At 44.9% G+C, this 116,023-nt stretch overlaps 3 protein-coding genes and 1 long non-coding RNA gene across 9 annotated transcripts; 2 read left to right on the top strand and 2 right to left on the bottom strand.

The window, feature by feature from the left end:
- The first annotated feature begins 8,860 nt into the window (after positions 1-8,860).
- cadm1a (cell adhesion molecule 1a) lies at positions 8,861-48,731 on the top strand. Its single transcript, XM_076980234.1, has 7 exons — positions 8,861-9,039; positions 13,095-13,191; positions 14,791-14,963; positions 22,833-22,910; positions 30,301-30,333; positions 47,334-47,465; positions 48,400-48,731. Exons 1-7 carry the CDS (start codon positions 8,913-8,915, stop codon positions 48,516-48,518), a joined length of 759 nt encoding a protein of 252 aa, XP_076836349.1. The 5' UTR covers positions 8,861-8,912; the 3' UTR covers positions 48,519-48,731.
- A 2,783-nt stretch (positions 48,732-51,514) lies between these two features.
- On the bottom strand, positions 51,515-90,446 carry LOC143481985 (uncharacterized). Its single transcript, XR_013122117.1, has 2 exons — positions 90,206-90,446; positions 51,515-53,210 (listed from the first exon to the last, which is right to left on the bottom strand). It is a non-coding gene; the product is annotated as an uncharacterized LOC143481985 (long non-coding RNA).
- A 20,267-nt stretch (positions 90,447-110,713) lies between these two features.
- Positions 110,714-113,760, bottom strand: sc5d (sterol-C5-desaturase). Of its 5 annotated transcripts, none has more exons than XM_076980567.1 (6): positions 113,685-113,760; positions 113,192-113,408; positions 112,738-112,955; positions 112,414-112,546; positions 112,149-112,249; positions 110,714-111,960 (listed from the first exon to the last, which is right to left on the bottom strand). In XM_076980567.1, the coding sequence occupies exons 3-6, from the start codon at positions 112,945-112,947 to the stop codon at positions 111,547-111,549; spliced, it is 858 nt and encodes a 285-aa protein (XP_076836682.1). In that variant the 5' UTR covers positions 112,948-112,955; positions 113,192-113,408; positions 113,685-113,760; the 3' UTR covers positions 110,714-111,546. The 5 variants fall into 5 exon arrangements, with proteins under 5 accessions (XP_076836682.1, XP_076836681.1, XP_076836684.1 ...); XM_076980566.1 differs by having other exon boundaries at positions 113,618-113,743; XM_076980569.1 differs by lacking the exon at positions 113,685-113,760 and having other exon boundaries at positions 112,843-112,955; positions 113,258-113,400.
- A 46-nt stretch (positions 113,761-113,806) lies between these two features.
- On the top strand, positions 113,807-114,737 carry anapc13 (anaphase promoting complex subunit 13). Of its 2 annotated transcripts, none has more exons than XM_076980570.1 (2): positions 113,807-114,051; positions 114,494-114,737. In XM_076980570.1, exons 1-2 carry the CDS (start codon positions 113,953-113,955, stop codon positions 114,617-114,619), a joined length of 225 nt encoding a protein of 74 aa, XP_076836685.1. In that variant the 5' UTR covers positions 113,807-113,952; the 3' UTR covers positions 114,620-114,737. The 2 variants fall into 2 exon arrangements, 1 of the variants encoding a protein (XP_076836685.1); XR_013122171.1 differs by having other exon boundaries at positions 113,954-114,094.
- Positions 114,738-116,023: the final 1,286 nt, after the last annotated feature.

Genomic DNA, 116,023 nt, shown 5'->3' with positions numbered 1-116,023 from the left:
CTGAGACGCAGCTGTCTAGACCAGAGCACGTTAGCTGCTCCAGCTCAGGGGACATGTCGAACAGCAGAAAACCAGGACCAGGCGGCGGAGATATTCCAGCATCCCTGACCAGCGAGGGGAGAAATCTGCTCCTTCCTGACGTCTAAAACAGGAACAGCTCCAGCAAGCTCAGGTCCTCCGTGCAGCACGGCGCTAATCACCCTCCCCCCTGCTCCTGGAGGAGGTGTTCACTTTACCAGCGTAAGCAGACACAGCACACCTCGGTGTTGGTTTGTAGTCATGTGCGAGTCCACAGAGCAGACACACTCCGTCAGTCCTGGAGGATGAGCCAGGCTGTCCGCTCTTACAGGATACAGCAGGCAGGGGGCGCTCTGCCAGCCAGGACTCATCGATCTCTGCCGACTTTGACACACGACGGAGTGACGACCGCTGAGTGACACATGGCTCAATTCCAGGTGCATGGCTGTTTAAAAGCAGCTTAACCTTCAGTAACTGCAAAATCTCTCAGAGAAGAAGAATAGGCCCTTACTCTGGACATGTATAAAATACACGTGCATAGAAAAGAAAGCACTTTTTAAAATGCTTTTCATTCTAAACTTTTCCCTTTACTGAAATCCCACTCAACTTTTGCAGGTCTGACAAACTGCATCTGCTCACTGTTCATTTAATGTAAATGCAGTCTTGCAAGCTGTTAATCTGTAACAGCGATTAACCAAGGCCAGGGTAGCTGATCTTTGGAGGCCCATACAGCAGATAGAGCTCATCACCAGTCTAGTGCAATCAGAAGCACTTTTACATTCTTTAAACAAGGTTTCGAATCGGTATACATGCGCCGTAAATTCACCCGCACATATATTTTTCATGCTGATAAGACAGCAGGAGCTGAGAGACTCGGGCGTGAACAGAAGACGGAGCAGAACATGGAAGCCTTCCAGCATCACGTGTTTTATTTATCCATCAGCAGCTGAAGATTTTGCCTCCTGTCACCACCTCCCCACGCGTGTGTCCACGGGCTTCAGCATGTTGTTACACCTGGGGTGAATACACAGAAAATATATGTACGGCATGTGTTCACTTTGGAGTAGTAAATTACATTTTAAGTTTTAATATTCAACAAGGTTTGACAGATAAATTCAAGAAATGTCTAAATATGGAATGGCATGTATAGAAAATGACATAAATGGTGTAAGGTGTGAACAAAGACAGCATGGACAACGTCACCTTCACACTGAGTCATCCTCATGCACGGAATTAGCCTGAATTCAATTGTAGTGCCAAATTTGAATAGATTTGGGCTTACTTTAGGGCAGAGGTCACCAACAGGTGGACCCGAACGCAGTCCTGTCCGGACCCAATCTCATTCCTGATTAACTGGATACGGACCCAAATGCCATCCCTTCCGGACCCAGAATAAATTGTTAATTTTGATGGGAGAATTAATTTTAAACCGGAGCATTTATTTCAGCGCTCACCGACACCGCCCCCCCCCCCCCCCCCCCGCCCCCCCGCTCAACAACTTAGGTTCGACCCCCCCCAACAACAACTTACGTTCGCCACTCCGCAGCCCGTCCCCCGGACCGCTGGTCAGAGCTATCTGCCAAATTTGGCCCACGGAACAATATAGTTGATTACCCCTGCTCTAGGGTTTGGTCTTCAGCTCAGAGGCCATCTCCTGTCCTTTGAAACATGTTCACAGCAGCATTACTGTGTGAGTTTGTGGCTAACAAAAATACAGTAAGACCTGAGAAAACATCAGTTTTTGATACTTCTGTAGCCTAACCTCAGTTCATGTAAAAACATGTTATTCGCTACTACATTATGTGTAAGTAGGCGGAAAGGTTGACACTCCGGGTCGTGGTAGAGTACAGGGTTGCCAGGTAGAAAATTTGCACTTCTTTTTGTTGGAAGATGCTCAGAAGTTTATGGAATTGCAGGTTTCCTGTTTAAGGTCTTATTTTAAAAATGTCAATGACCTCGCCCTTTCATTTGGATTTTCTGTTAGAAACATCGTGATTGGAAAGGGAGGCTTTTATACCATTGGTGAATCATGTGAAATTCAGCGTTTTGTTACCGAAGTTCTGTTTTTTAGTAAGATCTGTCCCTGCCAGGAGTGAAAATCTCTAATGTCATAGCAATTCAGTTCTGTTACTTTTTTAGGAAATTAGTCCATGCATCATAAAATCTTCAATTTCACCACAATTCCATTCAATGGTTCTGGTCAAATCGAGAATTATTTTAAATGATGGTACAGCCAGACGCTGAAGTCCTCACGTCAGGAACCGCTAGCAAACGTCTCACCACTGCTGAGCTCTACAACACTGCCATCACCAAGTGCACCTCTGGAATGTGGATTTGCTGGATTATTGGAAAAAGTAAAATAAATGTTCAGCCAAAAAATGTTCAGCCAAAAAATGTATTATTGCAATTGGTTTATTCATATCTAACAACCTGACATTTCTACGGTAGAATTTCAACCTGGAGATTGATGTCATGACGTGTGATCGTTTTACACCCCTATCGTTTACTGTTAATTCAGTCCTACTGTTATTTCTTAGCTGTAGCGGTGGTGTGACAAGTCCTTGGGTGAACGCTGAGGTAATACTCTCCTCTTTAACTGTCTCTGCTCACACCTTCTGGGTCCTGTTGAGCCTGTTAAATTGTACGTTTAAATTTCAGCCCAGGCTTTAATGATGCTGTTAGAGAGTCTGTACAAGAGAGTGTAGACAATAGAAACACAGGTGGCAATTATAGGGTGATAACCTAAAAACACATTTGTTCAGACATCAGAAGGCTGCTTCTTGAAAGAAAAGAACGCTGAAATATCGCCTCCAAAAATCGCATGGAGATCTGATTGAGTATAATTAAGACTGCTTTACCCCTCTGGTGCTCCTGGCCTCGGCCTTAACTGGGTGTGATTTTGTGAATCTACATGAAGCTGCCAGCTCCTCCCATACTGCTCAACCAGGGCTCTTCAATTTGAGGTGTTCATCATAGTGTTTCACACATCATCATTTACATTTGACACTTTAGGCAGGCGCTCTTATCCAGAGCAACGTACAATTTTCAATCATGTTACAGAGGTAGAAAAGTGTAGTGTAAGAGTCGTGCCCAAAGACTCTTATAGGTATGGTATAGAGCGTTTGCCCAGACAGGGATTGAACCCTGGTCCTCCTCTGGAGATGGAGTGATGTAAACAACCATCGTAGAGTGATTAACGTCAACGTAACATTTTTATACGTGATCATAATGCTTTTACGCATCATCACGGCATCGTGAGCCACTGCCACAGTCCTAATATACAGTATAACTGTATGTTTTAAACAGCAGAGTTTTGCTGCACAGTCTAGAATCTCCAGTACTTGGAAACCTTCAGCTAATCTCAAAACCATTACCTATCAAAACTAAAGTCTTGGAAAAGGACCCGGTGGTTCCGTTTGAGAAGTACTTCTGACCTTTTGTTAAGGTGTGGAGTACTAGTGAGTGTACTTCTAAGCATGGCTGGTTCCTCACAGCTCGGTGCTAACGTAGTGACTGTGCTGCTCCTATATTTCTTGGCCCGGCCACTGCTTTCCACACTACAACACCACACTTGTACTGAAAACCCGGAGCTTTGTGCCAGGCACAAAAGAAAAGCTCTTGATAATTTGATCTCTTCTCTTAGAGATAGAACCACTTCAGTGAATACTGGGGGTTTCTTCTGCTCGACTGCCTGTCTGGTTTATACCCCAAACTTGAGTCCATCTTGGGCTGTATTGTAGTCTGTGTTTAGATGCTACCTTTAACATTTTGTTTTGTTACAGTGCCAAGGACATACAGTTGTACCTTCCCTTGATGTAAGATGAATGTTGTGTTCTGAAGAGACTTCTCTCCGGTATTAAAGGCAGGATGGTTAATAACTTTTTGTGATTCAGTGAAAGCAAGTCAGAGGTTATTTTATTAGACTGCCCTCAAATGACCTTCCCCAAACTGTTCCCACAAAGTTGGAAACATACAATCGTCTCAGTGCACTGAAGCATTATTTCCTATCAGTGGAATTACGCCGCCTAGCCCAACTACTGAAAAACAATACAACATTATCCCTCCTCCACCAAACTTTACAGTTGGTACAATGCAGTCACGCAGGTAAATTCTCCTGGCGTTTGCCGGACCCAGACTCAGCCATCAGGCAGATAGAGAAGCATGATTCACCACTCCACAGAATACATTTCCACTGCACCAGTGGCAGGGTGCTTGTCACTGGGCTTTATGTAAAGTTCAATGTAAAGCTTGATGTAAAGTTCAATGTAAAGCTTGATGTAAAGCTTGCATGGGGCTACTCGGCTATGCCATGCCATGATGCTCCTGGTGCAGTTTTTGGGCTGATGTTAATGCCAGATGAGGTTTGGAGCTCTGCAGTTACTGTACAACAGCCCTCAGTTAACCAAGTTAACAGACAAGTTTGCAAACATGGTCTGAACGTCTGTTTCTCCATTAATAAAAATCTAAAGGTTCTTCACCCCATGTTGTGGGAATGTAGGCAAGCAGCAGCCAGGTGAGTGTTCAGACAGGCAGCGTGGTGGTCCAGTGATGGTTCCTCAGCTTCATCACTGCTACATCTCACACAGCAGCTGAACCAGCTTCTGCTTCCTCCTTCCTCCACACTCGCCCAACAGTCTGTGGGTCAGAGCTGTGGGTTCTCCTTTCCCATAACATCTTCCTTGTTAAAATAGCCAATAACTAGTACTCATCAGATTTGATTTGAGAGCCGTCCCTGCACGTTTAAAACATTTACTTTCTGGTCAGTTGTTCAGAGAGAGAGAGAGAGAGAGAGGTGAGGGAAAGAGAAGGGAGGAAGTATGTTGGAGAGGGAGAGAGTCGGTTTGAAGGAAGCAGATAAGGAAGTCAACAGTCTTGACAAAAAAAATATTATGGTGAAAGTAGGAAGCATGCAGGAAGTAGTCTGGTAAGTATCCTAAAATACCCCTCTTTAAAAATACCCCTCATTTGCCATGCTGATTCTAGTACCCTCCAGAATTATCCAGCTTTTTATGTAACTGTCACTCACCTCCAAAAGAGATGTCATCCTGGAAAACATCAAGGAAAGCATGAAGTTAGAAACATGTCCGTGTCATGCCAGTCATGACGTGAGTACATTTGGGCCATCGCCGGTATACAGCAGGGACAAACACAGAGGCATGATTATGAATGTAGCACATACCACGGCCATATTGTCACCAGTGCAGGGCATCCAAAATAATCTTCCAGATTTTGCTGTTCGCTCCAAACCAGGAAGATTAAAACGGACTGACAAGGTTGTCAGTTCATTTTAAGTTTTCATTTTGCTTTGTTAGTGAAAGCTGTGTGACTTTTAAGCAAGAATGGTCTGCTTAACAATCTTGACAAATCCCTTTAAACTTCCTCCATGTGACATTTGGACAGTCAGTGTTCTGTCTCTGCCAGTCTCGGCGCAATCACCCATGCAGTGGGTTTATTTCAGGGAATGTAACAGTGATTAATTGAACCCTAAAGGGCCTCTTCAAACATCAGCTTACACTGGAAACTGCAGTTCAACCTTGTGATGTTCAGACTTCTGGTAAGCTTGCGTTCCATATTTCCTAATGGAAAGAGAAATGACGTGCCCTGAAAAACACAGTGAAACTTTTTCAATGTGACAGTGCCCTCTTGGTTTTAGCGGTTACTTAAGAGTTTCACATCTCACACTGGCAGTGGGGGGGGGGGCCCAGGCGCCCCGTGGCCCTGAGTCCAACGTGTCTAGGGAATCCGTGCTCGTTGAGGGCAGAGAATGAACAGTGATGGGAAAAGAGTGAGTGAAATAATAGAGTAAAGCAGAGACACAAGCAGGCAAGTTCTGGCACTCGCCGCCTGGAAATTGCTTTTGGCCCCAGCGCCTTGCGGATTTATTTTTAATTAAATGTCCTCATCATTCAGCCTAATTACTTTTAGGATAATCAGGCTTTTTTAAATATCATTTAAAGGTTACACCCATCCAGCTCTGGAGTGTAAACTCAGCTGCCCCACCACGCGAAGCCTTAGACTCACTTTCTCTCTCATCCACCCCACACACACACACACACACACACACACACACACACACACACACACACACACTCTCTCCATATGTATGGACTATCTCCCCGCCTTATGTTCCCAGTTTCATATTTCTCTTTCAGACCACACTCCTGCTCTGATATAGTGGCTCTAATAAGATGAGTTAAATGAGAGTCAAGGAACAATGGAGTTAAAAGAAGCTGAGTTATTAATCTCCCCCTGGCAGATGAGAGGCGGATGGGGGTGGTTTGGGGGGAGGGGGGTGCTTGTGATGGCCGGCGGGGGCTACACCATCATTAGCCCACTGTCTACACCCAAAAATATAACCTACAATTTCAATTAGCCCACCAAGCTGTGCTAAAATGCCCTAAATGGGTACAAAATGTATTTTTAGAAGATTTGTGGTATTAAAACGAAGTTTCCTCAGTGCCCCGAGTTCAACCCCTAAATCTTCATCTCGTTCCCATTAATGAGGTGAAATTACAATAGAACGTCATGTCTGACAAAGGATGATGGGAACATGAGAGAGGTGCATCTAAGACGTGCTGGAGTCAGTGGGGGCAAGATTGTCTTTGATGTTCGTCCTACTGTAGTGGCGTGCGATCAGTCCTAATCAGAGCATGCGCCCGCATCTCACAACCCGCCACGTTATTGAGATGAAGAAACCTGTGAATGACAGTGATTGACCCGTGATTATCTCTTTATCGGGCGTGATTGGGGAATTGTGGGAGGTTGATGTCGCAATGAGCAAAACACCAGCTCTGATAGAGTCCTCCTGAAGTACGCAGAGTAATCACAGTCTGGAGCTTTGGGGGAGGGCCGGGGGGGGGGGGGGGGGGGGGGGGGGCACTTAAGCATCTACATTAGATAGTGAAGATCTAAGTGAAGAACTTTACATGATTTGAAGTTAACATGATTTAGTCCCTCACTACAATTAGTCATATTTTGCACTCCAGTATTATCCTGACCAACAGCAGTATTTGCCATCATAGACCAACCAACAGGAATGAAAGTAACTGGTGTTATCTCCCCAAAGTTCAGTAATCAGGAGCACACATTCTACGTGTTCTTGATCTACGTTCTTGAATAAGTATTTGTTGTGGTGGGACGGGGCCAGTGGGGGCATAGTCCCCCCATAGTACCCCCCCCCCCCCCCCCCCCCCCACTATACACACTGATTATCTTTTTGGTTTGTAGGAGTGCTAAGTGCAGTCAGACTGAACAAGTATTTGTGGTCCAGGAATGATGAGATCAGTCCATACCGCTGTGGTATTTCAGCGTGCTGTCTGCAATCATTTGCTAATACCATCTGAAAGGTTGATCATTAAAAGTTTATTGATATGGATTATTGGTCAGTGTGTTAGCTGTGGTGCACCTGTGCAGTGGGCCCCGCCTCTCCGCCTGCCAGCTGTCAGGCTGGGCTCAGGGTCCCGACCCCCGACCCTCGACCCCTTAGTGACCCAGTGACGTCAGAACCAGTTCTGTCATTCCCTTTTTGTCTCCTTCCCTTTTTATGATTTTTCCAATATCTCCCTCCCTGGTGTTCGTCCCTCCAGTTTTTGCAACTCTGCCAGTTCGGTTTCAATTTTGTGAAGATTATGTGCCAAAATACGAAGTCACTATGACTTGCCTTCTCTCTCTCTCTCTCTCTCTCTCTCTCTCTCTCTCTCTCTCTCTCTCTCTCTCTCTCTCTCTCTCTCTCCATCACTCTCTTTTTCCTGCCTTACTCATTGTGAGACTAGAGTTGCACAATGACTCGAGGACCTTGGTGTCCTTCAGGCCCGGAGCTGCAGTGTCCCGGTCCTGTATGTCACCTGTCCCGGTCCTGTATGTCACCTGTCCCGGTCCTGTATGTCACCTGTCCCGGTCCTGTACATCACCTGTCCCGGTCCTGTACGTCACCTGTCCCGGTCCTGTACATCACCTGTACCCGGTCCTGTACGTCACCTGTCCCAGTTCTGTATGTCACCTGTCCCGGTCCTGTATGTCACCTGTCCCGGTCCTGTATGTCACCTGTCCCAGTTCTGTATGTCACCTGTCCCGGTCCTGTATGTCACCTGTCCCGGTCCTGTACGTCACCTGTTCCGGTCCTGTACGTCACCTGTTCCGGTCCTGTACGTCACCTGTCCCGGTCCTGTATGTCACCTGTCCCAGTTCTGTATGTCACCTGTCCCGGTCCTGTACATCACCTGTCCCGGTCCTGTATGTCACCTGTCCCGGTCCTGTACGTCACCTGTCCCGGTCCTGTACGTCACCTGTTCCGGTCCTGTATGTCACCTGTCCCGGTCCTGTACGTCACCTGTCCCGGTCCTGTACATCACCTGTTCCGGTCCTGTATGTCACCTGTCCCGGTCCTGTATGTCACCTGTCCGGGCTCCAGCAGGTCCCCCACCACCAGGGAAATACTCCGAGCCCCGTGCTGCTGCCAGCCAGGTCCGTCCAAGCAGCGGCCGGTTTGGGCGGGATCCTGGTGGGTCTGCCACTGTGCAGGGCAGCCGTACTGCAGCCCAATCCCCCTGGCTGTGTTTCTCACCCGCTGCTGCGGGCTATTAACTACACACATGTTGTTGATGTGCTGAGTTATGGTGTACCACCTATCCTTGAGGGACACATCTAGCGTCGCTGCACATCGCCCATTTGCATTCTTTATGCTGCTGTTAAACCAGCTGAGTGAACCCAAGCAGGGGGGAGATCCAGGGGGGTACAACAACAACCAATCCCTCACCCTTCAGAACACAGGCGGGCAGGGGGGTGGGTAGTGCCAGGACTCCAGTGCCAGGACTCCTCCCCCAGGTCCTAATGCCCCCTTTCCTCTCATCCTTTCTCTCTCAGGACGGTCCAAGGTGGAGGTGACGTATGACAGGATGTACACCGTGACCAGCTGGGTAAGGCTCACCGTCTCGAAGGAGGATGACGGGGTTCCTGTGGTCTGCGTCGTGGACCATCCAGCAGTCAAGGATTTCCAGGCTCAGAAATATCTGGAAGTGCAGTGTAAGTAGGCGGCGGTCCTGGGGTGGAAAGGAGATTTCAAATAGCAAAAATTCTCTGCTGTTCAAATGCCATTTTTGAATCACTGTCATGCTTAATCTAAACCAGGACTTCAAGATTCCTTTATTGAAGCTCAAGCTTTCAGTCAGAATTACATTACTAGCATTACGGTTCTTATGATCGTAGAGAGAGAGCAAGCCCTCTATGGAATCCTACCAGGAAAATGCCTTGTCAGGAAAGGGAAACATCCCATTTTAAAGATGTGTGCTCTGCATTTTTTTATATATATTTTTTTTCTTTCCTGAGTACACATGGATCAAGCGTACTGCTGAGCTAGTGCTGAAAGCTTAAGCAGGCCTCTGTGCTTGAGAAGAGCAGCGTTGACACCATGACAGCCCGGTCTGAGCCACCCACTGTGGACAGCACAACCCTTTGAGTGGGGTCCTGTGAGTGGGGTCCTGGGTCATGGGGTCCTGGGAACGGGGTCCTGGGAGGGGGGCCCTGGGTGGTGGGGTGCGGGAAGGGGGCCCTGTGTGGTAGGGTCATTGGACCTAGCAGCAGAGTCCTGTGAGAGGGTCCTGGGAGTGGGATTGTGGGTGACGGGGTCCTGAGCAGAGGGATTGTGGGTGACGGGGTCCTGAGCAGAGGGATTGTGGGTGACGGGGTCCTCTGCAGAGGGATTGTGGGTGACGGGGTCCTGAGCAGAGGGATTGTGGGTGATGTGGTCCTGAGCAGGGGATGCTAGACGATGGTGCTGCTCTTCCTCGCTGGCTCCACTGAAGCCTTTTGGAAAGGGTTTTTTTTCCCCCTCCTCCCCATGTTTGTATCTGTGTTGCATCCCTAGCCTTGCCCGCTACATCACCCGTGGAACATTGACTGAAAAACCGTGTTTTCACCTGACCTTTCCTTCGCACCGACAGCCCAAATCCGCTCATCATGTCACCACCCGCCCTTTCGCTCGACCAGGGTAAAAGCAGAAAGAATTCAGCTGGTTCCAGCCACGGTGTTTAAGCATGCTCGGGGGAGCTGGAACCGCTCTCTCTCTTTCTTTCTCTCTCTCTCACTCTTCTTTTTCTCTTTTTTTTCCATTTTTTATCTCTCGCTCTCTCTCTCTCTCTCCTAAAATTCACCCATTGCAGCTGGCAAAACAATCAATGGGAGAAAATCTTTTCGCAATGGCGCCGTTAATGGAGTTCATTTGAAGAATGAAAAAAAAAACACTCGTGCACCTTTTTTGATACGCCCAGAAATGCGCAAGGCTGTGCCACGCACAGCTCCACTCCTCTCGCTGGCGACCCCCACCTCTTACCCCCACCCCAGGGTCACGGGGTTTACCAGAAACAAAGAGTTGTGAGACTCCTGCGGTGGAGAGCGCGGCCACACTACTGAAAGGACTGGCAACTTTCTGGCCCTGCGGCAGGACCGTGGGAGCCTGTGCGCTCCCCGAGTGCCCAGGAGAGGAGGCTTCTGAGAGCGAGCGAGACGCTGGAGCCTTCAAAGCGAGAAGGACAGCGCCTTTCATGAGCAGGCCTTGAAGATAAGAGCTCTAGGACCAGGGAGCGTCTCCAGCTCTGCCTGAGACAAACAGGTGAAGCTCTCCTCTTTAACCGTGTCCTCCGAGCACACAGATGTCTTCAGCCGCCCATCGCGGCGAGGGCCGAACCGGGACCACCGGCACGTGATCCAGGTAGATGAACGGAACAGATAGCTTTTGTCTTGAACCAAGAAGATCTGACAGCAAAGCAGTGGGCAGGTAGGAGAATTGTATTTAGTGACCGGGCCAGGAAAGCTATTTATGTGCTGAATTTAAAACAACTCCTTAAATCACCGTATGCCATTCAGAGGGCCTGCTAGTGCATTCGAGGGAGCCAGCTGGCTGGCCAGACCATGGCTTTATGTGAAGTAATGGTGAAGCAATGTTATCCCTGCTGCTGTTAGACATGCCATGGCTGAACAGTCTTTCCACTGTTTCTGCCTGAGCTGGTAAGGTCTCCACATTTCAGACTATGTGGATTTGGAACTAAACCCAATCGCTTTGAGTTTCGCTTGTTTTAACAACAAGGCTCCGTGCCTTTATGCTAATTCGTGATGCCCACTGAGAAATGGGCACATATCACATTATTAACCCGCTGTTACAAATGTCCGTGGTTTCCCGAAGAACGCAGTGCTTAGTGCAGGCGAAACGCCACATAATTGTACCGACATCATTGAAGTTTCACAGTGGCTGATCTGTAATCTGCGCCCCTCCCGCCCCCACGCGGCCGGCTGGGCAGGGGCGCCAGCGCAGCCCCCACGTCTGTGCCACTTCAGCTCCCATTATGGGGAGGATATTAGATTTGGAGCCCTTGGAGAAACTGCAGGTCTGGAAGCCGGCCAAGTTCTGGGCCGCACTACAGGTCCGCCGTTACAGTCAGCCTGTGGGATCGAGCGGAAGGCGCACGAGGGCGTCGGGCCGGGTGGCGCAACCCGGACTCTCACCTATACAAGCCCGCGGCAGCACCGGAACCCACCGCGGACCCAGTGCAGTACAGACGTCACGGATCAAAAGACGTTTATGACGGTGAGGCTGGCCAGGCCTTGCCTTTTCTCTTCTATTCTTTTTTTTCTTATTTGCTGTGAACCTTGTGCGGTACTATTGGTAGAGATATGCTTATTATTCTTCTGTAAGAGCCCAGTGCTCAGCTGGGAAGCTTTTCCTCTGGGCCCGGCTAACTGCTGCTCCCTGGGTCTTTGGCTGCTTAATGAAAGGCCAGGAAGGCTTTCTTGTCTCTCACTCTTTCCTTGTGTTCTCCCTCCCCCTGCTCTCATTAGCACTCTGTGGAACATGGATGTTGCTTTTTCTTTTGTTTCCCCCCCTCTTCCTCCTTTCACCGCCCCATGTCCTCCACATGTAAGCTAAAATGGAGCAGCGGGGGGCTTATTAGTGTTTGCCTACCATGAAACGCCGTTAGAGGCAGCAGTGCTGCCCTCCTCTCTGCCAAAGGCTGCAATTTGCCTTTATTAGCATTGTTGCATAAGCATTCTGCCATTACGCATTTGAGTTCCTCCCTATTGGTTGATGGATTAGACGGACTGAAATGTTCTTTATGACAGCCAAACTCACCCCATTTGTGTGTGTGTTGGGGGGGGTTGGTGGGGTGGAGAGCCGGGGGGGGCGTCTTGGGGGGGATCGCTTGCCTCCCTGAACAGAGCGGTCGTCCCACATAACCGTATCATCGGGCCCCATTCACGCCCTGGTATCCATAATGTGATTGCGGGTGAGCCGTGCGGGGTGGGCCTGCGCGTGAGCCTGTCGGCGTGTCAGCCGTCATTGTGAGTGTCAGCGCTGGCGCGTGTGCCCGCGCGTGTGCCGTGGAGCCCGGTCCCCGCTGAAGCGGAGAGCGCCGCGGCCTCTGCCAGCGGGGGCCGCGCGGATGGCGCTGGATGTAGGGAGCGTGACGGGGGGCGTGGGAGGTGGCAGGGGTGGGTGGCATGGGGAGGCGGTGGGCCGTGCGGGGGCGGCTGATGCAAGGCTGATGCAAGTCCCGGCCCGCGCTGCCTGCTGTCAGCCTTGCTGTGTGCTAGCAGCCTCTGCTACGCGCTGCCAGCTCCTGGTGTGTGATACCAGGCCCGGTTTCATGCTGCCACCCCCTGCTGCTTGATGCCAGTTCCAGCAACATGCTGCCAGTCTCTGTATACACTACCAGCCCCCACGATGTGCAGCACCCCCTGCTACCTGCTGCCTACGCTGCCCAGAGGATGAGCTAGAGGATGCCAGCGATGGGGGGGTCATCTGTGAGACCATGGTTCAGAAGACTGAACGGAGATGTTCTGAGCCGCCATGATAGTGGACATCTCCACCATACTCTTATTCCTACTCTCCACCATACTCTTATTCAAACTCTGCACCATACTAGTTCTACATATGCGATGGCAGCTTAGCAGGACGGCGGAGAACATCAGATAAGAGGTTAATAATAGGGGGGGTGCGGTGGGTGTTGAAGCGTGCCAGGGCTGCTGAGAGTGCCATGCAGCCAGAAGGACGGTGGAGTCATGCCTTCTGTTTCTCTCCTTGGCAGATAAACCGGAGGTGAAGATCGTGGTGGAGTTTCCGCAGGGCCTGACCAGGGAGGGCGAGAACCTGGAGCTGACGTGCATGGCCAGAGGCAAACCACCGTGAGGAACCTTACAATTCACTCTCCTCCTCCACAGGGCCGAGACAGGGACGCTTCCACAGAGCGCCCCAGAGCGCTGCTGTAGTGGCAAACACTGAGCAAATACATTATAACGGTGAAGATCTCTTTAAGGTGGGCTAATTCCGGGTCATTGTGGAAAAAGACAGCATCTCCAGTATTAATGGCGTAATCAAATAACAATATGCTCTCCTGATATATTTACACGATTCTGTGAATGTTGAAGAAGGGAAAACAGGGCAAAGCAAGCTGCACCTGTTTTTATTGGTGTCTGGTAATTGTATGGTAATCAGTCCTTGGGAGAGAGTCTCCGGGTCTGGATTTGCATTCGCATGCCGATGAGGCAAGTGTGTGCCAAATGATGTCATCCATCACAGGCCGCGCTCGCCGGTCCGGGGTGCTCGCGTGGCATCCGGCCGCGTGCTATCAAACAGTTGCTGGCGCGCGACGCCGTCCATAGGCGCTAATTGAAAAAACTGTGCATGAAATGTCAATGTGGGCGGAAGGCGTGGAAACACAATGAGGGCCGCTTCGCACGCGACTCCCCCGCGTTGCCCCGTCCGCCCTTAAAAGTCATATTCCGTAGGGAGCCAGGACTCCTCCCGAATTCATTTAATAAAGATGAAAATACAATCAATACAGTGAGCCGAAAATTGGAAGTCATTTTCATTAAAGGCGGGAGAGAGGGAGCGCAGTCATTACTGTCATATAGTGTTGGGCACGGCGCTCTGGGGGCATTTGTATTCCGCCTCTCACCCCAGCTTCCCTACAGCCCCTCTGGATCTCCCCCTGCTCCCCTCTCAGTGAGGCACTTTCTCTAGGACGTTTCTTCTCCTCCGTCACCTGCGTCCTTACATCACACGTGTATATTTAACCTCTGATTCACGCTCTCACACATTCCTCTACTGCACGTCAGACGCTCTCACTGTCAACCATCACGTGTTGTTTTCTCCTGCAGCAGAAACCACTAGTGCACTAGTTCCCTCCCCCCAATCACCGCTGCTCAGGGTTCTCATGCGGGTGGAAAGTAGTGAAACACCCAACACACACACACACACACAAAAAGTTCCCAGAACAACAAGGAGAACCCTTCCCAGAAGCTGCTTTCAAAGATCCAGGCTGCCACGCCGCCATTGAACCTTGAGAGAGCAGATGAGAGTTTAGAGGCTCCTTTATGTTTCCTTTGTGTTTGGCTTGGTCTGCCCATCACTGCGGGAATCAAACGGACCATCCCGGGCCCTGTTTACAGTAGGTGCTGGGAGAAGAAAGGAGGGGAGCTCTTAGCAGCACTTAATGACAGTAGATGAGAGGAGGGTCTCTGTGCTTTTATATCAGCTCTGAGTGGCACAACTGTTTGTAAAGCAATATCCAGTGCAGCTGGTTCAAATACATGTTTTCTCATGGTTTGGCCCCCTCGTGGTGATTTGAAATCAGTGTGACCTCATGCTGATGTGAAGTGAGTTTTGGCCTCATGGCCTCAATTGATCTTGGGTTTGTTTGAAGTATGTTTGACCTTGTTTGACCTCTGATTTTGTGGTTCTGTGAAGTCACTTTGTCCTGTACTTTGTCCTTCTTCCTCCAGACCTCAGCAGGTGAACTGGGTGAAGGTAGACGATGATGTACCATCACATGCTGTTATCACCGGCACAGATCTCTACATCGAGAACCTTAACAAGTCCTACAACGGTACCTACCGCTGCGTGGCCTCCAACACAGTCGGTGAATCCTATGATGACTACATCCTCTATGTGTACGGTAAGTTCCCAAAGCTCAACAGTGTTCTCTCTCTCTCTCTCTCTCTCTCTCTCTCTCTCTCTTTCTCTCTCTCTCTCTCTCTCTATCTCCCCTCACTGCTCCATCTGAACACAGGTCAATAGCATTGATCTCAATGACATTTCCTTTTCTTTAGGACATCACACTCTAATCTGACCATTTTCCTCTCCGAACTGACTTCTGATATTTATTCTTAGAACACAATAATCAATAAGAAGCTCCTTTAAAATGGATTTATGGCTTGCTGAGGGTCTGTAAGTGGTGAGCTGTAGTAATATTTACAGTGCACAGCTGTGCTATCAACAAAGGAAAGAGGCTCACGCGTGGAAAACCAGCTGCAGCTCGGCGTTCTGCCTTCATTCACATCCCTGTGATTTCTTCCACAATAAAGCCATTATAGCAAATAGTGTAATAAAGAGTGCAGGTGAGTGCGTCACCTGTGCGTGTGGAGTTACTGAATGGCTTGAGCGCAGTAAACACTTGGATCTGCCTCCAGCTGCCATGTTCTAGGAACCTGCCCTCAGATGAGGTGTAAATGTGGTAGTTACTGCAGCACGCTGTCCCCACTTCTCCCCGACGAGAGCCTGCAGGTGTGGGCGTTCACGGTCGTGCACCCCGCACGGAGGATCGGGTGAGGGAGGCGGGCGCGTCCCCGCGTGGTGAGAGCAGACAGAGCCCTACGGGAACGCCGCCTGGCCCGCGCCTGATGGCTTTGATGTCTGCTGCCGCGCCTGACGTCTTCCGTAACTCGGCCCGCAACGCTCGGCCCCGCATTAGAATTGCTAATGCGGGGCGCTGGAACCCGGCACGGGCCTGTCACCACTTAATCTGGCGTCATGTTCCCCTGACAATCCCCACCCACCCTCCCACCTGAACACGGTGTGTTAACACAGCGCCCTGACACCCTTCACTATTCTACAGCCTGCTTCTAAAGACAGCAACAGTGGCATCTGCATGCTTCGTAGTCTTATAATGATTCTTCTTTGCTGTTAATGGGGTGACATCTGCGTATTACAAACTGTGGCCCTGCCACATTCTGGACTTCAGTTGCATAGCTTGACAAGTCCCCTCAAATGTCTGAAAAATGATCAAATTCTGTTGAAGAATTGCACAATTAGGGGCCGTGCTTAGAGGAAGAAAGGGGAAAAGTGACAAAATGGCTCTTTAGCAAGCTGTCAAGCTGGCTACATATTTTCACACATCCAGAATATGTATTAAATAGCATTGCAGAACAGTAATTGTTAAGCCATCGATGCATGACCTTATGGAAACCACAGTGAGAGTGTTTTAATATACATTTCAAGTATTTCTCATAGAAAAGTAAACACTTTAAATATTCCATTACAACTGTGCATATCTGCCTGCTCTTTGTCAGGGAATGAGAGAGCAGAGATGTGTTTTTCTCTCTCTCCCTTTCTCTATCTCCCCCCTCCCTTTCTCTCTCTCTCTCTCTCCTCATCTCAACAAGTTCACGCCATTCCACAGCGAGCGTGGCCAAGAATATCTCTGTGCTCTTATAATTGGAAGTCTGCGAAGTGTAACGTTTCAACTTATGAATGACTTTTTGTCGAAAAAAGGCGCATAAAATCGGGCTCCTCATCAGGGGTGTGCGGTCCGCGCGCGGGGGGGCCGGGCCGCACCGGGGAGAACTCCCCGCTTGGCTTTTCCACACACAAGCCGCAACAGATGTAGTGCAGCAGCCATTTCCCTCTAATGCGTTTGTTCCCCAACTATTGTGAGGCTAAGTGATGAAGAACACCGGGAGGGGGGGCGGCGCTAAAGCTGTTACATGGGGGGGAAACCACATTCTCTGAGACACACTTCCACAGCCCCAGTGGTGGCGCGGCCCTGCGGGCCCATAGGGAGGCAGCACATAGAGCTGTAACCAGTTTACAGAGTGCCTCTAACCTAATAGAGACGCCTCGTGCCTCAGCAACCCCGGCCCCTTTTTATTGCGACCCGCCTCCCACCCCAACCCCGACTTGTCACCCTCGCTCTCGTTTCATCTCCGTAACACTTCCTCTAGTGCTCAGAGCGCCGTGCTCTGCTACCTCGCCATCGCTGGCGAGCAATCGATCACGTCAACGTGCTCCTGTGTCCGAGCCCAGCCACCCCGACACCGGCACCGGCCGTGTCCGAAGCACGAGTCCAGGGGCCGTGCAGAAATCTTAACAGGAATCGGAAGAGAGCGCTGCCCCGTTGTAGGAGGGCCACCAGGAATGCCAGCACCATCCAGCACCATCCAGCACCATCCAGCACCACCCAGCCCTGACCCCTGCGGACCGTGAGTGATGAAGGGCCTCGATTGGTCACGAGCCTCAGACGAGCTGAGGGAGCTAATTGTCCCATGTGACTATGAAGTGTCTGATTGGTGGCAGACGAGAACAGCACTCCCCCCAACAGCACGGGCAGCTCGCGAACAGCCAGCTCCAATCTGCAGGGAACAAAACATCTGCAGGGGAACAAAACAACATAAAAACACACACATACACACACACACACATACACATACACACACACACACACACACACACACACACACACACACAAAATCGGCAGTCCTGCCACAGTGGGCCAAAGCCCATCACTGTGTCATTATAACGAAAGCATACGTCGCACCGCTCAGCAGCCCCGTTCCCGTCACGAGGCCCCGCGTGCCTCCATTACATTTGAGCCGGTGATATTTCCCTCGCAATTTGCTGCAGCCGCGATGCCCGCATTTAAAAGTCAGATTTGGGTGATGCATTTTGGCTGCTGTCAAATGCGGCTTCAGTAGTTTTTTCCCTCTCAAGACGTCACCCAGCTGGAAATGCAAATGCAAAGAATCAGACTAGGTAACGTACAGCGCAGAACGCTCCTGGGAGTCTGTGGGAGACAAATGACGATGCACAGAAAATTGCACGCATGTCGATGCATCTGAATCTGTGACACAAACACAAACAAACCAGCAGTGTTCATAGCTACTAGCCAAGACCACCTCACACAATTAGTATTCACTGAACGATTGTCCACACCCCTGAACAGGGCTTCATACCTGTTTCATTAAGCTGAATAGGGCTTCATAACTGTCGCGTTATTGCGGAATGACACGTGTAACCATGTCCCACATGCGTTCAGCTGCCGTTCAACAACACCCCCCCTTTGATCACGTGGTGAGCCCTTGTTGACGGGCAGAAACAGGGGCATCTGCACCCTGCCAGACTCTAATGTGGACTGTTACCCTCCAGTAAGCACCATCTCGTTAGCCGAGATAAAGCACCCATGTCCTGGCCAAAGCCCAAGCGAGGCGATGACTACAGATCGCTCGGTGGTCGTGCCCGCACGGTTGCCGTGCTCGCTCACGGCGACTGTGTTGCTCGGTTGCCGTGCGCGGTCGGTTGCCGTGCGCGCTCACCGCTCGCTCGCCCGGTTGCCATGCTCGCACGGGTGCTGCGCCCACTGATGCAACCCACCTGTAAACCCCCTCGTTAGTCTGTAAACGCGAATCCCGCTCCTTCTGAAACGAGCCGAGCGCCGCGCGTTCTTCTTTCATCATTAGCGTTGTCATGGCGTCGTCTCCTAATAGGCCAGAGGGGACCCATCAATCTCCTGTTGTCATGTGGGCAGGAGGCAGATTGGGAGGCTGCTGGTTTTGTTGGGAGCGCACTAGCCCCTCCCCCTCCCAAAAAAAAAAAAACCAGAGGAGTCTTGTTGCTCCACATCCATCTCAGTCTGGCTGCCAGGATCATTAACGGGGGCGGGCTCCCCAGCCGTCCTTTCATTAGCCTTTAATTGGAGTCAATCACTCCAGGGGTCCAATCACTGCTGGACTTGACTGGACTTACTGTTATTTTATGCCAATCACTCATGTCCCTCTTCCATTGATTCCAAAAGGCAAAAGCAATGCACGTAGCTAATTGAATGTACTCTCTATACCGAGGCGAAATGTGCTAGTGCTGGCACGTATTGATGTGATGTCGCTGTATTTTCCCAAAAACAGATGGGATGAATTTGTGTGCATATGCCTCTATCTGTCTCTGCCACTGAAAAGCACACTGATCCAAATAGGTTGGCTTTTTTGGTTTTGTTTTCTTGTTTTTTTTTTTCTTCTTCTTCTTCTTCTTTTTTTTTCTTCCCTCTCTGAGCCGTGTGTGTGTTAGCGAGAGGAGGATGGGGACACAGAGGTTTCCTCTGTGCTCATCCCCCTGGAGCACGAGAACCATGGCAGTATTTGCCGGGATTAGCTCCCTCCCCGCGTCCCTCGCTGGTCTTGCTAGAGCGAGCAGGAGCCCTCCTTGAGCAAACAGGCAAAGCTGCCTAACAACAGAAGGTGGCTGGTGGGCAAATCAACAGCTCTGAGCTGCCTCTGCTAATCACTCCCCTACTCACACACGCACTTTCTCGTCTTCGCGCCGCGTTCCTGAATGGCGTTGGGCTATCGCGGCCCCGCGCTCCCCGCAGACCCTCCGTAAGCCAGACGGCTCTTATCCCTCTTGGCGTTTGGGCCACTCCTCCCTCCCTCCCTCCCTCCCTCCCTCTCCTGCGGGCTTCAAACGGCACGGCAGGTTGAAGATTCGCCCTTTCACCAAGTGGCCCACTGGGAAGGAGGAGAGAGAGGAGAGAGGGAACGAGAGAGAGAGAGAGAAAGAGGAGAAGGAAGAGAGAGACAAAGGCAGCGCGGGAGAGAGGGAGTGAGGAAGACACGGGCGATACACTAGAAGCCCTCCTCCCGTTGCTAACCGCCACACGGACGTCTTGGGAACTGGCTTAACTGGCGTTGTTTTGCGGTGGCCTCGGCCCCGTGTGATGATTCATAATGCGCCTTCCATAAACCCTCATCCAGCGACACGCCGCAGGACCGCGCCCCCCCGTCCCAAAGGCGAGGAGCCGCCAACTTTTGATTCGCTGCGGAATTGCTTTGTTTGCGAGGACACACGCGGATAAACATTTACATAGGCGACGGTGCTAAGGAACACGGCGAACTATAGATTTCTTTGGAGCTGAGCGGTTTTAATGAGCTATTGACACCATTGATCCCAAACATCTGCTGGGCATCCACGGTTCGTAACGGGATGCAGCCAATTAAGTCGGCCCACCACTGAGCCTGATACTGGTCTTAACATGCCGAGAACCACACCGCATGCACGCTTAGTCATTCAGTCCACTCCCCACGTTCCTGTCACTCAGCCTTTCTCTGGCCGGGATTTGTTTATTTATTTATTTGGTCGGCTATTTGCGGCGGAGTTCATGCGGTATGACAGAGCCTTGCTTCACCGGGCCGCCTGTTGTTTACGTGCTAACACAAAGGCCCAGAGGAATCGGCGGTGCTCTCGAACCATGGTTCATCTGCTCCCCGTGCTGGCTCTTCAGGTCTTTAGCGCCGTAATCCCGCCGGGTCCGTAGCCACGCTACGGAAGATCAACTCTTGCTTGTTGCTGCTGTTGAAGTTGAAGGTTGTGTTTTGGGTATTTTTACACCTAGCTCCCCTGTACTCTGGAGATGTGTCTACCTTACAAAGCCTATGACGTAGCCACTAGTAAGAAAACAACTTCCATGTGTTATGGATTTATACTGATAGTTATTTTTATATTGCATTATTCAGTGTTATAGTATATAATAGTTTGATATCATAACACTATGATGTCAGAACACAAATGGAGCTGAGCATCATACACTGTCATTTTATGCAAGTCAAAAATGTCCTGATCATAGTAATAAAGAAGGGAAAAGGGTTGTTTTTATTCAACATTACCATTAGAGCAGTCAACCCTAACCTGAACCCCATTCTCTCTCTCTCTCTCTCTCTCTCTCTCTCTCTCTCTCTCTCTCTCTCTCTCTCTATAAAAAAAAAATGTCGATTTATTTACAGGTGTTATATTAAAAAATCCAATCCACTTTGAAAAAAACAAAACCAGAACAGTCTTGTTAAATATTAAAAAACAACCTAAAGCTACAAGTGTTTGATGAAACTGTGGTGTTAGAGAGAACACCTCTCCTCTGGTAATCTGTGCGGTACCCAAGACCTGGAAACACCTCTGTCAGAAAGTGCTGGAACAAAGTCAAATATCCTTCCTGTTGGTTCCACTGGTAACTGTGGTGCAAGGGGAGTAGGTCAGATCACTGTGTAGCCAGCTTGGTACTTTATCACGAGAAGAAACAGGCTAAGAATGTTGTTGCTTGTCAGATAATTGTTTCTAATTTGCTGATTAAATCTGCTGATTAATTTATGAGCAATCAAATGAAAAATCAGTAAATAACCAATTGAATTACTCTCCTACTACTTCATCATGCATTTTCTATACATCTCATTTTCTTTAGTATTCCTACAGGCTCTATCTAGAGTAGGCTCTGTCTGGTCAAAAGCAGTCTCTGACTGGTCTAAAGTAGGTACTGTTTGGTCTAAAGTAGGCTCTGTTTAGTCTAGAGTAGGCTCTGTTTGGTCTATAGTAGGCTCTGACTGGTCTATAGTAGGCTCTGACTGGTATACAGTAGGCTCTGGCTGGTATAAAGTAGGCTCTGGCTGGTCTAGAGTAGGCTCTGTTTGGTCTATAGTAGGCTCTGACTGGTCTATAGTAGGCTCTGACTGGTATACAGTAGGCTCTGGCTGGTATAAAGTAGGCTCTGGCTGGTCTAGAGTAGGCTCTGTTTGGTCTAGAGTAGGTTCTGACTGGTCTAGAGTAGGATCTGACTGAGGCTGAAAGACGGGCAACTGCTGCCATTTGCTGAGTGTTTGTGGTACACCATGCGCCACTGTAGAGGCAGCTCTGCTACTCTCTCTCTCTCTCTCTCTCTCTCTCTCTCTTCATCTCTCTCCTTCTCTCACTGTCTGTGTTTCTCACCATCTCTGGCTACGTTCCCTCTTCCTGGAAATTTTGTCATTAGCAAGGGGAAGTGTTCTGGAGCTCCTGCCGAGCTCTTTTGATGGAGCGCGGACGACAGAGCTAGGAGGAGAGACGGCCGGCCAATTTCCCTCACCACAGATGTTAACACAGTGGTATCTGTCTGGATGTGCCGGGCAAACAGTGGCACTGCCCGCGTCACTTTTCACGCCTGTTATCTCAGCAGCAAACAACGTCCGTGCCCCATCCGCGCTCATCCGCAGACAAACAACCCCCCCCCCCCCCCAAACCCACCCACCCCATTCCATTTTGCTCATTTCATTAACGTTCAGCGTGTTTGTCTTGGTGGCAAACCCCGATCGGGCCGTACACAACGGGCCAGTGGCAGCTGGCGGCTTTGGACTCGGCTCCTCACATGGGGCACCATTATAAAGCCTGTCGCTGCTAGCCGCACTGCTACTAGCCGCACTGCTACTAGCCCCTCAGCTCTGGACCGGTCCCTCGTGGCTGTGAAGGCTGGGGTCCTAGTGTCCTGTACACGTCCACAGGAGACTGCATAGCTCATGTCTCTCATGAGTGTCTCCATGCCATGGGCATTCCCTTTCTTTCTTCTTTTTTTGGTCTTTTTATGTTCATCTTTTCTATTGTTCTTTTGTTTACATGATTTTTCATCCTCTTTTCATGTCATTGTTTTCTTTTTTTATTTGTTTTCTTTTCATTCTAAGAAGCATGCACATTTTAGTATAATAGGCCAACTCTTTAAAGTATATTTACATCTAGATTTTGATTCAATACACGATAGATAAATTACTTGGAGAGTGACAGTATACATGTAATGTTGCAGCTCACTAAATCAGCACTCCTCATACTTAACAAGACTCAATACTCTACACATACTGTATCTTATCTATGGAACGGCAGGCCCAGTGTATACACTGTTGTTTGCCATAATTGTGTTGAGTTTTGATTTTGGTTTGGTTTTGTTTTGTTACTCCCCGTATGTCATGTTTTTGTGTTGTGTTTTCTCATCCAGATGCCCACACTACTACCCCTATACCCACAACAGCCACCACCACCATGTACACCACCACCTTCCCTGGCATCACCCAAGGTATAGTATGACCTCCACCAGCCTGTCTACAAAGCCGTGTGTGTGAGTGTGTGTGTCAGGGAGAGGAGGGGAGAGGGAGAGAGAGACACAGAGAGAGAGAAAGAGAGAGAGAGAGAGGAAGAGAAAGAGAGAGTAAGAGAGAGAATGTGTGTGTGTGAGAGAGGGAGAGAGAGAGAGAGAGGAAGAGAGTGTGTGTGAGGGAGTGAGAAGGAGAGAGAAAGAGGAAGAGAGATTGCGTGTGTGTGTGTGAGAGAGAGAGAGAGAGAGAGAGAGAAAGAGATTGTGTGTGTGTGTGTGTGTGTGTGTGTGTGTGTGTGTATGTGTGTGTATGTGTGTGTGAGAGAGAGAGATGGAGAGAGAGAGAGAGTGAGGGAGGTCTGGTGGTAGCTAGTCAGCCCTGATAAGATTCTCTGGCTGATAGTGAGAGGCTCAGCTCCCCTCTGTGGCCAGGCCAGAGCTGCTCTGCTCCCCACGCACAGGCAGCAGGCGGCCGCTCACTCCTCAGCTGCCTAATCTTATCACGATCTGGAGCTGTACCCCAGCCTGTCTGCTGCCAGGATTACAGACCCCCCTTTGTGTTTCCTCGGGGGTGAGAGCGAGGGCTCCGTCTGCTGGGGTTAGCCACTACCAGCCCCCGTGTTCCTCTCTTCTCTAATACATGATTTGTTCATAGGCGCACCGATTACACTCAGTTACATCGTTGTCCGCTTGGACCAGAGCCGAATCGTTCATATTCAGGCATTGATTTTTAAGTGAAGTACTTAATGATGGAAGCCCCGTTCTAGTCAGGGTCAGGAAAGCGACTCGAATTTGGCTCTGGTTTTGATGAAGCTCACATCCGAGCTGGCCTGATTACTCCGGCTTCACTCGCGCACAAGCTCCGTGTCATTCATATCCACCCACCCATTTTCATGTGAAGCACTTAGAGCATTTTTCTTATATTGCTTCTAAACTCCTAAATAATTAGATCAATAAAAAATTATCTACAACAACAAAAAAAGAAAATCCAAAAGGTTCTTGCTGTAACGTGGTGTGTACGTTACAGCACGATTTACGCTGACTCTAATGAGGTCTGGCCCCAGAGTGAGAGGGACCCTCTGAACCTTGGCAGGTCCAGCTGCTGCCATTAGCAGAGCTCTTTCAGGTCTCCACTCACACTCTGCTGTAGTCCCGTGTTGTGGAGTACCGGTGTGGAGTCTGTCCCCACCTCCTCCACCCTGGGAGAGCGCAGCAAGCTCGTAAAGCTTCGGATAATAGGAAGCGAGTTCTGCGCTGCTGCGGGATTCAGACTCTAAAATAGCCTCTGATGTGATTTGCTTGCTTATAACAATTACGGCTTTGGAGCGAGCGAATGAGATCGTTTTGCTGGCTATATTCGGTGCTGCTTAAGGCGATTCTTTATATTACATAGTACACATCTCAGTCTGGTGCTTGTGTGTGTACTTTGGAGCCGAACGGCCCCCAGTTAGAAGTGCAATCACAGCCCCTGACCAGCTTATGTGGGTGACTTGGGCGAATCCGTAAAAAAATTTTTTATCAAGCTTGAGTAGACTGCATGATTACGTTTAATGAAAGCACTGGTGACGTGAGCTGATTGGACACACCCCCCAGCTCAGCGTTAGCAAAGCTGCCCTCCGACGCCAGCAAGTAACCTGCCTGACATCACTTCCTGCCTGACATCACTTCCTGCCCCGCTGCAGCTAGCAGTCGCCGTGCGGATGAGCAGCACCCGATAGGCGACATGTTTCTCAATAGTGACTTCTGCGAAATAAATGTGAACGTGTGCCACCCGAGCCATTGACCGCCGCAGTGTTTCTGGAGACCTAGCGGGGCAGATCTATAAGTCTTCCTTCTACGAGGCTTCTTTCCAGCTCTCTCTCTTTAAGTGCATCCTATTAGACCTGTGTATTTCACTCCGGGAAGCCGGCCCGTGCCCTGCCACAAAGCTCTCTAGTGGCTGATTTCATTTGTCCACTCGAGGGATGTGTATAGATCAGGAACACCAAATGAATTTATCAGTCCACCAGGGTGGAGGCCACTTAGAAATTTAATACATTTTTGATAAACTGGCTATGAAAGAAATGGAATGGGCTATACTGCACTTTAAAAAAATCTATTAAAGCCCTAACACAAGGCTAAAGTGCTCTGCAGTTTCAGCAGGTGACATTTAGAGATGACTAAATTGCCATTTACACTGAAAAATAAATGGCTAAATGGAGGAGCTGTGTTGGGTGCCATATGTAACAGCGACTGACGTTGCTCGTTGCTATTTGTGTTGCTTATTTCTCCACCGCTAAACACAGCTCACGAACGGATGTTTATTGATTTTCGTGAGTGCCTTTCTTTTTCGCAAATGTGATCAAAGATGGCGGCTTTCTTTCATTGTAGCCCCGCCATTCACCTTCCTCCGAGTCTTACGCCTAACATGCCCCCCCCCCCCTTTGCGTTTCTCTGGCTGTCTTCTGCTCCTCTCTCCACATCCCTCCTTCTCTGCCCTTCTCTTGGTCTCTTTTCTCCTGCTTCCCTTTCATTTGTGCTCTCTCTCTCTCTCTCTCTCTCTCTCTCTCTCTCTCTATACTGGGTTCGATCTATCACCCCCCCAGACTCTCCCTTCTCTTCTTTCTCCATCTGTCAGATATTTGGCTTTGCGCTGCACTGAAAAGGGGGCTGACTTCAAACTCAGACTCGGAGTTTGTTTCGTTCACAGATGTCCCTGTTTCTCCCAGACTCCGGCCGTCGTGTTGTCTCTGTACCGCAAGCCACTTTGTTATTACTGCCCATAATTTTGAGCTCAGAGTGGCGATGGGGAGCAGAATAAGAGTGACCCGCGCTGACCCAAAGGTGCTGCTTCATTCCTGCTCAACTCCAGCCCTCAACCTCTCTCCCTTTCTTTCAAACGCAGTGGCTGACTGATGACCTCGGCTATTGTGCTGTCAGAAAACATGACAAGTGTATTCCTAAGCCCACTCCTTAAAAAGAGCAATTTGCTGGATGACTAGAGTGGGCTGGACAACATCAAAACGGTGCTGCCGCCCTAACAATGGCCGGCCCCAAATGCACAGCGCTCTCATTAACCAAACGCTGTCCTTCGCTAATAAAACACAGCTGAATTAAATTCTCCATGCCACTGTTTTTAATTGATGAAAGACCATAAATAGAGTTGACAATAAATTAATTTCAGCTGTCAAAAAAAAAACAGATAGAAGAATGTTGGGGGGGGGGGGGGTAGTGCCTTCGTCAGGACTTAAATGGCATAAACACCATCTGGTAAACGGATTTTGGAATTAAACAAATGAATTGCCCTACATGAGGACTTTCGAGCAAGATAGGCCTCCGTTCGTACAGCGGAGCTGGAAGGGGCGGCAGGCGGACGGGGAAGGACGGCTCACTGACTGAGGAAGTGCTAATTCACTAAAGGTCAATTACATTACCGCTGGGAAAACAGCAACTGCAGAGCTGTGATACACGGCGCACAGAGTCCGTCCCCTGGAATTTATGGCGCTTAGCATCATGAGAACGCAGAGAGACGCTTCCACTAAGTCTTTTTTATATGCCGCTGTATTGTTATGGGAGCCATGATTGCACGCCATGATGGCTAAGCAGAGACAGGCGCCGTAAAGGCGGGGTGCTGGCAAACCCAGCCAGACCCAGACCCAGAGCCTGACTACACACACACACTGGCTCACGGACAGGGAGGGTTCTGGACGTGTAGTCCCACGTTCCAAGGGCGGTCACCACGCGGCTCTCTGCGTGTGGATTTGCTCACCTGTGAGGCTGCAGGTTTGTTGCAGTCCGTGGCTGATTAACAGCGGTGGGCCGGGTGGAGCCACAATGATGGATGCCACATACCTCTGGGCAGTCACTGCCAATGAAGCACAGAGAAGCTATAGGCATGTGGGAGTGTCCGTGACTATTTGAGTATTGGTTGATTTAAGCCAGAATGCCTTAACTACTCCCGCGTTCAGTGCCAGAATCAATAACACACCACCATTTGTTAGTGATGCCACTTTATATTAGGGTTAGTGGTGAAACCTTTTAATTAAGACGTCTTGGCAAAACCAGCTTTGTGTTGTTCGGCTGTTATTATTGTGTCATAATTGAGCTGTTTCCTGCTCCAGCCCCTGTGCTACAACTGTCAGGCATGATGGGAAGAGGCGTCGGTTTGTTTCAGCCTCGTGGCGTCCCAGCCGCCTCGTCCAGCTCGCACTCCCTACCCGTTCTTCTTTACAGCAACGCTGCTGCTCGGCAAACGTCAAAGTCAGAACCTCGAGCCCTCTCTGAAGCTTCAGAGCACCGACTCACAATTTGCTGTAGTTTTCCGTTCCGCCGGTCTCCTCCTACCCCGTGTTTTTCGACCCTCATTCCTGACCCTGTTGTCCACCTTTCAATTTTTCAACTTTTTATTTTCTTTTTCTACTTCTGCCAGCATGGCCAAACTCGGCATGAACTCCTAACGGAGGAGCCGTGTGCCTGTTGCAGCGTCTCCACCGGTCTTCTGCTCCCCAGATCTCGCTTCACTTGGCGACCGCCACGCTCTCCTGTGCCGTGAGATCTGATGTTTGCTTAGCTGCACTCATCTGTCCATTCGCCGCTTCACTTCTATTCACCTTTTTTATTTGACTTCATTCTTTCCTTGTTTAGACAGCTTTGGCGAGCCATCTTAAAGTTCGCCACTTAATTTGTATGGCTGGTCTCGTGAGGATTACCTACACGCTGCTTCCCTGCACTTCTGGAAGTGCTGTGCAAGGCGGTTTGTTTAGTCCTAATTCAGACATCACGGTATTGTTGGGGCATATCCGTGTGTGTGTGTGTGTGTGTGTGTGTGTGTGTGCGGTTTCAGCCCCTCGGTACCACACTGAGCTCCAGCAGTCATGTCCTTCCCCAGGGCGCTGGGCCCGTGTTCCGCTGTGCCCGCCACCGGCATGCAAAGCTGTTGCAATTAGCCACTGCACGCCGTGCCTGCCGTCCTGTCTGCTGATGTCAGCTGCTGATGTCGACAAGGACGCCATCTCCGCTGACCCGTGCGTTTGGGATAAAGGGGGTGAGCGGGAGGCAGGGCCTCCTCAACGTGCCCCCCCCCCCGACTTCATCAGTAATGGGGTTAGCAGGGTTGGCGGGACCCCACTGATAACTGACTGAAGGTTGGAGGACAAGTGGGTTGTAATACTTATTTTGGACTGGGGCCTCGATATTTCTCCGGTCTCAGCCTCTGTAATAAATAACCAGCTCCTTCGTGGCCCTCCCCCAGCTCCTTACGAAGCCATGATTGGTGTATTAGCTATGGCAAACTCAGCAGGCAGAAAGGGGATGTAATCTTGTTCTTTCCTCTTAATGTCAAATCATAACCTGAAGATATTATTCCTAATTTTGAACAACTCCCCGAACCCCGCCCCCTTTCACCTGCGCAAGCTTTTCTCCTCCTCTGCTTTTCTCCGGAGTCTGGCTTGCCTGGAGTGTTCCTAATGTGCGTGCGAGGTCTCCAGCTGTTCATCTTTGATAACCACTCTGCTTTTGCACATAGCAAAGGTAATCTCCACCCAGTAGCTCTGAGGTTCACACCGAGACAAAGACTAGCAACAGCAGGAAAAACGCCGGCGTCAAAGTTCTTCTGTTTCCCTCGTTGGACTGGAGGCAGTTTGAAAGGCCTTACATTGGCACTGAACTATAGTGGTTTGCCAGGGGGTTCTTCCAGTGATTAAGCTCTGAGGTGCCTGTTGAATGGAAGGGAAGATTTTAATTGTGAACCCTTAGAGGATGTATTGATCTGGGTCTCTTGCGATCGATCGAGGGTTTCTGAACCCTGGGCTTTAAGGAGCAGGGGTGTAGGAGAAGCCAGAACGTGAAGCTCTGCTCTGGCGCAGACTTAGCCCAGACCTTCCAGGAGCTGTGAGAGAGGGAGCAGAACCAGCCCTGGCTCCCGCACCACAGCCCCCACCCACACGGGACCACCAGCTCTCCCCCACACGAGACCCCCGGCTCCTGGCCGCGTGCCGCGTCCTCCTGCCCCACCGCCCCCGCTCCAGGCAGACGCCTTTGATGCATCGTGGGGAGCCGTGTTGCCCTGACAGGCCGCTTTGGTCGACGGGGCGGGCCGCCGGAGAAAACGGAGAGAGAGAGGAGGGGAAAAAAAGGTACCGTGCCTTCCACGAATGGTGAGATCCACTCACGGGGGGGTTTCCTCTCCGGCTGCTGTGCCGGTGCGTCGCCGTGGCACGTCTCCCACGGCGACGCGCGCTCCGGATTTGGGGGCAGGGCCACGCGCACCTACACCATCAAAGCCAGGCGTAGGGCTTATGAGCAGACTGGGGGTTAATCCCGCAGGCAAAGGGGGGCACGGGGCACATGGCGCTCGTCTGATGCGACGACGCCGATGCCAACGACGGCTGACACGTCTCATGTTTCTCTGCCTCCATCACAAGCACCTCCGCATTGCGGTGGAGCTCGGCTGGTGTGTTTGAAGTGTTCTGTGCCCTCAGGTGATGCTCAGCTCCCGCACCCCTGCACTTTACGCCTCTACATTTCAGAGGAGGTCATTAATATGGGGGGCGGGGGGTTATAGGGGGGCTGAGAGGGAGAGTTCTGAGACTAATGCATAAAAATGATGAAAAGCAAGTGTAAATAGCCAATACGCAGAATGTCTGTGGCCTCAGATTTGATTTAAGTGTGATTATTAAAATCAAGTAATATCATATATTAAAAACATGAGAATTTTTGAAGCGGTTATAAAAAATATAATAACTGTATTAATTAAAAATATTAAAATAGATTTTTATTTGCAGAGCAAGTCGCAAAAATATGCTTCGTGAAGCAAGAGGTCTTTGGAGAAGCTCGGTGGTCTGTTAATGTTGCCTTTATGCATGGATGGTTCCATAGGCACAGCATACCGGTGCCGCGATTGCCGAAAACGATCAGTAGTTTGTGGTTCATAGCACACCATCATTCTAAAGTGTCTCCATTTCAGCCCCTCAGAGTGCTTGGCTCCCGAAACAGTTGCGTTTGCCTAGGAGAGATCACGCCGGCTCCTTGCTGTGTCGTCTGCACTGTGCTGATGCTCTATTTAGTGTAATGTTTGATGAGTTTTGTTTGTATTTCTGCCGGTTTGCGCACACGTGTGTGTGTGTGTGTGTGTGTGTGTGTGTGTGTGTGTGTGTGTGTGTGTGTGGGCTCTCTCTCTCTCTCGCTGCTTCACTTAGTTATTTTTCTGGTGGGCTTGTTGCAGGGTCTTAGTTGAGTGTAATTGCCTCTAAATGCTTGTTTATTGTTTCCGTATGTCTCCTCCCCTTTCTCCTCTTTTTGCTGTTTTGATTTGCATGCTGTACTCCTGTTCACCTCCTCCACCCGCCACTCCTCCACCCGCCACTCCTCCGCCCGCCTCTTCACGTGTGCTCAGACGCTGCGCCCAACACAGAACCCGCTGCTCACGGTTGGTACCTCTCCCTCCTCTCTCTGCTATCCCAGCATGCCCGGCGCCGCATGTCGGCGGATCGAGCCGAGGGCTGCCCCCCACCCCACCGCCTCCGCAGTTGTGCATAGTGGGGGTTGAAAAAGGGGGTAAAAAAAAAAAATCTCGTTCGTGCGACTGCCTGTTCGCTCCGTCTGTCCGTCTGTGTGTCGACGTGTCCTCGCTTGTCTTGCGTGTCCTCCTGTCCACGGTCACTCTCACCCTCCTGCCTATTGGCCCACCGACTCCATCTAGACGCTCTAATGAGAGCGGTCACCTGGTAATTCCAGGCCTAATCTCATATCCGTCCTTCTGCATGAGGCTCGTCAAGTCCTGGCTGACAGGTCACCTCCGCGCCTCCGCGCTGCCCCTCCCACGTGGCCTTCATCTGCCTGTCCTCATTGTTCATGAATTTAGATGAATGTCCAAATGGCTGTTTTTCGCCAAGAAATTGATGGAAGCCCCTTTCTTCACAGACCAAACGCAGATGGCGTCGCACTCCACCTCGGTGCGCTGGCACGGCACACAAATCAGTTCCATTTGCTAACAGGCTTTGTAATATTTTACAGTACTGGTGGAATATTTCCCCATTTCATCATGACTCTATTTATCTTGCCTCACAGCAGTAAATGCTTGTGTAAATGTGTAAGATTTAGTACAAAGGGATTCAATAATAGTCTGCAATCATGTCGTCTTTCTGCTTGATGACACGCCTCAGGTAATTTAATTAACGCCGTCGTGTGTGATGTGGCACTTTGCTTCGCACTCCACGCACACGCAGATGTTGTTGCTGATTCGGAAGCAGGAGTTTAAGCCTGTTCTATATGGGGATTTGCTTCCCTTTTATTCATCTGATGGGGGGTGGGATTAAGGCCTATACAAGAGGTATGCCTAAAGGCGAGAAGCGTTATTGAACATGCTCATAATAGAAAAGTGATGTCTGTGAAGGCTACGCATGGACGCGCCCCCTACTGGCCAGAGCTTGGAGGTGCAAGCTCTAATTGTTCCATGGTAAGAGTTCAGTGTCACGAGGGCAGTGTTTCACGAGGGCAGTGTTTCACGAGCGCTGTGTTCACGAGTGCTGTGTTCACGAGTGCGGTGTTCACGAGCGCTGTGTTCACATCGCCCGGTGAGAAGCGCCCCAGCACGGACGTATCATGTGGAATTATTGGAAGCCGCAGAATAATCTGGGGCAATTTCCTGGCTCCAGAAAGGGCTTTTAGACTTGAAAGAACACAAGGTGAAATGTGATTTTTATCACAGCGTGGAAAGTGGTTTTAAATGTACTGTTTCATAGCTCTGTGTAACTGAGGCACTGCTTTGTAGAGTTGGTATAAGTCTGCGCAGACACCGGTGGAGGGGTTGTAGTCACAGGTACGGCCCCCCCTCCCTCCCTCCTTATTACTGGAATGGACTTGTTTGTAAAATGTCAGCTGTGCTTTTCTATTCTTTAATGTGTCTGTTGAATTGATGTCCTGACCCGCTGCAAACATGCATTTCTGGTGATGTTAAGAGCCTTGTTGGGTGCTGGAAATACCATTTCACACCTCTGATTCAGCGGGAGCAGCGTATTGATCTGCCACTAAAGCTCACACTAAAGGGAACATTCGCATCCACTGAGCTTATGATATCACGGCTGTCGAGAACGAGGCCTCGTTGTTTACGGAAGCGAGCCTCACACCCGGGGGTGCCGGGGGGGGCCGAGGGGGTGCGGTGGGGCACGTGCGCGGCGGGAGCCGCACGTCTGCCCCTTCCAGAACGATCCGCCATTTGCATCTCCTCACCCGGTGTCCGTTTCATGTGCTCCTGCTTTGTAGCTGGAGCACACAGCCCTGTTTACCATCTTATTTTCTTGGGTGCACTACTTTCTGTTTGGGGAGATTTCTTCTCTTCTCTGATAACAGTCTTTTTTTTTTACTCTCTCTGGTGTAGCCTAGCAACAAGCTGTTCAAGGAATAAGTGAGGTTTTCAGCCAATGTTGGGGTGGGGGGAGTAGGGGTGGGGTACGCTGGGGGGGGGGCAAGGTTCCTCAGTGGAACAGAGAGCAACGAAGAGCAGCCTGCGCATTACCACAAAAATCAACCCCATTTGTGCGGTGGTGGGATATTGGCAGGACAGAGACAAGGATGGAACCCCCAGCCGGAACAGCAGTGGGGCGGAGCTCGGTGGGAGGCGGAGCTTGGTGGGAGGCGGAGCTTGGCGGGGGTTGTCAGCGCAGCACAGCAGCGGCAGGAATATGAATCACGCGGCGGGTGAGGAGCAACACGGCTCCGCGGGTTAGATAGATCAAACCCTTATCGGGCCGTCGGAGAGCCTGTCATCCAGAAGCCGTACAGGCCGACATGCTCAGGACACTATTAATGGCCGCTCTCTCGCTTCGAGCGGCGTGTGCAGTATTTACGGCGCTCAAAGGCTCTCTGCCTCCCTGCCTGATTGGACAAGATCGGGTCACAGTGTTTTCAAAGCAGTGAATGGCACAGACCGTTTGTCCAATCCTTCGGTTAAAATGGTGGGAATCATGATGAGTTCTGCTGGTGAGAGCTTGCTTGTATCTTTTAGAACATCTCTCCATCTCTATCTCTCTTTCTCTCTCTCACCCACTCTTCTTCAGTCTCTCTCACCTCTCTCTCTCTCTCACCCCCCCTTGACTTCTCACTGTCTCTCTCTCTCTCTTTCTCTCTCTCTCTCTCTCTCACACCCTCTCTCTCTCAAATCAGTTCAGTTCAATGTTGCTTTATTGGCGTGACAAATATGCACACTTGTATTGCCAAAGCGATTCACATTGGAATGATCAAATAGACATAGAATAAACAACAATACTATAACTGCTACCAGTAATAATAATAACATTATAACAGCAATAACAATACTTCTAATAACATTATTATTTCCACCATTGCTTCTTTTAAGTATTAATAGTAACAACAATAATAATAGTAATAATAGTAGTAGTAAAAAACCGTAATACTAACAACAACAACAACAACAATGCTAACAACAATAACAATAATAATGAAGCTCTGTATCTGTGGTGTGTGACATGGACCCTCACTGTGGCAGGACTGAACACACAGTGAAGACAGAGCCCTGAAATCTTTGTGTTCACCAAGAACATACGGCAGCTTCTCTTCATCAGGGAGACGTTTAATCTCGGGGGATTAGTCACTCATTTTGTTCAAGAATGTAGTTTTGATATGAATGTTGCTCATTCAGTTAGGAAGGGCAGCTCTGTTTTGATCATATTGTCTCTGCTCTTTAGGTAGCAGGAATGTGTTGGTCTTTCTCTATGGCCCGGTGGTGGTCACTGAGTCTGTACCTCAGAGAGGATCTCAGTTTTGGATCAGAACGTGCGCTTGGGTAGTCTGCCATGCTGTAATCTTGATATAGGGCCAAGTACCACTCCATTTTACTGACATTTTGATTGAGTTTCCCAAAAAGTAAAATAGTTTTGTTTAAGCTGTTTTGTGACTTGGGCGATTCTGATTGAGCTTGCTGTTACTTTCTGGTCCTGAACATGTGTAGAGGTAGTGTGGGTTAGTATTGTGTTAGTGTAGTGTTAATGTGTGTTAGTATAGTGTTAATGTGTGTTAGTGTAGTGGTAGTGTAGTATTAGTATGTGTTAGTGTTGTGTCAGTGTTGGTGCTGAACGGTGTGTGAGGACCCTCTGAGTGAGGGGACTTTTCTCTTTGTGTGTGTTAGTGTGTGTTGGTGCTGAACTGTGTGTGAGGACCCTCTGAGTGAGGGGACTCTTCTCTTCACATGAAGCAGGAATTTAATCTCTTGAGTTATGCAGAGTGAGAGCAGGAGCTGTAGACTGAATTTTTGCCAATTCAATAATATAGATATTAAGTGTTGGGCTCAGACAGCTGCCTTGTCTCACTCCACATTCCTGAGAGAGGACATTTGTTCGTTTATGACCAATTTTTATTCCGTACCTATGTCCTGTGTACATTGACTTTATGAGATCATATGTTTTACCCCCTACACGACTTTCTATAATTTTGTAAAATAAACCTTGCTGCCAGATTGAATGAAAAGTCTATAAAGTCTATAAAGCATGCAAAAATTGGGGTTATTAGTCCTTGATTCCAGATTTCAGGGAAGAAACCTACACTCAGAACTAGGTTAAACAGTTTTAGAATAGCCAAATGAAATTGAGAGCTTGACAATTGTATCATTTCATTCAGTGCGCCATCATGCTTTCTTTGATTTTGTTAATTTTCTCGAGTACCTGTTCAGTAATTGAGAAATCTAATGGGTTCTGATGATCTTTAATAGCCCATTCAGGATCCTCCAGTTCTTTGTTTATATGATTTTGTTGAGGATTTGCTTCTACTTTCTGGAAGAGTCCCAAAATTGGTTTGTTTTGATCGACTCCTCGATTAGTGTCAGTTGCTTGAGAGTGTACTGTGTCTTTTTGGTTCTGAGTGAATGCTGATAATTCTTCAATGTATCACCGTAGAGATGGCATATGTTGGTGTTGTGTGAATGTTTTTGATTTGATCATTTCCATTTCCATGGTCTTGATCAAAGCAATTGCTTTCTTTTTTACATTTAGATTTTGATTTTGTACTTAAGTTTTAATTTAGCTTTGTTGCTGTCCTTTAAAAGATCATATTTTATTTAATTTTTTTTTTACTGCCAGATTGACTCCTTCTTTACTCCTTTTTTCTTTACTTCTTTATTTATCTCACACCCTCTATCTCTCTCTCACCCATACTCTCTCTCACTCTCTCTCACCCTGTCCATCACTCTCTCTCACCCTCTCTCTCACCCTCTCCCTCAATTTCTCTCTCCCTCTGTTTCTCTCTCATTCTCTCCCCCTCTCTCCCTCACTCTCTCACACTCATTCTTTTTCACCCTCTCCCTCTCACCTTCTCTCTCTCTCTCCCTCACTCTCACTCTCTCCCTTCCCCATCTCTCTCACTCTCCCTCACACTCCACCTTACTGTCATTCTCTCTTTCACCCTCTCCCCTCTCTCTCTCTCACTCTCTCTCTCTCTCTCACTCTCTCCCTCACTCTCTCTCTCTCTCTCTCTCTCTCTCTCTCTCTCTCTCTCTCATATCATCCTGTCTCTTTGCTCACTTCATTTCCAAACAGCTTGACTGAACACACTTCATGACTTCTTGGTATTTCATCATCCTTTGTTCACCACAAGGGAGTGAGCTAAAAGCCCCGTAAACATGGGGGCCAGTGCACGGCGGCCCGTTGCAGGGAGCTGTGTCTTAAGTACCCAGACAGCAAGTGCACCAGCGAGAAGTCGAGCGTGGAGACTCTGCTGTGTGTGTTGCCAGAGATCCTGTCGGATAGGAAATGCTTGCCAGCTGACTGCCACACAAGGCTGTTCAACTTTACAATTATACAGCGCAAAACTTTGCCTTTCACCCCCTCGATTCATTTCGTTTAGGTTGATAGTTCCCTTTCATACGGGATGAAAAAATTGATTTTCATTTTCCATGTAGCTTAACCAAATGTCTGCTTCTACTTTGATAATACCAATTCATGAATTATGTCTAAAATTTTGTCTTTTCCGTGCTAAAGAGACAGTCCTCTCTAATGAAACAAAGCTTATAGAGTGAATAGCAGCCTTTTGAAACGTATGAATAGAACGTCGCACAGCCAAAATTAGGCACAAGCTTATGGAAAGCTTTTCCTTCTCCTCCTCTCTCTCCATCTCTCTCAATTTCCCTCTCTCCCTCTCCTTCTCTCCATCCCTCTCCCTCTCTCTCTCCCTCTCATCTCTTCCTCTATCCCTCTCTCTCCCTTTCTCTCTCTCTCTCTCCCTCTCCCCCTCATCCCCCCTCTCTCCCTCTCTCTCTCTCCCTCTCTCCTCTCCTCCTTTCTCACCCATAAATCTAAGCCCCTGTTTGACATGAACTTAGCCGGCACTGATGCGGAGCTGTTTTACATGCTGCCAGTGCCAGTGTTAACTGCCTCTCCCTCATCCTCTCCAAGCTGACGCCATGGCGATGCCCCCGTCTTGCCCGCTGAGGAATGTTGTGCTTTCAGCGCCTTGAGTTCTGTTGATACGCATTAAAAAATTTGACCTTATTTTTAATACACAGAACCCATACATACTTGGTGTGGGGGTGGTATTACTGATGGCCGCATGCCATGGTGTGCAGTTGCAAGTTCCTTATAAATAGCAGGTCTAAATAGCAGGGCCTTGGTTTGGTAATCCATTCATTATGAGTATAACACTCAAAGGTGGCCCGGTGATCTCCTCGGTGCATATGTGCTACATTTAACCATGTGCACGAAGGCAGTCAGTCTGTCCTCCCCACTGCGAGGGCTGTGGTGTGAAGGCCAAGAGGCCAAGAACGGCCCCCATGGGGCCCCAACGTCCCCTTTAACTACCGATCTCCTGCTCCATCTCACGAGACCGCCGTCTGCTCCCACGTCTCACCTCCATCCTCCATCCCAGGCCTCCACCAGGCCCGGCGCTGCGGTGCCCACGTGCCAATTCCCTACGCGGAGGAGCAAGACGCGTCGGAGAGGACACACCTGCCAACGCGCCTGGCGGGCTGGGTGCGCTTGCCGAGGAGATAATTGAGCAGACTCGGAGCTGTGGGGAGCGGCCGCGGCAGAATGCGGCGGGATAATGACCGCTTTGCTCTCAGCTGGACGGCGGCAGGTGAAGCGGAAGAGTTTTGCGCCTCTAATATCCACGGATCGCCTCATGCGGACGCCTCCGGTCGGGACTTTCATCAGCCACCGCCAGCCGTGGGTCCGTGGGCGGGCGGCAGGAGACGCGCCCTCTCCGAAGCAGCCGCCCCTTCTATATCTCATCTGGACCAGGATTTCCTGCCTTGCACACCCCCACCCCGGTGGTGAGTGCAGAGGCGTGGCTTCGCAGGTGGATGGACGGCTGTGCGGGTCCACGTCGAGCCTTGTGTGTGTGCGGGGGTGTGAGCAGGAGGCGGAGACGCCATACTGGGAGGTGCCTTGAGGAACGCCTGCAGGCGCCTCACAGGTGATGCACATATGCTGTAGTAATTAGACTGAGAGGATAGACCGAGAGAGCAGACACACACACACACACACACACACCTACACACACACTCCTCTACATGCTGTTTGGGCCAACACAGTGAGGGCCGATGTGGTGAGCTCAGCCTGGATCAAGATTGTGAGCCTAGGCCAGAGACTGAGCTGATTCCCCAGCAGGCTGTGCCCTACCCAGAGCTCCACTCTAATCGGCAATCGAAGGCAGCGAGAACAGGCCAGCAAGGCGGACAGCAGCCACAGGCCTTCCAGCCGTTCCCCTCATTACCGCTGCCGTCCTCTTCAGCACTTCCTCACACATGTCCGTCTCCAGCCTTTACCACTTACCAGCCATAATGAGGATGCTAAGTGCAGTTTTTCTTTTACTTCTCCGGTTTTCACTATCTGGAAATTATATGTCCTCTATTATCCGTTAAGACTCCGCGGTTGAAAGTCAGATGGGTGATAAGAAGGTTAGAATCCCTAGAGACTCCTCCCCGCTGTCACGCTAGCTATAAAAAGCCCCGTGTTGAGCGCGGGGAAACTTATTTTCTTGGAGAAAGCGCTGTGGTGTGGAGAGCTGACTGGCCTTTGATGTGAAGACTGTATTAGAGACGCACCTGTTCAGGCTTCCACCCACTCTCTGGCCAAAGGTTTCCATTTGCACCACCAGGAGCCGGCTTACCCACCGAGAGAGGCTCCGTCCCCCCCCCGCCGCCCACCCCGCTTCTGAGAGCAGCCGGAATTTTGAGAGGGAAGCCACACGTGTCCAGGCGTCTCACTCTCACTCTCCGCACTCTCTCGTGCGGCACCCGCCGACACTCTGCTCTGCCTGCAAGGATGTCTGTGGAATTCCTGGAATGGTTTTAGACCACCGCACTGGGGAGGGTGTGAGGGCGTACCCCAGCACTGGGGGGTTGGGAGCATGTGAGGGCGTACCCCACCCTAGCCACTCACCCTCACTGCTCTGCTCCACTGGTTTCCAGGCGGCCAGGGAGGAGAATTAGCACTGATCCCGGAGCTCTGGGGAAACGACGGAAGGGTCTGAGGAATGGGCCCTGCCCGCGCCTGGCTCGGTACGGCTCCCTGGAAGGGACATCTTATCCTGGATTAGCCCTGACAAACCTCACTTCCCCAGTTTGTCTCCGAGCAGGGCGACCGCAGTCCCCTGTGTTTGACGTGTTGTTCCCCAGATTTGCATAATGCGGGATTGTTGTGGATGCAAGTTGCTCCACAAAGCAAACTTTGGCAATCCGAGGGGTTTTTCTTACGTTTGAAGGGCGAACAAGCGAGCAAGCAAAAGGCGAAATACCTCGAACTGGAATTTGCATTCCATTTATTAAGGAGATTTTCTGAACCGGGGGGACGAGAGGGAACAGTGTAGGAAGCTTGGCCCCTTGTTTGTGTTCTTCAGGAAGTCCTCAGGCACACCTGTCAAGCTGAAAGCCCACGGAGTCCGAGCAGCTTGTAGAGCTTGTCCTCATTCTACTGGCCTGCCTGCCGTCACCCCTCCTGGCCTCCTTCTGTCCACCCCTGTGTACTGTAAATAACACTCTGTGGGGGCTGCCATGCCTGGCAATAATGACAAAGCTCCAGGCTGCCGGCGACAGGGAGGAGCGGTCAGTGTGGAGGGGATGATGAACAGACACACAGGAGGGAAAAGGGCACCTCCAAAGCTAAGTCAGTTATGGCTTCACTGTTTCTCCTCTGCTTCGTGGCAGGATTGTATTACCGAGACGTAAAGGATAGGTTCTGGCCCGCTTTGAAACCGCTCAGAAAACGATGCACATCGGCAATGGGTTACTACCCATAATGCCGTTGTGTGACTATGAGTCTGCAGTTGCTATGGTTTCATGCCTAAATTGTCAAACAAAGCAGGGGCTGTACTTTCGGAATTCGGAGGAAGGCCGCTTCTGGTTTGGCAGTTTTTAAAAGAGGAGACGTCGGGTATCTTTATCGCTGAGGTAATTAGATTTTACATTTTTTTAACCAACAACCTTTCAGAATGACTCCAGAGATTTTGGCGGAGGAAATTGAGTGGAAATTAAATTGATTCTAACCAGCATTTGTCATCTACAATGGGCTATGCTTTAATGTAATCACTAATTATTATTGCAATTTGTTTGAACAAAAAAAAGGGAGGGGGGTGTGGGGATAAGGCCACTTGCTCTTTAAGTAGTTGTCTCAGGGGAGCCTTATTATTTTTATTTCCATTTGTGTTCAGATCACATGCAGCTCTTAGTCACAGAAACATGCCGTCTTGGGACAGGTTTTTTTTCCACACATCACAGATGTATGGTGCTGTGAGGGATACCTACTACAGACTGTCTGGATTGTTTTTTCAAGATTTAATGTTGCTTGCCTGCCACGTTGATTGCCTTATGTTATAGCCTTTGCTGAATAATGGTCAATAGCTCACTGGAGCTTCAGAATGCTGCAGGGTGGGTTGCTGGAGTGGCCCTGCTTAAAAGAGTGACATACTGCAAACACTCGTTTGATCCAACTACACCATTTCAGTTAAAAACCTCAATGAAAAATACAGTTGAATCCAGATTTACACAGTGGAACCCATAAAGACCGATTACCTTTAAGTGGGTACAGTGGAATCAAACATTATACACAAGTCTCCCATTGAAATGACAGGAAAAGACTGGGTCAATGAGATTTTTAATTACATTCCCACAAAGGCACAGGACTGCTTCTGGGCTGGAGGGACACAGGTAAATGCAGACAGGCTTTGTAATAACACATCTGTCATCCATCTGCCCATAGGCCCAAGAGCAGCACTCTTTCATTACAGTCTGCTCACACTCTGCTCACAACGGCAATCACTGTTGCTTAATTAGAAGATTAGAGGATCCAATTAGAAGATCTCCTGTCTCGGAGATCAACACATCCTTTGAAATGAGACACTTTTGTTGCCCTAAGGGTCGACATTTCCTTCTTGTCAATTTGATTGTTCCTGAGTGAGTGTGATGGGTTCTGCTAGCCTGTGGGCACACACACTTGGCCATCCTTTCAGCAGAGCCTTGGCTTTCTCAGTAGAAATCACAATTTACCCATCAAGCCCTAGAGAGCCATTTACCAGGAAGTACAGTATCAGTCCTGCACACACGCCTCTTAGCCTCTCTCTACCTTATTTTAAATCTACGGTTCCTTTCACGGACCTTTCTTTAACGTTAGTCTTTGCTTATCCTAGTAGCAGTGGACTTCAAACTAAGGTATAAGTAATGTGCAGTGGGGTTGCCCCTCTATACACAAGACAGTGGTTCCTTCCATCATGGATATGGTGTCCAGTGAATGAACAATTAAGGAAATTGCCAAAACCGTTCAGTCGTCTTTGAAAGTCCAAACATGCCAGCCAGAGTAAAGCGGCCTTTTCCAGTGTCTCCGTGTAATCTGTCAGAATTATTGAAATCTTCTGTTTTGCTTGTCCTTTCAGGGGAAGCTTATCTAACACCTGAGTATTACATCAGCTTTTGTGCTTTTGTATGTTGAGCAGAGGAGCATTTTGATGTAGAATCTGTACTAAATGAGGTTGGATTTAATGAGAGATCTGATTAGAGGGGTTTTTCTGCAGTCTGAAAGCACACCGTGTCTTAAAAGGACAGTGGGAGGGAGTGTGTGCGTTGTAATCTAGAAAAGGTCCAAGCTCTGTATCTACCAATACACAAAAGTCACATTAATGATTGCTCTTCATGTACGTATAATGCATTTAATGCATGATTATTTAGAATGTGAAGCAACATAACGTGTCATTGGAAGCTTCTTGGTTGCATTGCGTACTGGAGGTGATATTCACAATGAGATTCATTGACACCTCGTGCTTCTCCACAAGATGTTCCTCCACATAATTATGGACAAACCGTGTGATGTAACTGACAATTACATAGCGATTCCAAAATAATTGTATTAGATTGCTTCAAAGCAATTTATTAATTAAAATAAAAAACTCGTTTTTCTGTTGTTTCTATGAATAGAAAATGTCAAAAATAGTCCAAAAATGCCCCGGTCTGGTTTTGTTCTTCCATAGCTCACCTGGTGATGTAAGGTTCTGGCAGCACCAAGGTTATGGGTTTGATTCCCAGCACACATACTCCCATACTGCTAATTATACATAAGTCTAGTCTGGCTAAAAGTGCCTGCCTAATGCTGAAAATGTAAATGTGATTAATGTGCTGTTTTAAATGACCTGCTTTAGGCAGAATCCATTAGCAGTGGCAGGTGCATTTAAATAACAAAAATAAATAAAAGATAGAAAGAAGGAAGTAGATGTCGCATTAGGACACAAACAGTGAGCTATGATGCTTTAACAACGTCTGAGTCGATTGTTCACTGGAGGATGGTATCTATTGCTCCTTGAGCTTCATTTGAGAAAGTTATTAGAACTGGGCAATGACTGCCCGAGTCCAAAGTGATAAAACAACAGCTGTCTTATCCAGAGGAAGTGAAATAATTATGTGTGAGAGCAAGATCAAGTGTAGCCACAGGCGTAGCTTAGTGAGCACAAGAGCACACATCAGTGCCGTGTTTCTCCCAGCCTGCACTGCAACCTGTGGTCAAGCTTCTCATCAGCTCCAAAGTTGTCTTCATGTACTCGTCTTTGAAAACACACAGGCGGCAGCAAAGTCCTGAGTGATGTTCGAGAAGATCCGGGCACGCGGTCCGCGCTTTCGTCGAATTGTTGTTTCGTACCTTATCTCGAGCCATGTTTGTGTAGTTCTGAAAAGGCAGACATTCAGAGCTTGAAGTCGAGACAAAGGCGCTACATTTTTTGGGGACGTGCCTTATGATCCAAAATACTCTGAAATGTCAGTCCTGATAAAGGAGAAGAAAGGGTGGATCAATACACGATGGTTCCACATTCTCTATCTCGGTGTCCACCTGCAGAGCACAGTGATGGTGTGACTGCGACCACAGATGAGGTCAAACCTTTTGTTTCCTCAGAGAGTCCGAGGATGTGCTCTGTGAAAGTACTGCTGCATTCATTTGATGACCTTCTCAAGCCGGTTCCCCAACCACAATACAGCTTCATTGTCTCGGGTGAATGTCTCCTGGCTGGGAGACATGAACTCCATCGTCTGAGAAACAGGATGGCGGCCCCCAGGGTCTTTTCTCGAGACCCCCCGGAGGACGGAGCGAGACTCTTCTTTGGGGCCCGTGGATTTTCGCGCTGGTATTTCTCCACGCTCCTCCAGGTCCTGGCTTCACGCCCAGTCTTTGTTTGCTCTCCTTCACCTCTCCCTCCACCCACTCTTTTCCTATGGACTTTGAACATGGGAATTAAATGTCAGCATCAGGTTTCCTTCTTCCCTTTGTTCTGTTGTCTGATGGGACTGTTGGAAGGTTGCGAGCCTGTTAGTCCTGTCCATTACATCACGTTTCTTTCATATTTTCCTCCCAATAGCTTTGGTTTGAAGCGTTGCTACTGATGTGATGCCACGGTACAGTTTTGTTATTCCCTTTGAATTTACACAGTATGTGAGCTAAAAGTGAGTCAGCTCACAAGGATGCCCCAAAGAGCCCAAAGCGCTAGCAGTCGTATTTTCCACTCAATCTAAAAACTAATGTAGTGAACTAGATGCAGACAAGTCCACGAACCACGTGAATTAGAGTAATAAGGGCGTAAGGAGTGGCATTGTGCATTAGCAGTTTGGTTCTTTTAGGCTATCGTTCTATTTCAGTCTTATTAAAATGGCCGTGGATTGCAGAGGTTTCTTTGTGTGCAGTAGGACTGCTGGGTTTGGTAGTACACAACCCCCAGGTGGTTTTGCACAGACTCTTCCATCAAGCTTTAGCAGGTTCTCCCTGGCCCATGTACCAGTCCATGTCTGAACTGGGCTTGGCTTAAGATAACCCCTCTGACTGAGCTCAGAATGCACCGGGTAGTGATGCGGTCTCATTTTCCTCCAATGCTGCAGCCGCTTGCCTTAGGTGTGGACCCCAGGAGTCCACAGCAATCCTATCTCACTACAGGGTTTTAGAAAGCACCGACTGGCTAAGGCTTTGTTGAGCCATTGTAATTTGCCCGTGGTCACAACTTGAAAGCAGTGTTTCATTTGGATCTGTTGTTGGCATGTAGTAGTACTTCGCCATACAAGTATTTTGTGGGATTTCTGCTAAAACCATTATAGTAATATACTCAACTAATTCACCAGCTATCTAATATGAAATAATATGCAAGACCTAACTTTATATTATCTTCATAGACCCTGGTCCCATCAGGTATGCAAGACATTGCAAAACAGGACAGTCTTGCTGGGACCTTGTTATTGCACCTCTGCTACCGTATTCCTAACCTTGACCATATGAATGGTGCTCTGCTTGGTCGTCTTATAGCTCTCCTGGAAGGGCAAGAGACTAACGACACCAAGCTCATGGATTTGCTTCCCAGGGACCTCACATCATATTTAACCGTACAAATATACATAAGGCATTTTGCAAAAGTGCATCTGTGAAATTTCAAGTGTAACTGCAAAGCAGTTTGGATGTTTCCTGTGTGTTTCCTCTTGATTAGGACGACTTATTGGTTCTCACTTATGAATCCTCACGCTGGATTATTATCATCATACTTGATGATTATACTGCTTCTGCTTCTTTATTCATGGGTGTTTCATTAGTGTCATCCACAGGAGGAGGTTCCTCTTCCGACTCTTCTAAAGGGTTCTTCATCTGGCTCTCCGGGAGTTTTTTCTTTGCCGCTCTCGTCTTTGGATGATTCATTAGGGGCGTGGACCTGGACTCTGTAAAACTGCTTTGTGACAACACCTGTTGTAAAAAGCATCATTCAAATACGTTCTGAGATGAAATTCTCATTGGTTGCTTAACAGCACAGTTGTGTTGCTCCAAGGAAGCGTAGCACAAAGTCTGCTGCATGTCTGGCTTTAAAGCTGCGGGACTCAGTCAGTGTGTTTTCTTCTCTCATCCCCTCTTCTAATCCAATCGGGATGAGCGACTGGGTGATGTAGTCTCTTACCTCGCAGTCATAAATGTTAAACAGGAGCCCTGTTTGTGGTAATGATTCATCCATAAGCAGTATGCAATACATGTAATTAAATGACTCATTGTAGTCAATTGAGATGAGAGCAAATTTCAGGGGTTTCATTAAGATGCCAGTTTTTCTGAATTATTGAGTATTCTGCAGGCAGAATGGCTGGATGAGATTAGACGTGGTTGTTTGAGAATTACTCACTTCTAAACCATCTGCTTCTCAAATTACACATTACCCAAACTGTTGGCTCAGTGGACCCTTATTGAATTATAATTCAGTCATTGTGTTTAGTGTGGCTCCCGATACCTGCGTAATGCCGCATGAGGGTAGATCATGAGCTTCAATCTTCACCCTCGTTGCTGTTGTTGTACACCGCACAACCCTTCATTTATCTTCAGAGAGAGGGAGCACAGGGAGAGTAAGCACAGAGGGAGGGAGAGAGGGAGCACAGAGGAAGGGAGCATAGAGAGAGAGGGAGTACAGAGAGAGGGAACACAGAGGGAGGGAGCACAAAGGGAGGGAGAGAGGGAGTGCAGAGAGGGAGCACAGAGAGAAGGAGCACAGAGGGAGGGAGAGGGGGAGAACAGAGGGAGGGAGAGAGGGAGCACAGAGAGAGGGAGAGAGTGGTGAAATCACTATGCTGGATAGGAACAGACAGTCCCCTCTCCCTGCATTCACACCGTTTGTTAAGTTATGTTAATTACTATTAAGTCCGCTCAGTCAAAGAGAACGACCTGAACAGGCATCGCACCCACTGGAGATTTAACAGAGCCCCCCGGTCAGGTTGGCAGGCCGGCGACGGATGAAGTGATTCAGGGGAGTGGGTCGAGAGGAGGGATCTGACATCTCCGTAGTCTGTTTATCCCTCCGTCCCCCTCTGGACTGCTGCTGGAGCCCAGTCCACATTAACATCTTAATAGGAAAGTGTGTTAAACCACGTCTTTACCTCCTCGTTGACAAGAGTGAATTGGGTGTCAGGCGGATTCCCACTGACTTTAATTGAATCTGCTGTCTGGCTGGAGAAGGGGGGGAAAAAGTAAATTCGAAGTCAAAAATAACCTATTAGGTTTATCACGTAATGTTTGGTTGGCCTTGGCAGCCAGCGCAGTGCCATTATTTCCCCCCGCTCCCGTCCTCACGCACCAGACGTTTATGAGGTGAGATTGGGTGCGATGTTGTACAAGCACACCATCGTGTGTTGGCTCGCTTTTTTTGTTTTGTTTTCCTCTAATAAGTTGTGGCCTGCCGTTTTTGTTTTTGAACTCCCCCAGGAAGACACCCCCCACCCCACCCCCCAACCACCACTACCACCCCCCACCCCCCCCAAGCTCTCGGGCCCAGGCTAGAGATGAGTGTGGGAGATTGCAGTGAGTAAACAGGGAGCGCTGATCAACTCCTCATGTTCCCGTGACTGGATTACCAAGTGTTGGATTGCTCAGACACACTGACAACAACACACCCCCCTCCACACTGACAACAACACACACACACACACACACACACACACACACACACACACACACACACACACACACACACACACACACACCTCTCCTTGTCACTGCTCTTCCTGTGTCTTAGTTCTTTATCCAGACTTGTGTGGGATTTTTTTTAATGCAATAGGGGTGACAGAAGAGTATATATAGCTAGCTAGCTAGTATATATAGCTAGCTAAGTCTCTGGACTTTGAAATGCCGTATAAGATGTGTCTGTCAGACAGGCCTTAAGATTCGTGTTTTTTCAGTCCTTTGATATCACCAATGAGAGGTTCAGCAGTGATATGACACCGTGATATGACACTGAGCTTGAACTGCCTTGCACTGGCTTGGATGTGTGTCTACCCAGAGAAGATGATGTTGGAGCCGTTACAGGACTGTCTCCTATTCACTTTCTCTCCCTATCTCCCACCAAACTCTTTAATTTCCGAACTGAGTGTGAGATATTGATGAAAAAATTTTGCTCCTCCTTTGCACCGTGAAGAACCAATCAAGTCCACAAACCGGCATTAACTTTGGGTTGTCATGGATCCCTACACTTGATCAATAAACTTCACATATCATTAAGGTGTGCTGCTCAAGAGGGCTGCCTTGTTCTTGGGCTGAAGTGGTATAAATCTTTCTTAAAAATTGCCAATGATTCACATTTTTATCCTTGAGGGCAAAGTGCGTTTCAGATTCATTTAAGTAGTGGTACCGAGCTCTCATCGATAGAAGTTTTAAGCCAAACATCACCTCTTTGGAAGTGAATTGTCACACTCTTAGCTGTTTATCTGTGGGCCTCTCTGCTGCACTTAACACCAGTTCTGGGAGTGTGTTCTTACCGGACAGTTCAAGGACACGCCTCTGAAGGACACGCCTCTGAAGGACAGCTCAACCGGCCCACGAATCAAGCTTGTTGGTCTACGGAGCTTAAGCTGACCATTAAAGGCAGTCTTATAAGCATTACTAATGCTTCCAGTGACTAATGACATGACTAACAATATGACCTTTCAAAAATGACTAATGAGATGCTTCAAAGTTCTTTGTTCTTTGTACAGTATAAGATTGTCTATTAAGTTTTGGCTGAATTAAACGTAACTGAAAAGGCTGGACCTGTTCTAACAGTTCATCTTCTCACAAGGACTTGAAGCCCTGATTAGACATGCTTGTTTGGGGACTATAACACGCAGGTTTTTAATAAACAACTGCACTGCGAAGCCACACCCGTTAAAAATAATCAGCTTATGTCTTCAGCTCTGGGCTGGGGGCTTTAACTTTCCTAAAAAGAACAGAAAGATCTTTCCCAAAAAGATCCTGTTCACTTTGTTTACTCCGATCGCAAATTGCTTATGGCACATGTAAATTGCTTTCTGACACACCTTGAAGAGCACAGCCCTCTGAGAATCCTTCTCCGTGTCCATGTTTCGTGTGTGTATTCTGTGTGTGTGTGTGTGTGTGTGTGTTTTGTTAGCTTTGTCACTTGTTTTTAAGGTATTACAGTGTGAAATTGTCTGTGCTCTTGCCCCAGTAGACTCCAGAGCTGGGGCAGGGGCCCAGAGAGCGGTGGACCACGCCGTCATCGGTGGGGTGGTGGCCGTCGTGGTCTTCGCGATGCTCTGTCTGCTTATCGTTTTGGGACGGTACTTCGCAAGACACAAAGGTACGTAGACATGTCCACCTCGCCTACCCCGTCTCCCGGTCCCTGCATACCGAATGGGCGTGCGTTCAAAGGCGAGGTTAAACCACCTGCTAATTATTTTGGGTAATTTATTTATTTTTTGCTTCTCAGCTGCTCTAAGGAGGGGCCCTGCGTGGCAGTAGAAGTGTTGGGGCTCTTGTGAGACGGCCTATGGCTGAGACGCTCCCCTTCACTCCATGCAGTTCTGTTTTTTATTATAAAGTGGGTCCACTTTTCATCAGGGCTACCGCCTTCATTATCAAGCAGGAGACTGTAGGGACAGGACTAATGCCACTCGGAAATGAAGTTTGAAGTGGGTTGGTTATTCTCGCCACCTTGTTACACTTTCAAGGTTAATCCTAAAGCACCAGTCGAACCGAATGGAAACCTCCAGCATCGCTGAATTGGAGAGGTTTTCATGGAAATTGAGGAATAGATTTTCATGAATTAATGGTGACTTGGAGCCAAATGATCAACAGGCTTGTTCCTCAGACCGTGTGCCCTGGACACTCTGCATCGCCTTCATGGTTTTAATGGCCCTCATTTGCTGCTGCAGATGAGAGCTGCAGAAATGTATTCTGTAATCAAACTGTCTCTCATGTTTTATCATTTGGAATTGGTTTGTGGTGCCTGCTACATTTGCACATAAAAAGCCGTACACATGCACAGATATGCACACGAAATACACACGTGCACACACGCACAGGCACACACACGTACTCACGCGCACGCACACACGCACAGCCTACAGAGCGCTAAACATCTTCCTTAAAGGCATTCCTCTTGCATTAAAAAAATCTGTGTTAAAGCAGCTACTCCAGTCTTTAATCTCTTTTAAGACCCACCAGTTGCGTCCATCAGCCGGCCGAGCAGCATAACTTTTATCAACGAGCATTTCTTCTGGAACTTTCCACAGGCACCTATTTCACGCACGAGGCGAAAGGGGCAGACGACGCGGCGGACGCAGACACGGCCATCATCAACGCCGAGGGCGGGCACAACAACTCGGACGAGAAGAAGGAGTACTACATCTGAACGAGCTCCGCTGGTGGTGGTGTGGTTATTATTATTATTTTTGTTTTATTATGGGTGGGTGGGAGGAGCATGGAGGGGTTAAGACTGGGGAATGTTTTGTTGTTTTTTTGTTTTTGTTTTTATTTTGTTTTTTGGATTGTTTTCCTTCCTGGGAATTGAATGATGTAGAATGCTACCTGAACAACAGAGAACTCAGTTGACATCTGTGTTTTGAGTGAGGAGGGGTGGTGGGGGGGGAAAGGGGGGTGGTTGGGGGTTTTCTCGAGCGAGGGCATGGGGGAGGGCTGTGGTTGCCAGATAATGCAGATATCACTATAGAAAGATTCACCATTCAACACCTCCCAAATAGCTGGTACTACTTTTGTTCAGTTCCGACCATGTGCAGAAACTTCCGTGCCTTGTTCTGAATTTCTTTTCCTTGCTGTGCTTTTGTTTGGGAAACTCGATGAGACTATCACGTTTACTCCCCCCATAGCGAGCCGCCATTCCTCCCTTTGTTAACGGTGTCCGCTCCCCTCCGTGGTTCAGCGTGCACAGCGCCTCAAGACCCCCCTGCACTGTGTAGGCGTCGAGCTGTCCTCCTGCAAACCAAATTCTCTCCAGCTCCTGTCCTCTATACTGTGAGCACGCCACACCACGCCATGCCATCCTCCAAGCCTTTGGGCAAGAACACGCGCGTCCGACGTCCTAAACATTGTGCACTTAACAAATTGAACGGAGAAATGGCGAAAGCGCGGTCCATTCCGAACACCCGTCCCTAGTGTCCTGGCCGGTTCGCACCGCATTGAGACTGTAGAGAGTCTTAAAGTCTGACCTCTGCATCCGTCTCTACTGCGACAGGTTCGGCCGAGTTACTGGGGAATGTTTTTTTTATTTCCTTCCTCCTTTTCCCTCGATTTGTTTTTCAAACGACACGTGCCAGTACGTTGGAAGCTTCCCTGCTGCTGCAGACGAGCGCAGGTGTAGGCCCGTCCTGGCATATGCGTGCTGTTCGGTTCTGCTCAGCTAGATGGAGCTGAAAGCCCTTGTGGGATTTATTCATTCAGTATAATGATGTCTTAGGGTTTCTTTTCCAGCCATTTTCATGCAGAGATTTTTTTAAGAAGTCCATAATGATAAAAAAAAGAGTTGTCATTACATAAAAAAAGTTGTCAAAATGCTGTTTGTCTTTCAACTTAGATGCTTTAGCTTACCTGAGCTGGTGAAGATGGTCCTGTAGCTCATGCTTATCTGACTACCTAAATTTGTGTCAAAGCAAACTGTTGGTCTGTTAGTAGGCTTAGATTCTGGTTTCAGTATATACTTGACAGTGTAGGATACAACTGCAAACGCCATGTTTCGTTTTTTATTGATTGCTTGTTTTTTTTTTCCTTCTCAGATGGATGTTCTAAAATTGTTGATCAAATTTATAATCACACTAAGACAACTTTAACAGCCAAAACATGTACACTAATGTACATGTTGCAAGTACATGTTGGTTATGACGATAATGACGGTGATCTCATTAGCCCTGAGTGGGACGTGTTCTATATGTTTAAGGCAGCTCTAGCTTCCTTAGCAGGGCAGCAAATAGCTGGTAGTAGCTGGTAACATCTTAAACAAACTGGGCGAATACTGTCAAAATGCTTTGAAGCAAGATTTAGTGTAGCCATTTCCAGTGAACAAACAAAGCAACTAACTACAGTCAACTCAATTGAACATCACCACATAATCCTCTGAGTTGCAGTCGTATCATATTTGCACTTAATTTAAGGTGAATTTGCATTGAGAAAGTGAGTGAGATGTTTGCAAATGCTTTTCAGTTAAAGGAGCTACATGTAAGTGTTGTATATTTAATATCCAGAAGTGACTGTAAGAGTTTCATGAATTAGCTTTGGGTCTTATGCCCAATTCTACATCTTATCAGGAACGCCATCACTGTTCTTGCAAGGTGCTGATCAAATGTGAAAGATTGAGGCAGGCAAAGTTTTTCTCCTAACGCTGCGAGCTGCTGGACGCGAGGTTCGCATTCTGAACAGGAACGTGATACCAATACTGAAAAACAGCTCTGGTTGTGTAACCAGATATGCAGCTCCTTTAACACTGAAAACTAGATCTGATAGTTTTGGTTCACATTCCGAACTGATTTGGCACATATATATTAAGGATAACAGATGAGGTCAGATGTATATATGCTTATCTGTACTTTAACTAGGACTGTCTGACACCTTCTGCATATCACACACTATGGCTGAAGTTAACAGCAAAGGCAAATATTGAACTACAGCTGCCATTGCCTTGTATCAGATAGATCAGACATGCCTATGGACTTACTAGTGTTTTATGAAGAATGGCTGAAATTAAAAAACATTAGAAGAGGTAGGGTTGTTCTTCAGCAGTGCATACCTTAGCCTGCCGACAGCATCCTGCTGTGAAACACACTTGCTCAAATATGAAACCAACAGTGGATTGGCCAGTTACACTACTGATGGGCATTGTGTTCAGAAATGTTCTACTGAAACACTTCATGTAAGTGCAAGTGGATTGGTCTAAACCCGAAGGCAAGAACCATTACCCTTTAAGGGGATTGAATGAGCTTGTGGGAAGATGCCAGAAGCACTTCTTGTGAAGTTAAAGTTATCCTTATCGCATTGTGCAATTTAGTTTAGACGTCATCATCGGTGCCCTGCTGACCGCTGTGTGTAAATAGGACAAACGGGCGCAAAGAAGAGAACCACTGTCATATTGGTTTTATTTTGTTATTTAAAAACTAAGGAATATTGTTTTGTGTATTTTACCATCATTTTTATAGCACAGTACAGAAAGAATGTCTTAAAGCTAAAAGGTTTGTGTTCAGATTTAAGGTTGTGTGATTTGTTCTTAGCGAGCTTTGTTCAGCTTTGGTCAATGGTCTGGTGGCTTTTATTCACACAGGATCTCAGAGTCCATACTCCACCTTTGCATACGTGAAAAACCATGATACCAGTTCATTGATATGATGGTTAGTTTGGTTGGGCTGGTGTACAATTTGTTACACGTGTTATGTTAGATTTATGTGTCAGTTGTGTTTTTTCTTCTTTCGTTTTTTTTTTGAGGCCTTGAACAATTCAACATAGGACTCTATGGAAACATAGCATTGTGCTAAATTGTTGTTTTAAGCACCTCTGTTTTTGTCTGTCTCTTGTACAGAGAATCCAAAAAAATGGTCCAATTGAAACCATGAAAAAAGTCCAACTGCCTGTGAAGAGGTGTGATTTTGGATTTGAGTGTTGTCTTCTTTTCTACTGCAACATTTGTTGTTTCCACTGGTTTTGATGCCCCTTTGTTTCATTGTGAAACAGTGTTAATGATGTATTTTTAATTACCTTTAATTGAACTTGATTTCAGTTTGTTTTTGCCCTGCCTCAGGTTCATGTTCAAGGAATACTTGGTTTGCATCTCAGGTAGATTGCAACGTTGAGAGCCCACACTTTAATGAAGTATATGAGATTTAAAGAACTTAAAAAAACGAAGAAAGAAACAGTAAATTTTGCATTCGGACTGTACTGACTTTATGTAGTTCTTTAATATTTGGTGCACTGTACAAGATGTGTTGAGTATTATTTTTAGACCTAGTTCACAAAAGAAGAACTGCTGAAAGATGTATGAAAAGACCAAATCCCAAATGTTCAGATCCAAACTCAACCTATTTTTCAGTCTGGCTCCAGATGGGTTGGAAAGCTGGAAGGTCTTGGTCTGTTTATCACCCATTGTTTTAGGTTGATTCTTTTTTGTCTTTCTGCTGTATTTGGGCAATGTTACTGTGTATTAATGAAGAAAAAATATCCACATACCCATACACATTTTGTATTGGTTCATATTAGACATTTTTACAAAAATGGAGAGTTCTTGTCTTAATAAAAAAGAAAAGATATTAATGTTCAAAGTAATAATTGCATTTGCTGGCATTTTTTTCCTGTTTTCTAAAGCAGTCCATGCATCTCAGGAGGGATTTCTGTACTTTTCTAAAAATTAACTGGTGTGAAATGTGAAGTGATTCATTGATTACGTGGTCATAGCAACAGTGTCTTTTATCGTTCGTGTGCAATTCATTTAGAAATTTAGGGTATTGTTTTACCTCTTTCAAATATGGAAAAATTGCCTCTTCACACATATCCCAGTGACACCAGCAAAGTGGATATCATAGCAAAAACTCTTTTTCTTTACAAGATAATTACACAGTGTGCAATAATTCCAGGAAGGCTACAGAATCTATCTGCGCCATTCTGTGGTTTCTCATTGAGAAGTTTATCAAGGTTGTGCGTTCCTTGTGTGGGATTACAGCCCTCCTGGAGCCTGTTAAATTTGAAAGCTCCCATAGACGTAATTCAGCAGGATCAGTTAACGTTGATTCCAACACTCGTTAGAACAAACTGTGAACGCTTAAAGGACCATAAAGTTTGTCTTGCCCTAATGAAAAGGCAATGCCCACTTTCATGCACTCCTTGTCTCACTAGACGCCGCGCTGGGGTCCTACATCACTCTTTCAGCCCAGAATCAAGCCGGACGGGACTCTCCTCCGGTCCTGGGCGCGTCGTGTTCTCCGTGGCCCGCCTCACGCATGCTCTCTGCCCCTGATCCTCGCAGCCGGGCCCCAGCAAACCGCTCTGCAGATGCTGAGTTTTAGCCTCCTTCTTCTTCCCCATGGTTTGTATGATGCCTGGTTTTGATTGCCTGTGGAAGAGAACAGCAACAGGGTTGTCACGCAGCCAAAGCTCAAAGTCACCTTCTCCCTGGATGGAATGATACTCAAGGTGTTGCCAGAGAGCTGCACAGATGTCAGGTGGCATCATCTCCTGTCCAAAGAGAGATGGATCTAGAGGAAAAAATGAAGGCTCAAGTACACACACTCTAGATAGATAGATAGATAGATAGATAGATAGATAGATAGATAGATAGATAGATAGATAGATAGATAGATAGATAGATAGATAGATAGATAGATAGATAGATAGATAGATAGATAGATAGATAGATAGATAGATAGATAGATAGATAGATAGATAGATAGATAGATAGATAGAGAAATACACAATTCAGCCCGAGGTCCTTCATCATCTGAACAAAGTGCTTCAGCCGATGAAACACCTCTATCTGTTAAAACCTTGTGTACTGCACTATAATTTTGAATATCTTGCATAGAATTCACAGAGGTCCTTCAGTACAATCAATCTCTACATCTGTTACTACACTATGCTGCTATATATGCTATATATATTGCGTGTGTGTGTGATTGAATAACTAATTAACCAGCTGGGTAGGTTAATTGTAACACGCAGTCCATTGCTGGTCATAACCCAATAACCTGCCTCTTCACAGCATGGCAGGTCCTATCAGGTACACTAGCCACCGGGCCGAATGAGCATATGTGCATAGACATGAGCACTACTCAGAAGGTCACTGGTAGCAACATCAGAGGCTCAAAGCACCACATACTGATGTATAAAGCTGTCCACCATAATAACAAGACAGATCGCTGTAAGCATTGCGGTACTGCTTAATGTCACACACCTGGACATTTTAAATGCCTGTAAATGTAATAAGACCATAAGGGCTTTCATGCAGAACTCCGGAACACCAGACAACATTCTGGAACTCTGGAACACTGTGAGTCAACACTAGAAGCCAACTAGGAGACAACTTTCCAGGAGACAGTACAGTGTGGTGTATACCAAAGAGATGCATTGTGCCCACCAATAATATGCGTAGGCCTGAATCCTCTCAGCCAGCTCAAAAATAAGAGTGGGTATGTTTACAATTTCAAGAACAAATCTACCATCAACCACCTATGGTAGAGGCATTCAGGCATTCAGCAGTTCACCTAAACAGAAAAGGATACTGACTCACTGATCCACCACACTACAATCTACAGCCACGACATCAGAATATCATTCATGCTGGAGTAGTGTGTTCAGCTGATAGTAAAAAGAGCAAACACAATCAGGACAGAGGGAAGGACAGCTACCAATACACAAAGAGCTGGCCATGAGAAAAGCTGGGAAATGCCGATGACCAGAAAACTCCTCACAATGGGGCATAGGGCGCTATTTCTACCATCCAAAGGCTGTAAGACAGCTGGGTGGGTAGGGGAACGGCCATGCAAAGTGTGAGAGCCATCGCCCAAGGTGAGTCAGGAAACGTCCAAGAATGCATTAAAGCCAAAGCCACCAAGGAGAAGCTGATAAGGGAGAGTCTCCGACAAACGGGCAACACAGTCACCATGGAAGTAGAAAAGTAGTGCGGCGACAGAATAAGCCCCACCATGGAATGTATTACAGACAGATAGCAGAGGTGACGGATGTAAGACAATCCTACCAATGTGTGGAAAGGGCAGGACAGAAGGACACAACAGAGGCACCAATCACGGCACCGGCACCAGATCCAACAGTAAGCACTGTGTGAATCGAAGGGTGTAATCACACCACACGCGTCTTAGGAAGAGCGGTGAAGAACAATCAAACTAAGATCTCAAACTACGCAAGTAACAGCAAAGCTACCAGACCTCATGACGGTAGGTGAGGAGTAGTGGTGGTACGTGTGACAGACTCAAGTAACAGATAAACATCGGCAGCCGAGAATATAAAAAGACGGAAAAGGACTGAAAGAAGAAATGGAGAGAACGTGGAAGGTTAATACCAAGGTTGTCCCAGTGGTGATGAGGGGACATGGGGGTTATGATCCCTAAGATAGAGGAGTGGCTCCAGCAAACCCCAGGAATAACAACAGCAATCTGTCCAGAAAGGTGCAGTCCTAGAACAATGAAAATACTATATCACAACCACAACCTCCTAGGGCCCTGAGTTTAAGGACAAAATATACGACCACCCAATGGTACACTGGGACAATGACACACGTATTACATATGTGTACATTATATATGTGTATATTACATATGTGTATATTATTTAGTAATAATGGATGGTTAGACATTTGAATATATAGAAGCGCTTTGCTTATATGTAAAGTTTGCAATTCAGTGTTTGAAAGATTTAAACTATGCTTCCACAATTTCTCCTCATCTCATGAATTTGATGGGACTGCAGTCAAGTTACATTGTGATCACTATAAGTATAGTTTGAAAGTCTTGAGACGTTCTTTGTTACCAGGATATCATAAGACAGTGAGATGATTCTAGCTCAATCATTCAGTCACTATAAATTGCCATGTTATAACTGTATGAATTCCATTATAGCCATGTATAGACCCCAAACTACCCTTTACAGGATCTAAATGGACTTACTGATGGGCGGTGAGATGAAAGTGGAAATCATTCACTTCAACAATAGTGGATCTTAATGGCGTTGGCCCTCTGCACAGTGCATTCCAGGTCAACAGGTGAAAAGGATCCTGATTCCTGAAATTGCTACAGATCTTCAGGTGTAGAGATGGTGGAATAGTGTATTAAACTCAATATGGGGTTTTGTCTCTGAACAGTGCTTCACAAGAATGGGTAAGATTGAGTCATTTCTCTGTATTGTGGAGTCATATGAAAGTCTGATTCACTGATTGAAAGTTAAGGAATAGTTCCTTTTTTTCTAAGACAACTTTACTATCAGTATTACTAAGATCACTGTTGTGCTCAATGTTAACCGAGGAGCTTTCGCTTTTCTGCAAGACTTTCTATCTATCTATCTATCTATCTATCTATCTATCTATCTATCTATCTATCTATCTATCTATCTATCTATCTTTGAAGAGCATAACAAACAAAAAACACACTCTAGCTATACCATTTTGAATCTAAAGAACTATGCAGAATGCTTTTAGATGGTCAAACAAATAACACGGAGGAAATTGTTGTTATGAAGATAATCCTCATTTTTGTTTCAATGATACAAATGGTGGCTGGCTGGTGTCAGGCAAAAAAAGAAACCCCCACGTCCAAGTCCTGTTTACGTGTCACAGGCAGTAAAAGCCGCTAACAGCGCGGCACTCTATGTGAGCCTTATTTAGGGCTTTGATGGATTTCGTCTGGCCTGTCATCACATCTCGCTGCTCTCCGTCATGATGCCCCTGACAGTGGCAGCCTGCCAGGCAGCCCGTGGAACAGCAGTGCCTTTCTCGTCACTACCCAACCAGATCCAGAGACGCAATCAATAGTCTGGGATCTGTGGACCAAGCCTGCAGTCTCCCTGTGAAGCTTTTGAAATACAACAATAACTTACCACTTTCAGAATGATTAGCACGCTGTACGAATATTGAAGGTTTTGTGTTATTTTAAGTATTGTCTTAGCTTTAGAAATAACTTACAGATTATTCATGCAGTTAAAGAGTTTAGAGCGACTCTATGGGTGCAAAATGGTCTACACAAGGATTTCAGTCGTTTTAAGAGAGACCAAACCATAGGGACCGAAAACATTCAGCCTGGCTGCTTATTGGAAAACAAAAAATAATCAGCAGCATGACAGAGTTCACTTATATATGTGAGTGCTTTTAATATTTACAAAGAATATTTGTTGACAAGCTGCCAAATTGACCAGAACTGTTGCCTAGTTAGTAATAGCTAGTGGTAGTTATCCTGAGGTAAATAGTGACTATAGCAAGCTGTTCAGTTGCCATTAACTAGATATTTGTTTTATATACAAAATATAGGGCCATATCTTCATAAATATTGTTTAGGCTACCCACATCAGCTAACAAAAACAGCCTAACTGCCCAGCTGTCATGACACACTAACAAAAACCAAAACTGCAGCAGGCATAATGTCTTTTTGTGTGACATTCTCAATGAAGACACTTAGTATGTGATTAGTATGTGGGGAATACAAGGGCACCTTGTGGAATAGAGCACAGCTAAAGAGTTCCCACTATTTCTGTTTGCTACACTCCCAGCTGGCCAATCTGCTGCTTGCTTTTTCCTTGTGTTGTTTGTTGTTCCATCCAACTGAGAGGAGTGATAGCGGTTAAGGTGAGACATTTCTACCGTGCCCAGGGTCCACGTGTACGAGATGCTTCAACAACGGAACGTGACTGAGTTACCGAGTTCCACATAACATTACAAAATCATCCATATATCCATGTTAATTCCTTCTGTTTGCTGTGTAAACTATCATTAAAGTTTCATATCATCTATAGTTCAACTCTGGGATGAAAACTTTGCCTGTTATTTGGCAGTCAAGGTCCTCATAGGAAAGAGTGGAAGGGACACTACCTGCACAGAAGTCATCATTATTTCCTTTTTTACTTAACAGATTGCTAGGAGAGTTCTCTGGCATGTTACACCCTCCCTTTGTCTCTGGGATTCCACTGAGTGGCCCATTATGACTAAATAATGTGTGCCTGTCATTAGTGTTACCAGTATGATGCTGCCCAGTGCCCGCCATGTAGCAACTGTATCTGTGGGCTCACTGATGGCTGGTGAAGGCCTGTAATTGGCTGAGGCACAGCACCAGAGCAGTTACAGTCTCCAAGCTCTAGTGGAAGCACACACATACACACACACTCCATTTTGTGCAGCTGTTTTTGGAGCACTGGGAGCTGTGTAACTGAGTGCTTGATATAGCTGATGCTGCTCTGTCAACCTCACACGGGCATCTTGTTCAGGAATTGGCTAGTTCTCTCCCTTTCTGTCTCTCTTTCTCTCCCTCTTTCTGAATGTCCATCTGTTTGACAGTGTTTGTCCAGCTATCTACCTAGCAAATGGCATAATGGTTTTAACAAATGGTTTACACAAACATTTATTGAAATTGCTTGCGAACACATATAATAAGCATTCTTGCTATTTTTTACCTACTCTTGTGTTTACTAAGTAGTGTTAGATTTTTTTGTTGGTACCAATTAAAACTAAAGATTTTTTCTACATTTTTTCATCGACTTGAATTTTAGTTTTTTATGTTTTAGTTGTATCATAAACGTACCTTGACTTACCTTGATGTATAAATGTACGTTGATGTTGATATAAGCATAGTCCTCAAACATGGACAAGACGCTGCATTGCTACCATTAAACATTTATCATTTAGAATTGAATGAAAAAACTTAGATAACAGTTTAATCATTTGTTAGTTATAAATGTTTCTGGCTTTGCTCCTCTCAAAGAAAATTTTTTTCACATTACCATGTACAGACATCCTGGACCTGATACACTGATTTTAAAGTTGCTTTAGATTCTTTATCTAACCTTGTTTTGTCTGCTAATTGTTGGTGATTTCAATCTTTATATGGACAATGAAAGTCACATTTCGTAGATAGTGGTTATGTCTATTCTGGACTCCAGTAAGGTTATTCACAGGGTTGCAATTACTTACTTTCTGAGGTGTATGCAAACATACTATCGGCGCCCCCCGAACGAAAGTTGTTGAGTGGGGGGGCACAACATAAGATGGACACAAATTCAGTATTACATCTCATCGATTTGGCGCCCCCTCTAGTGCAGCGCCCCTATGCGTCGCATACGCTGCATACCCCCTTTTTGCGCCACTGGTTATTCATAATGCGTTAGCACTATTCTGGCTGTTGGCTTTTATGAAGGTGTTTTGAGTCACACCAACTGAAGAGGAAGATGTGATCTTTGTGATCACTTATCTGCTTTGAATTTCAGAGGTTAGATGTTGTTGTTTTAATGCACATGTTCTTACTCCATTTACAGCCATGGCAGCTATAGGTATCCATCCAGACCTCAGTGTGCCACATAAGATATCTGAACTGATGAATGAGTTAAACAGTTATAATATACTATGGATAGTTTGACACTATCTTGTATTCAGACATGTATAAAGTATTGCAGACCTATATATGAGTAAAAGTACAAGTACTCTATCAAAAAAAGTGACGAGTAGAAGTTGAAGTGTTCTTTAAAAACTTAAGTGGAAGTACAGAAGTATTCAGCATTTTTTGTACTTAAGAATTGCAAGTAGTTTATTCTAAAATGTTGACTCAAGTACAATTATAAGTATTGTGTTTTGTATTAATTAAAGAAATGTCCCGCTACTCCGTAGGTTAGACGCAGAAGTACAAGTTAGCCTTAATTTAGCTGAGAAAACAAGGTGTATTTTGGACATAAAATCCGTCAGTCGGGTTCTAAGTGTGAGCCCTGCGTTTACCCTCAATAAATGCCCATACCCTATAAAAACACTACACTATAAAAATGGGCACATGATTAGTCAGCATGAAAAGAAACATGGTTTACTGTTGCTAAAAACACAACTCGGCGTGACATCGCCTTTATGATTGCCAGCTAATGTTAAGTGAATACTGCAGCACGTCATGAACATAATTAGGTTCGTTAGCCAAGATATCTAACCTAACTAGTGCTTACTGACAGCTCAATCTGGTGTGTCTTCTGTGTGTTATATTTGTAATTTACAATGATGTTTTTCTGCAAGTTCAAAGGTGATTTTTTGAAGGCCAATAATTCACCCTCTTTAGGGAGGCAGAGTAGGCACTTCATCCTATAGGGATTTTCTTTCACTCTGGCAAATGCAAACACTTTTAATACAATTTAGACTGTAAATTCTCAAACATTTCCAGACTTTATTATTAACACATTTTCTAGTGCATAAAGTCTGTTTTCTAAGTTCTGCGTATGTTTCACACCCTTTACTTTGCCCTCCCTTCTACATCCAACCTTCCTGATAACTGGACACTCCCCTGCTGCCGTTTCCTGCTACTTGCCTTATTTAAACTGAGTTATTCCTGTCACAGATTGTGAAGTCTCCTGAGCCAACTCTAGAGTCCGAGCGATTACCGTTGTTATTCATTTGTTATCTCTGTGCAGTGATCCAGGTTGTCCACCACTGTCAGCCCCTTTGGACTGACCCTACAGATTCTGTTTGACAATCACCTGACCCTCCGTCTGTTTACCACTATGGGTTCACCTACCGATTTTGGATTGTGTTTCAAATAAAGTTTCCTCTGCAGTTGCATCCTGTCTCCTCGGTCGTGCCTGACAAAGGTCTATTTTTCTAAGTTCTATATAAGGTCTTTATCTAAGTTTTAGATAAGGTCTATTTTTCGAAGCTGTTTTTTTCTGAGTTCTATATAAGGTCTATGATCTGTATAAGATCTGTCTTATACTATATGTTTCATTTTTTGCACTGAAGGTTTCTTGTGTATGAAAAATTAAACCATAAGATTAGACTGGACTGAACTGAAGGTCAACAGTATATTACGTGTTACTAATCTGATGATGAATAGGCCTTTGTTACCAATACTGTTTTGAGACATTCAAACCCTTCGGGTGCAATGATCTGAATACATTGTTGTACCCTAGACCAGCCATTTCAGTACCATCTAGATTAGCAATTATTTTTAGTAATTGAGGTGATTCCTACCATGTGTGTTTAACTCATCACAGAGTTTGGGCCCTGTGTCTTATATCTTTCAAGGCAGCATTAATTAAGCTTCTCCTCAAGAAACCACATTTGATCATTCTGACCTCACCAATTACTAACCTTTTCTGATTAGGATTTTGGAGAAAGTCGGTTCCAAACAGCTTAGCTCTTACTTATGTAGAAATAACAAAGTATTTCAGCCTGGCCTTTTGAAGCATCGTATTATAGAATCTGCACTGGCCAGCATTAGCTTTGCCCAAAGACCTGCGGCTTGCCTCAGATTCTGGAGATGATCCTTGTTTGGTAATGCTGACGCTATGAACCACGATGCTGCAATGCACATTGTCTTAAAAACACTGTGTCTGGGTGGAGAAGTGTGTCTTCATTTTAGTCACCTCTGTCAATCCATTACCTAGAGAGTCACCAATTACCAGAGCTAAATTCCTTGTGTGTGTAAACATACTTGCCGAAATAAACCTGATTCTGATTCTGATATGTTGGCATATGGACATTTTCCAGAGTGCAACAGAGCACACTACAGGCATCAAATTGTTCTGAGTTTAAATTCACAAGGTCGGTGGCACAATGCCCCCCCCCCCCCCCCCCCCCCCCCCACTCCCCCCAGTTGCCCGTGTTGGATGGTGGTGGCATTGCATGTGGCGTCATGTTTGCTCTATTTCGCAAGTCCTCCCTGTTCTGGTTTCTTGCTCCACCCCCTCAGGTGCTGTGTCTTGTGCCTCATTCACCACATCACTCAGGGCTTATCATGCTATTATCTTCTACCCTCTATAAGCCCTTTGTGTTTGTTTGACTGATTGTTGGTCATTAATAAAGCGGTTATGTTGGCTGTCTTTAGTTCTGCGTAGTGTGCGTTTAGGATCTGTTTCGTTTGTCCATTTCATGAAACTCTTCAGATGGAGATTTGAACTCTAGAACTCTTCCTTCTTTTCCTGCTTTTTTTGCCCATGACTTATGGCTTATATGAATGATACACAGATACAGATTTAATAGGGCATAGCTATACAGAATTCATGACCGTTTCAAAGATATAAAAGCTTAGAAAAACAGGAACTTTCTCCTTCCAAACTCTGATCAAACAGAACCAATGTCAGAAATTATTTCTGCTCAATGTAAGGTTGTTCATTTTATCTTAGACATTGATGATGATTCTGTAAAATCCAGAATGGTATTATTTTACAGAATAATCATAAGAAATTTGGTTATAATATTTGATGCTGGTCTATAATTTGTATTACACATAAGTATCCAGAAAAAGACATATGAAACATATCCAGAAAAAGACATATGCTTACAAGACACTGAGAAACTATGTGCTTTCATGCCCTCTAGATCTCACTACTGCAACATGTTGTTGGCTGGCTGCCCTGCTCTCTTAAACATGCTTTAGCTAGTTCAGAACACAACATACTTTCTCCAAGAAAAGAATGTCAGTGTAGATTACCTCTGTCTTATTCAATTTGTACTGGCTGTCTATTAAGTTCTACATTGAATACAAAGTCTTGCTTTTGACTTTTAAAGTCCTTAATGGCCTAGCTCTGACATGTTTTCTGATCTCTTGAAGCTCTATAGCCCATTCAGACCACTTTGCTCTTCTTAGGCAGACCTACTGGTAATCTCCAGAGTCCTTTCCAACTCGGTGGAAGTTTTTATTTTTTAATTCATACATTTTAGAATGGCAGGATTCATTGGATTCCTGATAATTACAAGCTATCCAGGCTGAACCAACAAAGCACACCACACTAACATTTTCCCCCTATCATACTTCACAGATGAGGTCTTGATGTTTAGCAGTCTGTGGTGTTTTATGTGCAGGGTCCTCAAATATAATGGCATGTCCATTCATCAGAAAGTTCAGCTTTTGTGTCTCATCTGCCAACTATCCCAGTAGTGATGTAGAACATCTAGGTCGTCCTGAGAGAACGTGAGATGAGTGAGTATATTTTTGGAAAGAAAGCAGGTTCCCTCTGTGATAATCTCTCATGAACACAAACTCATGAACACACTCTCATGAACAGATGTTTTCAAGCACAATGAATGTCTGCAGGTTCCTAGCTGTCTCAGTAGGGATCTATGTCAGTTCTTTTAAGATTCTACCACATGCACAGGCACTGATCTTTGGAGGTTGCTCACTCTTAGGCTGAGCAGCTGTGGTGCAGATTTTTTTTTCCATTACTAAATGATCTGCCCTGACTCCAGACTGATAAAGGCCTAAGTCTTTTGAAATCCTTTTGTAATCCCTTCAAGTCTTAAAAGCTTCTACAACTTTCTTCTAAGGCCCTCTAAAATCTCTTTTGATCAGTCCATATTGCACTGTACTCCACATATTGCAACAGAACTCTGTTGTGAATGGCAGGTAACCAAAATTACAGCTTTTTGTATGGTTGGACAGGTTGTTCCCTTACCTGAACTGATTGGAATACCAGATTTCAACCCAGAATTACCAGAATTACCCACTTTTAAGGAGACTTACATACGTTTTCCACCCATCAATGATTCATTAAAGATATGGCTTATAAAATATTTGTGATGCCTATTAAATAAGATCACATTTACCAGGTATTCTTGCAGAAATCCTGGTAATTTGTAAAGGCTTTAGAAATGTTTCTTGTTTTTTTTTTGCAATTATATGTGTGTCCCTCTCTATTCCCCGCAATAAAACTCTAAAGAACACATAGATACAACTGGGCAAAAAATAACTGAGCAGTCCACTGTCCGTCTATGGTGCCTAGAAATGGTGGATGATTTAAAAGGGCTGTAATTTCTGTGTAGTTCTTCCAAGGTCAATTCCCTCAAATTAAAGCAAACATTCTCCACTTTAACCTCATTGTTTAATTTCCTATTCAGTGTGTTGTGGTTCAGAGCCAAAGCCACACAGAATGCATCATTGTCCAATTACTTACAAAATGAATTATTAAGATCACCAAGATGAAAGAAAGAAAGTTTTTCATGGAGAATGCAATGAAGAGTCATAAACATACATCATATATATAATTGTGTATATGTAATTGTGTATATATTACTCCAGGGAGTGACTGCAGTGTGCTGTAGTTAAAGAGACCGTAGTTATTTAGACTCGTTTAGACTCAACATAGAGTTTTAAGATCCCCTATTGTGGAAGTGAACAATTTCCACTTTCATCTCACAACTGCCTTATATTATCCTGTCAACAAAGAATGTATCAAAACTTTCACTTGACTGGACTCTCACTAAATGTATAAGACGAAGAGAAAATGTGAAGTCATAGTAAATGCTTTCAAACTGGATGAGAAACAATATTAATAATCATCATCATCATAAAAATGATAGATAGATAGATAGATAGATAGATAGATAGATAGATAGATAGATAGATAGATAGATAGATAGATAGATAGATAGATAGATCTTGTTTGTATCCTGCTGTATACTATACAGTGTAACCACAGTGTGCTATAAAAGTGTAGAAGGCTTCCAGAGAAGCAGGTTGTTGGGGACAGAAGGTCCTTCATCAGCAATGCAAGTAAAACTCTTTCCACTGATGAAGGGCCTGTGTTGGTTTCCTGTGGCATTACAACCTATAAATTGCAAGGCTGGGCCTTCATGGATTTGATTTGATTTTCCAGCACATCTCACAAATGCTCAATTCGATTGAGATGTGGGGAATTTGGAGGTCAAATAAACACCTTGAACTATTTTTCATGTTCCTCAAACCATTCCAGAAAAAATCTTTGCAGAACGGGAGTGGAGTTATCCTGCTGCAGGAGGCCACTGCCTTTAAAGAACATTGTTGTCATGAGGCGGTGTGCGTGGTCTGCAGCGATACTGATGATGGTTATATGTGTCCGAGCCACGTGAATGCCAGGACCCAAAGTGTCCCAACTGAACATCACAGTCTCTGCCAGCTTGTCTTCTTCCCATAATTCATCCCGTCCATCTCTTGCCCAAGTAATCAACACACATGCACCTAGTAGACAGGGGTCAGCGTGGACACTCTGAGCAGTTTGCAGCTATGCGGTCCCATATGTAATAAGCAGTGATGCACTGTGCTCTGACCCATATCTAGACAGCATCAACTTTTTCAGCAATTTGTGCATCAGTAGCTCTTCTGCGGGACTGAACCAGATGGGCTAGCCTTCACTTCCCATGTACGTCAACGAGTCTTGGGCACCCATGGCCCTGACACAAGGTCACCTGTTGCCTTGACTTGGACCGTTTCTGGTAGGAACACCCTGCAGGTTCTGCTGTCTTGGAGATGCCCTGAGCCAGTTGTCTAGCCATCATAATCTGGCCCTTGTCAAAGTCATTCAGATCCTTACACTTGCCCATTTCTCCTGCTTCCAACACATCAACTTCAAGAACTGACTGCTGCCTAATATATCCCACACCTTGACAGGTGCCATTGTAAGGAGATAATCAATGTTATTCACTTCACCTGTCACTGTCAGTGGTTTTCATGTTGAGGTTGATTGGTGTGTATATATATAATTTTATATATATATATATATATATATATATATATATATATATATATATATATATATATATATATATATATATATATATATATATATAATGATTATATATATATTAGATATTAAATGAGGTAAGATGTAGAGATGTAGAAATATTTAAAATTGCAGTGAAGTACACAAAGTTTCCAGAGAAACAGGGGGTTGGGGTCAGAGGTCCTTCATCAGCTTCACAGGCAGAGTGCTTCTGACTTCCACCTACTAATTCAGAAGCACTTTGCTTGCACAGCTGATGCAGGACCTGTTTCTAGAGAAACATGACATTTTGGGTAGAGGCCATCAGGTTCATCAGCTATGCAAGCTAACCTTTCTTTCTCTCTCTCTTTCTCTCTCTCTCTCTCTATACAGGCCCGTAGCCAGGGGGGATCGAAGGGTTCGTTCGACCCCCCCCCCATCTAATCTCACTAGTGATTTTGAAAAGTTGGCAACCTTGCTTAAAATTAATAATATGTTTAAATTAGTGGTGGCGTTAACAGTGTTCGTTAATTTGATACTCTTATCGGGCGATATAAAAATTATCGCCGTTAATCTATTCTTAAAGTTGGGTTGGGAACTGGGTCAAAATGGGTAAGCAAACTATGATGACTTTCAACTTGATAGTTTAGCTCGGCTGTATTCCTAATCAAATTGCACAGTAGGGGCGAGAACGTGTTTTCAAACCTGTGAATTACTAATCGTACGTGTGTTTACATGGATACAGCCACGAAGTCGCCAGGTTTGCTTCATGGAAAATTCATTTTTAGGAACGTAAAGTGTTACCGGAGCGGAGCTCGGAGCGGTCGTTTTCTGCATGGTCCTAGCGCTAGATTCTTCGCTATTTAAATATTTCTTTTTTAACCGTTAAAACTGCAGAGGACCAAAACCGGCTTTTGAAAAAGTCCCCCCCAAATTAAATGTACTAAATGTTGGCTTACATTTCAAATATCATGTTTAGCTGAATAAACATGTTATCAACCCCTTTTAATGTACAGTAGGCTATGTAGGCTTACAAATTCATGTTTAACTGAATAAACCATTGAACACGAGTAGCCTACATTTTATTGAGCATGTTTTTTTTTTCTTGAAGTATCAAAGTAAAACAGCTCTCTCAAGCTGTCATTGATGCATTTTGGAAACAGGAGATGAGCCCCTAGTCTAATGCACCCTCTGTGTTAAGAAACAGTCTCACTTCCCCAGTCTCAAAAACTGACTTTTAGTCATTAGGCCTACTTGGGTAGCACGCATATGAGCCATTTTAATATAGATGAATATAGATTAATTTCAAGATTTCAGTGAGATTAATCTAGATTAAAAAAATTAATCTATGCCCACCCCTAGTTTAAAATAAAAGGTTTGAAGTGCGCTCGTGTATTTAGGGGGCATTGGAGTAGAGAGCCAAATGAAGTCCACTTTTGGGGGAAAAGATCCCCCCCCCATCACAATGCTGGCTACGGGCCTGTTATATATATATATATATATATATATATATATATATATATATATATATATATATATGTATATATATATATATATATATATATATATATATATTAGTGGTGGGACTTTAACGCGTTAATTTCGATTAATTAATTACAGGAAAATTAACGCACTAAAAAACGCATTTAACGGACGAGACACTTTTGCACCGTGGAATGTTTCTCAGTGCGCGAGTTCCGGGCATACAGATTATGGACACACAATAAGATGATCATGATGGAGATGACTGAAGAGGCTACGCTGGTGGATGGGAAATTTAAATATAAGAAACTTTCAGATGGAAGTACAAACAAAAATAGTGTTATTTACACTTTATGTAGGAAGGAGTTCGCTTATCACAGGAGCACTTCCACCCTTCGTTACCACCTCAACGCAAAACATGTTGCGGCTAAAGCTGGGCGTACACTGTGCGATATTTTAAATCGTGTACTCAGCTCCAGCTTAAACTGTACGACTAAATCGCAGGAGAGTCGGCTCGTGGAGCTGCTTCAACAGTGCGATACTCTCACGAGGAGCGATTTGAATTTCAAACATGTTTGATATTCTTGCGACGCTGCGATTTCTGATCGGGAGTTGGTCGTGAGGTGTGAATCGTTCCTCATTTACCTGTGTAAACTATACGATGCACGACACGCGATTGAGCCGAAACGAGTGAAAAATCGGCTGAAAATGGGCCTAAAATCGCAGTGTACGCCCAGCTTAACGCGCAGGTCAGTAATGATAACTTAGCTGCTAAATGTATTCCTAGTACGATAGGGTGACCAAACGTCCGTAATTCACATCCTGTGAGGAAACGTCCTGGTTTTTAAATGACCTTCATTGGACCATTCGCGAATGGCCGTAGCGCGCGACTCCGCACACGTTTATACATGATGCGTCACATTATTTGTGTTGTCCGCTCTCAGTGGTCGAAGTTAAATGCTTACATGAAGCACTGCGAATTGCGTCAACTGATGCAAGTTACGAACTACCGTCCAGGGGTGAGTTTCCCAAAACGTTCTTAGCGCCAAGTACTTCTTAACCTCGTATGTAAGAACGAAGTGACGAAGTACTTGGCGCTAAGAACGTTTTGGGAAACTCACCCCAGAAAGACAATGTCGAAGAAAATCCAGCAGCTGTATGATGAGGAAAGAATTAAAACAGGTTATTGTGAAGAGTGCCACAAATGTGGCTCTGACTGGGGATCACTGGACCTCTGTTAGCAACAAGAATGATCTTGGTGTGACAGCTCATATTATAGATGATGAATCTATAGATGATGAAGATCCAGTCATTTGCTTTGAGCATACAGAAGACCACTTCTAGGCACTATGAAGATGCCTATGGCAGAGGCCTGAGAAATTAAAGAAAGTCTACCATCTAAAATGGTATTAAAAAACATCTTCTGATTTACTTCAATTCTTCCAATATCCTGAGCAAAACTCCCTAAATTAAACAACATTTTTGGTCAGAATTTCCAATGTTCTGAACTGTTTTCTGCACACTACACATATATTGGTCTTCGTAGTAGACTGGTGGAAAAATAAACAAGATGTTGAAGTTTATGATTATGTTCATTGATTCATTCATCATTCAAACTTAAATTAATATTTATCATGTTAAATACTGAAATGCGATTAAAATGCGATTAATTTCGATTAATTAATTACAAAGCTTCCAATTAATTCGATTAATTTTTTTAATCGCGTCCCACCCCTAATATATATATATATATATATATATATATATATATATATATATATATATATATATATATATATATATATATATATATATATATTGTCACGTTGAGGACCCCGGCCCCTGCTACAAAGAAGGATTCAGTGTCTCGTCCTTCACGCCGCACCCACCGTCACAGAACGACGAGCCGACCAGAGACACCCGAACACGCCAGGCTACAAGCCAAAGCCCAAGAAGGGCAAGAAGCCCAGCAAGCGGCACCACCACGCGTCTTCCTCCCCCCCGCGCCGCAACTCCACGCCGACTCCGGAGCAGCTGAAGCGGGATCCCGAGTACTCCTATCTGCTGTGTGCGGCTCGGGAGACCGCTATACCGGAGTTGGCTGAGGAGTACCGCAAGACAGCGGTGCGGGTGTGGCGGGAGAGACATCCCTCGCCTTCCCGGGAGCTCTCGCCTGTAAGGGTCAGTGTCCCCGAGCTATATGGGGCAGAGGGCGAGCTGGAAGAGGACTCCTCCCCGCACCACGAAGCCACGCCAACGTCGGAGCAGCTGAAGCGGGATCCGCAGTGCGCCGACCTGCTGCGGATGGCTAGACAGGCGTCCAGCCCCGAGTGGACGGTGGTGCTCCGCCAGGAGGCGGTTAAGGTCTGGCTGGCCAGACACCCGTCTCCTCCCCGCGCCCTCTCACCGCTGAGGGTGGGCTCGTGCGTCCTCGGAGCTACCGAGTCCACCCCAGAGAGCGAGTTCGGGGAGGAGGACTCCGAGGAGGAGCAGGAAGGAGAGGGCTACCCCCCGTCGCCAGATGACGCGTCCACGGTGGACTACGGCGGAGAGGTAGAGGACTACCCCCCCTCTATATGCGATGCCTCCACCGTGGACTACGGTGGAGAGGAGGAGGAGGAGGAATACCCTCCGTCAGAGGACTCCGCCTCCACCGTGGACTACGGTGGAGGGGATGGAGAGGAATACCCTCCGTCGGAGTCGGAGGAGGAATCGGAGGACGATGACTACCTCCCTCCGCCCGTAGGCTCCTCTCGCACCGCAGAGGAGGGAGAGGGGGAGTACCCTTCGTCAGAGGGCTCCTACTCCGCGGAGGAGGAGGAGAGCCCTCCCCCCTCTGAGAGGTCTGCGGAGACCGTGAGAGGGAAGCGGACGCCCTCTTCCGCTCGCGACAGTGCTATGGACTGCTCCCGGGGTGGCAGCCCGGAGCAGTCCATGGAGTGGAGCTGGGGAGAAGAGGAAGAGGAGGAAATGGAGACAGAAGGGGACCACCCACACGGCCCGCTCGGCCAGTCCGCCAGCCGCGATGCACCGGGCACGTCTGCCCGCCGCGCTGCACCTGGTGGAGAGTCTGCAGCGAAGGCAGGAGGGGGACTGCCCAACGCAGCACCCGCAGCTCCGGACCTCTCCCCCCCTGTGCCTGTGTGCGTGTTTGTGAATGTCCCGTGTAACGTGTCTAACGTCTTTTCCCCTATGTTCCCAGGGAGGGTGTTCTAGGCGGTCCGTGGCGGACGCTTCCCCGAGGGCAGTCACCTCCCAGACGCAGGACTGAGCGCGTCGGATCCGCCCATCGTCGTGGGTTCGGGGCACTCGGTCCTGTTGGCACCCCGGGACGGGTAGTGCCCTTGGAGGGGGCGTCTGTCACGTTGAGGACCCCGGCCCCTCCCTTTTGGGCGTGTGTAAACGTTGTCCACGTGCTCTGTCTGCGTTTTCGGAACTCCGTGGTGATAGCTTTGTTGTGTGAATAATGTGTCTCACCTGTGAATCGTCTCGTAATCACATGGGGCTAATGTGGTCTGTCTATTTAATGTGCGCTCGCGCAGTGTCCTGTGCTCGTCGTTGTCTACAGTCTACACGTTGCTGTGTTAGTGTTTTCTGTTTTCCGTGCGCTATTGCGCAATATCTGTTTATTAAAGTGACGTCTGTTGCTACAAAGAAGGATTCAGTGTCTCGTCCTTCACGCCGCACCCACCGTCACATATATATATATATATATATATATATATATATATATATCAGAGGTGGGTAGAGTATTCAACAATTTTACTCAAGTAAAAGTACTGTTACTTGAATGTTACTCAAGTAAAAGTAAAAGTATGCATCCAAAAATTTACTTGAGTAAAAGTAAAAAAGTACTTTGATTAAAAGCTACTCAATGAGTAAAGTAAATGCATGAGTACTGTCTCATGTCAATAAATTACATCATGGGAAATTGAATTACTGGAAACAATGACTTTTAATGATAACAAAAATAATTTATTATAAATATAATATATAAATAATATGTATTTTTGTTTGTTCCTATTTATTAGGCCTGTGTAACTTTAATGTGTTCCACAAAGGCACTAACTGATGAGACTGTCAGCTACAACTTGACGCCAACTGAATCAATTTGTAGCAAACTTAATCATCATATATTGCTAGTGTGTACACTCAGAGTGTGAACTGGTTTTTAGTATTGCACTGCGTTACATTTAATAATTACATCATACAAACGTTATGCCTCAGAGATACAGCATTACACAACATTATACATACGGCAAACTTATCGCATCGCAGGGTTGCCAACTCTCACGCATTGAGCGTGAGACACACGCATTTGACTGTCTTCACACGCTCTCACACCACACTTCCGATTTCTCACGCCGAAAAAAAGAATCTAGTTTATTTACCGCTGATCCATATCTGACGACCTTGCGCATCGTGTTTCCTCAAATTTGATGTTGAGTTCTTGTAGGCTGAAATGTCCACACGTTTGGCAGACCCAACTGACAGCGCATTATATAGCTGTCTTTTTTACACGTTTGTAATATAAACATTGGCTGTGTGAGGTCAGGGATGCTCGGGAGGTTTTTCTGTCACTTTCTTGCTACCGGTTGAGAAAGTTTGCATATGTGATCACGTGACTGACCGGCTTCATTTGATTGGTCACTCATACTCGGGCGTGACGTTGGTCAGTCTTCTCACTGAAAAGACGAATTATTTACAAAACGAAAGTAACGGTAGCGCGCGGCACAAATCCGACGTTACACAATGTAACGGAGTAAAAGTCGCGTTTTCTCAGCACATATTTACTCAAGTAAAAGTAGAAGTCGTTCATATTAAAACTACTCTTACAAGTACATTTTTGTCCGAAAAGCTACTTGAGTAAATGTAACGGAGTAAATGTAACGCGTTCCTACCCACCTCTGATATATGTGTGTGTGTGTGTGTGTGTGTGTGTGTGTGTGTGTGTGTGTGTGTGTGTGTGTATCTGTATCTGCTTATCTGCTCAATGCATAATTCATTCAGTATTCAGTATTTTCCTTGAATATCTAACTACGCATCACAGACAAAATGCCACTATGTCCAAGTATATCCACTCCACTCCAAATGCGACATGTTTTGCTCACATGTGCGTGAAATCAGTTTGAAGTCCACTCAACATAAGGGCCCAAGCAGCCTATGAGAGGACCACATGTGCCATGCACCTTGTGTCATGAACCCCCCCAGCCTAATCCGGCTCAGCAAGTGCTTTCTAATTAACTGGAGTGATGCATCAGGTGTTTTAGAGCATGGGAACTCCTGCAGGACCTGAGCTAAGGAACAGTGTTCTAACTCCAGTCTGCTGTATGTTTAGAATATGTTACATACCTGTATTCATGTTAAATTATTAGGTCAATTATTATGTGAGTGCAGTCACAGGGTTATTTGTAGTGAGGAACTGCATATTGAAACTTGTGGCAATAGTGAGCAGCACTGGAATAGGATTTAGTAAAAACTGTATTTTTTTTCTGTTTAATGGAGTCAAGTGTTAAACATTTTCATTTCTTGTCTATTTGCTTTTTAGCCTGACATGGGGGTCATCATAAATAAATAAATAACCACTTATCTCTTATCCTATCATACCTATCACTCTGTCACCTTTCATCCTGTCATCCCTTTCACCATTCCTATCCTCAGGCTCTGATGCTCTCTGAGAAACACACTGTTGAGCTGTTTTAAGATGGAGAATTCATATATATATATATATATATATATATATATATATATATATATATATATATATATATATATATATATATATATATATATATATATATATATATATATATATGTGTGTATGTAATTGTAGTATACTGTATGTCAGCATGGTTTTTAGGGTTTAGGGTTAGGGTTAGGGGTAGGATTAAGGGCAGGGTTAGGGCAGGGTTAGGTTTAAGGGTTAAGTTTAGGGCAGGGTCAGGTTAGGGCAGGTTTGTGTTAGGCTTCTGGATGTGGCTGCAGGAGGTCTGGCACGTGCTGAATAAGCATACTGATTTACTTATTTACAACAAAACAGAAATCTCTTGATGTTTTTATACATTTGATTTTTTTTATTTTATTTTTATTATGGAACTTTCTGGTAGTTTCTGAAACATTTCATTTCAGGGATTTAGTCTCTGACACTTAATAAAATAAAATAATTGTATTAACCTTAGGCAGGCATGATTCATAATAATCTTCAGACAAACATTCAACTTGTATTGCATCTTTGTGTAATCCGCATGGCCTTACAGTTTTACCACAGTAATAATGCTAACTCCATTAGCCCCAGACCCCTCATCGTTTAACTTCTGCTAGTTTAACACCTCTCAGCCTGTTTTCATGGCATGTGGGTTGTGTTGAAGGGGGAACAGAAGGGCGCGTTCACTTACGTGTGTAACATCTTCATGCACCTGTTCTGGAGGTGGTCTTCTTACACATCTCCAATACACAGACAATCCATACTGGACTGCCTCAAGCTATGCAGACACAGTGTAATGTGCATGGTGGCTGGTGTTCTTGTCATATTACTGATGGATTTCTCATGTAGTCATATGTCAGTGTATTCACACGTTGCCCTTATGACTGCATCATGTTTGGGTTTGATCCTGGCACACTTCATGTTGTTTACAGGGTTTCTTTTTGCTATTTACTTGTTTGTTTTTTCTTTTGATTTTGAAAGATGGTGGAAGCTTTCTGACATAATGAAAATCAGTAATAACCTCCATGGCCAGTCAGAAAGGTAATAACCACAGAAATGAGTAAAGTGTTAATTAGACGTTTCTATTCAGCCTACATGCTGTACGGTGACGGGTTATTGGCAGTAAACATATATATGGAGGATCACTCAGGTCAAATATGCACATTACTAATTCCAGCTAAGTGACAATTGCTAAGTGACAAGCAAAACTTGGAAACAGTGTCCTACTTATTCCCCGTGAAACATAATGTGCCATGGAGGGATGTAAAGTACAACCAATGGCCTTTAGACCCCACCGCTGTTCTGATACTTCTACTAAACTGCACAACTCCAAAGGTCACTACGGCCCACATCGCCCCATCATCTCACCTCCTTTAATCAGGATCATGTGCCATTTTCTCCTGATCTGCTCCACGAGTGAGGAGGAGAGGGAGGCGAGAGGTGTCCGAGCTCTTCAGCTCCCCGTGACTCGAGCCCTGCTCCAGCGCCGCAGCTCGGAGGACCGCCCCTACGTCCTTGCTGCCCGGGAGAGGTTAACGAGCGAACACGCGGGAGTGAGGCGCCAAGAAAACCGCACACTAGCCACGAGCGGAAACGTATCTGCCGCTCTCACAAAGGCCGTCCTCTCTCCCCGCGTCGCCCCGCGGCTCTACGGCAGACGTGAGCTGACCTTTCCCCAAACGCTGCCTCCCTCAGTCAGCTTTGTTTGTGGGAAGAGCCGGCGGAGGATGAGCAGAACCATCCTGTACGGTTTGACTGCACAGGAAGCATACGCTCGGCATGCTGGGAGCTGGGCTAAACCTCACCAGTGTGATCTCACCAGACTTCACCAGGCAGAGACTGCTGAAGTCAACCCATACCGTAACACCAACCACGCTGGACTGTTCACACGAGCAGGTTCGTGCTAATTCTTCTGAATCGGCAGCTGTGAGACCGCATTATCTTTGCACAATGACTGTTACCTTTCCTTAATCATCTGGTAATTGGTTTGGTTGTTTACTCAGACTTTATCATTCAACTCTTCAGTGGAGCATAAAAACGCTGTGATTTGTTGGTTTAACACATTAATAAAAGGATGTGATTGGTTAGTTAAACAGCATGATGAAAGGCTGTAGTTTGTTGGTTCAACACAATCATGAAGAATACATGTATGGCTTGAGTCCAGAGTTTGAGTACATAGCCTACATTAATGGTGTTGTCATAAAACAAATTGAATACTGTTCGTACTGTCATAAAACAAGTCACTCACATACTCTTAAAGTTCATAGATTAATATTTGGGGCAGAATGCATTTGCTGTAATATCACCTTCATTGCAAACTGTGTAATAACATTGCATGACGCACCATGACACCGCTGCCCTGTTAGATTACAGATGGATATGTGTACAAAAATATGTACTTTCCTTAATCATCTGGTAATTGGTTCAATTTACCTAGATTTTAACGCTGACCTCTTCAGTGGAATCATAAAAGCCTGTGATGTGTATCTCCATTCACCATATGCTTATCTACCGCACCACACACAGCAAGGAGCGGAACGCACGCCAGAGATGGAACTTCTAGTGGAGGTCCCACATCCAAACAAGGCCTGCACCACATCACCACGGGGGCCTCACCACATCACCACGGGGGCCTCACCACATCACCACAGGGGCCTCACCACATCACCACAGGGGCCTCACCACATCAGTACAGGGGCCTCACCACATCAGTACAGGGGCCTCACCACATCACCACGGGGGCCACACCACATCACCACGGGGGCCTCACCACAGCAGCACAGGGGCCTCACCACATCAGTACAGGGGCCTCACCACATCACCACGGGGGCCTCACCACATCACCACAGGGGCCTCACCTCATCACCACAGGGGCCACACCACATCACCACGGGGGCCTCATCACAGCAGCAAAGGGGCCTCACCACAGCAGCACAGGGGCCACACCACAGGGGCCTCACCACATCACCACGGGGGCCACACCACATCACCACGGGGGCCTCACCACAGCAGCACAGGGGCCTCACCACAGCAGCACAGGGGCCACACCACAGGGGCCTCACCACATCACCACGGGGGCCTCACCACATCACCACAGGGGCTTCACCACATCACCACAGGGGCCTCACCACAGCACCACAGGGGCCTCACCACAGCACCACAGGGGCCTCACCACATCAGTACAGGGGCCTCACCACAGCACCACAGGGGCCTCACCACATCACCACAGGGGCCTCACCACATCAGCAGACTGTCCTTCCTCCACAGTTTAGCCGTCACGCTCACACGTGCCATGTACACACGCTGCACCTCAATCTATTGTCTGAAATGAGTCCGCTGATGAGACGAGACCTCCACAGCACGCCCTTCACTTTACAATTTGCCAAAATCTATTTTTTTCTTACTCCTACTTGGGTTTGGTTCGTATTTGCAAGACGTCCCATGACAAAATGATGAGGAAAACACATTTCTAAGAAGACGTAAAGGTCATGGGTCAACAAAAATCCTTCAATTTATTTGGACTCCTTTTTGGGACTTCCAAAATCTCATTTTCTTTTGTTCCTGAGATGAGAATTAATTTGAATAAAAGACATGACAGCATATCAAATCATGTGGGCAAAAAAAAAAATCACAATTTTAACAGTTTAACATTTTCAGATATTATAATAAATATATATGGTCTATTCATTCACACAGAGCATTCTAAATTAGCGTCTGCAAGTAAAGCGATAACTATAGCGGGCGATGTCTTTAATATAAAATTGATCAATTAAGATTCATTACCAAGGTTTTGTGCTGAAGTCGGTCATAACTGGAAACAAACAGTATAACTGAAGGCCACAGTCTTCCTGATAATGTCAGGTATTGAAAGGGCAGCCTATCTAGATAAAGAGCATTCTATTGACAGGCAGACCAATATAACTCAGGCCTAAGTAACAAGTTAATGGATCTTACAATTAGCCATGTCCTCAGGAATGAAGCAAATTAATCAGAGTGGAGTGACTCTACCCCTCTCTCTTGCTTACCGACTACATGAGGCTGCTGACATTATTTTGGTGTGTTGATTAATGATGCTCCTGGTATCCAGAACAACAACACTGGAGTAAGAATAATAGACACTGAGATCAAGACGAGCATGGTCCATCCATCCCAATTTAGCTTCTTCATGTTAAAGTCCCACCAGCCAGTGGTGCTGCTATTTACTGTTTGATTAACAACCTTATCCGGCATGGTATTTCAATTCTGATACCCCCTACAGAATATTCGCCGGTGTCCTTGATGGCGATTGCAGCCTTCCGAGTTCTTCTAGCTGCAGAACCCATAAGACACATTCTGTTGTGACCTTGACACCGGCTTTTCATGTGGTTTGATGGCGAGGAGGAGGAGGAGGAGGAGAGTGCGTGGGTGGGCGAGGATGAAGAAACCCCCTCCCACTCCCCTCTGCAGGACTCTCCATGAGGCGGTCAGCACCAGCCGCACGGGGAGGGTGGTGTGGCTCCTCAACTGGGCGCGCCATCCATCAGCGGGCTGCGTCTCCGCCCAGAGCAGCAGGGCGCGGAGGGGGGAGGCCCAGCCTCAGATGAGGGCTATTTTTCAACAATTCCCGCAGCCTTTGGCAAGCATCACAAAGGCAGCCAGCGAATGGCGGCATGTTGCCGGACATCTGGTTAAGTGGCTGGCACCGAGATGAAATGGAAGGAGCTTTGAATCGTGGCCAGGGCTCGATTTAACTCTCAGAACTCTCATCGTCCTTTGCATTTAAAACGACTTGCATCAGTTATTTCCTCCTGTGTTTGATGTGACAGGGGGCGCTGCTGTTGTGCGGCCGGCATCGGAGCGTCCTCCACGCTGTCCCTGAGACAGAGACATGTCTCCGCTGTCTCTGTCTCAGCCTCGCACGGACCAGCGACCTGACATTTCCAAAACTTCATTCTACAGAGACATAAACCTATAAGCATAATGCATAGGCCATGCTTAAAACTGAGGCAATGATACATTAAATTTGCCCTTAAAACTTGAATTAAAAGCTTGAATTAAAAGCTCCCTGTCCTTCCTAGGCTATTGAAATATGTGAAACCTAAATTACCGTAAAAGGTTTTCATTAAAAATTATTTCAATCTAGACACATTTTTTTCTCTGTAAAATGCGTTGCAAATGATTTGTTAAACCGTGCTGTCATCCTGTTCATGTTCAGAACCCTTTTACAGAGACTCAATCTATCAATTTATTTTGCTTATCCTCGCTATCTGTCTCTCACACATACACTGCAGACGCTGAAAGTGCGAAAATGAGATCATCAAACAGACTTACAAACAGAAAGTCTATATCATGACTTACAGAGAAGGTTTATATCATGACTATACAAGACGTTTTTCAAATCCAAGTGTATCAGTTGCCACACATGGAGTAAATAACTGTCAAGAACCAATGGTTAATGGTGCTTTTCTGCAGACTCCCAGTGAAAATAAACAAATGTACTTATTGAATTAATCAAATTCCACAGAATGTCCATAACCACATCTTTGCCCTCCACCTCTGAGTTATTCTCCTCCACCCTCATCACCAGCAGGTTTTATGTTTTTTTTACCCACTACCTCTCTTTCCCATTCCTGTATGTGGTGTATTTTTACACACAAGCAGGGGTATGTCAGTCATAGCAAGATGCCACCCACAATTCCAAGCAGAAACACTTCGGAGGCCTTCCCTCCCTTTCTGTTCCTCCTTGTCAAATCTGTTTTGTTTCAGGTGTTCCCCGTGCTTGTAATATAAATAATTAAATGAGATGGCGCATCACAGAATTGCAGGTGAATTTATACTCTCATGTAGGGAGTTCTCCCAGCTGAGGTCGGATTTGATGCATGCTCTTTGAAACGTGTTCATAAGTCATGTAGCATCACCGTTTCCCAGAGAGGAGTGGTGGCCCTTCAGCACGCGTCTCCTGGCCAGCGTGAACGGTGTGAGCTAGTGCAACCAAGAAACGCTTTCTCACGCAGCACTAAATCAACACCTCAGAGCTGCTCCTCTCTGAGGCAGATGGCTTTATCAAATCATGTTCTAGCACGGACTTGACTTCAACACGTAATATTAAACCATTAAATTGCAAAATTGACGTAGCCACAAGGCACAGCATACTGACGGATGGCAATAGCTGCTACTCCGCAGCTACAGCAACACAGGAAGAATCGTGCATTGTTTGGTATTAAAGCAAACGTGCCTGGCAAACCAGCTACATGCAGCAGAACTTAGTTAAACAAAGGATTTATGGGTCCTCTGCTACAGACCAAAAGGCTCTGCTTATTTCTGTGTTCAGTCTTTAAAAAAAGCTATCAAATGAAACCTGAAACCAGTAATGATGTTTCTTGTTTTTGTTTATTTTGCTTGTTTTTCCACAGTGCCAATATGTAATTATAGCAAAGGTTCAATATTATACTGCTGTGCTATATGGTGCAATGCTGAAAGAATAATGTGCAGTCTGTCGTGTATTATTGCTTACTTACCACTGTTATACTGCTGTGGCTCTCTAGAGCACATTATTGTGCATTATTAAACGGGTGACAAAAAGCAATAGCTAAGCACTTCCTGTGTGAGCCAATTAATCATATTCATTTTTTTTGCAGCTATCCAGCTAAATTAAGCTGCTAACAACCTTTAATGTTGACAGTAGTCGTGTTCTATTGTTGTCATGCTAACAGGGAGATTCGGTCAGATCAGGAACGGTTGCTCAGCTACAGGGTTAAACAAGTCTCTCAAACCTGTAGGGACAAAGAGTGACTGTCAGAATTTGACCATGTTACACCAAAGAAATAAGAGCAATTGGGAAACCTGGTTTTAAGAGGTCATAATGTAAAGTGATTTTAAAATGCCTCCATTTTGTTGTTTTGCTTCTGAATCATATAGAATAGAATCCACAGCACCTTTATACATAGGACCAGTTTGTACCAGAACTGACTCTTTGATCTACATCCATATGGAGCACACTGCTGTTATTTCAAATACAACTTTTAACAGCAATAAAGGACAATAAGTTAAACCACCATGAAGCTGAAACTATTGTAATAGCTAAAACATTACATGTGTCAAAAGACAAAAGGGTGTACTAGAGACCTCTACTAAACCCCAAAGTCACTTCATCAAAAAAATAAACAAAGATATTCTAGGATGAACAGATTGTAGAATTAACCTACAGAATGAAGGCTTGCGGTGTTTGAAAATCTGCACTTTGTAATTCAATGCATGCGCTTTTGCCACCATAAAGCCTGTAACAGAGACAGAATGAGGAATGTGTGAAGAGAAACAAAGGTGATCACAGAGCAAGTGTAAGTAAACCTGTATTTAGACAGCAATTTTCTAGAACAAGTCTCAAAGTGCTTTTCAAAAAGGCTCACAAATACTATACGATACAGAGACAATACAATAAAATTCTATATTCAACAATGTTCCCAGAAAATACTAAAATACACACATAAAACACACATATATTAAGAGCCATTGAAAGACAATTACAAACATGTCTTTAAACTTTTTTTTTTTTTTTTTTATACGAGTGTATGATGTCAGAAGGCAGAAATGATTAGGTTAGGGGGCGGAGCTTCACAGGCCCTTTGATGGTAGCTGAGTGTGGGGGACATCTAATAAAACCTGACTTCATACATTTTGAAGAGGACATATGAATTCAGTCATGAGCCTCATTATGAAAAGCTTGACAGGTAAGCACAAAAATTTTTAAATCGATTTGGTAGGTCCCAGGTAAGCAGTGGCGAGAGGCCAGCACTGCACTGCTCTCTGTGAACCACAGACGAGCCACCTCTCTCAGAATAGACAGTTGAACAAGGCATTATAGCAGTCCGAACAAGTTCGGACAAAAACATAGATAATTTTTCAATGACAGTAATGAATAGAACATTACTAATTAGGTACAAATGTATACCATGCAATTTGTAAAGCATATGCAGTACAGCCAGTGAATCTTGCTAGTCTTCATTGACCATATGACTCAGTGTATGGTTTTTCACCTACCAGCAGACTTCAAACATTCTGCTAAATCAACTAAGCCAAAACCTGTACCAGTAACCCAAAAGCTTGTTCCAGTAAGCAGCCTGGCCATGGTAGTTACTAGTTACCCAACCAAAATCGCACGGAGCATCCATTTCACTTCCTGTAGACAAGACAGAATAAAAACAAGAAAGTAAAAACAAGAAGGAACTGAGAATGACAACTTTACAAGCCCAGTAGAGCAAGGAAGATATACAGCGTGTGGTGATGTCTGAGGGGCACTAGCTGTAATCATTCTTTCAAGGATTTGTAACCCTTTATTTTACAGTTTTGTCCAATTATTTATGGTTTCCTGAAATGGCAGACCTGTTTAAACCAAAGGATTTTATGTATACAGAATATGGCTGGAATAACATAAATACCTTCAATTTAAAAGTGACATTTTGGTTGTTTATTGTTTAATTTTACTTCCAACATGCAAGAGCAAAGACTCACAAGAGAAAAAGATATCGTTGCCTAGTTACCTCTGGACTGCAATGTATGGGGAAAAGTGTGGTGATTATAGTGACATATTCAGTTTAATACACACAGGTTAAAAACCTCAAGTTAGGAAATAGAGAACAAAATAGTTGGACCTGTAAAACTAAAGGGTATACCTGTAAAAATAAAGGGTATACCTGTAAAACTAGAGGCTATACTAAAGGTATAACATCAATTTTGAGGTTAAATATAGTAGGTTAAAACAAAAATTTCCACATTAAACCGCTGCCTTTCTGAACAAACAGCTTTACCCTAAATCTTAGGTTTTACCTTTCTGTGTTTTCACTATCATACCTTCCACACAAACAGCTTCCAATGTTTCCCAGTGTAGGAGCTTGCACGTTTTCTTCACTTATATATAAGAATATACACTCACCAGCCACTTTATTAGGTACACCTGTCCAACTGCTCATTAACACAAATGTCGAATTAGCCAATTACATGGCAGCAACTCAATGCATTTAGGCATGTAGACATGGCCAAGACGATCTGCTGCAGTTCAAACCGAGCATCAGAATGGGGGTGATTTAAGTGACTTTGAACGTGGCATGGTTGTTATTAGCATACAAGCTGTTATGAGTATTTCAGAAACTACTGGGATTTTCACGCACAACCATCTCTAGGGTTTACAGAGAATGGTCCGAAAAACAGAAAATATCCAGTGAGTGGCAGTTTTGTGGGAGCAAATGCCTTGTTGATGTCAGAGGTCAAAGGAGAATGGCGAGACTGGTTCGAGCTGATAGAACAGCAACAGTAACTCAAATAACCAGTAGTTACAACCGAGTTACAACCTTGAACTTTGAGGCAGATGGGCTACAGCAGCAGAAGACCACACTGGGTGCCACTCCTGTCAGCTAAGAACAGCTGAAGCTACAATTCACACAGGCTCACCAAAATAGAAGATTGGAAAGATGTTGCCTGGTCTGATGAGTCTCGATTTCTGCTGCAACATTCAGATGGTAAGGTCAGGATTTGGCATCAACAACATGACAGCATGGATCCATCCTGCCTTGTATCAACAGTTCAGGCTGGTGGTGGTGGTACTATGGTGTGGGGGACATATTCCTGCCACACTTTGGGCCCATTAGTACCAATTGAGCATTGTGTCAGTGCCACAGCCTACCTAAGTATTGTTGCTGACCATGTCCATCCCTTTATGACCACAGTGTACCCATCTTCTGATGGCTACTTCCAGCAAGCCATGCCATGTCATATAGCGTGAATCATCTCAGATTGGTTTCTTGGACACGACAATGAGTTCACTCCACACGAATGGCCTCCACAGTCACCAGATCTCAATCCAATAGAGCACCTTTGGGATGTGGTGGAACAGGAGATTCACATCATGGATGTGCAGCCGACAAATCTGCAGCAACTGCGTGATGCTCTCATATCAATATGGAACAGACTCTCTGAGGAATGTTTCCAGTACCTTGTTGAATCTATGCTACAAAGGATTAAGGCAGTTCTGAAGGCAAAAAGAGTCCAACCCAGTACAGGCAAGGTGTACCTATATATATTTGTGAAATTTGTGAAAGAATGGGTCACTCTCAGGAGCTCAGTGAATTCCAGCGTGGAACTGTGATAGGATGCCACCTGTGCAACAAATCCAGTCGTGAAATTTCCTCACACCTAAATATTCCAGTCAACTGTCAGCTGTATTATAAGAAAGTATTTGGGAATGACAGCAACTCAGCCATGAAGTGGTAGGCCACGTAAACTGACGCAGCGGGGTCAGCATATGCTGAAGCGCATAGTGCAAAGAGGTCACCGACTTTCTGCAGAGTCAGTCACTACAGACATCCAAACTTTGTGTGGCCTTCAGATTAGATCAAGAACAGTGCGCAGAGAGCTTCATGGAATGGGTTTCCATAGTCGAGCAGCTGCATCCAAGCTATACATCACCAGATGCAATGTAAAGCATCAGATGTAGTGGTACTTGTCTGACTGCATTGTGCCAAGTGTAAAGTTTGGTGGAGGGGGGATTATGGTGTGGGGTTGTTTTTCAGGAGCTGGGCTTGGCCCCTTAGTTCCAGTGAAAGGAACCCTGAATGCTTCAGCATACCAAGATATTTTGGACAATTCCATGCCAACTTTGTGGGAACGGTTTGGAGCTGGCCCCTTCCTCTTCCAACATGACTGTTCACCAGTGCACAAAGCAAAGTCCATAAAGACATGGATGGCAGAGTCTGGTGTGGATGAACTTGACTGGCCTGCACAGAGTCCGATAGAACACAAACACGATAGAACACCTTTGGGATGAATTAGAGTGGAAACTGAGAGCCAGGTCTTCTCGTCCAACATCAGTATGTGACCTCACAAATGCGCTTCTGGAAGAATGGTCAAAAATCCCCATAAACACACTCCTAAACCTTGTGGACAGCCTTCCCAGAAGAGTTGAAGCTGTTCAAGCTGCAAAGGGTGAACCAACGTCATATTGAACCCTATGGATTAGGGATTAGGAATGGGATGTCACTAAAGCTCATATGCGAGTCAAGGAAGGTGAGTGAATACTATTGGCAGTATAGTGTGTGTATATATCTCCATTAGGAATATTCTAGAATTCAGTCCATGGTTTTTTTTTTTTTTTTTACAAGGGAAGGTTTTATTACATTCCTTTAAACTGCACTAAAGTCATGGTCCAAGACAATGTAAGATTTAATCTTCAATTGCAGTGGGGCTTCAGTTATACAGTACTAGATAGACAGGTAGATAGATGGGAGCTAAAGAGAGAGACAGTGAAAGAGAAACAGAGACAGATTGAGAGAGAGAAAGAGTGAGAGAGAGACAAAGAGTGAGAGAGAGAGCGTGTGAAAGAGAGAAGCACATCAATTGCAAAGATGAACTAAACCCATCTGTTGCTTTTGCTTGCAACCTCTTCCCAGTGGTATCCTTAATGTCTGTATCATCAAGAAAATAGACCCCTTAATCGCCTTCATTAGTCACGCTTGTGAGACAGTAACAAATCAATAATGGTAAAGAATTACGCCAATTCCACCTGTTAAAGACAACAGCGTATTCATACGGCAAATAAGTGTAAGGCATCAATTACAAGCACATAGAGTGGCACCATAATTTAAGGCTGCAGCAGAAGACCTTCACACATACTGTATAAACACGCACACACACGTACACTCTAAGACGGGTTTAATTGTGTCCTGGAGAGCAATGAGTCATTCTCTCCCCAAGGTTAGTCTTGGAATTTAAAAACCGCTCCCAACCTACATAGATAAGCTTGGAGGCGTTGTCACTATTTGTGTGCATCATCCTTCTTTAAAAGCCATCATCTTAAACACCTGTCCATTTGGCATTTCTCTACCCAACAGACGAGCTTTGCCTCACAGTGACCACGCAGCTGAGAGCAACTGCATCCACTATGAACCCATATTTATTCGAAACCTTCAGAAGTGGAACAAGGGGAATTATTTTTACCAAGCATCAGAACACGCTGTGACAGCAGTGCTTTGACAAAATGGGCCACTGTCAGTGTCACCCGTCCCCAATCACAGCGGCGCGCAAGGTCCCACGGACGAGCGGGACAGCCAGCCAGGCAGCGGCCGTCAGGGAGGGAGAGACGTCCAGTGACTGTAATTTATCCCCCCTCCCTGGGACAATTCGGACACTCCTTCTTTGTCAAGGGAGCCTTTTAGCTTGTCACCCGTTGCAATTTTATGCTCAAAATGCCCTTGATATTAATTGCTGTTGCCGGTGTGGTTTTTGGGATTCTTCCTATTGAAAACAAGTAGCTGTAAAGCCATAATGGGGAAGAATTGGCGTTCAGCTTCTTCGTGTATTCTTTGAAATACTTGTAAAATATGCAAAAAATAGTGACAAAATGGCATTTGTTTATTTATTTATTTATTATACTATTTTTTTCAGTTTTACCTCTTAAAAGGGATTATGTAACTGACACTGCAATTACTTTGATTACCTTAACCTTTTATGTAATTAAGTGACGTGGCAGAGCATGACTGTTGTAATGGCTCTGACCCAAGACCACGGTCCGCTGGACTGAGAGCAGCACAATAGCACAGCGCTGCTGAAATGATGACTACAGGACAAGCTGAGGTGACATTTCTTCAGAGCCAAATAGTCCTGGAGTTGCTTGTGCTAGGCAAAGTATTTTTGTCTTATTAATTCTCCAAGATAATATGTCTTGACAGAGCCTCCCAAAGCTGATCCATAAAGCAGCCTGCAGAGAGCTGTGCCTAGGCTGGCCTTTTGAAGAAGTTATTGCTTTGATGTATGAGGGAGCAGATAAAACAGCGTGGGGAGTGAAGAGTAATTGCACTGGGTCTACAGGGGAACAGTATTTTGCCCACACAATGACTTCAATCTCTGCTCCTTTCCGGCAAATGGACAGTGGATCATGCTCTGCATCGCACTGACCACAGCAATTCCAAATAATTAGTCCATTCCATCGGCCAAAGATTAATGACTGCATTATGATGTGTTGCAAACTGTTGATTGCTTTGTTTCTCTTGCAAATTATAGAGGCGCCATGATGGTTATTAGAGGTGTGGTGAGCTCCCCCTCCTCTCCAGTGAAAATGAAACTTCTTCTTATCTCTGGGTCACAGCCTATTAGCTGACCTGTCTAGCACGGAACCGTCGAGTCTGATTTGAAAGTCAATAATAGCTGCCTATAAAAGACAGAGAGTAAAGCTGCTCTCTGCGAAGCAGTGGGAGAGGTTTTAAGCCAATTATCTGGCTTTTTTCTGACAGTGTAGCTGTGTGTGGTTTCATGGGTGATCCGTTATCAAAGGTTTGAACTAACATTAAATGTGACAAATGTAACATTTGTGTTTTCTTCAAAGTTTAACTAACTCTTTAAACAGGCTGCATTCAGTTTAATTGGCTGTGATCATGCTGACTGCAACTCAATTACATTTCAAATTCATGGAGGTATTGTTATGTGGTGTCAAACTTTTATTATATTTTTTTATTACTTCATCCCATCCTGCTGCTTACACCATCTAGCATTTAAATGTGGTCGAAAACAACTGGTGCTCGTGCTGGCAGATGCCAAGAAACCGAATCCATGACATTCACAGTAAGTGTTGGGAAAAGTGCTAAAGCCCTGTAGTTCAGCTGAAGTAGACACACTCCAGTTGAGAATTACTTCAAAATAAAAGTGGTTCATTAAAATGCTCTCAGGCTAAAGTGATTCAATATTTACTTTAAAACACATTTCAGTGACCGACTGCCCTATCATCCATCAGTCATCAGCAGCACAGACTGCTGCATCTACCTGAGGATCTACCACTACACACATCAGGTGGACACAGGTGTACTGGTGGGATGTTCCTATGTAAAATTCATAGGGATTGTCTATCTTGCTTGTTTTCTGTGTCAGGCGCTTGGTCTGAATGTTCCAGGGAAGTGGATAATCAGTATCTTGTATCTTTGCCCAGTGGAACATGATTTTCATTCAGGTACCATATCTTTTCACGTTTTACCTTTTCCCCATTCATACATTTATTCATAATGGTGATCATAACCTTTACCTTAATATTTATACATTCAATATATTGTTTCAATTACCCAATAGTTTACATATAATATTTTCTTTTTTATGTTCAATGCAAAATTTATCATTCATTAATTGATAGGCAGCAAAACACTGCGACATTAACGTTTTCCCTGCAGTAACAAAGACACTACGTCAAGTGAATGACCAAATATATGCAATTTAGCACCTTTGAAACAGCACTACATATATATGTACACAAAGCAGGCGGATAACATATGCATGACATTTTTGCAACTGAATTATTAAGTTAGACATCTTGAATGTCAGCTGTAATGTTTACCGTGGATGGCTGTCGTGAGCTGGACAGGCTTATTGCAGCCTCCACTTTGGGTTGACTCAGGAAGGCGCGACAGAACAATCACCAAACAAACGGTTCTGATCCAACTCCTCTAGGCAAGCGCATGTGTACAAATTGCGCTGAATGTAAGGGGGTCATGGGATATCTCACTGGATAAATAAACGTCGAAAGACCATATGAAATTCTTCCTCAACCTCGAAGCAGAAGCGCATTGCATCATCCTTACGTCCAGCCACCACCATCCAAAGGGGGGAGAGTGTTTACCCCCACCTGTTATCCAGCTGTGTGTAGGTTTTCCAGGCAGGTAGTGGGCTCTTTCATCCCTGCCTTCACATTCAGACAGCGCGCTCCTGATGGAGATCCTCTACCACACGCAGCTGTGCCCACTCCAATCGCAAATTATCCGTTTTCTTCCTATTTAAGAAATCGTCTGTGAAATGGCTCCAGAGCCTCTCGAGTCTCCTTGTTTGAAACACGGCAGTGGGTGAAGATGTACTTCATTACTTTTCTTCACTTTCCACACAACGCGTGATTGCTGCATTTTACCACAGGCACCCCCGTACGTGGCCTGTCTCTCCCCCTTTTAAAGCAACACAGCAATTAGTGCATGATGTGACCATGAAGCAAGATATACTGCAGGTTCACAAAAATCTGCTAATCACAGAACTGACAAAAGAGGCCAAGACCAACATAATATGTTTGGGTGTTTATTATCATCAGGTAAATCTACAACCTTGAATGCTTTTAATCAGTATGTTTACCTCCTTCAAAAGACACAGTCCAGACATGATAAAGCTGCAGAATGCCAAATGGTTTGACTGAAAATGTACTGACCAAACTGTATTTGTTTCTAGATATTCCTGGGTCACCCTGAACCTCGACAGTCAATACACTGTTGAAGAAATCCTCTTTTTGGAAGGCATTACAGTAAATATATACCCAGGGGATCTGTACTCTCACACAGCATGTACACGCAAGCACATACTGAGTGGTCTAAGGTCAAAAACTTTAATTTTCTCCACGAAGATTCACATGAAGCTGGGCTGTTTTCTATAATTCCCCTCTTGGCTTGCCCACGGTCCCCTCTCCTATCTTTCCCCCTGTTTCATCACTCTGTCTTGCAGCAGTAGACCTGGGCAGTCCTCAGCAGCTCCAGCTGTGACATGCCTGTCGGTCTGACCTTGAATCACTGTGCGAGCCAGTAACCAACCAGAGACAGCCAGTGACAAATTAGCACTGCAATCTGTCGTCACCGAGACAGCCTTGTGAAATACTGCAGCTCTCAACTAAATGTGGTGTATAAAAACAATAAAATATTCAGCAGTGTCTGCTATGGCCTTAGAAATATGAAAACAGCAACTTGGGAGTATTACTCAATTTGAAGGGGCACTGGACAAGGGAACGTGTGAGAAAAGATCTCAATGAGAAGCGCTGACACAACTTGGCCTGAACCCTCTCTGCACTCATCAACATTAAACCACTATCATGGCTGACACACATGCAGCCTTATAATGAGTTGCTGTGATTTGTTTTGAAATGCATGCAAAAAGCCAGCAGCGTTCCACGCTGACTCTGCCCTGTGCTTTTCCTCTCGACGTGGTCTGGGTCTGCAGAAAAGTTGGAGCCACACAGAGGGAAGAAATGAAAGCAATTTCCATTCCACTTCAAAATGCTTTTCCATTTTCATGAGTTTCTAGGAGCTTATGGTTAAATTTGTAATCAGCCTCAAATCTAGCTTGAAGAGAAAGAGAAATCTAATTTGATAAGGAGGTAATGAAGCTACACAGTAATTATCCACGATAACCTATTTGTGGCACTGGTTGAGCAGTGATGAAAATTCTATTTAGCATAGCTGGCTGATTTCTCTATTTTGATCAGTGAGAAGATGTGCTTTATAACCCTAGCCAATTTACTTTGAACTCCCTAAGATGCCAGGGATCATTACATTGAGGATTTTCAAACACTCTCCTGAGATTTGATGATTCTTAGCAAGAGCTTTTAAATCTCAGTTGATAGCACCAGTATGATACATGATATTCTTGTATTTTTACCCAAGGTCATAATCCACATGAAATACTGCAGTGCTCTTTAAAGTGGACAACAAGTCACTCACAAAACCACATTACATTTCAGACACTGTCTTTTTCAAAAGAGAATTTACCAGAAGACCAATGGTTGCAGCATGCAATTCTTTTGCCAAGTGAAAACGGTACAAAAATTTTGCATCAGTGTTCCTTTGAGAACTCAGACATGTGCCCCAGTCTAAGGCAGGGCCAGTGTTTCTTTTGGAGACATGCATTTTCCATACAGTAACGCTGCTACCTTTATGTTAATAGTTATGCGTCATTCTCCCTTGTTAAATTAATAGAGCTGGTTATTAAAACCGACAAGATTAATTAAACAGACATAAATTAAAACATTAAGAATCTATCTAATGAAAGCAACAGCGTATAATTAAGTACAGAATTTAGCATTCACATGCTGTGAGTTCTGTTGGCAAGGAGACAAGAGTCATGCTTACGGTTTCAAGGTATCATCAGTCCCTCCAAAACACTCCCTATTCACAAGATGCCAGTGCCATGCATAAAATATGCAAAAACTTGCTCATGTGATTAGCATGGTATTGTGTCTCTTGGTAACTCAAAAAACTAGCTCATGTGATTAGCATGGTACTGCCTCTCTTGGTAACTCAAAAAACTAGCTCATGTGATTAGCATGGTACTGTGTCTCTTGGTAACTCAAAAACTAGCTCATGTGATTAGCATGGTACTGCCTCTCTTGGTAACTCAAAAACTAGCTCATGTGATTCTTATGGTACTGCCTCTCTTGGTAACTCAAAAAACTAGCTCATGTGATTAGCATGGTACTGTGTCTCTTGGTAACTCAAAAACTAGCTCATGTGATTAGCATGGTACTGCCTCTCTTGGTAACTCAAAAACTAGCTCATGTGATTATTATGGTACTGTGTCTCTTGGTAACTCAAAAACTAGCTCATGTGATTAGCATGGTACTGTCTCTCTTGGTAATTCAAAAACTAGCTCATGTGATTAGCATGGTACTGTGTCTCTTGGTAACTCAAAAACTAGCTCATGTGATTAGCATGGTACTGTATCTCTTGGTAACTCAAAAACTTTCAGAAAGTCACTAATTATAAAGAGACAACTAATTATGAGAATAAGAACTTGAAAACCAGCTAACAGCCAAATGGGCTTAATGCAAGAGCTCAGCATATCAGCTAAATGTAAGACATCACTGATGATGTCCAAATGGCCTCCTTGTTGCTATGCAAACATAGAGAAGTGTTAACTCAAACAGTGTTAAGAAGTCATGATGGTCTGATCACATATGCTAAACACTACCCACTAACCTGCTTCATTCTTTCACTTCATCTTGAGCTCTAGCTGCACCTGGGTGAGTAAATGCCCACTTTTCAGACTTCTGTATTTGCACCCTGTATTCTCAAAGCACCGATTCCTGGATCCTTACAGAAACATCTGTGGTTGTGAAGCTTTTGATCACCTGAATCTCAAATATCCACAATCTCACACAAACTACCAATTAGACAGCACTCTAATTTGCATATTGAGGTCTGTTGTTGAAGCAGTGAATAAGACTCATTATAAACAACAGCCTTTGAAATCTTCTCACATTCTTTTCAGAGAGAAAAGTAAAGACCTATTTGTTTGTCCTATTTGAACATTTGCGTTTTATCTGTGTGGCACTGGCTTTTGAATTTTCCACACTGTTAAAATTAATGACACCATAATCCGGTAGATTTTCCTCAGGGATGTGTCCCAGGCCATTGGTTATTATTGATTTACTCTAACAACCTCGATTTGCCAAAGTACCCAAACATGCAAATGACTTCACAACTGTGGTGACAATGATAATAACACAAACACAGAAACGAGAATTGTTGTGCTGGTGTAATTAAAACTGGTGTAATTAAAATAATTATAATGATAATGATAATAAATATAACAACATCTAAGGAAATTATAATAAATGTCAAGAAAAGTAATTTACAAATGACAACTGTGGAATTCATTTTCAGTTACAATAAAATTATTTTAAATGATAACAACAAATAAAACATGTTCATACCCTACGAATGTAACATTTTTACCACAGCCTGAACTTCAGTGTGATGATACATACTGGAGCATGAGTGCATGCATTCTGTAACCCACCAGTGTTTTCCACAGAGGGGTGTGTGCCCTCTTTCCCAATCTGCCCCAGTTGTAGCCTATATACTGGTGTACTGTCCAGTCCAGTTAAACCCTGCAGCATTCCAGATATTCCTTTTAATGCCAAACCTATGTATCCACCTCATGAAACCCATTTATATGATTTTATGCATCAAAAAAAGGGAGGGAAAAAGAAAAAGAAAGAGAAATCCCTTCCAAACGGTTACTTTTAACTCTGACATTTTTTTTCTCCAGGGTCTCAAAATAAAAGATCGTACCCCATTTAAACTTCACAGAGAGTAGCAGAGATTGCACATAAAGTCCCCGTTTTCCTCTCTGGATTTGCTCTCAATCTATTCCTCCTTTTTTATGAGCTCATATGTGGCCGGCCATGTGTCACTCCTCAAGCCAGCTCAAACACCTTCCCCCCACAGCATATCTCTAATAGCAAGCAGCAGCCTGCTCTGTGCAAAGAGCAATATTGACAGAAGTGTCTGCAGGAAAAGAGTGCCCATCTTATTATCTGGTTGTTGGCATGAACACGGGAGCCTTGTGGATGGGGGAAGCTCTACTGCCCATGTTTGTAAAGCTAACAAATCTGGAAGGCCAGTTAGTGGACAATTCAGCGAATGCCACTATTGTCTGTCACATTTTTGTGTCTACCTCTGATAACGTGCATGCGGCCAAGCCAGGCAGAAAGGAAAAGATTGGATCACGTCAGAATTCTGAAACCCCCCTTTCAAAATGAGTATCCCTTTGCCATCAAATGGAGAATTCAGCAGTCAGATGTGTTTATTTGTTTGTGTTTAATCGTTTGCACGAAAGCTTTACAAGTAAATGTGACTGAAATGAGGATGTTTGAGTTCCGTTCGAGCTTAGCTTAGCCAGCTCGGTTAGAATGCCACCGCTACTCTGTGATAGTGCATCAAATGAGCTGCTGTTTGCTCTGCTCAGCCAGGATGAGTTACTGAGTAGAAACAGGAATGAATAAACACACCATCTATCTCCAACTTCACAGAAGCAGGTAAGTGGGTGTATGCCAGCATTTTACATAGAGTGACAGGTAACCCATTCACATAAATTCCACATTTGCTGCTCAACAGGCAGACGACTGTATGACAGGGTAATTGGTAAAGCAGGGATTTGTCAGATAGAGTTGAATAAAATCACTCACTGACAACTCTGAAGATCAAAGTATTTGTTTCCCACTTTTGACAAGGTTTAGATGCATCAAATGCATAAAACATATCCACTATTATTTTTACTATTCATTATCTAAAAATTAGAAGCATATATTGAACAATGAAAATAAAGTATTTCTAGTCTTTGTTTCCTTCTCTGTTTAGGATGCACAGTGCTGGTGGAAGAAAATACAAACAGACAAGGGTGGGTGTCATAGCTGTTTGCGAAAGTGATCTAAGCCACTCGATAACAAAACATATATCAAGACATATATCAAAGTATTGTTTACAGGATAGTCGTGCATGTTTCTTCCCTTCAAAACACAAATTACAACATGAAGTCTCCTAGGATACAGAAGAGGGGTTGGAACAACAGTGTGTACAGGGAGAACAAGGCACGGGGAGTGTGTTAACATCACGGGCTGTGTTAGGGAGACCACTCGATTAATGTCAAGTGAAGGAGAGGCAGGCACATGGGTGATTGAATTCCGCTATTACCACGTCTTGTCATGCTTGATTTCAAGTAAAGACAGCAGGTGCTTGGATATCACCAGGATGTATCTGCTGTTTGCAGACTGTCACAGACTTGAGGGGGAAACAGAGCAGAGACTCAGACCTGGCTGACAGCCTCTCCACAGTCAACCCATTTACATGACAGCCAGGCAATTGCATGGGAGAGGGAGCTCTCAAAGTATCATTACAGAAATGCGTCAGCGACAGTAGCCTACACAGCTTTCAGATGTCAGGATTTTGACAAAAACTTTGACAAAAACTCAAACGACATGGTACAAAACTAACTGTAAGATATTTTTTGTTTTATTTACTTATATTTTGATATATGTTAATAGGAAGATTTTAGAGGATCTATGCTTTTGATATTTTGAGAAGAAACTTCCAAATAAGTGAAGTCTCCTTCTTGCCAGCAAAACAGATGTGACCCACTGAGGCAAGAACTCCACCTGATCTCTGGTGCCGGGAGGTTTAGCAGCAGATCCTGTCAGGTGTGAGGTGGGGCCTCCATGGATCAGACTTGTTTTTTCCAGTATATCCAACAAATGCTTAATTGGATTGAGATCTGGGGGATGTAGAGGCCATGTCAACACCTTTTCTAGTACTTCCAACCATTTCCTAAATAATTCTTGCACTGTGGCAGGGTGCATTATCCTGCTAAAAGTCCCCACTGCCTTTAAGGAAGGCTGTTGCCACGAATAGGTGGTCTGCAATTATATGTGTTAAGTGTCATCCACACGAATGCTAGGATTCCCAGGAGAACATTGCTCTGAACATCACATTACCTCCACCTCCGCTTCTTCTCATAGTGCATCTTGGTGCCATCTCTTCCCCAGGTAACCCATGCACCTGGCTGTCCACATGATGTTAAAAACAATACGGTTAATCAGACCAGATCATCTTCTTCCACTGATCGATGGTCTAGTTCTGATGCTCACACGCACAATGTAGGTACTTTCGGACACATGAGAAAGTAAACACACACAAGGAAGGGTGTCATAACAGGGGCAGCAGTGTTGTTCTGTGCACTGTGCATTCTCATACCCATCACAGGCAGCATTAACTTTTTCAGCAATGTTTGCTACAGTACTTCTTCTGTGGAATCAGAGCAGACAAGCTCGCCTTCACTCCCCATGTGTGTCAGTGAGTCTTGGGCACCCATGACCCTGTTACTGGTTCATTGGTTGTCTTTCCTTGGACCACTTTTGATAGATACTAGCCACTGCATACTGGGAGCATCCCACAAAACCTGTCATTGTTAAAGATGCCCTGACCCAGTTGTCTAGCCATCATAATCTGGCCCTTGTCAAAGTCATTCAGATCCTTACACTTGCCCATTTCTCCTGCTTCCAACACATCAACTTCAAGAACTGACTGTTCACTTGCTGCCTAATATATCCCACAACTTGACAGGTGCCATTGTAAGGAGATAATCAATGTTATTCACCTGTCAGTGATTTTAATGTTTAATGTTGCAAATATATATATATAGTATTTTCTAGTATTTAAAAATATTTTAATGGTAGTGCATATGACTCTAGTAAATTCCATATACACTGAGTTGCCCCTTTATTTGCAACAACTGTCCTTCACGATCAGAGCTTTCCTATGTGAAAATAATACAAAGTGTCCCTGGAAAAAATAAGTGTCCCTGGAAGACAGCATAAAATCAGGTAAGCATGCTATATGTGGCTCATTCTCAGTGTGAATCCACATTAAATGGGAGAACTGAACCTGATCAACTATGAATGAGGCATGGTCATTGGAGCTAAACTAGTTGGGGCCAGTATTTCAAAAACTGTCAACCTTGTGGGGTTCTGTCATGCAGTGTTGAGGGTACACGGGGAGTGGTGTGACTGAGGACAGCGTCCAGTGGCAGGGCATGCTGTAGCCTCACCAATGAAAGGGGTCAGATGAGGACATCAAGAGTCATTCTGATGAACAGGTTGTGCACAATGAGGCAAACAGCAGCCAAATACAACTCTGGTGCTCCAACTAACATGTCCAACTCATCATTCCATGCTTGGATAGGCTATTATAGTAGGTGAGCGGTTCATGTCCTTTTGCTATCTAAGGAAAAGGCTGCAAGACTCCAGTGGGCAAAAGGGCACAAAAATTGGATCTGTGAGCAGAAAAAAAGCATCAGCTGTTCAGATGAATCCAGATTTCTGTTGCGCCATGTTTATGGAAGGGTCAGAATTTGATTTATGCAGCATGGCAGCATGAATCAATGAGCTTTTCCTTTCAGATGTCAAAGGCTCAGGCTAGTGTTGGTGGAGTAATGGCATGGAAAATGTTTTCTTGGCACACCCAGGGTCGTCTGGTACCTGTCGATGGAGGTTTGGACAGTAGCTCTTACCTAAGAGTCGTGGCCAACCAAGTTCAGGGGTTTACCCTTGGCAGAGGGACATCTCAGCAGGAAAAGGCACCATGCCACAAGGGTCATACATGGTGAGTTCACCTTGCATCCCTGGCGCTCACAGTCCCCAGACCTTTAAAGAGAATCTCTGGGTAGAAGGGGCTGTTCAGAACATGTCAGCACCACTATCTAATTTGCAGCAACTACAAGAAGCTATACTGTTTGCATGGGCCACAATTCTTGCAGAATAATTTCAGCATCTAGTGGAATTAACTGTTCCTGTTTTGAAGGTCAAAGAAGGTCCAAGGTCAATGTCAAGGCCAATATCGGGCACGTCTGCGTTATATCTATGTTTATATGTATCAATATTCATTCAGTGCGTGTGGCAAGGGCATCGCAGGCATTCATTTGTCCTGGTCAAAGTATTTACTGTGATCAGAAAGAGAAGGAGGATTCATATGCAGATTATAACAGGGAGGTTTAATAGCAAAAGATGGGACAAGACAAAGGGCAAAAATACAATAAGACGTCCCAGGTCAGCAACAGGAGAGCAGTCCAAAAAACTGCTCAAAACCAGTCATGAACTGTGTCCCATGACCAGGAGAACAGCAGGGCTCGATAGCTTAGCACACATAGAAAGGGTGTGATTCCGGATGAGGAATGTGTCATTCTGTGCATATTTGGCCCGGTGAATATAATTGCTTTAATCTGTTTGTGAATGGCTACAGTAAGAGTCAGAGTTCTTGGTTAAACCTTTCTGCCTGTCTGTTACATTGGGGATGATGGCCAGAGTTGTGGCTTACAATAATGTTAAATACGTTACAAAATTATTGCCACACACGAGATGTGAACTGAATTCCTCTGTCTGATGCAATATCCTCTGGTATACAGAAGAAGCAAAAGACATTGTAAAAGATGGCCTCAGCTATTTCCTTCTCTAAGATACTGTAGCTTTGCATTTTGCTAGTGTCCTTGTCACTACTGGTAGCATGAGGTGGTACCACTTCCTGAGCTGCAGTAACTGCCCACTTGGCCAAAGCCTCCCGTAGCCAAACTGTTGAAGACTTCCTTAAAATGACGTTCTAGCCATCATGGTGACTGGGGTCTAGTGGTTAGGGAGCTGCTATTGTGATAGGAGGGTTTGGGGTTCAATTCTCAGATAGGCCATGATTGAAGTGCTGTTGAGCAAAGCACTTAACCCCAACTGCTCCTTGGGCGAGAAGGCTAGGGCTGCCCACGGCTCTGGGCATGTGTGTACTCACAGCCCCCTAATGTACAGTATGTGTGTGTTCTCACTGCATGAATGGGTTAAATGCAGGGGACAATTGGGACCAATTGGTAACTTGATCCAAGTTGTTGATTGGGGAATTGGATGTCCAGAGTTCAGTAGCTCAACATAACACCTTACTCACAAGTGTGATGATGAAAGCCTGAGGTACCGGTTTGTGTTTGAATGGAGGGAGAGAAGTTTGACACGGCCATACCTTGGAAGGCTGGTCTTAAATCCTCCACAGTTCTACTGAGTTATATTCTCCCAGTAGGTTTTGCTGTGAAACTAGGGCGGTGTGCAGAACCTGCTGGATCCGAGGTGAAGTATTCTGTAATGATGGGTGCTTGGAACGAGAATGAGGATACGCAGATTAAAACAGGGAGGCTGAATAGCAAAAGGATGGAAAAAATGAAAAAATACAATAAAGTGGTCCAGGTCAGCGAGTAATACATAGGCCGAGGTACAAGAGACAAGACAGGTGGCAAAAAACCCAAAACGGAGATTCAAGATCAGCAACAGTAAATTCTGTAAACGAGGCAGAGGTACAAAAAGGGCCAGACAGAGGCAGAAAGCAGGTAGATAATTAAGAACACAGGTAGGCAATGAGAAATATACTAGGAACACAGCTTGATATGCTCTATGGAAGAGTTGGCAATACTTTGCAATAACATACTAAAACAGACAGGTAACTTAATTAGCGGTAATGCTGAACAGCTGAGGACCGGAGGCTGTAGAGCAGAAGCAGTCATGTGGGTCTTGTGGTTAGGGTACTGGTCTTGTGACTGGAGGGTTGTGAGTTTGATTCCCAGGCCCTAGGCCCTTGACTGAAGTGCCCTTGAGCACCCAACTGCTCCCCTGGCCCTGGGGTACCACTTTGTGCTCTTTGTAAGTCACTCTTTGTAAGATTGTCTGCTAAATGCCCAAAATGTAATGCAGAATGCAGGTGAGAAAGACCTCTGGTGGTGGGCTGGGGAATTGCCATCAGACCTAAGACTGTTCCTGGTCTTCTTTGTCTTTCATGTAATTTGTCTTGAGATTTGTCTTGTACCGCAGTGGCACCTCATACAGAACTACACATGTTCTCATCAGACCTGGACTCTTCTGATAGATATTTTGGAAGGAAGATCATCTCATGATGATTATGCCATTTCTGCGAAGCCCTAAACTATTTTGCTTCCATGAATGCAAGCTATGTTTATGTCATGTCTATTTTGATCAGTATTTTTTTTAGAATTCCCAAAGACATGCTAAATAATTCCACCAAGCTACTTGAGTAACACCAAAAATTGGGTTTTGAGCTACAATTAATTGATCATTGTATTCCATCATTATTTAAACACTAATTGGTCATGTAATTAGAAACCAGAGGCAATCCAATTATATTATGCATCAATGGGCTACAGTTAATAATTGAAGATGAAGTTCATCTAAATAGCAGGGTAACTAAAAAGAACACATTTAGCATTTGTATATTTATATTTGTATATTTGCAAAATATGGCAGAAGAAATGATCATTAAATTTGTCAACAAAGAGAATAACAATTTTCTTTCAGAAAATGTGTAAGACATTTTTAAGGACAATGGAGTTTAGTAAAATGTGTTTATCTTCCTTGCACTAGGAGAAATAAAACAAAACAAAACAAACAAAACAAACCCCACCACAGGTTCAGATCAATGGTGTACAAAGGAATTATGTTCAGTTGATGAAAAATGTGCTTAAAAACTAAACCGATAAACTGTTCAAAATTTAATGGATAGAATTAAACATGCTCACGCATATTCATCCCCCATTCAAATTAGTTCAATATATATCAATGTTCCTTAAATATTCCCTGGACACAGGACACACACACACATACTGCTAAAAACAATTAAGAGAACACTTAATCTTCACAGCGTAACACCGAATCATTTAAGCTTCAGGGATATCAGTCTATCAAGTTAGGAATCATAAATGATTGTGAATCAACTTTACCTGCTTTGTTGCATATGAAAGTGACAGAGGTACACTGGAGAGGTAATAGAAGGACAACCCCCAAAAAGTTGAATGGTGTTGCAGGTGGTGGTTACAGATGAATACTCTCTCCTTATCCCTCCTGACTACAGGTAGCATGAGCTGGTACCAGCAGGTGATTCAGGTCGCACAGGTAGTCCAACTCCTTGAGAATGGCACACAGAGGAAATACCATGATAAGGGCCGTTACACAAGAAGAGCCGGACGGGGCCATAGAAAGGCAGCAAACCCAGCAGCAGGGCCAGTATTTTCTCTTTTGTGTGAGAAGCACTGGCAGAGCCCTACAAAATGACCTCCAGTAGGTTACTGGTGTGCATGTTTCTGAGCAAACTGTCAGAAACGGACTCCATAATGGTAGCATGAGGGCCTGACGTTCTGTAGTGGGAGTATCATGCAGCTCGATTGGCATTCTCCAGAGACCATCAGGGCTGGCAGGTCTGCCATTGGCACCCCCGTTCACTTTTTGGATGAGAGCAGGTTCACACCGAGCACTCGTGACAGGGTCTGGAGACGCCCTGTCTGCAACATCATGATGATGTCTGCAACATCATCCAGTGTGACCAGTTTGTCAGTGGGTCAGTGATTGTCTGGAAAGGCCTGTCCAAGAGGAACGCACAAACCTCCAAAGGACGAGCCAGTGGGAGCTTGACTGTTGTTGGGTACTGTGTCATACCAGATGCAGTGGGTCCTGGGTTCCTTCTGGTTCTACTCTCAGCCTCATGTGACTGTGTAAGTAGGTCCTGGATGACAATGGCATTGATACAATTGACAGGACGTCAGAGTCCCCAGACCTGAATCTGAGAACCACTGGAATATGTGTATTAGTGCATCCAACACTACCACCACAGACTGCCCCGGAGCTCACTGACGTCCTGATCCAGGTCTGGGAGGAGATCTCCGAGGACACCCTCAGCCATCTCGTCAGGAGCCCAAACACTGTCAGGAGTCACAGGGGAGCCATGCACAATACTGAGTCACATTATCAGCTGACGTTATGACCGATTTTACAAAATACACAATTTATTTCAGTAAAGATTTACTGAATCTTTTTGTTGAGATCTGGTGTGTGTGTTTTGAGCAGTGTATATGCAATCATGCATACATGTATATATACACTCATCAATCATTATTTATTTATTGTTCTCAATAATCATTTAATTATTTTAACCACTTTGTAGGGGTGCAGTTAGTTACCTTCCAACTTATGAGTTGTCAGTTTTAGACCACAAGGTACTGTTGGCTGGATATTTTTGGATGACAGACTACACTCATCCCAGCAGTGACACTGACATATAAAGGTTCCTTCAACACTGCTGTGCCTGATGCACTCATACCAACACCCACTGCCACACCACCACCATGTCAGTGTCACTGCTTTAGAATGGCCTATCACCAAATAATATCCAGTCAGCAGTGGTCCTTCAGTTAGAAACTAGGCAGAAATGAAAAGGGCAGAGGAAGGCGTTCAGATTGTGAATTTCAACAAAAAGGCAACAGTCTATAATAGTACGCTTAAAAATTCAGCATTAAGACCTCATAAAATGACCAGCAGAGTGAAAATGCAGGGAAACTGGAATAAAGGGGGGGGGGGTGTGTTCTGTTCATACTGGGGACCCCTCAGTCCAGAATTCTTTAGGAACTTCTTGATTAAAGTTTATTTGATTTGTAGAGTTTTGGCTCCAATATTTGACACACACACACATATATATATATATATATATATATATATATATATATATATATATATATATATATATATATATATCTTTTATATTCTTTGACTTTTCTCATCTTTCAATGACTTCAGCAATGTGCACAATCTCTGTTCTATTTGCAGAACTTCACTGATGCAGAAAGTTCCTCCTGCAACACGTAATCCCATCTCATGGTCCAACTTCTTTCTGTTCATCATAGAAAAGCTTCCTTAAGAAAAATAACTATATTAATTCTGTCAGACACATGAAAAAAAAAGCACCGCTATCAGATCACCGTATTTGATGCATGAGTTAATATGGTCAGAAAATGCTTTCATGAAAACAATGTTACATCAAGATATGGCAGGAGTTCATAGTTAATGATGAGTAAGCTCAGTGTGTCTCATGAACCTTTAACTGAGCAGATAATTACCCACATTGCAAATGTTCCTGCATTAAAAGTTTGAGAATAGCTGAGGTAGCTTATAAATTGCTGGGTTTTCACATGAGCCCAGATACACCAAATACGTACCTCATTTTCATTCACCAGTGGTCAGATTTCATATTTCGGCATGGTTATGAAAGGTCTTACATAGACATGCTCTCTTTATATTTACAATTATCCAGCCATTCATACGTGGCAATAAATTTGCCCTATTAAATTTGGTGTCTGGATATCACTTCAGGTCTACTCAGGTTATCATGTATGCTATTTACTGACAGCACCCAGGCCAATACAAAATATCCCAGAATGACTTACAGCATCGAGTGTATTTTGATTCCCTCGAATAGGCAGTATATGGAGAAGCATTATCACACTCCAACACCTGCACCTCGGAAATACGAAACCGACTCCCATTCCTCTTGGTGAGTGACAGAGTGAGTGGAAGTATTTTTTGCGCATGGTCGTGCCGCTGACGCCCAGTGTCCTGTGGCATCAGGGCCGGTGGCGTGCGCTGACCCCGACGGCAGAGCCTCCGTCATGCGGGCTAATCTCAGAGCGAGCAGCACGCTGCCTCTTAAGGGTGGGGGCGTGCACGAGAGCTTTCCTTGAAGGCAGTAGCAGCAAGAGGAGATTCTCCTTTGACCCCCCCTTCAAAGCAAGAGGAGCAGCTTGATGCATCACCAACGCCTCCCAAGCTTGATTCGTATGGAAAAAGAGGAGAAAGAGGAGAAAGAGAAGAAAGGAGAAAGAGGAGAAAAAGGAGAAAAAGGAGATGGCCCTTTTAATGTAACCATCTTTGGCAAGAGCCTTGTACATTTTTTTTTTCTTGACTCTCCAATTGAAGCGATGAATTGCCACGTTCCTCTTGCATGTTCATGTAAAGTTTATGGTTGAAAAAATAATGGGCTCTTTCCTTAGTCTTGCATCACCTCAAAAAAAAAAGTTTGCAGAATTTCCATCGGAAAACGTGTTTTTGTCAGAGAGGGGGCATTTGGAGTGATGCAGAGTTGCTCTCAAGTGGAAAATAAATGTGATGGGTAAAACATGAGGAACATCACATCTCAAGACACTCGAACACTGCTCACTTAGAAGTCTCTCAAGACTCCTTGGGAGGACAGTGCTTTGAAAAGAAGGACATATGAATTGTATTAATGGAAATGTTCAGACATCTGCTCTTATGAGTTGATGAGGAGTATCTTTAAGACAAATCTTGGAATTAATTAGGGGGCTTTGAGCAGGACCGATGCTACATATTTATCTAATTTCAACAAAGAAAGGAATTCAAGAGCAGCTCAAGTCCTCACTCTTTCTACAGTTCTTGGGGTCAAACAACACTTTCTCAGTCCTTCATCCTGGCGCATCCAACGTCGTTACATCTTTTGCAACGTGTGGAGGACACGTGAGGCGTTTGGATGGGGTGAGGGAGAGGCCCTCACGCGCTCAACTCACTGTAATTAGCACGTCTGCTGGAGGGTTGGCACTCTCACGCTGCTCAATTCGTATTTTTCACGACGCCTCGGAGAAAGGAGGCGGCGCAGAAGTGGTTCTGCATCCCCGGGCGAAGCCCGCGTCCTCCGAGCTGCCCGATCCACTCTCCGCCACGGCCGCTCCAGCTCCCAGACGTGCAGGATCAAATTAGAATCACCTTCTCTTCCCTGTCGAGAGATGTTAGAGTCCTCTTGCTGAAAAGGGCACGTTTGCCAGGTTTGAAGAGGCAAAGGTACAAGAGCCAGTGGACACACTGGCACACGTATAAAAGACGTCCTCTAAACTGTTACCTGCTATAGAGTCAGGTGCCCTGCTGTGGAGCATTTAGCTTCCACTCTGGTCTATTCCAACTCCCAGCATGCCTGGGCCAGGTAATCAGGGTGTGTAAGATGCTGATTAGTGCCGACATGCTGCTAGTTAGAACAAACACTCAAGCTTGGCGGGTGTCCGGAACCGGACCCCACGTAAAATCACACGCACGCATGGAAAAATGTTCCTTTAACTCGAGAACCCCTGCGAGCTTCCATATTCCTGCATGACGGCTCGGAGCTCGGAGCGAGACATGGCCTATTTCACTTCTTCTCTTCTCAGTACCGCATTCCACTGACAGGCTCTCAGTTTTACTGAAAAGTGCAATTGTAATAGCGGAGCCTGATTTCCATCCAGACAGTTGATGGCATGAGATCTGCCTGACTTGATGTCTCAAGTCAGACTGCTTCGTTGCAGCCTTCACTGCCTGTAGATATGTGTGCGAGCAAGCAGGATTCTCCGCCTATATCTTCCTTCACTTGGATTCATAGAAAAATAAATAAATAAATAAATAAACAAGAGCTGTCTATGTCATGTTGACCTAATAATGTCTCGTTACTCTGATAAACACGCAACCCGTTATTAGCCACAAATGTTCTGTACACAGTCGCTCAGCACTGAGGCCCCTCCCAAAAGTGTATCATGTAGGATTATGTGCTGGCCGCATGGAGTAACACAAAAGTACAGCATTCAAGTCACACAGTTAAGAAGCATAAGTGAGTCAGAGTGGCAGGAATTTAATACAACTGGTCTTTTCCCTGAGAAAATATGATAGAGACTTTGGGGGGAGTATGTCTATCATTTCTGATATTTATTCATAGTTAGGGAGGTGGAGGCTTTCTAAAGAGGCCAGGAAATTGGATTTTTTTTTTGTCCTCACATGCATTAAATATGAATCAAGGAAGCATGTAATGGACCTGATACTGAAGTGGATGGTGTTAAAATTTAAAGTTGATTGATGATTGACCATTCACTGTTCCGGGTGACCAGATCAAATTTGCTTGATAAAATCTCAAGCCAAACTGTCTGCCTTCTGCGGAGACACAGCTCTCTCCCTTTGTGATGCAATATTTAAGTGAATGGGACAGATATGGAGCTATAGTGGTGGTTTGCCCTTTATGGAGATTTATGAGCTTTTATGGACGTTTCTGAATGAGCCGGCTTCAGTCTTTTTATATTCCTGTGAATATAGAAACGGAGAGATTGTTCCATTTTTTTAAAGGAAACTTAGAACCCCAGTGTATGTCGTGCCTTGGGTACTTTGAGCTTCATTTGACAAATAGCTTTTATTGGTGATGACGTGCAAAAGTGGCATTTACAGAGACTGTTGACCATGGGGGGCAATGGAGGAAGAGGAGGAGGAAGAGGAGGAGCAGAGATGCTGGGGCAGTACTGGGATCTGCAGAGGGGAGCAGAAGGACAAGTGAGCACGCAGCCCGGATCAGTTCATGGAAGCCAGACAGCGAGAGATCAAACGAGACATCTGAAGGACTGAGACCAACAATCTCTGATTTTTGCCTGTGAGCATGGGTGACAATCTGCCTAATCAAAGCAAACCTTCTTGCGTGCCGGCTCAGATAGCTTCCAGACTGCGTCCATTTGGAAGGCTGAGACCTTGATAGAGCCCAGGGAGGCCGTCATGCAACAGGAAGACTTTATGAAGAGCTGCTGGTTGTGGCTTGACATGCCTTGTCTTCTCTTACTGTGGGCCTAGCGTGAAGGCCTGCCAAAGACTGGTGGCTGGCACTATGAAACCGTGGCCAAGCCACTGAGAGGAAGCCAGTCATCCAACAATAAAGACTTCAGCATTAGTCTCTTTTTCAGACATCAAGAAGGCCACATTATTGCATATGTACTAAATCGTCTTATTGGTTCCAGGCTTTAAAGAATGAATGAATGTTACCAAACACCTTCTACATATTCTAGGGTATCTCCAGTCCACACTAGATGTACTGAGATATGAGCTAGATCAGCAACAAAACGTGCAGTGGACTTAAAGACTGGGCTAACACCAATGTGCAGAGAAAATACAGTGAATATTCTGTACATTCAACATTTATCTCCTTTATTTTCATCTGATCGTTGCATTCTTACTGCCAGCTTATGCATGAGTCATGTGTACAAAGTAGGAGATAAATGAATAATATATACTTGCAGATGTAGATTTAGAGCATATTATTTAGAGACTTTAGGGAGAAATGTTTAAACTCACTATAGCAAGCGTTCTGTACAAGTGACTCTTAATCTGTGTTGCTGTTGGCGTTTGACTCGCTCCCCTTCAATCTATGGTCCACTTTTATTCGACATACATAAAACTACATAATCTGATGTGTTTTCACAGTATCATCTTACGGGGCCATTTAGAAACACAATGACTTGCCATGTGAGTCAGCCCTGCTCTGTAGCAACACCTGCAGGCTGCCAACGTTGCTTCTGCAAGCCCTGCGCACGCAGACGTTAATGGACAGATAATAACTCGTTCTCTGCACACCTACGCAATGTTTGCAGCAGACTTTTAATGAATGACCTGTTTTGTTTTGTGTTGACGTTTTTAAGGGCAGGTAGTTTATGTTGTTTTCATAAGTATGTAGATTAGTATTAGCATGTATTTACAAGTGCAGTATGAATGTGTATTAAACGTGTCTGGCAATCACCTGCCCTTTTGGAACCCAAACAGATCATTCATGAAAAGAGTAATAAGGCCTGACAGTGTATACAGGGGATTGTCAGATAATGGTTCAGCAGCTGAGGATTATACCTTACAACTGACTATGAGGCAGCCTATTAGATACAGGTGCATAGTAAGTGTAGCTACAAGTCATCACTCATTGTATATATTCTGTTAAAGGTGGTATATCATGAATTCTTTTCTACATTAGAATAAGATGCTTCCAGTAGAGATAATCATTAGTGTCATGGGTAGATTTACAAGCGTTATTGCATAAAAATGTCAGCCACAAGAACAAGGTTGAAGTGTTGGCTGCCAGTTCTACTGGGAACACCTCTGGTTTGCAATCACACCCTCAATTAAAGGTTATTCAATCGAATTCTTTCCAATTCATTTTGACATTTGAATTACAGAGACCTAAAGTAACATTTGGGTCATGAATATTTACTCTTTTAATGTTTGGACAGGCATAAGGATGTCCTTCACAATTATAAATTATATCTGAAAAATCTATGCCATGCATAGGTCACCGAGTCAGTTAAGGTAGCTATTGCTGACATTTAGTTGCACTGATAAATACCATGACATTTTACAAGATGGCCTTCCCTTAAAAGAAGACCCCCGACGAGGGAGTGTATCAATTTACCCATCATCACATACTCAGCATGGCACTGACTCAAATGTGTTTGCACTGTTCTCTGCATCCTGTTATTTACCCGTTCAGCAGTGTGTTCCCACCAATTATGAACGAATCAGCCAACATGTGCTGACTTGAAAGTGAGGCTTTACCTCTACCTTTGTTGCTTTGATCAGGGACTGGCATTGAGCTTTTATCCGGTCTGGATCCACAAACAAGCTGCTAACGACATTCGCATATAAAAGCTTTGTAAGCATCTTTGTTCTGTCACTGTTTTAAAGGCTTCCTTAAAGGCTTATGTCTTATTCATTAGTGGGGTTATTATGAAGCAGCAGCCTTCCCTCTGATTTTAAACAGCCGACGGCACTGCACTTTCCGCGGGGGAAATCACAGCCAATAATGAATCCCTTTAATGATAGTATTGTCTCTGTTACTAGATATGTGCATGTGAAAACCCAGGAATATTCAGACTGTCTCTCAGACCCTTGAGCAAACATTGCTCGTTCGATAATGCACTGATGGAGACTAACATGCTATCTTGTTCATCGTTGTAATTACTGTATATAATAATAAATTATTAAATTATGTGATATCAAATTGAAGAACTAGAACACAAATGTTAGATACAGATTTACCTGACTTCAGGACCAAACATATTAAGCGTCATCAGTATTATCTTATCACCGTCCCTGGTAATGGCCGACCTGTACCGCAATCGTCTATACTTTGTGCTTGTGTGGGGGCTTTTCAGATTAATCTCACCAAAAATCTCTACCAGCTTGTACGAGTGAGAGAGATGCTACTGGATTCAATACAATTGAAGTCATAAGAAAAGGCATGAACACAATATCGTTATTGTGCAGTGGTGAGATCACAGTGTCAACTCGACCTCAGCATGTGAAGAACACATGTGCTACTTAACATTATATCCCTGCTTTTGGGCCTGCCTAAACACTACGGTGACCATGGAAGTGTTTTGGGCCAAAGCATTAAAAAACACTTCCATTCGTGTCTATGTTAGGCTAGATGAAGTGGCATGTTCTGCATCGTGATCAGGGCCGTTTCTTAGCTTTGTTTCACTTCTGTTTCCCACCATCGCTGGTACAGGTTCACGTGTAGCTCACCTACCCGTGCGCCTGTAGGCCAGCACGGATACTTTCAGGCCTGGCGAGTCACCTGGAGCATCCACTCTGAGACTCACCTGTAGCCTGTGCCCTGCCAGACTGGTGATGTCGTCTTCTGCACCTGTTAAGAAGAAGCAAAAGACGAGAAGGTGAAAACAGGCAGCCATTTGTTTATGTAACATGTCCCGAACCAAATGGAAGCACGGTGTGCACATTAGGGCCAGAGAAAGAGACAAATGAACACACAAATGAAAAAGTGACATGCACTTGATTCCCATACACAGTCCTTGAGTACACCTGTGCCCAGCACAGCTGACTCCACTCATCAGCTAATGAACAGGCCTTCCGTGAGTTTAAAAACGACTGGGCCTCTCCAAGAGTCGGATTAAAGAACATCGCCGAGCGCTGTCGAGTGCTCACGGTATCTTCTGGTCAATGAATGAGAGAAAAGCCCGTCTATATAACATGGCATAAGGGCCTTAAGCCCTTCATCCCATTGTCTTTAATCAGCAGCCCGATGTGGAGTGAGAATAGAGAAGCATTTAGGTGGAAGAATTCAGAGAGACGTCTGAGAGCAGAGACGGCAGAACTCGGACAGAACCAACGTCGTCCACCGAACAAACACTCTGGCACGGGCGCCATTTGGCCATTCAGTGTTTTGTTTTTGTTCATTTAATATGCCTTATTCTCGACTTCACGTTTGATCACGAATGTGCTTTTTTAAACAGCTGAGATGTTCATTACAGCAGACAGAGTGAAACATAATGACTTTGATGGTCTGTGGTGCAATTAAAGATGCCATTAATTTAGTAATTCTTTCAGAACAGCAAGTGCTACGTGTTGATTTGGTGCGGCGCGACAAGTTTAGCTTTTGTTCAAAGTGAACATGCTCTTTCTCCCACTGATTTGTAGTTTTGTGCAAAAAGAGATCAATTAGCAGTGTAAAGAGAAGTGGCGTGTGAGGCAGTCAGACGTTATCTATGCAGTGAGGATAATGAATTTAACAAAAGAACTACCAATTAAGGCATTACTTTTTTGTACGTTTCAGCCCCGCAACATGCTAATTCAGGCTCTCAGCAGCTTCCATATGAAATGTGCACAAAGACCACAGAGTAGAGCAGCAGCGTCAGTAATTCAGCTCCACTGTAGCTCCTCTGGCAAATAAAACCCGGGAGTTACTACTGTCATCTGCACATAAACCAGACACCAAAAATGCTACTGCATGAAAAATGAAAACAGCAGCTATTTTTATCTTTGAATATTCATCATGAATGGGAAATGAATACAAATATATGCTAATGATTGTTCAATGCATAGTCTTTCCCTACACAGCACCAGATGCTCTGCAGCTCTAAGGAACGCTGGCTCAGATTCATTTGTCTTGGGTTGCTTTATCATGTACGTTTAATGGCTTTCGCCCAGGTGTTGAAATTTGTTTACCTAAGGCTGTTGTCATAGAGCGCGGAAACCCAAAAGACCAAACCTGCAGGTACTGGCCTGGAATTAAATGTGGAGTTAGTCCACAGCAGACCAAACTGTAATCATAACAAGATCATTATCTGCAATGGGCAGACGCCATGTGGGGACTCTTCGCATTCACACCGAGTAGCAGAAACAGCTTTCAGTGGGCACCATAGAACTGGACGAAAGTGGCCATAAGCAAAGCAGTCAGGCTATGGGTGTTAATTGTTTACATTTTGAAGTTTTGTTTTGGTTTTTTCTCAGCCCACTCTGATACCACAGAACACTAAATCCACTGACGCAACTCGTTTTCACGTTCAGGCTTTGAGAGATCAATGGACACACGCCATCAAAAACAAGACACACTTTATCAAGTGCTCAAACAAAAGCATTTTCTTTTAATAAATCCACACTGTTGATGCAAGATTCCTGGAAATGGCTATTACAATTGGGAAAAACAGATCTTCAAAAGGAACCTATTAATTTGAGTGAAAACACAATATGTAGAGGGAACATATGTAAAGAGCCTGAATATATCATTAGCAGACAAAGAGAATGAGAGTTAGTCTGCTGCTTAATTGAAAGATAGTGGTCATAGGTGCCACACGGACGGCTCTATTCAGCATGCTATAGTACGGACTCACATTAAAGGTGTAGATAATTCCAGGTAGACAAACATTTGATGATTATTTTCCTCATTGTTTTTTTCCCCCCATGAACATAATAATGCAGAAAAAAATCGAGCCACTGTTGTCCACAGCACATGTGTCCCTCTGGTTGGAGTATTTCTAACCCAGTAAGTGAACTTTTAAATGATGTGTTCTTTTACCTCAGCTAGCTGCCAGGATACAAATGAGTCACACTGCATCCCACGCGATCATGCACATCCACCGTATAATAAACCCATTTCACCCAGCATGAAATAAAAGACCATTTTCAAGTTCAGTGATTGGGTTCATAAACTCTCTCTCTCTCTTTCTGTCTCTCTCTCACATGTGCGCTCACTCGCTCTCTCTCGCTCTCTCTGTCACACACATGCAAACACACGTACGCACACACGTACAAACTCACGCACACACACACACACACACAGTCAATTTTGAAATGGAATAAACTGCTCAAATTACCATGCAAGCAACAAATCAATAATTAAATTAATACATAAATTAATCTGACTAAAAAGTAAATTGCATAATTACCAATGCTCATTGTTATCATTACAGTAGTTATTCAGTTCACATGCATACATATTACATATTCAGCTTCAAAATAATAACCATAATATTTTCTGGTGTACCTCAGCTGGGAACAGAAGAGTATATAATACTGGGCAAGTGTGCGAGTACTTGTGACAAGTGTGTGAAATATACAAACTTTACAGAATTTTCACAAAAATAGGTCAAAACATCTCTCCCTCCCTCTCTCTTTCTCTTTCTCTCTCTCTCTCTCTCTATATATATATATATACACACACACACACACACACACACACACACACACACACGCACGCACACTTTCAATATGCTACTGATGGTATAGCTGTATGGTAACTGCAGTAGGACGAAGCACCTCAGGAGGTAAGGCCATAACAGAAGAGGCAACTGGTGACAGACATCGTCTATTCACAGTGCTGGAAGACTCCCCCATGAAAGCCTTGCTTGAAAGAGTTACCCTCAAAACTTTAAGCTATGCCCACATGAATGTGCTTAAAATCATGAGTAAAGGACTGCTCAGATCGCTGTATCAATGCAATAAAATAACTCAAAAAGAGCCATTTTTCTAAGATGATGCAGTCTTTGCAGTAATGGTATCACAACAATTACAAGGGCCTGTCAGATTGAACAGGCATCTCGAGGAGCGCACTGGAGATTCAGCCACAGTTTATATGGAAATGTGTTCAGCAGAGCATCAGGCTGGTCTTCTATGAAGTGTCACAAGACAAGACCTGTTGCCATAGATACAAATTAACTGGGCAGTATGTTGACAGCTTTGGCACAGATGGCATCTCCATGATTTTGCTTGAACAATTAAAAACACACAAACTGGTCATGCATCCATTTATCTTTTAAAGAAAATATGTACAATGTAGAGAAATAAAGTTACAATTTCAACTTCAATTGACATGTACAGTTCATCAACTTAAATAAACATGTTAATAGCAATTTTGTTCTGAGACTGTATTTGGTATATGGGCTACTGAGGCCTACAAAATGGCTCCCTGAATGAAAAGATGTACAGTTTATCTGTTTGTAGTCTGCCTCAATCGCCACTGAGGAATGACAGAAAAGATGCTTGATTCAACAGCACCCCCTTCTGTCTGCTAACTGGAACAACAGTGTTTTTATGCCGTGGTGAGACTGGGAACGCACAGAAACGAACGAATACATACGAATGCATAGTCATGCCCTTGTGTTCGGTCTACGCATCAAGTACTCAAGTACTCCTTACTCGGACCTTTGTGAGAATGTGTTACACTGCAAACACAAGCCAATGTTGGGAAATAATATGTACAAAATATGTAGGAAGATAAGGTCTACACTTTGTTCTTTATTCAAAAATGATATACAGACCACATAATATATATTTCCTTTAAAAATATATAATATAAATCTATAAGTGCCACTCGGATTGGATACAGAACTGTACATTCATTGTTTGCAAGTAATGATAAACTCATTAGTAACAGCATCAATGTAGAAATGTGAAGCACACACAATAATTATAAGCACGTTATTCTCAGACACTGAAAGTCAGGAATTAACATGATTCAGAAGAGTCACCCCTTGAGATTCTTTAATTAAATAAACTTCAACTGTTTTGTGGTGCACAATAGCAAAAGAGAATATATGTAATGTTTGCTTCAATGCTATGGGAGAATATAACAACTCTTATCTTCTGCCATAGCACAACAACATAATTGTTAACATACTACAGTAGAAAACACCATTTATTCCAAGTTCAATGCATGTTGGCAAAAAGTAGCACAGCTGCATTTAAGCTCAACAAACCTGCCTATGAAGATCTCAAGCTTCAACGCATACAGAAGAAATCAGTCATCTTGAGCACTGTGCTCTCTGCTCCTATGAAAGTGCTTATATTTGGCAATAAACAAACATGTGTAATTAATTATCTTGAATTATCTGTGTCTGAAAGCCTTTTTCCCCACACAAATCCTTCACTGCTCCTGCCTTGATACATTTAAGCTGCTTTTCATCTTCTCTTTGACGATAAGACTGCAGGGATCTTAGCCTTGACTTGTCTACAGGATTAAGCGAACATGTCTGTAATGAAACGCGCATGCTTTCAGGAATAAAGGCCCGTCTCGGAATATCAAGATTAATGACGTAACCGGTTGGCCGGCTACTCTTTTTTGACATGAGCAGTACCCACATCCTCTCCCCTACGCTTCTTTACGAAGTCGAGTGGGCCGTGGCCCATCAGAGCCGAGGGGTGGCGGTATGAGCCTCCTATACGGTCCCACAGGGTGAAGTACTGTCCGTAGTTAAAGTCAAAGAAGAGGTGGTGGTCAGTGTGGTGCGCAGCACCGTTGATGGTTCGTTCCAGCAGGCTGGGCACCCGGTAGTCCCCGTCATGAATGGAGATAGTCCAGATGTTAACGAACACGTAGAGGGACAGGTAGAGGACCTTGTGCAGGGGGAAGAGGAACGGGTAGATGTGGTAGGGTAGTCCTTGAAAGAAGCCATCTACTGGGTGAAAAGCATGGCTGGCAAAGGGAGTTGGGATCTTCCAAATATGGTGAGGCTTGTGGAAATTCTGTGCAAAATTAGAGGAAGTTCATGAACTTATTAGGAATGTAATTGTAAAGACAAATGTTATATTCTTCCACTATCAATCCCCCCCCCCCCCCCCCCCCCCCACATTCTTTGTCAACAGTTTGTCAGTTAACTATTTTTAGAATATATTACAGTTTTGCTCAGGAATTACAGAGACCTTACAGTCACCTTGTAAAAAAGTTTGTGATGAAGGAACCTATGAATCCAGTAAATGCACATATCAGTGAAAAACAGGAAAGAGAATGTACTGATAATCAAACCTGCCCAACCTGAAAAACAAAAACAGGAGAAGGAAGCTCAGACTGTGAAAAGACCTGCTAGAAAACACCGGCTTACATAAGGCATTCTGAATACATCTGAAACTAACTTGGTTTATTTTAAATACCTCAGGATGCATCCATTACAAAATCTGTAATGATCAATATAGCCTTACCCAGTGCAGAGTCACTGACATGGTCATAGAGTTTGCTGTAGCCTCTGACCTCAGCAAAGAACAGTGCAACTGTGGGAATGCTGATCCATGGTATAGACGTCATTGCATATCTAATTTCTCGCTGCACCTGGTTCTGCAAAGAAAACAAACCTGAACAATCTAGGATACATAAGGTGTAGAATAAAAATTAATGATTGGGTGGAATGGCTACTTTAAAGTATTTCTAAAGTTCTTTTAAAGGCCATGGACAAGTGTTATTTGCCTGTTAGTTAATATTTAATATTTAGTGACAGAGTACTGAATAAAGAAATGAATACATCTGACCTCCAAAAACTGAGGGTGTTTCATTAAATTGTGATCAAAAATGAAATAGTAGCTTAGAGAAGCCAGGCCAAGATACAAAATGACAGCACCGAGGTTGGTAACCACCAGTAATCCAATGATTTGTCGCAAAGGCTCATTCTCAGGCCAGCAGGAGGGGTACACATACGGAGTAAAGAAGTAATAATCTGAGAAATTCAGTACAAGGTCCATTGTTGGCCCTGTGGGATCATAAAGATAGTGGAGAAAAATCTTAAAAAGTCGTAAATATTCCCGATAGTTAGTAGTAGTCATTATTCAGTGCAGATTTATGTTTTTTAAACACAAGATTATAAATGAAAACATCATGAGTGAACTATGAACGGAACAGCAGAGAACGTCTGACAGTAAAATAATGCTTGTTATTATAGAACTTATTGAGAACAGTATTATATTTTTACAATAAGTAATTTACAACCTGTCACCGTGGACTTCAAAGAAGCCTTCCGTTAGTTGCTCGCAGGTATAATTATGCTCACCCTACCTGTGCAGGTGTTGGGTTCAAACCTCGGGGCAGCGGCAGCCCGCAGGGATATTCGCCACTAACGCCGTCACAAAGGCCGTGACGTCACCGAACACCGCAGCGCTGCCCAATGGGCAGGCGTTTCACCACAGCGCGAGGCGCTCTCCTGGATCTGATTGGATAAATGCCTGATGTGATCATGGCGTTATAGAGCCCATCACAATATTTAAAGCAACACCATGCTAGTAGAGTCGTATACTCATTTACGTTGGCATACGACGCAGCGTACACTTTGTGGGCGGATATATTAGTAATCTAACGTCGCCCGCTCCTTAATTACTTTGATAACTGCAGTGCGCGTTCGAATAAGGCGTTTTCTACCCTTTATAAATTGTGTAAGCGGTCCCCCAACGCTGACACTTTAAACTCATTTACTGTTCAGACATACTGGTGGATTTATTAACAGTTCGATCCTCTGTAAACATTTACGCTCGTCATGAATCGGACGGAATCTGCGTCATCACAAAAGCGTCACGTTTGGGGTCGTAAACAGGAAGTTGCATCATCAAAAACGCGACTTGACGGAACAACAGTAGGAACCGTACCGAGCGACGCCGTTTAGGTGGCTAGAGAGTGTTGGGGAGCGGTTCTGGTTCCCCACACACCGCTGGTCCTGTCGCGGCTCTCCTCGCGGTTGAGGCGGATGAGAAGGCGCGATGGACAGTGAAGTTCAGAGGGACGGCAGAGTGCTGGACCTCACCGACGACGCGTGGAGGGAGGACCGGCTGCCTTACGAAGACGTGACCATTCCTCTGGTAACCAGACTCATTCATCAATATACAACCACTCACGCGCTCGGTAAACTTTACATGTTTACTTTACGGTTCTCCTGCCAGTTTTACTTTCCCTTGTGTAATTTACATTGATTGGTCGTTACTTTGTTGTAGCCTAATCCTCCAAATCTAGCTAGATGTAGTCGTATGAATTACGAGATTTTTAGATCCAACGAAAAGGCGTAGAGTTGAAGAATTAGATTTTTACAACATTTTGTAAATTGTCACTGTAAATTGTCGTTTATAATCATCAAATTTGAAATATCAGTTGGTGTGTAATGAGTATAATAGTTTCACTTTGTGAATGGAATTACAGAAATAAACTTTTTCATGACATTCTACTTTTATGACCAACACCTGTATACACACCACTTCCCTGCGTACTTACAAGTAGTAATAAATGTTATTTCTTCTTTCTCTTTAGAGTGAACTTCCAGAAGCAGAGCAGGATAATGGCGGATCAACGGAGTCGGTCAAAGAGCAAGAAATGAAGTGGTCTGATTTGGCACTCCAGAGTTTGCATGAAAATACACCAAGTACTGGGACATAGAGATGAAATGCAATTTTTATATGAATATCAATTTGTGTGCACATTGTCTTGCTACCAACAGTTTTAATTTTCATCCAAACAACTTTGTGAATTACTAAACCACTTTTCCATGGCTGAACCACACAACTCAAACTTACTACAAAAAAAGTATTTTGTTGGTCATATTTCCACGTGTTCTGCTCTAATTTAAAAAAAACATCAATTGTAACTTCATATTCTGATAGTCTCACCTTTGAGTTGTCTGTAGTCTGTTAGAGCCTTTTGCTATACTAAAGGGAATGACTAATGTAAGGTTGATGCACTGAGAAATTAAGGCTAATGAAGTTGAGGAATGTATAAGGACTAGCATTTGTTAGCACTGTGAAAATAAATTTGATGGCATGTGAAAAATGGCACACTAGTTAATGAATCTTAACAAAGCAGGAAAACCTGCATCCCAATTAATGTCAGTTTCATTGGTCCTTCAAAACAGGATCATTCCACTCTGTGGGTGACTCGCTGTCTTCTGCGCATTTTAGTTTCACATTTCCAATATCCAGATGCTACTGAAGACCTTGATTAGCAAGTTACTAAAGTCTGTAGGGTGGTATATTTCTAGAACTGCTGGCACTTCCCTAGATGGTTCTACTCAAAGCAAGCATGGTTAAATTGCACACCACAGGGCGGAGTGCCCGGTGCTGTAAGGTAATCATCCTCCAATGTCTACCAGCACTTGTAATTAAGTTGAACCAAGCGTGTTTGAGCAAAGAACCAAAATGTACTGGACTTCAGCACTAAACAACCAGACCTGAGCATCCCTAGCCTTGTAATAACCAGTATTGAAAAACACACTTGAGATTAGCAGTGCTGGTGCTGCATAAACATAATGAACAGGAGAGAATGGAATCACCCTGTTACTCTGGCTAGACTGAGATTTATTTGTGTTTGTAAAGGTAACACTGAAATGGTCAAGATGTAAAACACAAATAGCAAATATATTTAACCAGTGGATTTATATATGCAATCTTTTTCATCTATAGGACTCAACAGATTTAATACTTGATATTACAAAAGGATGGTTTCACATTTAGCACACAACTAGGTGGCTCCACAAGCCAGACACACAAGGACTGGGGCAACTTCATAACTATCTGTCCATTTGTATAAAAAACAACCCATCACATTCTAGTTGACCGCTTTCCACGGCAGTGCAACTAGGTTTAGAAGAATGAACCTTGAAAAGTCTTGTGGATACCGCAATTCAACACCATACAGGTATGTAAACAAAATGTTTTGGTAATGTCCACAGGAATATTTTCTGTGCAGTAAACGGGACTGTTCCAATAGCAGGTTCTTTTTCAGGTGCAAGGAATGGAGAAACACTTGTATGCTCATCACTTACCAGCGGACAGCTGCAGTACACAG

This window comes from Brachyhypopomus gauderio, chromosome 18 (assembly GCF_052324685.1).
Source record: "Brachyhypopomus gauderio isolate BG-103 chromosome 18, BGAUD_0.2, whole genome shotgun sequence".
Classification (NCBI taxonomy): Eukaryota; Metazoa; Chordata; class Actinopteri; order Gymnotiformes; family Hypopomidae; genus Brachyhypopomus; species Brachyhypopomus gauderio.
Note: the sequence above shows the minus strand (reverse complement) of the source record. Positions and strands in the feature narration are given on the sequence as shown.

Coding starts and splice junctions, on each gene's coding strand:
- cadm1a (XM_076980234.1), top strand. CDS start 8,913: ATGTACACCGTGACCAGCTGGGTAAGGCTCACCGTCTCGAAGGAGGAT. Junction 14,964..22,832: donor CTACATCCTCTATGTGTACG/GTAAGTTCCCAA, acceptor TTTCTCATCCAG/ATGCCCACACTACTACCCCT. Junction 47,466..48,399: donor GTACTTCGCAAGACACAAAG/GTACGTAGACAT, acceptor AACTTTCCACAG/GCACCTATTTCACGCACGAG.
- sc5d (XM_076980567.1), bottom strand. CDS start 112,947: ATGGACCTTGTACTGAATTTCTCAGATTATTACTTCTTTACTCCGTAT. Junction 112,250..112,413: donor TGTCAGTGACTCTGCACTGG/GTAAGGCTATAT, acceptor TTTGTTTTTCAG/GTTGGGCAGGTTTGATTATC. Junction 111,961..112,148: donor ATCACAAACTTTTTTACAAG/GTGACTGTAAGG, acceptor AATTTTGCACAG/AATTTCCACAAGCCTCACCA.
- anapc13 (XM_076980570.1), top strand. CDS start 113,953: ATGGACAGTGAAGTTCAGAGGGACGGCAGAGTGCTGGACCTCACCGAC. Junction 114,052..114,493: donor AAGACGTGACCATTCCTCTG/GTAACCAGACTC, acceptor CTTTCTCTTTAG/AGTGAACTTCCAGAAGCAGA.